General features: G+C 38.5%; 2 protein-coding genes across 4 annotated transcripts; both read right to left on the bottom strand.

The window, feature by feature from the left end:
- Positions 1–19,542: 19,542 nt before the first annotated feature.
- C11H8orf88 (chromosome 11 C8orf88 homolog) lies at positions 19,543–50,962 on the bottom strand. 3 transcript variants are annotated; one of them, XM_068983943.1, is made up of 6 exons: positions 50,864–50,962; positions 43,333–43,440; positions 40,241–40,314; positions 34,470–34,542; positions 30,269–30,375; positions 19,543–20,427 (listed from the first exon to the last, which is right to left on the bottom strand). In XM_068983943.1, the coding sequence occupies exons 2-6, from the start codon at positions 43,418–43,420 to the stop codon at positions 20,404–20,406; spliced, it is 366 nt and encodes a 121-aa protein (XP_068840044.1). In that variant the 5' UTR covers positions 43,421–43,440; positions 50,864–50,962; the 3' UTR covers positions 19,543–20,403. The 3 variants fall into 3 exon arrangements, with proteins under 3 accessions (XP_068840044.1, XP_068840045.1, XP_068840046.1); XM_068983944.1 differs by having other exon boundaries at positions 43,342–43,440; XM_068983945.1 differs by lacking the exon at positions 19,543–20,427 and adding an exon at positions 31,718–31,801.
- Positions 50,963–66,021: 15,059 nt separating this feature from the next.
- Positions 66,022–141,955, bottom strand: PIP4P2 (phosphatidylinositol-4,5-bisphosphate 4-phosphatase 2). The gene is made up of 7 exons (XM_068983765.1): positions 141,834–141,955; positions 105,026–105,174; positions 97,001–97,107; positions 95,632–95,755; positions 85,552–85,604; positions 68,525–68,615; positions 66,022–67,876 (listed from the first exon to the last, which is right to left on the bottom strand). Exons 1-7 carry the CDS (start codon positions 141,937–141,939, stop codon positions 67,733–67,735), a joined length of 774 nt encoding a protein of 257 aa, XP_068839866.1. The 5' UTR covers positions 141,940–141,955; the 3' UTR covers positions 66,022–67,732.
- Between the last annotated feature and the right edge of the window lie 2,224 nt (positions 141,956–144,179).

Below are 144,179 nucleotides of genomic sequence, written 5' to 3'. Positions count from 1 at the left end.
ACTCCTGAAGCTCAATTCCAGAAAAATAAATGACCCAATCAAAAATGGGGCAAAGAACTAACTAGACATTTCTCCAAAAAAGACATACAGATGGCTAACAAACACATGAGAAGATGCTCAACATCACTCATTATCAGAGAAATGCAAATCAAAACCACAATGAGGTACCATTTCATGCCACTCAGAATGGCTGCAATCCAAAAGTCTAGAAGCAATAAATGCTGGAGAGGGTGTGGAGTAAAGGGAACCCTCTTATACTGTTGGTGGGAATGCAAACTAGGACAGCCACTATAGAGAACAGTGTGGAGATTATTTAAAAAACTGGAAATAGAACTGCCTTATGACCCAGCAATCCCACTACCGGGCATACACACTGAGGAAATCAGAATTGAGAGACACGTGTACCCCAATGTTCATCGCAACACTGTTTACAATAGGCAGGACATGGAAGCAACCTAGATGTCCATCAGCAGATGGAAGAATGGAAAAGAAAGCTGTGGTACGTATACACAATGGAGTATCACTCAGCCATTATAAAGAATACATCTGAATCAGTTCTAATGAGGTGGATGAAACTGCAACCTGTTATACAGATTGAAGTAAGCCAGAAAGAAAAACGCCAATACAGTATACTAATGCATATATATGGAATTTAGAAAGATGGTAATGATAACCCTGTATGCGAGACAGCAAAAGAGATACAGATGTATAGGACAGTCTTTTTGACTCTGTGGGAGAGGGAGAGGGTGGGATGATTTGGGAGAATGGCATTGAAACATGTATAATATCATATATGAAACGAATCACCAGTCCAGGTTCGATGCACAATACAGGATGCTGGGGGCTGGTGCACTGGGATGACCCAGAGGGATGGGATGGGGAAGGAGGTGGGAGGGGGGTTCAGGATGGGAAAATGTGTACACTAATGGCAGATTCATGTTGATGTATGGCAAAACCAATACAATATTGTAAAGTAATTAGCCTCCGATTAAAATAAATAAATTTATATTTTAAAAATTAAAAAAATAAAAATAATGAAAAAGAAAAAAAAAGGAAGGGAGAAAAACCCATACAAAGTGCATTACTATCAGATATTTGCTCCTAATAGACAGAAAACTAAGATGATCAAAACAGGTCTTTTTTATTTATTTGAAATTAATATTGAAACAGTCTTACAATCTTGTTTTTAGTTTTAATTGAAACGTTCAAGCTAGTCTAAAGCTCCTAAAAGACTGTTTTCTATCAGTCCTTTGCAGTGGCTAGCCCTTCACCTGATTCAGTGAAATCACCACTGGCTAGAGACATTATTAATAATTATCCACCAAGATTTGGGAAGGTAACTATTAGAAAGACAAAAACATTTGCCTTAAGTTATATGTGAAATTTTAAAATATTTTGATTGATCACATTGAAATTCTGTCAAATGAAATAATTTTATACTTGTAAAAATAAAAAATAAAAACTCTCATATTCTGAGACAAATTGAAAATAATGTTTCAATGGGTGAAACAGTGATTGCTATTGTGATGCATAGTTAAATGAAAATAAGGGCAAGCATAGACAAATACTAAAGAAAAACTTTATTGTGCAAATACATATTTTCTTGAAAGTAACCTTGGAAGATGTACCTCCCAGCTGAGTTTACACAAAGGTGTTGTCTATTGAAGCCAGTAGGAGTTATGATCATAAGATTTTTAGGATTGCTAAAACCTCATAGAAAGGTCTTTATGATTTTTTTGTCTTAAACAGGAGTTCTTGTTTCCACATTGTTTTTTGCTAATTAATTTTTGAAACACCAGTTACCTGAAAATTAGGAGATGATCACTATTTTGGTTGTAAACTATCAGTTACCAAGTTTGCTTTTGCACCTGCTTTGCAATTATTTTTAAACTATTTACATTTTAGTATCATACCAGATAACCTCATGTCATGTTTTGGTAATGTCTATATAGATATTTCATTGATGGGAGGGCTACTGGCCATTGTGGATCAATCAGATGGTAAATTGTGCTTATTTGAAGTTTTCTGTTTTTAGCCTCATGATTTATTTATGACTTTTGAGGATAAAGAAAAAAAAATAACAGAATTAAAAACAATTCATAATACTTGTCACAAATAGAGGAAATTTATTATAAAGAATAAACTAGTTTTAGTGAATCAGATTTGATGTAGGCCCTATGCTTTGCTGCCTATATAAATTGTCTTCTTTAGCTTACTTATCTCCAGATGTTGCCAAAGAAACTCAACCTGTCAGACCAGCCCCATTCATACTTTAAGATAATCTAAATCAAGCTGGCATCCAACCCACCCAGAGAGTTGTTCAGCAAGCAAATGAAAACACCAGTTAGAAGATAAGAGAGAAATTCAGCAAGGGGATGCATAATTTAGAAGTCCATGCCAGTGGATGAGATCTAGGAAAAAGTAGAACTGTTATCAGCTATCTAAAATCCATGCCCTTTTTGAATAAATACAACACCTCCTTACTTCATTCCCTAATCCTTATCAAAGCCTCAAAATCCACAGGTTTCAGCTTTAGTTTGTGTGGTCTATTTTCTAAAACTAATATTTTTGCTTCACTTTCAAATTACTATAAAATTTAATATGCATTTCCAGACTCAGTTTGTTCAGTTCAGTCAATCAGTCATGTCCCACTCTGCGACCCCGTGGACTGCAGCACACCAGACCTCCCTGTCCATCACCTTCTGGAGTTGACTCAAACTCATGTCCATCAAGTCAGTGATGCCATCCAATCATCTCATCCTCTCTCGTCCCCTTCTCCTCCTGCCTTCAAACCTTCCCAACATCATGGTCTTTTCCAATGAGTCAGTTCTTTGCATCAGGTGGCCAAACTATTAGAGTTTCAGACTAGAAATGATAAATGAGAAGAGCAGCAAGCTGAGCATGGCAACTTTACTAAAGGAATAGCCATGGCTTCCTACTCACCTCATAGGATTGCTAGGAGCTGCAAATAAAACCATACAGGTTGAATCCTCTGAGACTCAGTATACGAAAGACAGAATTTACAGGATGCTCTTGTGGGAAACAGATGACTATTTCTAAACATATGTGCCATGGACAATCACTAGCATTTGTTTTGGGAAACCCTGGCATGTTATATTATAGCAATTGGTGGTTTTATTCATTGTACAATATCAATCATATGGCTGCAGTATGATTCAGCCATATACATTTTATTACCAGTATTCAGATCATTTGCATCTAACTTAATGGGTAATAGCTCTCTAATTCTAAGCCTAGCAAGGCAGAGAAGCTCATGAACAGTTGTGGGTAGTGGCATGGATCTCATCTGTTCAGCATGGGGAGTCTTCAGTTCATTATCAGGATTTTGTAAAAATTTTACTGCTCTGTATAACTCTGCCTTTGAGAGGCCTTTACTGGGACCAGTATCAGTAAAATACTGCAAACAAAAAGAGCATTTTAATTAATTTTTAGCTGCACATCTTGGTTGTGGTGCACAGGAACTTTAGTTGCGGCAGTGAGAACTCTCCATTGCAGCATGCGGGATCTAGTTTCCCGGTGAGAGATCAAGCCTAGGCCTCCTGCGTTGGGAGCACAGAGTCTTAGCCACTGGACCAGCAGGGAATTCCCACATTTTCACTTTTAAATCAATTATTCGTGCTTACACTGTTTAGAAATTTGAATGTGATTGGGGCGCTATAGGCAGTATCTTTTGTAGATACTAATCAAGTTCAGCGGTACTTCTGAACTTAGTTCAACCAATTAACTCCTTCCCTCATACTTCTGAGAGGTATCTTCTTATAAAGCAGATTTCAAGGGCAAAAATAACCAAATAGTTTTTTAAAAAATAATATTAGCTGGGAATTTGGCTTAGAAGCAGAATACAGAGCTCTAGTACAATCAATTGGGCTGAGCACATGAAAGGTCTCTATTTCTTTAGCTTGTTAGGCCTAAATAACCTCAGGTGAAAGCAGGCTCCAAGGACTGCTCTCACTTTTAATGCTGCAAAGGGAATCCTAATATGCCAGTGAGCACTAGTGGAAATGGAAAGAATGCCAAACAAGAGACCCCTGTTAGCTCTCCTATGTATTGCCGAAGTTAACTTCTTGTGCTCCAAACCTAGGGAGATGGGGGATGGGAAGAGGACAGCCCCAAAGTGCCTCCATACCCCTTGCCCTGTCCTGCAAAAGAGAAAACTGTGTGAACTGTAGTTCCTTGGAAAACATTGACTCTTGAAAAAAGCGGCTTAATCAATATTCTGTGATATTATTCTCCTCCCTAACGTGGAAAAAAGGGGATAAATGTGGAGCAACAAAATTATCTCAAGTTATGTGGATATATTTCTTGAAGGAAGCAGCATACTGTTGTTTTCTGTTAGATCTTTGATAAAAAGAGGCTTTGGAGGGACCCTCAAGTCCCTGAAAAGTCATCCATCTTCTTATTCCTCGGGGACTAGTGGAAAAGTCTAAGCACACACATGCATTCTTTACAATCAATTCAGTTCAGTTCAGTCATTCAGTCGTGTCCGACCCCATGAATCATAGCACACCAGGCCTCCCTGTCCATCACCAACTTCTGGAGCTCATTCAGACTCACGCCCATTGAATCAGTGATGCCATCCAGCCATCTCATCCTCTGTCGTCCCCTTCTCCTCCTGCCCCCAATCCCTCCCAGCATCAGAATCTTTTCCAATGAATCAGCTCTTCGCATGAGATGGCCAAAGTACCGGAGTTTCAGCTTTAGCATCATTCCTTCCAAAGAAATCCCAGGGCTGATCTCCTTCAGAATGGACTGGTTGGATCTCCTTGCAGTCCAAGGGATTCTCAAGAGTCTTCTCCAACACCACAGTTCAAACGCATCAATCTTCAGCGCTCAGCCTTCTTCACAGTCCAACTCTCACATCCATACTGACTAGCCTTGACTAGATGGACCTTAGTCGGCAAAGTAACATCTCTGCTTTTGAATATGCTATCTAGGTTGGTCATAACTTTTCTTCCAAGGAGGAAGCGTCTTTTAATTTCATGGCTGCAGTCACCATCTGCAGTGATTTTGGAGCCCCCAAAAATAAAGTCTGACCAGAGCCCTAGTGGGCAAGGCTGAGTCATGGAGTTCTACAAAAGAGGTCTATTTGACTCCTCTTTCCTAGGCCTGTACCTAAATTTTTGCTTTCGGATTTTCTACTTCAATAAGAAGGAAGAAAAGACAATTTTGAGAAAAATAGCAACAAAGGTAAAAGAGTCTTTATGTTTAGAACTTTAGAACTGATCTTATCTGTCACCAAGGCTTTTAGGCCACTCAGCATTTAGGGGGGTGTGTTTTGGGGAGCATTTCAATACCAAAGTCACATGAAGGAACACACTGTGTATGAGACAAACAGTAAAACTGAGACACTCGTAGAACCCCAAAGATACCAGTCATAGCTACTGATGTACCTAAAAATCTCTTGGAAACCTTCAGCCAATGGCTTACTGGCTTTACTTTTTGATTATATTTCCCTTAGCTCCAACTCTTGAGACATTTATCACATTTTGTTACTCTTTAACAGCCATCTTTTTCCTAGACTGGAAGCTCCTCAAGAGCTAAGACATGACTCTGTCTTCTTATTCTCTTAAATTTAGCAGGCCTTCAGTTGATTTTTTACTGTTGAATGGTATTTGTGCTCTTGACTAAAACCATTGGGGAAGGTATTTTGCGGAAGATTCTCTTCACCTCCCCCAAAGCATAGACTGCTTACCAAACATTAGCTCTAGAAGTGTTATTATTTGATTAACTAATGATTTTAAGAAAATTAAATCTTATACTTTAAAAAAAATTGCTAACCCCTCAGGGCAGGTAGTATGTGTCCTTACTCCCATGGACACTCAGTCATACACTCACTTCATAAAATCTGCATTTGTAAACTACAGGAGCACAGGAAACAGTGTCTAGCTTGCGCACTGTTGGATTCCGAGTGCTTATCATTTGGCCCAGTGTACATTAGGTGTTCAATTGCATTTCTTGAATGAATGAAACATTTAAAAATCTCTTTTATAGATACTGATCATTAAGTGTAAAGTCACTTTGCTCATTTGATCACTTCCATGTTTTTAGTTCATTAGAAGTCTAATGTGTATGCTACCTATTGGATTTAGTGCAGACATCCATGTTCAAGACAATTTTAGGGCTTATGCTTCAACAATCCTTACATTTCATTAGAAAGAAAAAGGAACAAGTATTATATTGATATTTACTATAGCTGAAATAAAGTTTAGAAGACTTCTGAAACTCTAACATACATATCTCTAATTCTTAACATTATAAATTGGTGCACAGAACTGTATAAATCTGGCAGTATAATATAGTTTTTACTGCATAAAAATTTGTCTATATGTAGATAATTAAATGTTTAATGATAGATAAAATTCATTTTTATATTTATATGTGGCCACAGATAACTCTTGGGTCAAAATGATATTTGTATTTTAGATAATCCTCACAGTTCCATTTATTTAAGGTAACTTATATCTTTATCAACACTATTTTTCAGTATTTAATCTAAACATAGATACCAAAAATGATTATTAGACTCTTGAATTACTGAATTTCCAGCAGATTATACCTTATGTTTAATCAAAAATGATGCTAGAATTTGAAGTCAATTATGAAGCCAATTGCTGCCTCACAAAACTTTTCCTATTTAAGTTGGAAAATGGAGAGAGAAAAGATGGTGGTAAAATCAAATTTATAAACTATCTTCTCTTAAAAACTTTGCTCTTTATATTTCATGATAAGTATGTTTTAATTAGCACTGTCAAATTAATAAAGCCCTTAAGAGTCAAAGCAATCCAGATTTTTCTTCTGAGAAAAAGTTGTTAATATAACATGTTGTTAACATTTAGTCCAGGAAGCCTCAACTTTATTCAACAAACATTTAAAAATAATTTACTTCCATATTAGGAACAGCAGTGTGGAGGAGGAATGATAAATAAAAGACAGGGAAAAAAGAAAGATACAAAACAAAAATAGTGAATTTCACACAGAAGCAAAGGAACAGAGGGTAAATAACTGTAATTTGAGTAAACTACTCTTGTTATAACTTGTTAATCACTTGAGCTGTTATATTCAAGATGTGACATAATTTCCCATGCCTTTTGAAGTACTAATTGCATGACAAAGTACTCTTAACCTTGACTGTGGAAGTTCTATGGGCTTTCATTTATTCTTCATTAATGGGTTCAGACTCTTCTGCATCTGGACATATAGAAATGACTCTCAGCCTTCAAGGATGCAACCAATTAGAGGAGAGACACAAGTAATTAAATTGTGCTAACTGAAGCGACTTAGCAGCAGCAGCAGCAGCAATATAGCTTAATGTATACTACAATACTGGAAATGCTAGTTTTCATCACAAAAATATGCTAGGAAAATGATTCAAAAACTCTTTCTCAGGTTTTTATATGCAGATCCTAAAATGGTAATCAGATCCATTTTTTAAAACTGCTGTTAGTTGTGCTTACAATAAAATATGCATTCTATAGCAATGATACTTAAAATTATTTTTATATCTTCTCCCATATAATAAAGGGCTTCCCAGGTTTCACTAATGGTAAAGAAACCTGCCTCCCAATGCAGGAGACATGAGATATGGGTTCGATCCCTGGGTTGGGAAGATTCCCTGGAGGAGGGCATGGAAACCCACTCCATTATCCTTGCCTGGAGAATCCCATGGACAGAGGAGTCTGGTGGGGCTACAGTCCATGGGGTCACAAAGAGTCATACATGACTGAAGGGACTTTAACAAGCACAAAGTATATAAGAAAATTAATATTGCTTTAGTCAGATTTTACTTCAAGTTAGTGTAAAACTTTTTTCTTTTCCCGGAACTAATGTGTGACCAGCCTGTTTCATAGTTGACATCTCAGAGTAACTGCACAAGAAAACAGGGAAATAATTTAGTACTTAATATTGTTGGGGGAGAACCTACCAGCCAAGATGGCATGTCAGGCTCTCTAGTGTCACATTTTGTGGTCCATGAGCTGGACTTCAAAAGATGAGATTTGGGCAAATAAAGATGGAGAAGGGTACTTAGAGGTGACTCGTAGACATGAACAACAATTCCAAGAAATGTTAAGTGTGCTACAGTAACTGGTGCAAAGATACAACTAAAGCATAAGGTTTATATGTGGTACACAGGCAGAGAGAGGGGAGGAGGAAATGGGAATTGAATATGTCGTAACACAGAATTTGAACTTCTTACAGTAGTAGGGTTATTGATATTTCTCCCGGCAATCTTGATTCCAGCTTGTGCTTCTTCCAGCCCAGCATTTCTCATGATGTACTCTGCATATAAGTTAAATAAGCAGGGTGACAATATTCAGCCTTGACGTACTCTGAACTAAAAAGCCTCTTGATGAAAGTGAAAGAGGAGAGTGAAAAAGTTGGCTTAAAGCTCAACATTCAGAAAACGAAGATCATGGCATCTGGTCCCATCACTTCATGGCAAATAGATGGGGAAACAGTGGACACAGTGTCAGACTTTATTTTTCTGGGCTCCAAAATCACTGCAGATGGTGACTGCAGCCATGAAATTAAAAGATGCTTACTCCTTGGAAGGAAAGTTATGACCAACCTAGACAGTGTATTGAAAAGCAGAGCTGTTACTTTGCTAACAAAGGTCCATCTAGTCCAGGTTATGGTTTTTCCAGTAGTCATATATGGATGTGAGAGTTGGACTGTGAAGAAAGCTGAGCGCCAAAGAATTGATGCTTTTGAACTGTGGTGTTGGAAAAGACTCTTGAGAGTCCCTTGGACTGCAAGGAGATCCAACCAGTCCATTCTAAAGGAGATCAATCCTGGATGTTCTTTGGAAGCAATGATGCTACAGCTGAAACTGCAATACTTTGTCCACCTCATGCGAAGCATTGACTCATTGGAAAAGACTCTGATGCTGGGAGGGATTGGGGGCAGGAGGAGAAGGGGACGACAGAGGATGAGATGGCTGGATGGCATCACCAACTCGATGGATGTGAGTTTGAGTGAACTCTGGGGGTTGGTGATGGACAGGGAGGCCTGGCGTGCTGCGATTCACGGGGTCGCAAAGAGTTGGACACGACTGAGTGACTGAACTGAACTGAACTGAACTGACTGACAGTAGTAGGGAGTCATTAAAGATTTTTGAGAGGAATAGTGAATGCTCTAATCAGTAGTAAATGTGACAGGAGGGGAAAAGATGAATGTCATAGGGAGGAGAGAAATTAGGTTAGGTAGGTAGGACAATTGTCTAGGCATCTGAATCAAGAAGATAACCTATACAGCTCCCCTACAGATAAAAATATTTAAGAGTTAATTATAGCAGGATGGTGGCTGAAGCCTGGGATTGGTGACAAAGTGTGTAGGTAAGAAGAAAATACCTAACAGAAGCCTGGAGAACTGCCTTTTCTTAAAGGGCTGGGAGAGAGAAGCCTCCTTTCATTTAGGAGACTGAGGGCCACCAGTCAGATAAGAGAGTCATACAACTGAGCCCCAAGGCAAACCCAGTAGAGTATCAAGGAAACCAAAAGAGGAATAACATGGAATGTACAGTGCTTCTCAGGGGGCCTATATAGCAGAGCATGACTGAAGAGTATGGGACTGAAAGTTGGACTTGACAAGAGAAGTTTTAATAAAATGGTAGCAATTTTTAAATCAGGGTGGATTTTGATGGATTGGGTAATATGAAGGTGAAAAACTCAATTCTCAAACTGAGGCTAGGTGAGTTGGTAGGGGAGATCAGGTGTGAATGCTTTCAAGTTGGCAGACCCTGACAGTCTCAGCCTGAGCTTTAGTTATGCATTTACTCTAGATCTAAAGGACATGTTGTGAGAGTTGGACTATAAAGAAAGCTGAGCGCCGAAGAATTGATGCTTTTGAACTGTGGTATTGGAGAAGACTCTTGAGAGCCCTTGGCCTGCAAGGAGAGCCAATCAGTCCATCCTAAAAGAAATCAGTCCTGAATATTCATTGGAAGGACTGATGCTGAAGCTGAAACTCCAATACTTTGGCCATCTGATGTGAAGAGCTGATTCACTGGAAAAGACCCTGATGCTGGGAAAGGTTGAAGGCAGGGGAAGGGGATGACAGAGGATGAGATGGTTGGATGGCATCACCGACTCAATGGACATGAGTTTGAGCAAGCTCTGGGAGTTGGTGATGGACAGGGAGGCCTGGACTGCAGTCCCTGGAGTTGCAAAGAGTTGGACACGACTGAGCGACAGAACTGAACTGAAAGGACATGTTTATCTGGCCTAAAGATGGTAGACTTTTAGAATATCTTTCCATATATCTCAGATTTAACCCTCAAATAAGAATGCCAAGAATATGGTTGAAATTTCTCATGATTAACAATTTGACTCATACAGTTTAAATTAGGATGCACCATAGCTTTAGGAAAGTTGTGAGTTCGTAACAAAGGCTGTTAAGGAAGACCTCAGTGACTGCCTTAAAGTTACCCAAAAAGGTTTTAGCTTAACATTATATCAAGCTTGAAGAGTCTGTTATAAATGAGATGAAAAGAACTAATTTAAGTAACTTCTGTAAATATGACTGCTACAGCTTTTGTGCATAAAAATGCAGGAAAACAAGAGCCACATCTTATTTTCACATCTCCTGCCCTAGTACAGAATTAGTACAGTGTGGGACACAAGGGAACAAATTATTTTCTAAATGAATAAATAAGGAAGGACTTTGATAGCATCATAAATACACTGGTATTCAGTCATGAATTTCCCAGTAAGTTCTGACACAGAATTTTTGTGTCTGACATTATATCCATTTTCAATTCTCCCAATCTTTTTTTGTTTTTTAGTTAGTATTTTTATTTTGAAATTTCAAATAGCTTTGACAGGTAATATGTGACTTTTGGGCTTCCCATGTGTCTCAGCAGGTAAAGAACCCGCCTGCCAAGGCAGGGGAGGTAAGTCACACACGTTTGATCCTGGGGTCCAGAAGATTCCCTGGAGGAGGACATGGCAACCAACTCCAGCATTCTTCCCTGAAAAATCCCATGTACAGAGAAGCCTGGTGGCCACAGTCCATGGGGTCCCAAAGAATTGGACATGACTTAGCGACTGACCACACACCCATGCATGTGACTTCTATGTTTTACTAAAAGGGAACAAAGGTTAAAAGGTACTGAGGATGCAGTCTGTAAGAATTAACTGGCCCTCCTGCCTTCTGTATATAAAAAAAGATATTGAGATGGCTAAAAAGTTCATAGTTTTTCCATAAGAAGTTATACAAACATCTGAACAAAATTTTTGGCCAATCCAATATTTTGCACTCATTTCCGTCAACCTGGCACACAATGAAAAGACACCTGTGATGGCTGCACAAGCATGTGATTGTGCTTGTGAGTCAGGTAAGCATATAGGTTTAAGTGTCTATAACACACACCTAACACACAACTGTCTGTGTGTTAGGTCCAGGCCGTCGGTCCCCCAGGTCTGCTGGAGTCCTGGTCTTCCCTCTCTGACTCACCATGTGTTTAGTTCTCTGTCTTCAGACTGCTTTGGCTCCGACTCTGGAATTCTGTGAGCGGAATGTTCTAAGCTAATTTCCTTTGTTTCCTATTTCTAACGCCCATTCTTTCTCATCCAAACTGATACATTTTCTCTGGAAGATACTGTGCCCCCTTCTCTCTTTCTTAGAGATCCCTCATCTTTCTCTTGGTTCTCTGCAACAACTTTGGGAGCCTGGACTTCAACTCTCCCAATCTTGAAACCAGCGGTACAATAGTGTAGAAGGAAAGAAAGAAGCTTGTTTTTATTGATGTCTTGAGTCTTTCCAGGACAGAAAACACTTGAAAAAGTATACAGTAGAAAAAGAACACAGAGAGGTAGACTAATGAGTTAGCAAGACAAATATCGTAATAAGAATAGCACATTTATAGCAATCTGATAGATTTCTATGGCCTAACTTCACTTCATTACCTTAGATTAACTTGCTATGCACTATTAGTGTACTGACACATGCATTATATTACTCTGTCTCTCTTAGAGCATTTCCTAATTTAAAAGAAAAACTGAGTGCAAATAAAATTGAATTATTGTACTTGGAGCTCAAATTCAATACAATTTAATGCCTTTTACCTGCTATCCTGTATTGCATTCAATTCACATACCTAATTTCTACACTGATCACCAGAATTTGATAGAAAAAAAAGGTAGCCTTGATTCTAACACAATTTTTAAAACCTATTTCAAACAACATTTTTAATATCTTTTGGAGCATCCTACTCTAAATTGAAAGTTTCATCATTATTAACAGCTGACTCCTTTCAGGAACAAACAGCAGACACATCTCTCTGGACACAAAGCTGAAATTAGCTTATAAATACTCCTTATGGTCTTAATGTCCATATGACTTCTTATATTTTTAAGAACTAGCTTTGTGCATTTTATTTATTATGTGGTTATAAAATAAAAACAATTAAAAATGTTTTAGCTGCATAGTTTGACCTAAAATTAAACTCTGAAAGAAAAGCTGTTAGTTAGAAACACAGATTGAGTGAGCTTCTATTAACTAATTTAATTCACAAATAAAGATTCCTAATAAGATTGCATTTAATTAAGATTTCTAAGTGGTGTACCTAAATGTTAATAAAGCAACTAAACCAGTCTGCACCTAGATACAAAAATATAAACCAAAATATATTCCTATGAACTCACAAATATTAAAAATAACTTATATGAGGCATACGGGAATATGGAGCCTAAGCTGATGAGCCATCATTAAACACCTAGACAAGAGTATGAGAATTGGTCAGTGGAGCAGAATATCCCTCGGCAAAAGAGAAAGTACTACGGCTATGAGAAAAAATAATATGTAAGAAAGTAAGATCAGTCATTAACAGTCAGGATATTATTTAAACAGCTTTGAAGACAAATTTTAATACTTTCCATTTGTCTGTTTCTCACCTCATTCCACCAAACTTATTTCTTTGCCATAGGTTTGTCTTTGGGATACTTATATTTACTTGGGAACATATTTTGCATTTTACAATGTTACTAAAAAGTATTATTTAAAGAACATCCACTTGCTTATACCCAGCTTTTCTGAACTGGGTAAATTAAAACAATAACATGATTTTTTGCTCAGGGCATTTTAAAACCTCATTGCTAAGACAAAGTGAAAGTGAAAGTGTTAGTTGTTCAGTCATGGCCAACTCTTTGCGATCCCATGGACTGAAGCCTGTCAGGCTGCTCTGTCCCTGGAATTCTCCAGGCAAGAATACTGGAGTGGGTTGCCATTTCCTTCTCCAGGAGATCTTCCCCACCCAGGGATCAAACTCAGGTCTCCCACACTGCACGTAGATTCTTTACGTTCTGAGCCACCAGGGACGCCCCTCTCAGTCAAGACAAGTTCTATTCATGTAACAAAAACTTAGACTGCAACCAAGTTCCAAAAGATAGGTACAACTAACAATTGCGTAGGAAAATTCAGTCAAGTCAGGAAAAAGTAACTTGAGGTAAGTAATTACACAGAATAAAGATGAGAGAAAATACTCTGACAATCACTTGCACTATGAACTAACTTAGCCCTGCATTATTTTCATTATTTAAAAAACTATTTTTTTCTATTTTCAGCTTTATGTTGGATCCTGAACAATTAATATTTTCTTAAACATTTTCTTTATGGTTCCAAGTGAAAAACAAGTTTTCATCTAAAATGTGAATCAGGGAAATTCTCTGTACTTACTAGTCTATTCTGCTGCTGCTTCAGTTCAGTTCAGTCGCTCAGTCGTGTCCGACTCTTTGCAACCCCATGAATCGCAGCACGCCAGGCCTCCATGTCCATCACCAACACCCGGAGTTCATTCAAACTCACGTCCATCGAGTCGGTGCTGCCATCCAGCCATCTGTTTCTCTGTCGTCCCCTTCTCCTCCTGCCCCCAATCCCTCCCAGCATCAGAGTCTCTTCCAATGAGTCAACTCTTTGCATGAGGTGGCCCAAGTGTAAGGTCGACCCTGGGGGCCATGATGGGCCGCCCATTTCTCTCCCCCGCCGGCGGGGGAGGTCTCTAACGGAAGGAGCTTCCCAGATCCCGACCAATGACCGCACACTTGGCCAGCTAAAGCCGCCCCACCCCAGCCACGACGTAGAAGGACCTGTCAGTCCTCAACGCCTCGGCCTGGCGACATTTCCGAACCCCCGCCCATCTAGCCTGACCATCCCTCGAAACGAATGTATAAAAACCACCCCCAACACGGTCCAGGCACGGACTTCCTCCACCTGCCTCGTTCAGGTCCGGGAACACCGCCCGGTAGCGCTTCGCCGTTACAAAGCCTGTTAGACACTCTTTTGGTGTCCTGGTCTTTTACCTAACACAAAGTACTGGAGTTTCAGCTTTAGCATCATTCCTTCCAAAGAAATCCCAGGGCTGATTTCAGAATGGACTGGCTGGATCTCTTTGTAGTCCAAGGGATTCTCAAGAGTCTTCTCCAACACCACAGTTCAAAAGCATCAATTCTTCAGCGCTCAGCCTTCTTCACAGTCCAACTCTCACATCCATACATGACCACTTGAAAAACCATAGCCTTGACTAGATGGACTTTAGTCGGCAAAGTAATATCTCTGCTTTTAATATGCTATCTAGGTTGGTCATAACTTTTCTTCCAAGGAGTAAGTGTCTTTTAACTTCATGGCTGCAGTCGCTTGCCATGTCTGACTCTGCGCAACTCTATGGACTGTAGTCCAGCAATCTTCTCTGTCTATGGAGTTTTCCAGGCAAGAATACTGGAGTGGGTTGCCATGCCCTCCTTCAGGGAATCTTCCCAAACCAGGTACTGAACCAGTTCTCCCGCATTGCAGGCAGACTCTTTACCATCTGAGCCACCAGGGAAGCCTGAGAATAGTGGAGTGGGTAGCCTATCCCTTCCCCAGGGAATCCTCTTGACCCAGGAATCGAACCGGGGACTCCTGGCTTGCAGGGGGATTCTTTAACAGCTGAGCTACCAGGGAAGCCCCAGCCTACTCTCTACTTTCATTTAAATATATTTACCCTTCTTAAATGTCTCCTATAATTTTATCTTTAATGTGTCTTTTAGCTCAACTTTCAAAGTTCACTATTACTCTCAGTATTTGCTGTTACATTGCTACATTGTAAACTAAAACCCTTTAGTCACAAAACCCTAATATATGAAAAAGTCTGCATATATATTGGAGAAGGCGATGGCACCCCACTCCAGTACTCTTGCCTGGAAAACCCATGGATGGAGGAGCCTGGTAGGCTGCAGTCCATGGGGTCGCGAAGAGTCAGACACGACTGAGCGACTTCCCTTTCACTTTTCACTTTCATGCACTGGAGAAGGAAATGGCAACCCACTCCAGTGTTCTTGCCTGGAGAATCCCAGGGATGGGGGAGCCTGGTGGGCTGCCATCTATGGGGTCACACAGAGTCGGACATGACTGAAGTGACTTAGCAGCAGCAGCAGCAGCATGAATATATATGAAAATATATGAAAAAATATATAGAGGAACAAAATTGAAAAAATATTTAAAGTGGTAACTTTTAGAATATTACTTCATAAGACAGCTTTTGTTGATGTCATAAATTATAAAGGTTAAATCAGTGTTTTGTGATTTTTCATTATCTGATTTTCTGTGAGTGGAATTTATTCTTCAGTAATACTTACACCATTCCCAACTCATGATGCTGTAACTATTCACTTTATGTTACTTAAAAAGCTAACATATGACCCAATATGGCTGAAATCCTTATATACACAGAGAGACAGACAGCAGGGAGGCAGGTGCAGAGAAAAGGCCACAAGGACACAGCAAGAAGGTAGCCAACAGCAAGGAGGAAGGTCTCAAGAGAAGCCAACTCTGCTAGCACTCTATTTTGGACTTTTAGTCTCTAAAACTGTGAGAAAATATCTTTCTGCTGTTTAAGCTTAGAAAAGTTAGTATTAATACATGAGCATATACCAGCTTTCACTATAATTGATAGACTTTATCCATCTGTCAAGTTATAAACTGTTTTGGCAAGTGAACAGTTTTGTGACATGGTATCATTTAGTAATGCAATACCATTATACCATGCATTAGTATCATCATTCCATGCATGTAAGTTAAACATATCAAGAAAAGAGGGCAGCTTTACTTTAAGAAAATGTGGTTCAAAATGTTTGGCACATGATCCAGAGGTCTAAATTTTCTTATGAAGAATAGACATTTGCATTTAAGTAATAAACTCAGCAGTGGCCACAGGACTGGAAAAGGTCAATTTTCATTCCAATCCCAAAGAAGAGCAATGCCAAAGAATGCTCAAAGTACCATACAACTGTACTTATTTCACATGCTAGCAAGGTTATGCTCCAAATCCCTTAAGCTAGGCCTCAGCAGTATGTGAACCCAGAACTTCCAGATGAACAAGCTGGGTTTCAAAGAGGCAGAGGAACCAGAGATCAAATTGCCAACAATTGCTGGATCACAGAGGAAGCAGTGTAGTTCCAGAAAAATATCTACTTCTGCTTCATTGACTACACTAAAGCCTTTGACTTCCCCTGGAGAAGGAAATGGCAACCCATTCCAGTATTCTTGCCTGGAGAATCCCATAAACAGAGGAGCCTGGCAGGCTATAGTCCATTGGGTCGCAAGGGTCGGACATGACTTAATAACTAAACCACCACCAGCAGAAAGCCTTTGACTGTGTGGATCACAACAAACTATGGAAAATTCTTAAAGACATTCCCATCTCTTTAAGCAATCAGACCACATTACCTGTCTCCTGAGAAACATGTATGCAGTACAAGAAGCAACAGTTAAAACCAGACGTGGAACAACACACTGGTTCAAAATTGGGAAAGGAGGACAAAGCTGCATATTGTCACCCTGCTTATTTAACTTCTATGCAGATCACATCATATGAAATGCTGGGCTGAATGAATCACAAGCTGGAATCAACACTGTGAGGAGAAATAATCAATAACCTAAGATATGCAGATGATACTCTTCTAAAGGCAGAAAGTGAGCCTCTTGATGAGGGTGAAAGTGGAGAGTGAAAAAGCTGACTTAAAACTCAACATTCAAAAAACTAAGATGATGGCATCTGGTCCCATCACTTGGCGAATAAGAGGAGGAAAAGTGGAAACAGTGACAGACTTTCTTTCCTTAGGCTCCAAAATCACTGCAGATGATGACTGCAGCCATAAAATTAAAAGATGCTTGTTCCTTGGAAGGAAAGCTATGACAAACCTAGACAGCATATTAAAAAGCAGAGACATCACTTTGCCAACACTTTACCAACAAGGATCTGTATAGTCAAAAGCTGTGTTTTTTCCAGGGGTCATGTACAGATGTGGAGAAGGCAATGGCACCCCACTCCAGTACTCTTGCCTGGAAAATCCCATGGACAGAGGAGCCTGGTAGGCTACAGTCCATGCGGTCACAAAGAGTCGGACATGACTGAGCAACTTCACTTTCAATTTCCTGCACTGGAGAAGGAAATGGCAACCCACTCCAGTATTCTTGCCTGGAGAATCCCAGGGACAGAGGAGCCTGGTGGGCTGCAGTCTATGGGGCTGCACAGAGTCAGACACGACTGACATGACTTAGCAGCAGCAGCAGCGTGTACAGATGTGAGAGTTGGTCCATAAAGAAGGCTGAGTGCCGAAAAATTGATATCTTCAAACTGTGGTAGAGAAGACTCGTGAGAGTCCCTTGGACAGCAAGGAGATCAAACCAGTCACTACTAAAGGACACTAACCCTGAATATTCACTGGAAGGATTGTTGCTGAAGCTCCAGTATTCTGGCTATCTGATGCAAAGTGCTGACTCATTGGAAAAGACCCTGATGCTGGGAAAGATAGGAGGCAAAAGGAGAAGAGGGCGACAGAGGATGAGATGGTTAGATAGCAACACCAACTCAATGAATATGGTTTTGAGCAAACTCTTGGGGATAGTGGACAGAGGAAACTAGCATGCAGGTTCATGAGGTCTCAGAGAGTCAGACATGACTTAGTGACTAAACAACAATTTCAAATATTTTAAAACCAAAATTTTAACCTAAGTGAACAAAGAATTATAAAATATGTATAAAACTTCAGGGAAATAATAAAATATGTAGTGGACAAAAAACGTCTATTTTACTGTTTCAACCCCAGAAAGACTAGTATCTCAGCATCACTAGATCAACTAAGACTATGTACCTTATATACTCTGCTATACAAGCTCATAAATGAAGTATTTTTAATATAATTTCTTTATTCTGATAAATACTGCTAATGAAAATTCAATGCATATAGAAATTTGTTACCATGTTATTCTCTAGTCCAAATTCCTTTGAAACTACAGGTCCTCTGGGAAGCAAATATAAAGTGAATTCTTCCTATTTTTTTAACTGTTGGATAACTCAGACAAAAAGAAAGGCTGAACTAAAATTTTACTTTTTAAATATAAAAGTTTATATAACATAAACTAATATAAAGTCTAATAAAGACCTTTATATACCCTCAATCAAGCCAAATAAAATTAAAGAATTTTCCACAGCTTCTACAGGAAGTAGGTAGTGAATATTGACATACATAGTCATATTGTGTGTGTCTGTGTCTGGTCATTTCTAAATGTGAAAATGCTATGAAACAACACCTGGCTCAACTGTTTTAATTTACATACAAAGCAAAGAACAATATGAATAGAGATATACAATGATTATTTAAATACGCTATATGTATGTACAAAGGCAAAGAGATAATAAACAGTCTGCAGTCTTATTTTGATTATATGCAGTAAGAAAGGATCAAGAGTTTGAAACCTTGGGGACTTTTGATATACAGATCTTCTTGAAAATGCTGGTTATAAATGATTACGAAAATACAAACTATAGCCAATCAATATATTGTTCTGGCCAGTCCATTTCAGTAGATTCAGAAAATACATCAAATCCTTTGGATACTAGGCAGTTTCCAAGTGGAATGGCAGTATGACTTCAAAAGGGTTCTGCCCTCAGTAACAGTGCTAAGTAAAGGGCACTTTAGATTCCAAATTGGAATAAGTTCTATCACGTTTTTTAAGTAGAGTCAACAGCCTTTAAGAATAGATAAATAATAAAGCAAACCAAGTTAATTATATGGTAAATCTTTTTAATTATTTTTTGTTGACATGACCCTAGCTCTTCTATAAATTACATGTATTTTTATGTATGTATGTGACAGTGTGTGTGTATCATACACATATAAATACTAGAACCTATGATATAACAGAAATAATAGGGCAAAAACAAGTGAAAAAAATTGGACCATAGGTTTAAACTCATTTTTAAGTAAACCAATAAATTTATGGCTAGTGAAGGCTTTTTTTTCCTATTTAAAGAGCAATCTTTTTCTGGGGAACAAAACAATGAAAAGTAGTATAATAAAGACCAAGATGAGAAACTTTGGACTAAAGTTTGAATCTGGGTAACAAGCCCAAAGACAAGTGAAGAAAAAGGTCATGGTTTTAGGAGTTCAGCATTCAGTTTAAGATAAACTTTCTGACAAATGATGTCCTTGGATTCCTTGCCAATGGACCCAGGGATCTGAGAGATTCAAACCAGGGAGAGTTTACACTTACCTTTATATCAGCAATTTTCAGTATCTGTGACACTGCGCTGGAAATTTTTTTTTTAAAGAATAATATCCAGAATGACAAATTGTAGATTTATTGTATAAAATTTCTAGGAGCTAAAAGTTTAAACCCCCAGATTCTTCATCCGTACATATTCTTGCTATAAGAAATTACAGAATTGAAATTTAATGCACCTCAATTATTTGCAAATGCCTCAATTATTCCTCTTTTGGAAATAAAAGAATCTTAGACAATGTTGTTATTATCACAAACCTAGAGATCAATCATATATTTGAAAAGAAATACCTCTTATAATATTCTACCTCCTGTCATTGAGAACTGTTCATTGAACATCCTGAATTATTCTAAGCCTCTATGGAGATTGTAAAGATCCTTTCAAGTGCTAGTATGAAATCAGTGGGAAACAAAACAAAAGCAACTTTAAAGCAACAAGAAATTATGTATCATATATACATCGTAGCAAATACTTTATATTTGTGAATCTTTACAGCTTACATTTCCATTCCATTATTACAAGTGATGAAAAACAAAAAATTGCAAGTAGCATTCAAATTATAAATACACAGTCTTCCCATTTCACTAACCAAATTCTTACTTTTCAGTGTTACTTCCCAATTTATGCAGGAAACTGCCTACAAAGCTGAAACTGATTAGAAAATTTTTAAGGTTTAAATCTCTTTCTCATTTTAGGAGAAACCAAATTACCCAACCATTGAAATTAAAAATAAATTGAATTGGCACAGTCATTACAGTTATTGTTACTAGATCCACTTCATTTGCAGGTGTCCAAAATAGAAAATGAATAATTCTTTATCTTCAAATACATATGTTCTTAAAATGCTACTTAAAGCTTTGGTTGTTTTCCTGTAATAAAGAAGAAAATGTTAATTTACCAATTAGGTTGAATGAATGTAGCTTTCAATAATTATTTTCTTGAACAAATTCTGTGGCTTATTGTTTGCAGATCTAAATGCCTGTTTCTATAGAAACTATTAAAGTAACTGGAATTTGTCAAAAAGAAAAACAATTTTTTCATAGAAGAACATATGCAATTCATTTTAAAACAGATTATATTCCAAACCAGTTCTGTTTCTGTAGTACCTAATTTTTTAACAACATTATTAATGCAAAAAACAAAAGTAAACTCAATTTCAGTGTATATGAGTTGTCCAAAATAATGTGATCCCTGTAGGTTCCAAGGCTGGGTTGCTTCAGGCCAAAGAGCTAACAAGGAGGGACAGCAGGCCCAACCATCAGCAGAAAAGCAGATGAAAGCTTTAGCGAGCATGGCCCCTGATAACCATACCAAGACCCAGTTCTACCCACCACTAGTCCCTCCCATCAGGAAGCTTGCATAGCTTCCTAGGTAGCCTCATTCACCAGAGGGCAGAGAGCAAAAACAAAAAGAACTACAATCCTGCAGCCTCTAAAACAAAAACCATAACCACAGACAGTTAAACAAAAAAGGTAGAGGATCATAAACAGATGAAGGAACAAGACAGAAACTCTCCAAAAAAACCTAAATGCAGTGGAGATAGGCAACCTTCTAGAAAAAGGATTCCACGACAGTGAAAATGACCTGGGATCTGGGGAAAAGAATGGAGGCAAAGTCTGAGAAGATGCAAGAAATGTTAAACAAAAGCTCAGCTGGGAAAGAATCTGCCTGCAATGCATGGGACCTGGTTTGATGCCAGTCGGGAAGATCTGGAGAAGGACATGGCAACCCACTCCAATATCCTTGCCTGGAGAATCCCATGGACAGAGGAGCCTGGCAGACTACAGTCCATGGGGTTGCAAAGAGGCAAACATGACTGAGCAACTAAGCAAAAGCACTAAAGAACAAACAGAGATAAATACAATAACTGAAATATAAAATACACTAGAAGGAAACAATAGCAGAATAACTGAGGCAGAAGAATGGATAAGTGAGTTGAAAGATAGAATGGTGAAAACAACTGCTGAGAAGCAGAATAAAAAAGGATGAAATAAATGAGGACAGTCTCAGAGACCTCTGTGACAATATTTAACATGCCAACATTCAAATCATAGGGGTTCTAGAAGAAGAGAAAGAGAAAGGCCTGAGAAAATAATTGAAAAGATTACAGTAAAAAAACTGCATAACATGGGAAAGGAAACAGTCAATCAAGTCAAGGAAGCACAGAGTCCCAAACAGAATAAACCTGAGGAAGAACACATTGAGACACATAGTAATCAAATTGACAAAAATCAGAGACAAACATAAAATATTAAAACAAGAGAAAAAGGAAATATCATATACAAGAGGAACTCCCATAAGGTTATTGGCTGAATTCTCAGCAGAAACTCTGCAAGCAGAAGGGAGTGGCATGATATATTTAAAGTGATAATAAGGAAGAAACTACAACCAAGAATAATCTACCCAGCAAAGCTCTCATTCAGAGCTGATGGAGAAATCAAAAGCTTTACAGACCAACAAAAGCTAAGACAAACAAAATGATAAACAAAAGCACCAGACCAGCTTTGCAACAAACGTTACAGGAATTCCTCTAAGCAGGAAAGTACCAACTTGAAAAAAAAAAAACTTGTGGATTTATGTACTGTTATATTAAAACTTCCTTAAAAACTAGGAATAAAACCACATGACCCAGCAGTCCCACTACTAGACATATACCCTGAGGAAACCAAAACTGCAAAAAGACACATGTACACCAATGTTCACTGCAGCACTATTCTTAATAGCTAGAACATGAAAGCAACCAAGATACCCATCAACAGATGAATGGATAAAGAAGCTGTGCTACAAGTAAGCCAGAAAGAGAAATATAAATATCATATACTAACGCATATATATGGAATCAGAAAGATGACACTGATGAATTTATTTCTAGGGCAGCAATGGAGAAAGACATAGAGAACAGACCTTAGGGCATGGGGGCAGGGGAGGAGGGAGAGGGTGGGATGCATGGAGACACCGACAGGGAAACTTACATGAGCATACGTAAAATAGATAGCCAATGGGAATTTGCTGTATGCTCAGGGAACTCAAACAGGGGCTCTGTAACAATCTAGAAGGGTGGGATGGGGAGGTAGACGGGAAGGAGGTTCAGGAGGGAGGGGACAGTGTATACCTATGGCTGATTCTTGTTGATGTTTCACAGAAAACAAAATTCTGTACAGCAATTATCTTTCAATTAATTAAAAACAAAACAAACCAAAAAAACTTCCTTGTGCTCAGCTGCTCAGTTGTTTGAATCTCTGCAACCCCATGGGCTGTAGCCTGCCAGGCTCCTCTGTCCATGGGATTCTCCAGGTAAGAATACTGGAGTGGGTTGTCATTTCCTATTCCAAGACCTTCTGGGAACACAAAGACACAAAAGAAAAAGCTACCCAAACACAACATTAAAGATGGTCATCAAACCACAAGAGAACAAAAGAGGGGGGAAGATAAAAGGCCTACAAAAACAAACCCAAAATAATTAAGAAAATGGCAAAAGAAATACACATATTGATAATTACCAATAAATGTAAATAGATTAAATGTGCCAGTCAAGAGACAAAGCCTGGTAGGGTCGATACAAAAACAAGACAAGTATATATGCTGTCTATAAGAGACCAACCTCAGATCTAGAAACACAAACATAGGGAAAGTGAGGGGATAGAAGGTATACCACACAAATGGAAATCAAAAGAAAATGGAATTATCAATTCTCATATCAGACAAAACTGACTTTAAATCAAAGACTGTAATAATAGACAAAAAAAGGTACTTCCTAATGATAAAAGGATCAATCTAAGAAGATGTAACAATTGTTAAATATATGCACCTAACACAGGGGCACCTCAATATATAATGTAAATACTAACATCCATAAAGGAAAAAAATTGACAGTAACACAATAATACTGGAGGACATTAACACCCCACTTTCATCAATGGAGAGATCGTCCAGACAGAAAATCAATAAACACAGGGTTAGTGATACATTATACCAGATACATTTAATTCATATTTATAAAACTTCCTATCTTAAAGCAGCAGAATACACAGAAGCAGAAGCTGAAGTGCACACAGAACACTTTCCAGGCTGACCACATGCTGAGCCATGTGAGGTGAGCCTTGATAAACATAAAAAGATAAAATCATATCAAGTATTTATCCAATCACAGTTCAGTTCAGTCGCTCAGTCGTGTCCAACTCTTTGCGACCCTATGAATCGCAGCACACCAGACTCCCGGAGTCTACCCAAACCCATGTCCATCGAGTCAGCAATGCCATGCAACCATCTCATCCTCTGTCATCCCCTTCTCCTCCTGCCCTCAATCTTTCCCAGCATCAAGGTCTTTTCAATTGAGTCAGCTATTCACATCAGGTGGCCAAAGTATTGGAGTTTCAGCTTCAGCATCAGTCCTTCCAATGAACACCCAGGACTGATCTCCTTTAGGATGGACTGGTTGGATCTCCTGGCAGTCCAAGGGACTCTCAAGTCTTCTCCAATACCACAGTTCAAAAGCATCAATTCTTTGGCGCTCAGCTTCCTTTGTAGTCCAACTTTCACATCCATACATGACCACTTGAAAAACTATAGCCTTGACTAGACGGACCTTTGTTGGCAAAGTAATGTCTCTGCTTTTTAATATGCTGTCTAGGTTTGGTCATAACTTTCCTTCCAAGGAGTAAGCATCTTTTAATTTCATGGCTGCAGTCACCATCTGCAGTGATTTTGGAGCCCAGAAAAATAAAGTCAACCATTGTTTCCACTGTTTCCCCATCTATTTGCCATCAAGTGATGCGACTGTATGCCATGATCTTCGTTTTCTGAATGTTGAGCTTTAAGCCAACTTTTTCACTGTCCTCTTTCACTTTCATCAAGAGGCTCTTTAGTTCCTCTTCACTTTCTGCCATAAGGGTGGTGTCATCTGCATATCTGAGGTTATTGATATTCTCCTGGCAATCTTGAATCCAGCTTGTGCTTCCTCCAGCCCAGTGTTTCTCATGATATCCTCTGTAAGTTAAATAAGCAGGGTGACAATATACAGCCTTGATGTACTCCTTTTCCTATTTGGAACCAGTCTGTTGTTCCATGTCTAATGCTAACTGTTGCTTCCTGACCTGCATACAGGTTTCTCAAGAGAGCAGGTCAGGTGGTCTGGTATTCCCATCTCTTTCAGAATTTTCCACAGTTTATTGTGATCCACATAGTCAAAGGCTTTGGCATAGGCAATAAAGCAGAAATAGATGTTTTTCTGGAACTTTCTTGCTTTTTTGATGATCCAGCGGATGTTGGCAGTTTGATCTCTGGCTCCTCTGCCTTTTCTAAAACCAGCTTGAACATCAGGAAGTTCACGGTTCACGTATTGCTGAAGCCTGGGTTGGAAAATTTTAAGCATTAGTTTACTAGCGTGTGAGATGAATGCAATTGTGCAGTAGTTTGAGCATTCTTTGGCATTGCCTTTCTTTGGGATTGCATGAAAACTGACCTTTTCCAGTCCTGTGGCCACTGCTGAGTTTTCCAAATTTGCTGGCATGTTGAGTGCAGCACTTTCACAGCATCATCTTTCAGGATTTGAAATAGCTCAACTGGAATTCCGTCACCTCCACTAGCTTTGTTCGTAGTGATGCTTCCTAAAGCCCGCTTGACTTCCAATCACAGATCACAACACAATGAGATTAGAAGTGAACCACAAGAAAAAGAGCTATAAAAAAATACAAACAGAAGGAAGCTAAACCATATGTTACTAAACAAACAATGGATCACTGAATAAAGCAAAAAAAAAGAAATAAAAAATGCGAAAGAAAAATGAAGATGAAAGCACAATGATCCAAAACCTATGGGATGCTGCAAAGGCAGTTCTAATACAGAAGTTTATAGCAATACAATTTTACCTCAAGAACAAGAAAAATGTCAAATAAACAACCTAATCTTACAACAATTAAAGAACAAACAAAACTTAAAGTTAATAGAAGGAAAAAATCATAATGATCAGAGCAGAAATAAATGAAATAGAGACAAAGAAAATAATAGGAAAGAACAATGAAACTAAATGCTGATTCTCTGAAAAGATAAATAAATTTGATAAACCTTTATCCAGAGTATCAAGAAAAAAAAAGAGAAAACTCAAATCAATAAAGTTGGAAATGAAAATGAGAAGTGACAACTGTCACCACAGAAATACTAAGGATCATAAGAGATTACTACAACCAACTACATGCCAGTAAAATGGACAACCTGGAAGAAATGGACAAATTCTTAGAAAGGTAGAGCTTCTCACGACTGAACCAGAAAAAAAAACAGAAAATATGAACAGACCAATCAAAGAACTGAAATTGAAATTGTCATTGAAAAAAAAAAAACTTCTAACAAACAAAAGTCAAGGACTGGATAGCTTCACAGGTGAATACTATCAAAAATTTAGAGAAAAGCTAACACCTATCCTTCTGAAACTGTTCCAGAAATTGCAAAGGAAGGAAAACTCACAAACTCATTCTATGAGGCCACCATCACCATAATACCAAAACCAGACAGACACCATAAGAAAAGAAAATCACTGATGAACACAGATGCGAAAATCCTCAACAAAATCCTAGCAAACAGAATCTGACAACACATTAAAAGGATCATACATCATGACCAAGTGGGATTTATCCCAGGAATGCAAGGATTCTTCAGTATACACAAATCAATCAATTTGATACACCATATAAGAATAAAAACCATATAATCATCTTAATAGATGCAGAAAAATATTTTGACAAAATTCAGTACCCATTTATGACAAAAACTCTCCAGAAAATGGGCACAGGTTGAATATACCTCAATATAATAAACACCATATATGTCAAACCTTCAACTAACATCGTACTCAATGGTGAAAAGTTGAAAGCATGTCCTCTAAAACCACAAGTAAGACAAGGATGTCCACTCTCACCAATTTTATTAAACACAGTTTTGGAAATCTGAGTTACAGAAATCAGACAAGAAAAATAAAGGGAATTCAAATTGGAAAAGAAGTTAAACTTTTCACTGTTTGCAGATGACATGATACTATACATGGAATATCTTAAAGATTCTACCAAAAAACTACTAGAGCTCATCAATGAATGTGATAAACCTTCAGGTTACAAAATTAATACACAGAAATCTACTGCATTTCTATATACTAACAATGAAAGATGAGAACAAGAAATTCAAGAAACAATCCCATTTATCACTGCATAAAATACTTAGGAATAAACTTACCTAAAGAGACAAAGGCCTGTATTCTGAAAACTATAAGATGCCAGTGAAAGAAACTGAAGACACAAACAGAAGGAAAAAATATACTATGTTCATGGAATGGAAATATCAATACCATCAAAATGACTATACTACCCAAGGCAATCTACAAATTCAATGCAATCCCTCTTAAATCACCAACGGCATTTTTCACAGAATTAGAACAAAAAATCTCAAATTTTGTATAGAGACATAAAAGACCCCAGATGGCCAAAGCAATCTTGAGAAAGAAAAACAGAACTAGAGGAATCAGGTTGTTGACTTCAGACTATATTACAAAACTATAGTAATCACAACAGTATGGTACTGGCACAAAAATAGAAAAATAGATCAATATAATAGGATAGAAAGCCCAGAAATAAACCCATGCATCTATGATCAAGTAATCTATGACAAAGGGGATGACTATACATTGGTAAACAGACAGTCTCTTCAACAAATGATGTTGGAAAAAATGGACAGCTACATGTCAAAAAATAAAATTAGGTCATTCTTTAACACATATACAAAAAAAATCTCAAAATGGATTGAAAACCTAAATGTGAGACCAGACAGAATAAAACTCCCAAAGGAAAATATAGGCAGCATACTCACTGACATAAATCTCAGCAATATCTTTCTCATTCCATCTCCCACAATAATGGAAATAAAAACAAATATAAACAAACAGGATCTAATTAAACTGAAAAGCTTTTGCACAGCAAAGAAAACCATAAACAAAGGGAAAAGACAATCCCAAACTGGGATAAAATATTTGCAAATAATGTAACTAACAAGGGTCTCTAAAATGCACAAATAGCTCATGAGGCTTGATGTCATCAAAGCAAACAACCCAACAAAAAATGGGCAGAAGACCTAAACAGATGTTTCTCCAAAGAAGACATACAAATGGCAAACAAACACATGAAGAGATGTTCAGCATCACTTGGTAATTAGAGAAACGCAAATCAAAAATACAATGAGATAACTTCACACAAGTCAGAATGGCTATTATCAAAAATCCACACTAAAATGTTGGTGGGAATATAAATTGGTACAGCCCTAATGGAGAACAGTATGGAGGTTCCTTAAAAGACTAAAAGTAGCATCTGGTTTCATCACTTCATGGCAAATAGATGGGGAAACAAAGGAAACAGTGACAGACTTTATTTTCTTCAGCTCCAAAATCACTGCAGATAGTGACTGCAGCCATGAAATTAAAATACACTTGTTCCTTGGAAGAAAAAGCTACGACAAACATAGATAGCATATTAAAAAGCAGAGACATTACTTTGCCAACAAAGGTCCACAAAGTCAGAGCTATAGTTTTCCCAGTAGTCATGTATGGATCGGAGAAGGCAATGGCACTCCACTCCAGTACTCTTGCCTGGAAAATCCCATGGATGCAGGAGCCTGGTAGGCTGCAGTCCATGGGGTTGCTAAGAGTTGGACACGACTGATGCGAAGAGTTGACTCATTGGAAAAGACTCTGATGCTGGGAGGGATTGGGGGCAGGAGGAGAAGGGGACGACAGAGGATGAGATGGCTGTATGGCATCACTGACTCGATGGACCTGAGTCTGAGTGAACTCCGGGAGTTGGTGAAGGACAGGGAGGCCTGGCGTGCTGCGATTCATGGGGTCGCAGAGTTGGACATGACTGAGTGAACTGAACTGAACTGAACTGAGCGACTTCACTTTCACTTTTCACTTTCATGCACTGGAGAAGGAAATGGCAACTCACTCCAGTATTTTTGCCTGGAGAATCCCAGGGACGGGGGAGCCTGGTGAGCTGCTGTCTATGGGGTTGCACAGAGTCGGACATGACTGAAGAGACTTAGCAGCAGCAGTAGCACCATGTATGGATGTAAGAGTTGGACCGTAAGGAAGGCTGAGTGCTGAAAAATTGATGCTTTTGAACTGTGGTGTTGGAGAAGACTCTTGAGAGTCCCTTGGACTGCAAGGAGATTAAGCCAGTCAATCCTAAAGGAAGTCAACCCTGAATATTCACTGGAAGGACTGATGCTGAAGTTGAAGCACCAATACTTGGGTCACCTGATGCGAAGAGCTGATTCATTAGAAAAGACCCTGATGCTGGGAAGGATTGAAGGAAGGAGAAGGGGATAACAGAGGATGAGACAGTTGGATGGCATCACCGACTCGATGCACATGAGTTTGAGCAAGCTCTTGAAGATGGTGAAGGACAGGGAAGCCTGGCGTGCTGCTGTCCATGGGGTTGCAGAGTTGGACACGACTGAGCAACTGAACAACAGCAACAACAGAGCTACTATATGACCCTACAGTCACTCCTAGGCAAACATCGAGAGAGACACATGGTCTCAAAGGATACATGCACCTCGACATTCACTGCAGCACTGTTTACAACAGCCAAGACATGGAAACAACCTAACTGTCTGTTGATAGAGGAATGGATAAAGATGATGTGGTACATATATACAATGGACTACTACTCAGCAATTACAAATAATGAAATAATGTCACGTGCAGTGACATGGATGGGCCTAGAGACTGTCATATTGAGTGAAGCAACTCTGACAGAGAAGAAGAAATATCATATGACGTTCCTTATATGAATCCAAAAAGAAATGATACAAATGAACTTTACAAAACAGAAACAGACTCACAAACTTAAGGAAAAATTTATGGTTGCCAGTGGGGTAAGGATGGGGTAAGGGATAGTTAGGGAAGTTGGGATCGACAGGTACACATTGCTGTATTTAAGATGGATAACCAACAAGGTCCTACCGTACAGCACAGAGAACTCTTCTCAGTGTTATGTGGAGGCCTGGATGGGAGGGGAGTTTGTGGGAGAATGGATACACGTATATGTTATGGCTGAGTCCTTTTACTATCCACTTAAAACTATTGCAGCACTGTTAATTGACATATAGACAATAAAATGTTTCAAAAAAATAAAGGCAAAGAAACAACAAAGTCATGTTGCAGAACATGTCCTATTGTATAAAACAAGTAACTGAACAGGACAGACAGCCCATAAACAGACCACACATAAATATAAAAATAGATGGCAGGTCTATCCTCTTGCTAGATATTGCTAGGATGACTGGATATCCATGTAGTAAAAAATAGAACTTCACCTGTATCTCATAATATATAGTAAAATCTCCTGTGCATCTCACAACCTATAGTAAAATTATAAAAGTTAGTTGAAAAACAAAACAATATGACTTTTAGAAGATAATATAGGATCTCCTTCCATGACCTTTCAACAGAAAAGTATTTCCTAAAATGTAATTCCATCCTATTTCTTGACAAGAGTGGTAATTAGTTACAAAATTGGTCATATATTTAGATTTATGTACTTTTCTGAATTACATTTCACAATTAGAAATATTAAAAGTGGTTAAAAGGCAAATACTTTAGAATGAAAATAATATGAAAATCTCTAGTATATATTTAGAATTAAAATGATACAAAATTAGAAAATTACTTACTGGTTTTTGAAGTACAATGGGGTGATCAGGCAGAAAGTCTGGTTTTTTTCTGCAGATGGAAACACTTGAGAGCTTCAACAGGAAATCTCTGCTGTATTTGATTCTCTCTGTAGATATGGAACATCAAACATAATGTTATAAAGCACAGAGTCTCTCAGAACACCTTTGACTCATTTCTTACTGGATGTCAGTTATCAGTCCATTATTTTGTAAAATAGTAAGTAGTTTTTACATAAAGGAGAAGGGAGGGGAAAAAACTCTGACAAACATCTACTGCCTCCAATTTTCCTTTTACATGCAAACAGCCAATTAACCACGGAAAAATTTCAGAAAATTGGAAGTGCATGGCTTCTTTAATTTGGTTATTCACAAGTAGTAGAGAAATCTTATAAAATATAGCAAGTATAATACCTATTGGGCAATTCATATCCTGCCAAAATGGAACTCTAATAAGCCTACCTTTATTTTTTGTATTAACTTATGAACAATTTATATAATCAACATGAATTCAAGAAACATCTATTGTATACCTACTGTGAATCAAGGACTATTTGAGATAATGGTGACAAAGCTACAAGATAGGATCCCTAACTTTAAGGGGAAGAATGATTCAAATATCTACAGATTTCTCATCAGAGACTACCACCATCTTGGTCTATATTAGACATTTGCTGGGCCAGAAATACTGGAGCAGTAATTTTTAAAATGCTAAGAGAAAAGGATTGCAACCGAGATTTCCATATTGTGAAATAATAGGAAAAATATATACTACTCTGGTTCCTAGTACAGAGATTCTTTTCCTTGTAATTTCCTAAGTGATAAGAAAACTAAGAGCATCTTTCGTTCTAATATTTGTTACTTGACTCTGGGTTCCTAACACAGAGCTCCTAAATTCCTTAAAATTTTCTGGGTGATTTGGTCTTCTGTTCTAATGAGATGATTTTTGGTGGGATCCTGGGTAGTGGTTGGTCAGCTGGAAGACAAAGCAATGATGAGAAGCATGGACCTTTCAGCCACACTCCTACATCCTCTGAAGGGGACAGGGGTTGGAGACTGAGTTAAAGATAAATTGTGCCTATGTGATGAAGCTTCCAAAAAAAATCCCCAAATTACAACGTTTGGGGGCTTCCCTGGTGGCTCAGTATTAAAGAATCCACCCATCAATGCAGCAGATGTGGGTCTGATCCTAATCCAGGAAGATCCCACAGCCCACAGAGCAACTAGGCCCGTGCACAGCTATTGAGTCTGTGCTCTAGAGACCGGGAGCCACAACTGCTGAAGCCCGTGCACCACAGAGCCCGTGCTCAGCAACAAGAGAGGCCCCGCAACTAGAAGCCCACGCACTGCAACTCGAGAGTAGCCCATGCTTGCTGCAAACAGAGAAAAGCCCATGCAACAGTGAAGACCCAGCACAGTGAAAAATAAATACATGAAAATTTAAAAACAAACCTGTTTAAGAAAAAAAGTGCAGGCTCTGGAAAGTTTCCAGGTGGGTGAACACATCCATATACCAGAAGAATGATATTATCAAATCTGTGGGAAAGAAACTCTTGCACTTTGGTTCCTTCAAGACTTTGCTTCATGCATCTATTTGGCTATTCAGTTGTTTTCCTTTTATTTTTAAAAATGTTGTGGTTTTAAACTGGAGGATAATTATGTTACAATATTGTGATGGTTTCTGCCATATATCAACACAAATCAGCCGTAAGTATACATATGTCCCCTCCCTCTTAAACCTCCTCCCCACCTCCATTACCATCCCACACCTGTAGGTTGTCACTGACCATGGGCGCTGGGTTCCCTGCATCAAACAGCACGTTCCCACTGGCTATCTATTTTACATATGGTAATGTATATGTTTTAATGCTACTCTCTCATATCATTCCACCCTCTCCTTCCCCCACTGTGCCAAAAAGTCTGTCCTTAAAAAAACTTGGCTTAAAACTCAATTTTCAAAAAACTAAGATCATGGCATCCAGTCCCATCACTTCATGGCAAATAGATGGGGAAACAATGAAAACAGTGCCAGACTTTATTTTTGGGGGCTCCAAAAATCACTGCAGATGGTGACTGCAGCCATGAAATTAAAAGACTCTTGCTACTTGGAAGAAAAGCTATGACCAACCTAGATAGCACACTAAAAAGCAGAGACATTATTTTGCCAATAAAAAGTCCATCTAATCAAGGCTATGGTTTTTCCAGTAGTCATGTATGGATGTGATGAGCTGGACCATAAAGAAAGCTGAGTGCTGAAGAATTGATGCTCTTGAACTGTGATATTGGTGAAGACTCTTGAGAGTCCCTTGGACTGCAAGGAGATTCAACCCATCCATCCTAAAGGAAATCAGTCCTGAATATTCACTGGAAGGACCAATGCTGAAGCTGAAACTCCAGTACTTTGGCCATCTGATGCAAAGAACTGATTCATTTGAAAAGACCCTGATGCTGGGAAAGATTGAAGGTGGGAGAAGAAAGGGACAACAGAGGATGAGATGGTTGGATGGCATCACCAACTTGATGGACATGAGTTTGAGTAAACTCCAGGAGTTGATGGACAGGGAAGCCTGGCGTGCTGCAGTCCATACAGTCGCAGAGTCAGACATGACTGAGCAACTGAACTGAACTGATGGTTGCATGATACTGTACATTTATAATAGCTTAAATGATGAGTTTTACTTCAAGAAAAAAGATACCTAAGAAATGCAAAGAGGATGTCTCCAGACAAAAACAGTAAAATTCATTCCAAGACAACAGCTTTATAGTAGTACTGAAGAGGAATTAATCCATACTGGAACCGGATAATGGAGTAGTCTAAAAGAAAAGTCATCTCCAGGGAAAAAAGTACCAATTCATACATTTTACCATAATAAGTGTGGCAGAGTTGCTGGAGCAATTGATGGGCAAAATTAACAATAGTTACATAGAAAAACAAGGTGAACATGAGCTCCAGAAAAAAGGATGGATTTTATGAAACAGGTATGTACTTTTCAGTTGCTGCTACTGCTGTTAAGTCGCTTCAGTCGTGTCCGACTCTGTGCGACCCCACAGACGGCAGTCCACCAGGCTCCCCTGTCCCTGGGATCCTCTAGGCAAGAATACTGGAGTGGGTTGTCATTTCCTTCTCCAATGCATGAAAGTGAAAAGTGAAAGTGAAGTCGCTCAGTTGTGTCCGACTCCTAGCGATCCCATGGACTGCAGTCTATCAGACTCCTCTGTCCATGGGATTTTCCAGGCAAGAGTACTGGAGTGGGCTGCCATTGCCTTCTCCACTTTTCAGCTAAGCTACTGCAATTACACAGCTATATATAATATAAAGAGTGATGATACTCTAACTGAAACTCAAGTAACTATATGGTGGAGAGGGGGTAGATAGAAGGGCTGAAGAAATGAGGGGACTGATGTGGAAGATATAAAGTCTCATCTTCCAAAAGAGGTTGTCAAAATATAATATAGAAATGAAAAATATAGAAACAATTTAAATATTTTATTTAGAATATGGAGTTAAGTACTAGAAGAAAATGTTAACAGGGTTTAATTACATGTAAATTACATATATAGATTGGAAAATTTGGAAATGACATTAATAAAAAACCTTTATTTTATTAAAAAGTTGCTGGGGTGGGAGAGAATATCGGTTTTTCCCAAGAGCAGTTCTTCCTTTCCGCTTCAGTGATAGCTAGCTGGTTGCAGAGCTAAAGATCACATTTTCCAGTCTGCTTTGCACAGCATGACTAAGTTCCAGTCAAGGAGACATTAAGTAGAAGTTATATACGTAACTTCTAGGTCATAGTTTTAAGAACCTTCTTCCTCCCTACTTCCTTCCAGATGGCTAGAAAGAGAATGTGATGGCTGGAGCAGAGGCATTCATCTTCGGCATTAAGATGGAAGCCACGTATTAAAGATGGTAAAACCAAGGACAGTTTAATACTGGAGCTAGTAGCAACTTCACAGTACAGAATTAATATACCAGCTTAAAATTTTACATATTACAGAAGATATAGAAATAAACTTCTATCTTGTTTGTCACTGTAATGATAGTCTGTTTAGAGCAGTCAAACCTATAATTTGTAATATACAGAAATCAACCAAAAGAATATAATAAAATTTCTAATGTATGTAAGGTTTTCAGGTAAGCAAATATTAACTTTACATGAATGCTAAGAATCTCTTATGAAAGTTGGTAATTATGGTAAAAATTTACCTTTTTTAACTGGAGAATGATGCTGTTGTTCATTAAGACCTTGAGAAAAGGCTTGCATTCCATTCGTCTTACACTATTGATAGAAGAAAAAAATACACTTTTTATCTAAGGTTTTAAAATTTTATATAACACTTTGTTTTTAATCCATTTTGAGTTTATTTTTGCACATGCTGTTAGGAGTATTATAATTTCATTCTTTTACGTGCAGCTGTCCAGTTTTCCCAGCACCATTTATTGAAGACTGTCTCTTCTCCACTACATAGTCTTGCCTCCTCTGTCACAGATTCGGTGACTACAGCTGCCTGGGCTTATCTCTGGGCTTTCTACCCTGGCCCACTGATTTGTATTTCTGTTTTTGTGACAGTACAATGCTGTTTTGATGACTACAGCTTTGTAGTATAGTCTGAAGTCAGGGTGCTTAATTCCTCCAACTCCATTTTTCTTTCTCAAGATTGCTTTGGCTATTTGGGTCTTTTGTGTTTCTATACAAATTGTGTGTGTTAGTTAACGTGATTGTGGTAATCATATCACAATGTATATTAAATCATCAGGTTGGATACCTTTAAGTGTATTCAATTTGTATTTGTCAACATATCTGAATAACGTTGAAAAACAGTAAATTTATTCTATCATGCCTACACATATTAATCACTGAAAATGGAGATAATTTCAAATCTTTCATAGTATTTAAGAAAATACACCTACTAAATTTTCTAAAGTGTCTTATCTCATTTAATTGTCATAGTCTTACAAGGAAATAAGGCAAGCATTATGATCACCATACTACAGGAAAGGGAAATCAAGGCAAAAAGTGTTTAGTCACAAATCCCAAAGTATACAGGTAAGAGGTAGTTGAGATAGCTTCTGAAACTGATGGCTACTGCACATAGTTATTAAGGATGTGCATCTAAAGGGGCACCACTCACAGCACAGATATGGCAGATTTCCTTCCAGATGGCAGCGAAGTATCTTAACAAAATCTGCATTTTTGTATAATTTTCTGTTCCTCTTCTAATTCTTGTAAAGGCACCAAGTGGGTAGCAGTAGACTTTGAAAACCCACTCATTTGTCAAAAACAGAGTGCTTATTACATGACTGACACTGTGCTTTGTACTGGGAATACAAAGATGAACATGGCATCCCAGGATTCATTTTTGGAGGACTCACAAACTAAAAGGTAGGCAGAAAAATAAAATACTAAATTGCAATAAAACTTGAGAAGTTCTTTAAATAAAGATATGCAGAAAGTGCAATGGGAGGAAGGGGTATTAAATCTGACTTAGAAATTTCAGGAAAGGCTTTACATAGGAAATGATGCATAAACAATACTTATAGGGTTAATAGGAGTTAGAACTGGATGATGACTGAAAAAATGTATGTTTATTGAAGAAAAGCAGCCTTGAGCTGGAAAGCATAGTGCTAAACGGCTAGCTTAGGGGATGAAAAAAGTTGAATAGGCTTGAGTAAAGCAAAATAAACACCAGGCTTTCTCCCCCAAAGCAAGGCATTTTGCAATTTGCAGTAAAATACCCCATCTGCATGCCCAGGTATTCTACTGAGCCTCCACTTTTCTAGCAAAAATGTTTCCAGCCCCTCTCATTCATCTTACACAAATGCACACCACTGAGATAAAGGAAGGAGAACAGGAAGAGACAAATTCATATCAACATCCATTTCAGGGTGAAATTTTAAAGAGGAAGATTTATAAATAATATCAAAAGACAAAATCTAAACAGGAAAAATACTCTTAAAAAGCTAATTTCTGTAGTATGAAAGAGCTCCCAGAAAACAATGGAGTCTATAAAAAAAGAATGGGCAAAGGCCTTGAATTGGTGAATACAGATGAAAGGAAATTCATATTACTCTTGAACAGATCAAAAATGGCCACAAATTCTTGACATTTTCTCATCTCTCCATTGAATCTGAGCAAGATCCGTGACTGCTCAAGACCAATCTAAAAATGACAGGCTAAAAACGACAACCTAAAAATGACAGGCTGGTCTCCAGGCCTTAGTCTTGAAGCCTAGACATTGTGCTGTAAAGAGCCCAAGCCCTTTGGAGAGGCCATTTGTAGGGGCTACCTCCAGTCTACGGGGGCAGCTAAACTCTAAACCAAGATCCAGTATCAACTACCAGCCACGTGAGTGAGCCATCGGGCCATCCAATCCCATCAAGACTTTAAAGCACTCCAGGCCTAGATGCTATCTGACTGCAATCACATTACTGAGAAATGGCCATCGAAACCCACTAAGGCCACAGACCCATGAAAGATAATAATGAGTTGTTAAGTCAATGTTTTCAAGTAATTTTTGTGAGGTAATAACAACAACAACAAAAAAAACAGACTAAAAGAAGTTGTTCAGGCAGAAGGAAGGTAATGCCAGACATAAACATGGATTTACATAAAGAAATTAAGAGTGCTGGAAAAGGAATAAATGAAGGTTAAAATAAAATTCATTCTTATATTTAAAAAAATTATTTTAAAAGATAGTATACAAAAGAAAAAATTAGTAACAATGTACTGTGCATTTATAGTACAAGCTAAAGTAAAATTCTGACAGTAGAGAAAAATGGGAGGGAATATGCTACAAAAAGGTTATGAGACCTAAGAAGTGAGTTTAACAAGGTCAATGTACAAACATCAATAGTATTTCTGTATTCTAGCATCCAAAATGTGGAATTTGAAATTTATAAAAAAAGTACCACTTACTTACAATAGTATAAAAAAATAAAAAATTCTTATAAGTTTGACAAGAGTTCAAGATCCCTATGCTGAAAAATACAAAGCACAGAGAGAAATGTCTTGCTTATGGATCAGAAGACAATATTAAGATGGTAATTCTTTTCAAACTAACTTTCAAACAACCAGAATTCCAATAAGCCTTTTTGGTAGAAATTTACAGGTTCACTTAAAATTTCTGTGGAAATGCTGAGGACCCAGAATAAGGGAGATAAATCTGAAAAACTATAAAATTAGTGAATTTTCATTATCTGACTTGGTTACAAGTCTGTAAAGTTTGATGTGGACCTAAAGATACGTAATCTAGGTAATCTAGTGTAAAGCAAGATGGCTATAGTTGACAATACTTCATTGAATACTTGAAAGCTGCTAAAAGAATAAATCTTAATGTTCTCACTACAACAAAAACAACAACAAAACAGTGATTATGTAAAATGAAGAATATGTTAACTAAACTCATTGTGGTAAACATTTTGCAACATAAGCAGGTATCAATCAAATCATCACATTCTATACCCTAAACTTACACAGTGTTATATGTCAATTATATATCAATAAAGCTAGAGTAAACACATTATAAATCAGTAGAACATAATGAAGTTTAGCAATAAACTCACACATGTATGATATACTGATGTCAACAAACTCTCATGATTCAGTGAAAGAAAGGTATACACCCAAACAGTAAAAACATGCAAAAGATTTGATCAGACAATTCACCAGAAAGAAAAAAAGAAAAGAAAAAAACAGATGGTAAATAAACTAATGACAAAATGCTCAATCCCATTAATCATTAGGGGAATGCAAATATAAAGTACAATGAGATACAACTACTCACACACTAAAATGGCTAAAAATTAAGACTGACTATACTAAGTGTCAACAAGAATGTGAAATAACCGGGACACTCATACACTACTGGTGGTACAACCACTCTGGAAAATATTTTAGCAGTTTCTAAACCAATTTAACATGATTCATCAATTCCACTCCTGGTTATTCTGTGTATGTATACACAAAGGCTTGAACACAACTATCCACAGAGCATTATTCATAATATTTATCATAATAAATAAACTATCCTATATATTCATACAGCAGAATACTATTACAAATTTAAAAGAAAATCACTACCAATACCTACAACATGGAAGAATCTCAAAAACATTATGCTGAGCCAAAAAAAAAAAAAAAAACACCTAACACCAAAGAATTATATTGTGTGATCTCATCTATAAGAAATTTTAGAGCAGCCAAAACTAATTTATAGCTAAAGAAAGCAGACGAGCAGATGCCTGGAGCAGGAGGGAGCACTAGGATTAATGGAAGTGGAAACAGTAAATGACTGAAAAGGAATAAAAGAGCACTTCTGGGGAAGCTGAAAATGTTCTACAGTTTCATTGTGGGGTTGGATACATGAGGTATATATTGATCATTTGTCAAAACCTATTGAACCAATGGATTCATTTTACCATATGTAAATTATGCCTTAACAAAGTTGGTTTAAAAAATACAAAAAGTTGGTAAAAAGTGTCCTTCATTAAAAATCATGTGATATCTCTGACATAGGTTCTGGTAGCTTTTGCATTACACTTAAAGCAGCAGGCAAAATTTTAAGCTTAGAAGTAAATCTAATTTATTCTGTATAAGGTTTTGCAATATTAACATACTCCTTTTTACTTATAAAGCTTTCAAAAGGTCAAGGGTTCCAAAGAAAGTTACTATACAGTATTCTTACTGTATTAAGTAGGTAAATTTTCACTGCTGGGATAGATTAAAAAAAAAATTACAATGGCTTAAAAATTTATATAAAGCAAGAATAATTAAGATATCAAGGTACTGACACAGAGATACACAAACAGATCAATGGAAAAGCAAAGTCCAGAAACAATCCCTATTTATATAAAGATTTATACAGTAAAGACGGCATAAATCTATATGGAATGAATATTCAATGAATTGTACTTTACAACTGACTATATAAAAAAAATTGATTTTATTTATATCACATAAAAATTAATTCAGGTAGATTATACACCTAAATATTAAAGCAAAACTTTAAACTTTTTAGAATATGTAGGAAAAATGTCTTTTTAGCTTAGGGCAGGGAAGACTTCATAAACAATGACACAAAAAGGGAAATCATAAAAAAAATTGATACTATGACTACATAAAGATTTTAAAATTTGAAAAAAGAAACACACAAAAATAAACAATTCTTTCACAGACCAAGAAAAATGGGCAAACAATATGCAGTGATAAATCACAAAAGAGAAAATCCAAATGGCCAAATTAAACATTAAAAAAAAAGATGGTGCATTTCAAAGTAATAGAGAATTAAAAATTAAAACCAAGACAGACACATTTCTTACAAATTAAACATGAAAAAAGTAAAAGTTTGACAGTAACAAGGTAAGGTTGTAGAAAAATCAGAGTGCTTAATGCATTGCTTGTACAAATCATTCTGGAGGGTAATCTGACAGTATATAGCAAATCTACTCCAGGTTTACATTCCAGAAGACCTTTCAAACATGTATAAAACATAACATACAGATGGATGTTTATTATATAATAGCATTTATTATAAAATATTTCTATTATAAAATATAAACAAAGGTCATATCTGTCAACAAAAAAATGGAACAAGAAATGTGGTAGCTTTACATACAAACAAGTCTATTTGTTATAGTAAAAGTACTAATACATTCATGGAAACAATGACAAATTGAGGATACTTATCCTGGGGAAGTACAGGAAGCAAATGGGAAGGTTCAGGGATATACAAGTGTTTTTGACTATATATGTAATATTTATTTTAATTTTCTAGAATAAAACAAAATATTGAGATTTGAAAAATGGTGAGCAATGGGCATAATGAGTATTTTATTCTCTTAAGTGTATGCCTGAAATATATCATAACCTATTAAAGTATATGATGCATTTAATATAGTACCTGACACACAAGAGCTATCTAACAAATTTTACTTTCCAGTCTGCAATGCTTCATTTTTTTATAACTTCTAAGACTTACTCTGCTAACTCCACTTTGTAAGTACTGGGTGTTGCATGGATATTCATTCTGAAAGTTGAAAGGGAATACTGCTCCTGTTAGGAGAGAGGAAAAAAAACTGTTTTAAATACTTATTACTTCAATAAATGGTATAATACCACCTAAAAAACCTTAAGTATCTAAGATATGCTAGGCACTGTTCTGAAATGTTTTCTGAGAGTTCATTTACTCAACACAATGAAATGTCAGCTACTGTGTTAGGAGATGGGTTTATAAACATGAAGAAAGTTCAGAGATAAAAGACTTCATAGCCTATTTTTTAAAACAAGCTCATAAATAATGATTATAATAACAATAAGTTATGTGACAGGTACAGAGAAGATACAAGGGGAGAGAAGATTGGGCTTTGGGCATATCAACTAAGGCTTAACAAAAGGAAATAATTCAGTCTGGGTCTTGAAGAAAAAGTAGATTTCTTTGGGGATGTGAGTTGCCCAGAGAGTACAGAAGTATGCTTTAATGCTAACTTTTCTGCTCAATAAACCCCTACTCCTGTCCACATCTTAAGAGGACATAACGAAATGAGAGATCACGGCTACCAGCCCACTTCTACCTACAGCTAAAACAGCCTTCAAGGGAAAGAATCTGTGAAAAATGGAATCTGTACAAATGAGGGAAGGAGCGATACTGTATAAAGGCTAGTCACACAAACAAGTAGCTGACAATGGTTTTATTTCCTTTGCTTTAGGACAAAATGAGACTTGGCCCTTTACAACTGCTTCTTCAGTGTACCAGAAGAATGCTGAATCACATCAGCATCGCTAAACTATGGTCCAGAAGATCTCTTTATTTCATTCTGTCTGTCCTAAGTCACAGCTATCTGCAGAGGAAACATGAACAAAATGTAGACAATCTTCTCTGTAGGAGCCAAAGATGGAAGAGCAAGCGGACTGAGGAACTGTGTCATTTCTATCTTTTCCGCTTCATCTTTGTAATCAATACAAGTGCTATGTTTTCCCCTTTCTAAGTAGCCAGTTACTCAGTTGAACACTAAGCAGAGTTAAAGTAATTTTTATACACATATATGTAAAAATAAGTATATATAGCTAGTAATGAAAAAGAATAGAAAGTTATTATTCCAATTTGGAATTTCATGAATTTGTCCAAAAGTTTGGTATTATGGGCAAAAAAAATATTTTAATTTTAGAAAATTTAATTTTAGATTTCCTGAAAAATTAAGACTTTCTGTTCAGCTAAAGTACAGCCCTAATCGGTAAGTGTTGCTTTGGACTAATTTTTTCAATTAGGTATATTTTTAAAAGGCTAATGATCTCTCCAGCATGACTGCTTGGCAGTGATCAAAATCACAGGACTTGATTTGCACTGAGAGTATCATTCTGAGCATAAGCAGTTGTTAATCATGAAAATGAGACCAAAAAAAAAAAAAATCCATGAGTTGTTCTTAAGCAAAAAACTGTTCTTCCCATCTTTGCTGGTCTGGTAGACTATGGACTAGTAGACCATTAAGAATCCATTTCTTAATGCAAGTCAAAACCATAATGAGGTACCACTTCACAGGTCAGAATGGCCATCATGAAAAAAATCTATAAATTATAATTGCTGGTGAGAGCAATTCCAATCACTGTTGGTGGAAATGTAAATGGATGCAGCCACTATGCAAAACAGTATGCTCCTGGTGCTGCTAAGTCGCTTCAGTCATGTCTGATGCTGTGCGACCCCATAGGCGCACCAGGCTCCGCGGTCCCTGGGATTCTTTAGGCAAGAATACTGGAGTGGGTTGCCATTTTCTTCTCCAATGCATGCATGCATGCTAAGTCGCTTCAGTCGTGTCCGACTCTGTGTGACCGTATGGACAGCAGGCTCCTCCATCCACAGGATTCTCTAGGCAAGAATACTGGAGTGGGTCGCCATTTCTTTCTCCAATGCAAAATAGTATAGAGGTTCCTTAAAAAACTAGAGCCATCTTATGATCCAGCAATCCCTCTCCTGATTATGTATCCAGAAAAGACAAAAACTCTTTACTTTGAAAAGATATATGCATCCCACTGTTCACAGCAGCACTATTTATAATAGCCAAGACACGGAAATAACCCAAGTGCCCATTAACAAATGACTGGCCTAAGAAGATGTGGTATATATACACAGAAGAATAATACTCAGCCATAAAAAGCATGAAACATTGCCATTTACAGCAGTATGAATGGACCTGGAGAATAGTATGCTTAGTGAAGTCAGTCAGATAAAGACAAATATTATATACCATTTTTATGTGGAATCTAAAAAATAATACAAATAAATCTATAGGCAAAACAGAAATAGACTCACAGACACAGAAAACAATCTTATGGTTATCAAAGTGGAAAGGGAGGAGCAAAGGGATAAATTAGGAGTATGGGATTAACAAACTATTATACATAAAACAGAAAAGCAATAAGGATTTGCTATATAGCACAATTATGTTCAATATCTTATAATAACCTATAATGGAAAATAATCTGAAAAAATATATATGTATACGTGTATATACATATATATATGTGTGAAAGTCACTCAGTCATGTCTGACTCTTTGCGACCCCATGGACTATACAGTCCACGGAATTCTCCAGGCCAGAATACTGAAGTGGGTAGTCTTTCCCTTCTCCAGGGGATCTTTCCAACCCAGGAATCGAACCCAGGTCTCCTGCATTGCAGGCAGATTCTTTACCAACTGAGCTATCAGGGAAGCCCATACATACATATATATATATATATATATATAAAACTGAATCTGAATCATTGCTGTATACCTAAAACCAACACAGTATTATAAATCAATTATATACATCAATAAAAAAAGAATCCCTTCTCATTGGTTATACTTCTAAATTCTTCAGAGATCACTGGTTTTCATTATCTTTATTTATTTATTTATTTATTTTTAATTTTAAAATCTTTAATTCTTACATGTGTTCCCAAACATGAACCCCCTCCCATCATTATCTTTAAATATCCATCATAAACTATTTATGTATTTTATACATATATTATTTATTATTTGGTCTTTCAAAAACTAATTAGCTATTAGCCAATTAATTTTTTAAATGTGGATACCAGACTCACCAGGGGGAGAACTCAGATGACGAACAGGTCTTGCTGGTTGAAGTGGTTTACCAATCAACTTTTTGGTTTCCATTATCATAAAGATCTTGAGGTTCCATACTTTAGGAGGGAAAAATACAAATTGCTTTAACACATACACAAACAAAACAATGACATTACCACCATATGACCCAGCAATCCCACTCCTAGGCATGTACCCTGAGGAAACCAAAATTGAAAAAGGCACATGTATCCCACTGTTCATTGCAGCACTATTTACAATAGCTAGAACATGGAAGCAACCTAGATGTCCATCGACAGATAAATGGATAAAGAAGTTGTGGTACATATACACAATGGAATATTACTCAGCCATAAAAAGGAATGCATTTGAGTCAGTTCTGATGAGGCGGATGAACCTAGAACCTATTTTACAGAGTGAAGTGAGTCAGAAAAAGAAAGATAAATATCATATTCTAACATATATATATATGGAATCTAGAAAAATTGTATTGAAGAATTTATTTACAGGGCAGCAGTGGAGAAACAGACATAGAGAATAGATTCATGGACATGGGGAGAGGGGAGGAGAGGGTGAGATATATGGAGAGAGTAACATGGAAACTTACATTACCATATGTAAAAATAGATAGCCAATGGGAATTTGCTGTATAGTTCAGGAAATCAAACGGGGGCTCTGCATCAACCTAGAGGGGTAGGGTGGGGAGGGAGATGGGAGGGAGGTTCAAAAGGGAGAGGATATACATGTACCTATGTTTGATTTATGTTGAGGTTTGACAGAAAACAACACACTTCTGTAATGCAATTATCCTTCAATAAAAAAATAAAAGAAAAAAGGACAAAAAAACCCAGAACTTACAATAAAAAAATCATGACATTCATTTGAAGATAACTATTTTATAAATTAAAGTGGAAAACACAAACACAAAACAAGAATTTAAAATAACCTGCAACAACCAGAGACCCATTTCAGCATCTGTCACAATTGAATATTCCCTCTTTAAAACATTTCCCTCTCTTAACTTCCCTCTTTTCTATAGGTTTTATTTCCTATTTCTTGACTGTCTCTCTTAACTTCCTTAGATGATTGCTATTTTTCTCCAGTTAAATTTAGGGATTAGTCCAAATTTGGCTTTGATTCTCCTAGTTATTTTCATCTATTTTCATGACTGCAACTACCTAACTACATCGTAAGTATGCCGCTATTTACCCATCTGCGTCTACCTCTCGTTCAAATAACGTGACATGGGTAAATGGTTTCCTGTGTGTGACACAGGGATGTTGGCTTCCGTTTCTATCATTAATAATTCAGGAGGTGTGATCACCTCCTGAAGTATATTATTATTACATTAACTATCTTTCTAATTGCCAAAAGATATTCCCATTTATATCTTATAGTAGTACCTTAAATTCAACATATCCAAAATTAAATTCATTACTTTGACTCCAAAGATGTCCCTCCTGTTGTATTCCTTAAATTTATCTAAATTAGAGCCCCTCACCATAATCAATCTCTAATTCCATTCTACTACCAAAATATCACTCAGATCTGTTTTCTTTACTCCTACTACCGCTCTTTTAGTCCCCCAGTAGTTCCTACTGTATCTCCCTGAACACCTAGTCTGATTTAATTAAATACTGCCTTTCCCTATGTACCTCTGTACCTGGGACAAAATTAATATGGCCACATCATGGCACTTAGAGAACACTGTACCATACTATATACTAAACTATGATGGCTGATTCGTCTTCCATACTAGCAAAAGCGAGGGACAGATTCTTCTCAAAGTGAGGAACAGTATTTTCATTCCTCCTGTGTCCCTTGCAACTAACTCAGTACTTGGACTGGATCCAAAATAGGTGCAAATCAAGCATTTGCTGAACAAATGGGAGAATACAGCTTCTTCTCTCTCCAAATTATGATCCCTTTACACACATATCTGCTTCAAAAACTTTAGTTCCCCATGACCTGCTGAATTATTAATAATAGAAACATGAGCCAACATCCACGTTTCATGCACAGTAAACAATTAACTATGCCACATTATTTAATATTCAGAACAACTTTATAAATCAGGCACTATTAATAGAGCTCAGGTCTTGGGTCAGCCTACCTGGGTTCTTATCATAGCTCTACCACCTAGTTGTATAATTATGGAAAACAATAACCCCTACCTCCTAGGTTTGAGGACTACACAAGAAAATCTGTATAAATCATTAGCACAGTGCCCGCTACATCGTAAGAGTTCAGTAAATGTTAGTTTTATAATTTTTTAAACCTCATTTTCCAGATAATGCTTAGAGAAATTAGGTAACTTGCCCCAGGACATGAGTCTAGAAAGTGGCATATATGCTCATCCCCATACATACAGAGTGAACACCCTTCAGTCAAGCTAGCTCCTTCCTCTCTTTCCACCCCTGACACAGGCAGAACTGTCCAGGTTTCATTAAGTACCCTTCTTATGTGTTCACAAAGCACCCTTGTACCCTCTTCCAGTGTGGTATTTATTACATTAGCTGACTATAAAATCATAGCTCCATCACTCTCTCTAAGAGCTAGCACAGCAACTAATATACAGCGTCTCTCTAAGAGCTGCCACAGTGTCTAATATACACTACATGTTCAATAAATTGTTGAATTCATAAATGTTATTATGTTTCACCATTTATCTATAAACTCAGGTTTTCTGGTGTTCCCCCACTCTTTTGCCTGCTCTTCTTCTTTCAATACTAACATTAAATAAAATAGTTCATGTGAAGTTCTCTGTGTGGGCTTACTCGCTCAGTCCTGTCTGACTCTTTGCAACTCCATGGCCTGTAGCCACCAGGCTCCACTGTCCATGGGATTCTCCAGGCAAGAATGCTAGAGTGGGTTGCCATGCCCTCCTCCAGGGGATGTTCCCAACCCAGGGATTGAACCCAGGTCTCTCACATTGCAGGTGGTTTCTTTACCATCTGAACCATGAGGGAAGCCCCAAAATACTGGAGTAGGTAGCCTATACCTTCTCCAGGCAAACTTCCTGACCCAGGAATCCAACTGGGGCATCACACATTGTAGTCAGATTCTTTACCAGCTGAGCTACCAGGGAAGCTCAGATGAAGCTCACATCAAGTTCTCTAGTTCCTAACAAATGGTTGGTAGTAAAATAACAAGAATAGTAACAATAATAATGATTTTCTTTCTTTCTCCAGTGGCCCATATTGTAATTTGACTATAAATTTTTCTAAAATATATCATACAAAAAATCTATTACAAGCCTAATTGATTAGATAATTGAAGTAAAAAAAAACTGACTTTGTGTATCTTAGTAGCTACAACACCATCAGTTTTACTAAATACATCTATAAATTTAAATGCCTCCTATTTAATGAAAATTTTCTGATGTTTGAATGGATCAAAAGTTTTCCAAATTTTGATGCCTATCAAGATGAAGTCAAAAGTAAAACTCCACCAGATTTTCACTTAATTTTCCAGAAACTGATTGTAACCATATGACCTTGAGCAGAAGTTGGTCTAAGTGACTGTTTCCCTAAGTATAAAATGGGTTTAATCACTTTACACACGAAAGAAATGCTTTCATCTAATTCCTTTGGACATAATTCAAGTGTTAACGTCATAAATTTATAAACAACCTCTCAAAGTTAGCAATGATAACTACGCACAAAATAGTTACTTCTTCTTGAAGTTTGGAGACAAGCAAATCTGACACAAAGAGCCAATTCATTGGAAAAGACCCTGATACTGGGAAAGACTGAAGGCGGGAGAAAGGGACGACAGTAGATGAGATGGTTGGATGGCATCATTAACTCAATGGACATGAGTTCAAGCAGACTCTGGGAGACAGAGGACAGGGAAGCCTGGCGTGCTGCAGCCCATGGGGTTGCAAATAGTCAGACATGACTGAGCAACTGAACAACAACAACCCAAGTTAGCACCCATCTAGATTTGTATTTCAGCATGGTGATTAACAACCTTCTAAACAAAACTAATGCTGTATGTATTTGTTGACATTACAACTTTGATATAATAGGAAACAAAAAAAGTATATGAAGAAAAAAAATCACTTTATTGATTGAATATTTTCTATGTGAAAGAGATATTTTAACATCGACCTAAAAGCAATCTAATATTTCATTATTTAATATGCATCCTAACCATTTAAATTAGGAGCCTAATGTCAATACTAGTAGTAGTAACTTTCCATCCTATTCCCCATGAAAAGAATACAATAGACTACTTTGGCACACACTTTTTTTTTCATTGCTCAGCTGAAATTGAGTTGGTAGGTTGTAAAGTGTATTCCAGTTGCTGAGCAAAGCAAATCCACAGTATTCAAACTAGGGATTTTCAAGAGTTTAGGAGTTACAGAACTATTATATGAGTTTGCAATACAATAAATAAACAACAAAAAAAAACTCACCAAAGATATTTCTGTACCCACCTACCCTTTCCCCTTTCAATCTGTAGTAGGAAAACTACTATAAATTGAGAGGCCTGGTGGGCTACAGTCCATAGCATCGCAAAGAGTTGGACACCACTGAAGCAATTTAGCAAGCATGCACTCTTTCAATTTGTAGTAGGGAACTATAGCAAAGGCTCCAGATATATAAATTCACATCTCATATAATATTCTATTCAATATGATTTTTTTTAAGTAAACTATGCCTGCATAGAGACTGTGATATTATAGGAAACAAGTTTGGGATGCATACTACGTAACAGCATCATATCTTAAACAGTGTTATTAATGGAAAGGTAAGTACTTACCTTATATAATAAATAAGCAATTATTATTGTAAAACTGATCAAGCATCATAAAGAAGGACAGGGCTCCACAAACCAAAGCTTAATTCCTTTAATTTAATTCTTAAGAATTAATTAATTAATTCTCTTAAAAATTCTTAATTCTCTGAATTTTAATTGTGTTAAAGACAGCTGAACTAAAAAATCAGTATGTAAAATAACTTCAGTCTTTAGCACACTCTATTGTAGAATTCCAAAAGTTTCCTTTGAAGCTACTGGTCCTACCTAGTGTAGGCATTTATGATATCAAACGTTACAAAGAATAGTTGTAAAAAAACATAATCTTACCTACACTACTGGGTAGCGTTGCGGGTCTGTCATACAGTTGTCTTTGAAATGTAAATATATAGTTTTGTGGTATAAATATTTCTTAAAGAACATTTTGATCTAATCTCAAAAATTCATAATATTAACTAACACATGCTGAGAAATGGTTATTAAAGTTTTTTTTCAAGTTCACACATATTTAACAAATCATCTTAAAAAGCCAAGTGATATGTTGAGGTTCCTTCTATGCCCATTTTAAAAAGAATTTTAATCATAAATGGGAGCTGAGTTTTGTCAAAGGCTTTTCCTGCATCTATTGAGATAATCATATGGTTTTTATCTTTCAATTTGTTAAAATGGAGTATCACACTGATTAAGACCAAGTGATATGAATAGAACACTGGTTTGCAAGTCAGGAAATCTGTATCACTGCTATTCTACATCTAGAATACTAACTATATCTTAGATTATTTCTTTTTAAAAAAATATGTTGAACTAAATATGAATCCTAAGGGCCCACCAACTCTGAAATTATAAATTAACCTAAAATTTTCTAGAATATAGTACCATAATAAGCATATTTACTAATCAGATGGGGCACAATTTCATTACCCAATATATGCTTTTCTTTTTTTAATTAAAACTTCATTTCTATGAGATCTTACTACATATTAAATGCTTTACATATACTACCTCATTTAATTTTGAGCCATACATTAACTGTTGCAGAAACTCATTATTAGTTACTTTACAGATGAGAAACCTGAAGCTAAGAAAAATAAGAGAAATGCACAAGTTCACATAGTTAGTAACTGGTAGAAATGAGGTTCTGACTGTAAAGTTCATGCTATCATCTCTAAATTTGTGTGTTTGGCAAGTAAAACACACCTGACTGTCCACTACTCCATGTGGATGGATAGTAGTTATATGGAAAAAAATGAGAAGGAACATTTACATGTAGAAAACCTTCTGAATAAGTTGATGTGTGCTAATAATTTTCAATTCCTCAATTTTCAATTTTTCTTAGACTACTAAATATATTATGGAATTAATATGCTTTCCTCATTCTGCAGACATGGTACACTGCCATTCTAATCCATTAGATACTATACTTACTATGTACTATACTTAGAAACAGTATTATACTTAAACAACTTAAAGGCTAGATTTCTTTAGAAACTGCTGATGGTTCTGCTACAAGTATGAAATAAGAGCATGTACAATTAAAGAAATATGCTGAGAGAAGTGAAAAGAACATGCTTTCGTTTATCTCATGTATATTTCCCATATAGGATTGTATCAGATAAGATTTAATCTGTTTTCAACTTCAAAATACCTCTTTTACAAAGTTACGATTTCTTAAAGCCAAATGCTGATGTAATTAAGCAGCATAAACTGATAGAGGAAAATACAGAGGACTAGAGGATAAACTGATTGTGACTTGAAAGACATTTTATATTCCATAAACTAGGTTGTCATTATTTAGGAAAAATTAAATATCAAATATTTAAACTGAAATATCAAAAAGTTATAAGCCAAGTGTTCTGCTTTCTGTTTCATGCTTTCCGACCAAAAAAAAAAATTTTTTTTCCTATAAAGTATCTTTTAACACAAATACAATTTAACATTTAGGTGGGATAAACTGTCCAGGTAATGCGTGTTGGTGGTTGTCATAACTGAGGTAACTGTCCTTTTTCATAGTTTTATTTTCACAGTTTTGCGAAAATATCAGCAACTATACATTTTTGATAAAATATCATGTTGTACATCTGAAACTAACAAAATGTTGTATGTCAACTTTCGTAAAAACGCGTATCCTTACATACAAGTTGCACAGAACATCTTCAAAAACGGTTCATTAGCCATTTGATTTTCTTCTGTGAAGTGACCACATATGTCTTTGGTTTCTTTATTCTTACTGGGTTTTCTTTTCTTACAGAATATAATTTCGTGTAATTAATTATTCGTTTGCTCTTTATTGTTAATAAAAACAACTAAAGTAACTTCAAAAAACAAAAGTTGGTCACGTTTAGCACGGACGATGCCAGGACACGGGAAACAGTCTTCAAACCATCCCACTTACCCACCACCAGGTCGCGGGGCAGGTGTCCATACACACTTACTTCTGGGGGCATTTTGTTTGTTTTATTTTTGTTTTATCAACATTCCTTCAGAGTGTAACTCCCCGGGCCACTTGCCTCCCGCCCGGTTTCCCCCGCCCCAGCCCCCGCGCCTTTCCTGCCCACCTGCCCGCCCACTTTGCGCCCTAAGAGTCCGATCTTGGGGACCCTGTGGAGGCCCTGCCCGACTCGTCCCAGACCCCAGCCAGTCCTCTCCCCGTCACCCCAACTTGCCCCATGTCCGTCCTCGGAGACGGCGCCCACTCGCCGCCTCACTCTCCGGGGTCCTGATTTCTGCTCGCCTCGCAGCCCGTCCTCCCCGGCAACCTACCGCCTGAAGATCCTGGAGGATTTCGGGGCCGGCAGCCGCGTCGCGGCGCTCAGTCCAGACACGACCGCGGAGCGCCGGGGGTGCCCGTCCGGGAACGGCTCCGGCGGCTAGCTCGAGGCCGCGATTGGCAGCCGCGGGGGTGGGGCAGCCGCCGGCCCCCAGAGGCGCGGGGCGGGCGCTGGGCGGGCGCGTGGCGCGCGCGGGGCGGAGCCTCGGGCGCCCGGCCTACCGCGCTGCCGCAGTCGGGCGGGAACCGAACCGTTAAACTGGCGGCGCGCGGTTTCCTGGACGTACGGGGCGCGAGGAGCCGACGCTGCCCCCTTTGGAGGTTGCGCCTGGCGACGAGGAGGCCGCGGGAGGCCTCTCTGAGGTGCTGACGGGCTCTCCCTGGACGGGGCGTGCCCGCATGAACAGCCTTCAGGACCCCAGCCGGCGGTCCGACCTGCCTGAGACGGGGAAGGGGCGAGGCAAGCTGCCGGCTCGGGGGGCCGGGCGGGGGGTCCAGGCCGCTTCTGTGAGCCAGGCCGCCTCTGTGAGCCAGGCCTCGGGCGCGCTGACGACTGCGGCCCTTCCGCGTCAGAGCGGCCCGTAGGCCCCGTGGGCGCTGCCCGCGCTGCCCCTGCCCTGAGTCTAAGCAGTGCTGAGATTAGGGCGGTCAGGGAGTAAGGGACACAGTTAACTTTAGACAGGCGTACACAGCACACACAGACCGCCATCTTGAAAGGAACAAAACTGGTTGATGCGACTTAATCTGAATCCGAATCCTCTGTGTTTAATCGTCACCTTTATTCTCTTCACTCATATTTTTCACCGTTGTTTTTGAGAGTCCCCTTTGTGGTCCTTTCACTCTACTAGGGGACGTGGAGGCAGAACACGGGTGAATAGGAAAATTCCTGTCATTACCCAGCTCACAATCGGGCGGGCCATGGGCCATGTGTGCCACGTGTTGGAATAGATTAAAGTTGGGAGCATAGTGCAAAGAATGCCTGAATTGACTCTTAGGCTTGGAATGTCAGCTGTTTTCTAAGCAGCTTATGCTTGGATTGTTGCGGCTGGCTGGGGGAGGAAGGCGAGAAGAGATGGTTCAAAGGGAAGAGAAACCTTGCCTAGTAAGCAGTAGTTGGAGTTGGGGGAAACAGCAGTGGGGAAAGAAAACAAGTTTTCTGTTTGAATCTTTCATAGCTTACCTTTTTGAATACGTGGGAAAGGTTATTCTCACAGCACAATGAAGGGAAGATTTGGGAGGAGGGAGTGTAAGGTTTAGCAATATTTGCTGAGAAAAAAAATGCATAACACGAGAGTTGCGAGTGAAGTTTTGTTTGGGGCAATATGAGAACTACAGTCCAAGAGTCAGCACCTCAGATAGCTCTGAGAAACTGATCTAAAGAGGGAGGGAGGAAAGATAGTCTATATGTGATATTGGTGAAGGGGGAGTGCAGGCAATCAAGCATATATTTTTTTATAGAAGGTTCCTGCTGGTCTCACGAAGCTTCTGCTAGTCACGAGAAACAATCGTCACCATGAAGGATTTTAGTGCTTTTCTAAATGTGGGGAAATATATTGGGCTCATAAGGTCAACTCCTGAGAATATCTGTCTAAAGATCTGTCCTGCCAGTTTTCTGGAGCATCAGTTCAGTTCAGTTCAGTTCAGTTGCTCAGTCGTGTTTCTGGAGCATAGAGTGCCTCCTTTCTGCTTTCCACCCTGAATTTCTTCAGAAGGTGTTGAAGGTCAGCAGCTGCAGCGGCACATGATTTAATCCTTGTAGAAGTAGATGGCAAGCACCCGTGACAAGTGCCAACTTGTGGTTGACATATTAGGCCACAGAGGTCTTCCTCGGGAGTGTTTGCAATAACTCTGTCAGCTTAAAAACTATTCACAATCTAAAAGTTGAGAGGTTTTATTTGGTGGGACTTTTTAGGACTTAAGCCCAGGAGACAGTATCTCAAGTTGCCCTGAGAGAACTGCTCTGTGAAGCTGGGGTCAGGGAGGAGTCAAGTTATATAGTACTTTGCAACGAAGAGCAGGTGGTCTGAATATCAGAAGTATTTTTGTGAATTAAAGAAAATCAGATACCCTAAGTTAAGGAATTTAGTGCTTTTCTGTGTATGGTAAGATGCAAGAGTCTGGGATCACTGAAATCATTCCTTTCATATGCATCTAAGCTATCTGGAGCCAGTATCCAGTGTGTTTCACATCCTGATTTCCTCTGAGCTCACCGTAGGGAGTGGCTATACCTGATGGCTGCCAGATCACAGGTATTAGTCTTCCTGTGTACCATTAGGGCTCAGGAATTTACACGTGGAAGGCCAGAATTGCTGATGACTGTGACTTCGTTGGACTTCCCTCATGGCTCAATCTTTGTTTACTGTTATGGCAGGAAATACTCCATTTCTCAACTCCAAAAGAAAGAATGATATCTGAGATAAGTAATGAAGTATAAGGGATAGATCTGAGGGATAGAACTGTTGAAGTGAAATCAAGAGTTTTGTGACAGATTGGACAGAAGGATTGAGTGAAGAAGAGAACCTATAGGGGTTTCTGAGTTGGGCGAACAAGTGAATAAGATAACAAAATGACATAAGATAGGGAACTCAAGAGATAGAACAGTTTTGGGGAGGGAGATGATGAATTCAGATTGGAACTTGTAAACATGAGATTATAAAAGGATAAGTTGAGCTTTTTTATGTACACACACAGAAAATATATACCCATATGTCTATAACATATACATACATGTTATAGATAAATTAGAACATTAAGAAAGGATGCTGATTAAGAAACATATCCATTCCAGAAAGAAGTATCTAGAAAGGGGACTCAAAAGGCCAGTAACCTCCAAAGGAGACTGTGTAAAGGCAAGCAAAAAAAACTTGACTAGAATGGTACAACTGAAGATGGAATGCCTCTTTGAAAAGGAATCATCTAAGCTAGAAGTGGATGCTGATGTAGGACAGGAAAAAGGTATTTAGGGAAAAGGAAGTGTAGGTATTAATGTCCTGAGGTGAGAGAGAAACAAAGTTTAGCAGTAAGAAGAGAACAGTAGTCTAAAAATATAAATCAATAAGTAAAATATAGGTAGTCTATGTAGCAGAAGTATTTACATGGGATACAAGTAGTATGACAAAAGAAATAATTCTGCTTGTGGGTGGAAGAAAAGTATCATGGAAGGGTTTACAGGGGAGCTAATGCCTTAGCAGGATTTTCTGGGATAAAAAGGAGTTTACCAAGTTAGGGATATTCCTTGCAGGCAGAAGGACATGTCCAGAAGCATAGAGAATTGAAATACCAAAAAATATCAGTAATTCAGTACTGCAGAAACACAAAACAAAAGACACTGCTAGGGTAGTGGTTCAATATTAGGCAGAGGAAGGGAAGAGCCTTTTATCTCTAAGGATGTGGAGAGATGCTGAAGGCCTTTAGGTAGGGTATGATAAGATCTTATGTGTATATGGAAAATGATCACCTAAGTAACTAATGTGGAAAATGGAGTGAGGAGAGGTACAGGCAGCAGACAAGGCAAAAACAGAACCAGAGTGACCAGTTCAAATAGAATTTTACATGCCATGTTGATGAGAGCCACAATTAAGATTGGGGAGAAGCCATGAAGAAAAGTGCACACACTTTAGAGAACAGGGAGAGCTAATGGATTGTAGAGGGTGTGAGAAACAAAAATGAAAATGGTGATGCTAAATGAAAATGATCCTAAATGAAAATGATTTAGGCAGCCAGACAGATCTCAGCAATAATGAAAAAATATTGTGAGTCCCCTGAGGAGGAATGGGATGAATAGAGGGTAGGTGGAGGGAAGGAACAAAGGGAAGATTAGATGAACAATCATTGTAAGAGGAAGGGGGTCTGCTGTGCAAAGTGTGGTAAGGGGCCTTAGGACTAAAGTTTTCAAATGGTAAATGTGGGAAATTTGCAGAGGGAACTGAAGACAGGTAAGCAATGTTGGAGAGTAATTGAAGGTAAAGATCAAAAATATGTAGTGGCATTTATCTTTGTGGTTATGGGATTCACTGATAAATAGAGATGACAGACTGGAATAATCAAGAAATTGGAAGTGTTAAAGGTGATATTTAGGAATGGCAGTACAAAGAAAGTTTTGTAAGGACAGAGGACACACATGATCAGACAGAGCCTATCTGAGTATTAGTTTGGAGATGGAGTAGTTCTAATTATGGGCACCCATGGTGCAGCTACAGCGGTAAATAGCAGACATGTAATGGAGATAAAGGTCATTGAACTTGAGGGAATCAAAGAACTAAGTCTAGACCAGAGTACTAGAGAAGCCATTTACATTGGTACTGAAGTCTGCATTATGTGGGAGTAAAAGAAGACCTGTGGATTGCAGACAGTAGGCAGAGAGAAACTTTTAAAGAAAGGAATCATATAGATGTGTAGGAAGAGGCCAGAAAACAATTAGCCATTGCATAACCTGAGGAATTCTCTGCAAATCTCCTGAGCTTACTCTTGATAAAGGCTTAATTGCTAATAAAAATATAATGCATTTTCTTCAAGATTATTTAAATACCAAATACTTGAAGCCAATGGTATATTTGGTGTAGAATATCAGACACTGTAGCAAGGTTTTTCAGAAATTATTTGAATACTGGGAATTTATAGTAGTTCTATATCCAGACATTACACATAAGCATAAGACATTTAAAAAGACAGAGTAAAATCTGTGATCACTTCCTATCTTGTAAACTACCTTAAATGAGATTTAAAGTGAAGTCACTCAGTCGTGTCCGACTCTTTGCGACCCCACAGACTGTAGCCCACCAGGCTCCTCCATCCATGGGATTTTCCAGGCGAGAATACTGGAGTGGGTTGTCGTTTCCTTCTCCAGAGGATCTTCCCGACCCAGGGATCGAACCCAGGTCTCCCGCATTGCAGGCAGACGCCTACAATGAGATTTAGTTACACTTAAAAAACTGAAGACTGTCTCTGTGATAGATCAAAGACTCTTACTTGTTAAATTACAAACTGTACTCAGATCTTTAGCCTTATCTGAAAACTTAATAGGCTTTTTTTTTTTTCTGTTTTTCACATGGTATTCCAACTTAAGGTCAAATGTAGATACATTTATCAAACATAAAGAATCTTAGTATTTCTTTAAATTTGAAACAGCATGTAAAATAAATATAAAAATTAACTTTTCTTTTTAGCATTTGGCACTATTTAACAATCATTTAAATGAACTGCCATTACAAGAAAGAGAAGTTATTTTAATAAAAAATCATTGCAGGGACTTCCCTGGTGGTCCAGTGGCTAACATCCCAATTTCCCAATGCAAGGGGCCTGGGTTCGATTCCTGGTCAGGGAACTGGATTCCCACGTGCCACAACTAAGTATTTGTATACCACAACTAAGTTAGCAGACTGCAACTAAATATCCCAAGTGCTGCAACTAAGACTTAACAGAGCCAAATAAATATTTTTTAAAGAATAAAATAACTATAAAAACTCATCGTATGTCAATTTCCATATATTTAATGTTATATTCCTGTAATATTGGTTTTTACTATATGTATTTATTTTATTTTTTATAATTAACAAAATCACAGAAAAATTAGTAGGATTATGTAAAGAACAATATTGCATAACAACCTGGAATGTTAGGTTCATGAACTAAGGTAAATTGGACATGGTCAAGCAGGAGATGGCAAGACTGAACATCAACATCTTAGGAATCAGTGAACTAAACTGGATGGGAATGGGTGAATTTAATTCAGATGACCACTACGTCTACTACTGTGGGCAAGAATTCCTTAGAAGAAATGGGGTAGGCTCATAGTCAACAAGAGTTCAAAAAAATGCAATTCTTGGCTGCAGCCTCAAAAATGACAGAATGATCTTTGTTTCGAAGGCAAACTATTCAATATCACAGTATTCCAAGTCTATGCCCCAACCTCTAAGGTTGAAGAAGGTGAAGTTGACTAGTTCTATGAAGACCTACCACACCTTCTAGAATTAACACTAAAAAAAGATGTCTTTTTCATCATAGGAGACGGGAATGCAAAAGTAGGAAGTCATGAGAAACCTGGAGTAGCTCGCAAGTTTGGCTTTGGAATACAAAATGAAGCAGAGCAAAGGCTAACAGAGTTTTGTTAAAAAAATACACTGGTCATAACAAACACCTTTCTCCAACAACCCAGGAGAAAACTACACATGGACATCACCAGATGGTCAGTTCTGAAAACAGACTGATTAGGCTCTTTGCAACCAAAGATAGAGAAGCTCCATATAGTCAGCAAAAACAAGACTTGGAGCTGACTGCAGCTCAGATCATCAACTGCTTATTGCAATATTCAGGTTTAAATTGAAGAAAGTAGGAAAAACCACTAGGCCATTTAGGTACAATCTAAATCAAATCTCTTATGATTATACACTGGAGGTGATGAATACATTCAAAGAATTAGATCTGATAAACAGAGTACCTGAAGAACTGTGGACAGAGGCTTGTAACGTTTTACAGGAGGCAGTGACTAAAACCATCCCTAAGAAAAAGAAGTGCAAGAAAGTAAAGTGGTTGTCTGAGGAGGCTTTACAAATAGCTGAGGAAAGCTGAGAAAGAAAGGCAATGGAGAAAGAGAAGTAAGTATGAAATTGAATGCAGAGCTCTAGAGAACAGCAAGGAGAGATAAGATTTTCCTAAATGAACAATGGAAAGAAATAGAGGAAAACAATCAAATAGTAAAGACTAGAGATCTCAAGAAAATTGGAGCTATTAAGGGAACATTTCCTACAAGGATGGGCATGCTATGGGATAGAAATGGTAAGGACCTAACAGAAGTAGAAGAGATTAAGAAAAGGTGGCAAGAACATACAGAAGTACTATACAAAAAAGGTCTTAATGACCAGGATAATCACGGTGTGATAACTCACCTAGAGCCAGACATCCTGGAGTGTAAAGTCAAATGGGCTGTAGGAAGAATTACTATGAAAAAAGCTAGGGGAGGTTGATGGAATTCCAGCTGAGTTATGTCAAATCTTAAAAGATGATGCTGTTAACGTGCTGCACTCAATCTGTTAGCAAATATGGAAAACTCACCAGTGGCTACAGGACTGGAAAAGGTGTTTTAATTCCAATCCCAAAGAAGGACAAGCTGAAGAAAGTTCAAACTACCATATAACTGCACTTATTTCACATGCTAGCAAGGTTATGCTTAAAATCCTTCAAGATAGACTTCAGCAGTACATGAACCAAGAACTTCAGGTGTGCGAGCTGGGTGTTGAAGAGGCAGAGGAATCAGAGATCAAATTGCCAACATTATTGGATCATGGAGAAAGCAAATTGCAGAAAATTGGATCATGGAGAAAGCAAATTCCAGAAAAACATTTACTTCTGCTTCACTGACTATGCTAAAGCCTTTGTGTGGACCAAAACAACTGTGGAAAATTCTTAAAGAAATGGGAGTACCAGACCACTTTACCTGTCTCCTAAGAGACCTGTATGCAGGTCAAGAAGCAACAGTTAGAATTGGATATGGAACAATTGACTGGTTCAACACCAAGAAAGAATACAACAACACTGTTGTCATCTTGCTTATTTAATTTACATGCATAGTACACCATGTGAAATGCCAGCCTGGATGAATCACAAGCTGGAATTAAGATTACCAGGAGAAATATTAACAGCCTCATATATGCAGATGATACACCCTAATGGCAGAAAGTGAAGAGGAACTAAAGAATCTCTTGATGAGGGTGAAAGAGGAGAGTTAAAAAGCTGGGTTAAAACTCAACATTTAAAAAACTAAGATCATGGCATCTGGTCCCATCACACCTTGGCAAATAGATGGGGAAACAATGGAAACAGTGACAAACTTTATTTTCTTGGGCTCCAAAATCCCTGCAGACGGTGACTGCAACCATGAAATTAAAAGATGCTTGCTCTTTGGAAGGAAAGCTCTGACAAACCTAGACAGCATATATCACCTCACCAACATAGGTCCATGTAGTCAAAGCTATGTTTTTTCAGTAGTTATGAACAGACCTGAGAGTTGGACCATAAAGAAGACTGAGTGCTTTCAAATTATGGGGCTGGAGAAGAATCTTGAGAGTTCCTTGAACTGCAAGGAAATCAAACAAGTCAGTCCTAATGGCAATCAACCCTGACTATTTCATTGGAAGGACCGATGTTGAAGTTGAAGCTCCAATATGTTGGCCACCTGATGTGAAGTCAACTCATTGGAAAAGACCCTAACGCTGAAAAAGATTGATGGCAAAAGGAGAAGGAGGTGATGGAGGATGAGATGGTTAGATAGTATCACCTACTCAATGGACATGAATTTGAGCAAACTCTGGGCAATAGTGAAGGACAGTGAAGCCTGGCAGGCTGCAGTTCATCAGGTCTCAAAAGGTCAGATACAAATTAGTGACTGAACAATAGCAACACGTACTGTTAAGATAAAATGAAATAAAATTAATAAAGTTTGATATAATAAAGTAAAAAATATTTTTAAGCTATAGGATTCATTGTTTGTGAAGTAAATATGTAGGACAAGTATTTTCTTTTCTTTCCAGGGATGAGTTACACACAGTGAACAGCAGGGGACACAAAATTGAGAAGTTATTCTCTACATAGCAATGCACAATGAAATCTCATGTTGTAGTGGAAAGCAGATGAATTTTGGAGGCAGACAGACTGTTTGATTTCACCTTGCTCCATCACGTGTAAGTTGTGTGTGTTGTGCCCAGTCTCTTAGCCATTTCTGACTTTTTGTGACCATTTGGACTGTAGCCTGCCAGGCACCTCTGTCCATGGGATTTTTCAGGCAAGAATACTGGAGTGCATTGCCATTTCCTCCTCCAGGGGGTCTTCCAGACCCAGGGATGGAACTTGTGTCTCCTGCATTGAGAGGAGACTCTTCACCACAAACCATTGGGGATGCCCACATATAAGCTGAGCGACCTTTAATTATTTAACCTCTCTTGACTTCTTGGAATCATGATAACTATAACATGGAGATTAAACCAATATATGTAAGACAGCTCAATAAACATTAGGGTTTTCTTCTTCAGTGCTTACTATATAAATATGTGCATGTACACTTAAACCACACTGAACAAATGCAAATTTAGACTTTATAGTCATTTTTCCAAACCATGAACATGGAAATGGCTACAGTTTCATGATAGAACAGAAACACAAGTATAGCTAGCTCAAAACTCAAAGCTAAGCAAAAGAAATGAGTTGTGTATGAGTTGCTACTCACATCCAATCAAGGTTTTTTCTATTTATGAAAACGTGAATGTCAGAGAAAGTGCCTGAATATGTGTTGTGTGCATTTTCAGCATGGCTTAGTACAGAGTATGATCCAGGAAAAACCAACATCAGAATTAACAGGGAGTGCTTGTTGTCTGCAGTTGCCTGTTCTACACAAAATCTTTTGCAGATCTTTGGGAATGCCACGTCAATCTCCCCTGGCAAAGGAGAAACAAGAATGCTTGCTTCGTAGGATTCCTGTGAATATTAAACAGCACATGTTGTGAAGCTAGCACCGTACATGGCATGTATCACTAGAATTCTGTCTTTTCTTCCAATTGGCATATGTATACTCACAAATGACTTGCTCAAAAACACTTGATCATGGTTCCATCTTTTCTCTCTTTAATAAGAACTAAGGCCCCCCCCCCTTTTTTTTTTTTGCTACTTTGGTGCACAGGGGACAAATAAATCCTCTTCTGACTAGTGGCTATATTATATTCTTTCTAATAATATTTTCCTAGCACTTTGTGTTCCACTTCTGTACTAGTCACTGGAAGACATGTTCTATTTTAAATAACACTAGTATAAGGTGTCATGAATTTGGGTGTAGTTAATTAAAAATATATGATAATTCATATAAGACTAAGCTTGAATATACAATATGCTAATTTTAAACTTAAGGTTTTAGGAATTAAATTCATTGACTTGGATTTTAATAAATTTATTTTAACTCTAAGAATCTAAATGACAATGTAACAAATATTGATGTGATCATCACTTAGCATTCTTATCTGTTTATCAAAAGGAAACTTATGACTTTTCAACTATTAATCTAGTACAGAAATGAAGTAAAAATCAGTTATCTTTCATCATGCACAGAAAATGAATTCTTACATTTAGTGTTTAATTATCCTTAGTTTCTTCAACACATAATATGTAAAATTATTTTTAAGAAATGAATTATACGCTACACATTCTAACCTGATTTTGTCTCACAATATTTGTAAACCATTCCAATTAAAGAGATGAAAATTTTAATTACTGCCTGTTGTTTTACAGTATAGATATACCATAAATTATTTCACCTGTGCATGCTCAGTTACTAAGTCGTGTCCATCTCTTTGCAATCCCATGGACTGTAGCTCACTAGCCTCCACTGTCCATGGGATTTCCCAACCAAGAATACTGCAATGGGTTGTCATTTCCTCCTCCAGGGAATCTTCCTGCCCCAGAGACTGAACTAGGATCTCCTGCATTGGCAGGCAGATTCTTTACCACTGAGCCACCTAGGAAACCCTAATTTATTTCACTTAGTCCACATGATTGAATTTTTAGACATTTTCTTCTTTTAACCCCCATTTTAAATAAAAATGTGATAAACAACAACGTTGTACATATACATTTAATATTTTATTCATAACACCTTTAGGATAAATTCTTAAGAGACAAATTACTAGGTGCAAGAATGTGTGTATTTTCCCATATCTTCAAAACTGCAGGAATATTCCAATACTTCTGCTCTATTTCACTTTTGTTGTGGTAGGTTAAATTTTTTTCATATAGTTTTTTATAGTCTTTGTTAGCAAATTTTTAAAAGATGATGTTTATTAATTACTGTATTTCTTTTTTGAATGGCTTTAGCATATTAAAATGTAGAGACATTACTTTGCCAACAAAGGTCCGTCTAGTCAAGGCTATGGTTTTTCCAGTGGTCATGTATGGATGTGAGAGTTGGACTATAAAGAAAGCTGAGCACTGAAGAACTGATGCTTTTGAACCGTGGTATTGGAGAAGACTCTTGAGAGTCCCTTGGACTGCAAGGAGATCCAACCAGTCCATCCTAAAGGAGATCAGTCCTGGGTGTTCATGGGGAGGACTGATGTTGAGGCTGAAACTTCAATACTTTGGCCACCTGATGCGAAGAGCTGACTCATTTGTGAAGACCTGATGCTGGGAAGGATTGAAGGTGGGAGGAGAAGGAGATGACAGAGGATGAGATGGTTGGATGGCATCACCGACTCAATAATGCTCCAATGATCATCTTTGGTGATGGACAACGAGGCCTGGTGTGCTGCCGTTCATGGGGTCACACAGAGTTGGACATGACTGAGTGACTGAACTGAAGTGAATCATGCCTTTAGTCCCTTCTCATATCAAAAAGATTAATTCTTTATACTATTTTTAAAAGATCTTCTCCAGTTTGTCTTTTGGATTTGCTTATGATTTTTTCTTTTAATCATACAAGCTATTAATCCTTTCTATTAATTTTTAAAAACAAGTATTATAATGACTTACAATATATTTCAGGGATGTAACATAATGATCTGATATTTTAATACACCACAAAATGATCACCATAAAATATCTAGTTACCACCTATCACTGTACTGTTATTAAATATTATTTACTATATGCCCTATATTGTTATTGATCATGATTTATTATATTCCCTATGTTATACATTATATCCCTGTGACTTATTTATTTTGTAATTGAAAGTCTGTACGTACCTCTTAATCTCTCTCATATATTTCACTTATCTCCTTCAGACCCTACCTATTTGCTTTCTGTATTAATGGATCTGTTTCTGTTTTGTTTGCTTTGTTTGTTAGACTTCACATATAAGTGAAATCACATGGTATTTGTGTTTTTCTGACTTATTTCACTTAGCGTAATACTCTTTAGGTTTATGCATGTTGTCACAAATGGCAAGATTTCATTCTTCTTTCACAGCTGAGTAGCATTCCATTTACTATGCATGCCACATCTTCTCTAGCCATTCATCCTTTAATAGACAGTTAGGCTCCACCCATGTCCTGGCTATCATAAATAATGCTACACTGAAAATAGGGGTACATATGCCTAATGCTTTCCTTTCCTTCACAAAAACACGCAGAAGTGAAATTGCAGCATCCCATGGTAGTTCTATTTTTAGTTTTTTGAGGAACCTAAATACTATGTTCCATGTATCTGTACCTATTTGCATTCACACCAACAGTGATCAGTAATTCCCTCTGATTCACATCCTCACCAATACTTGTTATTTGTTATCTTTTTTATAATAAATATTCTCTAAGTTGGTTTCTTGCAGCTCTGGTTTGCATTTCCCTGATATAAGTGATACTGAGCATCTCCTCATGTGTCTGTTGACCATCTATATGTATTCTTTGAAAAATGTCTATTCAGGTCTTCAGCCCATTTTTTAATTTTTGTTTTGATGTTGAGTAGTATGAGTTTTTTACATATATATTTTGGATATTAACCTAGTATCAGATGTACTGTTTGCAAAGATCTTCTCCCATTCAATAGGTTGCCTTTCGTTTTGTTGATAGTTCCCTTTGCTGAGAAAAAGCTTTAGCTTGATGTGGTCGCATTTGTTCATTTTTGACTTTGTTTCCCTTGCCTCATGAGACATACCCATAAAAATATTGGTAAGACTCAACTCAAAGAACATACTGCCTATGTTTCTTCTAGGAGTTTTATGGTTTCAGGTCTTACATTTAAGTCTTTAACTCGAGTTTATTTTTGTATGTGATATGAGAAACTAGTCCAGTTTGATTCTCTTGCATCTAACTGTTCACCATTTATTGAAGACGTCTTTACCCATCATATGTTCTTGCCTTCCTTCCAGATTAACTGACCACATATGTGTGGATTTATTTCCGGCTCTTGATTCTTGATTCCATTAATGTTTGTTTTCTTGCCAGCATCATACTGTCTTGATTACAGCAGCTTTGTAGTATAGTTTGAAATTAGGGAGCATAATATATCCAGTTTTGTTCATTTTTATCACAATTATTTTGGCTATTCAAGGTCTTTTGTGTTTCTGTAAAATTTAAGAATTATTTGTCTTAGTTCTGTGAAAAATGCCATTGGTGCTTTGATAGGGATTATGATGAATCTTATTTTAGCAGCATTAATTCTTCCAATACATGAGGATGGCATATCTTTTCATTTGTTTGTGTGGTCTTCAATTTCTTTCATTAATGTCATAGTTTAATAAGTCTTTCACCTCTTGTAAAAGATTGATTAGATTTAATCCTGGGTATTTTATTCTTTTTGATACAATTGCAAATGGATCATTTACAAATTATCCATTACAAAAATGGGGTTTTCTTTCTGATAGTGTATACAAGTCAACAGATTTCTATATATTAATCTTCTGTCCTACAAGGTGCTGAATTCATTTATTAGTTTTAGTAGTTTTTCGGTGGTGTCTTTAACATTTTCTGTATTTATGTATATAGTATCATATAATTGGCAAACAGTGACAGTTTTACTTCTTCCTTGCCAGTTTGGATTCCTTTTATTGCTTTTCCTTATCTGATTGCTGTAGCTGTGTGTGTGTGGGTGTGTGTGTGCGCACTCAGTCGCATCCGACTCACTGCAACTCCATGGACTGTAGCCTGCCAGGGTCTTCTGTCCATGGGATGTTCCAGGCAAGAATACTGGAGCGGGTTGCCATTCCCTACTCTAGGTGATCTTCCTGCCCTGGGATCATATCCACCTCTCTTGCACGTCCTGCATTGGCAGGCGGATTCTTTACCACTAGCGCCACCTGGTGGCAGAAGCCCCGATTGCCATAGCTAGGAAGGACTCCCAATTCTATGTTGAATTAAAAGTGGCAAGAGTGGACACCTTGTCCTTTTCCTGATCTTTGAGGAAAGGCTTTCGGCTTTTCACTGTTGACTATGATATTGCTGTAGGCTTGTCATATATATTAAAAAGCAGAGACATTACTTTGTCAACAAAGGTCCGTCTAGTCAAGGCTATGGTTTTTCCAGTGGTCATGTATGGATGTGAAAGTTGGACTGTGAAGAAAGCTGAGCGCCAAAGAATTGATGCTTTTGAACTGTGGTGTTGGAGAAGACTCTTGAGAGTCCCTTGGACTGCAAGGAGATCCAACCAGTCCATTCTGAAGGAGATCAGTCCTGGGTGTTCTTTGGAAGGACTGATGCTGAAGCTGAAACTCCAGAACTTTGGCCACCTCATGCAAAGAGTTGACTCATTGGCAAAGACTCTGATGCTGGGAGGGATTGGGGGCAGGAGGAGAAGGGGACGACTGAGGATGAGATGGCTGGATGGCATCACCGACTCGATGGATGTGAATCTGAGTGAACTCTGGGAGTTGGTGATGGACAGGGAGGCCTGGCGTGCTGTGATTCATGGGGTCGCAAAGAGTCAGACACGACTGAGCGACTGAACTGAACTGAACTGAACTGAACTGTCATATATGGCTTTTCTTATCTTGAGGTATGTTCCCTCTACACCCACATAGTTGAGAGTTTTTTTTTTTAATCACAAATAGATGTTGAATTTCTTATTAATATCTGCTTTGAGGTTCTACTTGGAAACTCTTTCCTTATCACAAGTCTATACAAATATTTACCTATACACAGTATATAAGAATTTAACATACCAATTCATTCAATCATTTATTCACTTGTGCAACAAGCATCTATTGAACATACACACTAGGCATTGTTCTAAATGCTGGAAATAAAGCAACAAATAAGACCAAGTTTCTTGCTATTATGAGTTATATTCCAAAAGGAATATGATCAAACAGGATATAATTTAATGTGGTTTAAAGTTAATGGGGGGAGGAATGTATTATTCAGTATACAATGATGCTACAACTAGTCAACCATTGAGGAAAAAAATAGATTATTTCATACCTAGGATCAAGTATATTACAAATGGATTAAAAACCTTTGTTTAAATATTTAAAATAAAGCACAAAAATACTGGAAAAATGTAACTGAATATTATATAAAGGAACATCATATGCATTCTTGAACATGACAACTTTAGAGTAAGATCTCAAGGCAACTTTGGAAAGACCTCTTTTTTTTTTAATGGAATAGAACAAGGTAATTTTTGAACAATAATCTTTATTAGTGTATTTTCAAAGATACATATAATCCTGAGCTAGTGCATTTATACATTTATCATTTACTCCTTGAAATTTATGTGCATTTTGCCCCAAACTCTCTGATGAGTACATTTTATACTAATCAGGAACATAAATAATTAAAAATATTATTCTTATCTCTGGAACAGCCAATTGATTTACTCAGATCACCTCATTATCTAATTCTATTCAGTACTACTTCAAAAGCTTTAGACTATTACCTTTCAGCTAAGTAATTTCTTTTTAAAACTACAAAGATGGGCAGTACAAGAGGTGATTCTTTAAATCCTAGTGAATTCCTAGAAAACTACATTGCTTTTTGTCTTTGATCTGTATTTGGAATAAATTTGGTAATCATTTGACCAGCTATCTTTGAGAAGGATGATAAAACTAACTGCATCTAATCTTAACATTTTAGCCCGTGTAAAATGTCACAGGCTTCCTTCACATTTCAGTATTCCATGTGTGTGTGCTCAGTTGTGTCTGACTGACTGTGACTCCATGGATTATAGCCCTCCAGGCTTCTCTGTCTATGGAATTTTCCAGGCAAGAATACTGGAGTGGGTTGCCATTTCCTCCTCCAGGGAATCTTCTCAACCCAGGCATTGAACCCAAGTCTCTTGCATCTCCTGCACTGGCAAGCAGATTCTTTACCACTGTGTCATCTGGGAAGCCCCACGTATTCCATAAACTAAGGGCATGGCAACCCACTCCCGTATTCCTGCCTGAAGAACTTCACGGACAGAGGAGCCTGGCAGGCTACAGTCCATGGACGTGCAAAGAATCAGACACGACTGAGCGACTAAAACACACACACACCCCAATAAGAAAAATTAACCATGATCTAATGAAAAGGAGGACAATCTGATACAGATACATTTTTGTAAACTGTTAAATATTATGAAACGTTATGTGAAACACTTTCTTCAAGTTCCATAAAGGAATACATAGAGCTGGTTAATATTAAATTTCATAAATCTAGGCCAGAACTTTTCTAATTAGAACATTTTCAAACAATGACAAAAATGAAAGACAAAAGTCCTGTGATCTTTGAGAACAAACATTTATCCAACATATCTCCAACGGTGGACAAATAAATATTTTTATTCTCGTATTTTAAATTACTACCAAAATATTATTTATTTCTACAAACAACATAAAACAAGCATACAGTATCTAGAAATGGTCTTTATCTGACAAGAATGTCAAGTCTTTGAAGGTACACTAAACATATTTTTTCTTCCTGAACGATGTCACTATGATCTTAGGTTAAAGTTACTATAAGCAGTTCAAGCAAAATGCATATTGCTTAGATTTAAAGCAAGCAATTGTGATAGCTTAATTAAAAAGTGAGTATAAATGTGAAGCTATTACAGCAATATTTATAAACACTCCTTGAGAATACTCACAGACCAGCAAGTAATAGAATAATTGATTTAAAAATAATGAAAGTGTGCTGTTAGGTATAATGATTGGGAACAAATCAAAAATACCTTTAAGACATGTAAAAGAACATGAAGACCAAGCTTTATTATTTGGAGCTTGAAAACTTAGCAGCAAAAGAAACTATTTGCCTATAATGTAGTACAATAAATGTTTGTTCATATAAGGCTCCCAGTCTTAAAACTTCATACATAAATGAAAATGAAATCCATTATGTAAATGATTTAAGATGTCCAGAGTAGCTTATCAAGAACTGTTAGATACCCTCAACCGCATCATAAGGTCATAAATAAGCTTATGCAAAACTGTGTTCTGGATAACTCACTCTTATGGCTCCCCAATAACAAGCTCGGATAAGGCAGACCAAACCTAAGAGATAAGCAATTGCCCAAGAAACATAGGTTGCATGAAATCGTCTTGCAAAATCTTGGGTGCCAACCTAAAATAAAAAGCAATATAAAAATAAAAGGTTAGAAACTGAGAATTTGCGTTGGCTTTTTTGGTGATTTTTATGAAACATATTCCCGAGATGACAAAATATGAGTTGCTGCATTTGTTGACTGATACGGATAGAGCAAAATTTCATAAAATGACATAGCAGGTTATGTTAACTATACATTTTATCAAATCAACAAAAATCCCATTAAACCATTTATAAAGGAATTTAATCTATATCCCTGATGCCATCCCCATATTGATAATAAATCTTTGTCTGATTTGAATAAAAAGAAGAGTTTTTTAGACCATTGTAGCTGAATGAGGATTGCTTCAGCTCTGGCCATGGCAAAACTAGGGCTGGCACTGAATAAAAACAAATGGGCTTTTTGTTAAATGCATGATAAAAGTTCCCAATATCAAGAACTTTCAGAGGGATCCCAAGACATGATTTCACCTGGATGGGCAAACTCCGCTGAGAACAAGCCCATGGATTGCCTTCAGATTGCTCAAAATTTTTTAGAAGCTTCTGGCCTGGTATGTCAGGGAGGCAGGTTCTTTAGGGATCAACGAAAGTTGTTCCAAACCTCACCATTTACTACTGATCAAGTTAAGAGGAAAGAATTCTAACAAGGAATAGAGTAATACTCACAGTTAATCCAATCCCAATGAAAATACATATCATTCCAATGGTAATATATACACAGCAGCGCCTTCGAGGAAGTGCACTACCCACTGAAGAACTGTAAATTTCATGAGAACAAAAAAGAATATTAAGTATGAACATGAAGGTTCTCCATATCATCATTGTGAGTACTAATTCACGACTTTAGTAACATATATATGCTTCTATTTATTTCTTCAACTTGAGAGACAAGAACGTGCATAATAAGAATGATATTTGGGGGGACTTCCCTGGTGGTCTGGTGGTTTAGAATTCACCTTTCAATGCAGGGGACGTGGGTTCAACCCCTGGTCAGGGAACTAAGAACCCACATACTGCAGGGCAATTAAGCCCTCGAGCCAGAACTAGAGCAGTCTCCAAACTGCAACAAGAGAAGCCTGCTCCCTGCAGCTAGAGAAAGCCCATGCACCACAACAAAGAGCTTGCAGGCCACAACGAAGACCCAGTGCAACCAAAATAAAAATAAAAAAGAATGATATTTTTAATGAGCTATCTAAATCATAATTAGTGAGTTTGTGTTGTAGTGACTCGTTGTAGTTTTAAACAAGATTCAAGTCTTGGTCATTGACAATATCCATAAAAACCCACAATAGTCAATGATTATTTTCCAAGATAAAATTTTATTACCAAAAAACTCTATTTCAGAATGGAAAATAGGTTCTATCTTAAAAATAGCATTTTATTCTCTTACATTTATAACTGTTGGCATATGTTTAGTGTAGAAAAAAAGAATAAAGAATAAAAAGGAAAATTACCTATAATTCCACTACCATGAATACCACTGAACATTTTGCCTATTTTTCTACAGCCATCTTTTCTAACTTAACAATTTAGCATAAGCATTTTCTTACATCATTAGGTATTCTCAAAGTAGAATTCTGAAAGATGAATATAACATAACTTAATGAATTCCCTACTATTGGACACTTGGCATTTTCCTTCTTGTAAATAACGCCAGCCAAGCTTCCTTGGTGGCTTAGCTGGTAAAGAATCCACCTGCAATGTGGGAGACCTGGGTTCGATCCCTGGATTGGGAAGATCCCCTGGAGAAGGGAACAGCTACCCACTCCAGTATTCTGGCTGGAGAATTTCATGGACTGTATAGTTGAAGTGGTTACAAAGAGTCGGACATGACTGAGTTACTTTCACAAGCAACATCTAAAATCATTCTGCTTTTTAAAAAGTGGAAGTAGAGGTGATTTACAATGTTTTTTTTTTTTTTAATTTCTGCTGTCCAACAAAGTGACTCAATTTTACATATATATGTCGTGAAGTCACTCAGTCATGTCCGACTCTTTGTGACCCCATGGATTTTCTAGGCAAGAGTACTGGAGTGGGTTGCCATTTCCTTCTCCAGGGGATCTTCCCGACCCAGGGATTGAACCCGGGTCTCCTGCATTGCGGGCAGACGCTTTACTGTCAAAGCCACCATATATATATGTATATATATATATACACATATATATATACATATATATATATATATATATATATATATAAATTCTTTACTTTCTTTTCCATTATGGTTTATCACAGGATATTGAATATAGTTCCCTGTGCTACATAGTTGGGCCTTGTTGTTTATCCATTCTACATATCCTAGTTTGCATATGCTGACCCCAAACTCCCAATCTATTTCTCCCCTACCCCACCACTATGGCAACCAACTTACACTCCCAGTAACAGCGTAGGAGGGCTCCCTTTTCTCCACTCCTCTCCAGTATTTGTTATTTGCAGAATTTTTAACAATTTCCATTCTGAGCGGTGTGAGATGGGACCTCACTGTAGTTTTGCTTGCATTTCCCTAATAATTAGCCATGCTGAACATCTTATAATGTGCTTTTTGGCACATTTGTATGTCTTTGGAAAATGCCTATTTAGGTCTTTTGCCCATTTTTCAATTGGGTTGTTTGTTTTGTTGCTGTTGAGTTATTTGCATATTTTGAAAATTTAGCTCTTGTCAGTCACATCATGTGCAAGTTATTTTCTCCCAGCCACTAGCTTTTCTTTTCATTTTCTTAATGGTTCTTTTGCTGTACAAAAGCTCGTAAGTTTCATTAGGCCCATTTGTTTATTTTTGCTCTTATTTCTATTGCCTTGGGGGGCTGACCTAAGAAAATATTGGTACAATTTATACTGGAGGATGTTTTGCCTATGTTCTCTTCTAGGAGTTTTATGGTGTCATGTCTAATGTTTAAGTCTTTAAGTCATTTTGAGGTTATTTTTGCATATGGTATGACAGTGTTTCTAATTTCATTAGAGATGTAGCTGTTCAACTTTCCCAACACCCCTTGCTGGAAAGACTGTTTTTTCCCTATGGTATATTTTTGCTTCCTTTGTTGAAGATGAATTGACCATAGGTGTGTGGATTTGTTTGGGGGCTCTCTATTCTGTTTCACTGATCCATATATGTTTTTGTGTCAATATCATGCTGTTTTGATTACTGTAATTTTGTAGTGTAGTCTGAAGTCTGGGAGCATTATGCCTTCAGCTTTGCTCTTTTTCTTCAGGATTGCTTTGGCAATTCTGGGTCCTTTATGATTCCATATGAATGTAAGAATTATTTGTTTAATTCTGTGAAAAAGGACATGAGTAATTTGATAGGGATCTCTTTAAATCTGTATGTTGCTTTGGGTAGTATGGCCATTTTAATAATACTAATTTTTTGCATTGTTAGAATTAGGATTACAAAATTAAAGAGATTAAACTTTTAAAAATCTTAAATACACATGCAAGAAGCCTATGGGAAATTCATAAAATATATCTCTCAACTGAAATTCTAAATTCAATGGTTTTCAGTTCTCTCTACTTCTAATCAAAGAAAAAAAAATTCAGAATAGTAAAAGTATAGCAAAGGTCAAAAAGCCAAACTAGTACTTTCTCTTTTCCTAAACAAACATACATTAACCCATATCATATATCACATATTGTGTTAGTGGATGGTATTGTTGTTGTTCAGTTGCCCTGTTGTGTCTGACTCTTTGGGACCCCATGGACTGCAACACATCAGGCTTCTCCGTCCCTCACCATCTCCCGAAGTTTGCCCAAGTTCATGTCCATTGCATCAGTGATGCCATCCAGATATCTCACCTTCTGATGCCCTCTTCTCCTTCTGCCTTCAATCTGTCCCAACATCAGGGACTTTTCCAATGAGCTGACTGTTTGCATCAGGTGACTGAAATACTGGAGTTTCAGCTTCAGCATCAGTCCTTCCAATGAATATTCAGGGTTGATTTCTTTTAAAATTGACTTGTTTGATCTCCTTGCTGTCCAAGGGACTCTCAAGAGTCTTCTCCAGCACCACAGTTGGAACGCATCAGTTCTTTGGCTCTCTGCCTTCTTTATGGTCCAGCTCTCACAACCACACAAGGCCACTGGGAAGACTATAGCCTTGATTATACGGACCTTTGTCAGCAGAGTAATGTCTCTGCTTTTCAGCACACTGTCTAGGTTTGTCATAGCCTTCCTGCCAAGAAGCAATCGTCTTCTGATTTCATGACTGCCGTCACCATCTGCAGTGATTTTAGAGCCCAACTGGAGGAAATCTGTTATTATTTCCACCTTTCCCCCTTCTATTTGCCATGAAGTAATGCAGCTGGATGCCATGATCTTCATTTTTTTAATATCTAGTTTTAATCTGGCTCTTTCACTCTCCTCCTTCACCCTCATCAAGAGGCTCTTTAGTTCCTCTTTGCTTTCTGCCATTAGAGTGGTATCATCCTCATATCTGAGGTTGGTGATGTTCCTCCCACCTATCTTGATTCCAGCTTGTAACTCATCCAGCTTGGCATTTCTCATTTTGTCCTCAGTGAACAGGTTAAATAGGGTGACAGCAGACGGCCCTGCATATATATATATATATATATATATATATATATATATATATAAAATTATCTGATTTGTCTGTGTACAGCCAGTGTCAACTTTATACCTACCATGTGGTAAATTACTCATAGAATGTCTATTGAATAAATGAAATATAGAAATACATCACTTACTAGGCATAATTTAGGAGTGTGCTATTCCAAAAAGGTTACTTTTGCATAACAGAAAAGTAGCTTCCTTTAAGTCCCAAATCTTTTTTAAAATTGGTGAATATTGTTGCAAATATGTATCATAAAAATTCCTCAATACTTGAACCAAAACAGAAACATCTGGATGATCTGGGAGTGGGGGGTGGTTATCATTAATTGCAGTAGTATACAGCCTATCACCTGGAGTTAATAGGGAATCTGTGACTCACTCTCTGTATGTTACATTTAACTTTGACTACTTTTAATAACCATGTGTGCATTTGGTGATTTCTCCTGTGTTATATATCACAGCTGGCCATCATTTCTCATTTACCTAAGTATCTGCCTCTGGCGGTCTAATCTACAATGGAAGCGAAAGTGAAAGTGGCTCAGTTGTGTCTGACTCTTTGTGACCCCATGGGCTATACAGTCCATAGAATTCTCCCGGCCAGAATACTGGAGTGGGTAGACTTCCCCTTCTCCAGGGGATCTTCCCAACCCAGGGATCAAACCCGGATCGCCCGCGTTGCAGGCAGATTCTTTACCAGCTGAGCCACAAGGGAAGCCCAATCTACCATGGATTAGAAGGCAACTGAATTTACTAGAATAAGTCAAAAGTTTCTAAGTGTATACTGTAGCAGCTTTTCTATGAGGCAAAGGAACACACTTTTGCATTTAAAGTGTGTTTAGAAACACACTTTAGTTTTCTAATACTTAGAAAACCCACACTCATTTTTCATCACAGGAAACAAATAATTTACCAGTACTTTACAACCCAAATGCCATCTTATCACAAGGAAAGGCAATGACCAAAAACACCTATTGCATGGATAATAAAATCTCTTATACATTTAATACAAATGTGGTATCTGTATGTAACACATAATATTGTTTTGCAAGTGTTAAAACTTTTTACACATACATGTGTTAAACTGTTTGCTTCTGTGACTTGTTTTTTCCTCCTTGATACACTACATGACTTTCCCATATTCACATGCAGAAATTTACTTCATTCATTTTCACAACTATCTTCCATTATACACACACACACACACACACACACACACACACATACACGGAGCTTGCTCATTCTTCTTGCTGAAGGATGGTCAGGGACTTAAAAAATTTTTTTCCTTTTGCTATTATAACAAGACTGTTTCAAATACACTCTAAATGTTTCCTTAGGTAAATATGCAGGAATTTATCAAACATATACCTAGGAATAGAATTGCTGGGTTGTACTGTAGACATATCTTTACTTTTCACAAATGCCAAATTTATATCTCCACTGACACTATATGAGAACTTCCACTGTGCTACCTATATCCTCATTAACACTGCAACACTTGGTATGTTCTCAGGTTTGAGAATTTCATGAGTGTGAATGGTATTTCATTGTGGATTTATTATGTATTAATATATAACTAATTTGTAGTGAGGTTGGACATCTTCTCATATGCAGGTTGACTACTGATTTTTTCTATTAATTGCTTGTTCATACCTATTGTCTCTTTGTCTTGGGCTGTATTTAGATAATTCATAGATGATACTTATACAGTCTGCATACTATTCCATGCAGCTATATATACCACACATATCTTTTTTTAAAGGATTTTTTAATATGGACTATTTTTAAAGTTTTTATTGAATCTGTTACAACAGTGCTTCTGTTTCATGTTTTGTTTTTTTGGCCATGAAGCATGTGAGGTCTCAGCTCCCTGACCTGTGATTGAACCCACAGCCCCTGCACTGGAAGGTGAAGTCTTAGCCACTGGACTGCCAGGGAAGTCCCTATACATATCTTCTTATAGTCTGTTTTTACAAATTAATCTTTAATAACATATTCTGATATGAGTATTTACTAGTGATACCAATGTAATACAAAGTACTTCTAATACAGTCAAAACTACCAATCTTTTCCTTTAATGTTTGTACTTTTTTAGGAAATTCTTTTCTACCTCTGTCATAAACATATTTTTCTACCTTGTCTTCTAAAAGTATTACAATTTTGCTTTTTGCATCGCCAGCTACAAATTGGCACTTGCCAGCTACCTCTACAAGGATTAAATCATGAGCTGCTGCAGCTTACTGACCTTCAACCCTCCCTGAAAGGAGTTCAGGGTGGAGTTCAGGAATGAGACACTTTGTTCTCTGAGAAAATCTGGCAGACCAGGTCTTCAGATAGATCTCTTCAGGAGAAGATTTTATGAGCCCAATTCTTGCAGCTCCTCATTTCTAGAAAAGCACTAATGTCAACTCCTCTTATGTCTACTAGGGGTAGTAAGAGTCACTAGTAGCGACTAATGACTTCATAAGGCCAGTAGCAATCTTCTGCAAAAATTGGTGCTTGATTGCAATGTACTCCCCCTTCACCAAAACCACACATATACTGACCTTCCTCCCTACCTCTCTGGAGCAGTATCTATCCCTGATAAAACTTGACTCCCAACTCTCACACTGTGCCTTGTTTTTCAGTTGGCAGCATTTATGTTGATTGTCAAGAACATAGTTCTTATAATTATTCATTTTTATTTTACATATATCAAAGTTAGATTACTTGTTGCACACAAGTTTGGAATTTATATTTCCAATGAAGTGACCATAATGATAATAATACCCTAAAGCATATGATATAATTAAGGTATATGCTAAAATGCTATAACAGAGAAATCTAGAAAACAGTAGCTTTATTTCTCTTGCACATAAGAATTCAAAGGTAAATGTACACCAAGGGCTAGTAAACAGTTCTGTTCCGTGACTGCCACTCACTCAATATGGTAACAAACATCCTGCTGCAGGTGCCTTCTCCAAGCAACTGGAAGAAGGGAGTAAAAAGCAGGACAAGCAGGTTTTGTCTTTAAACAGAGTTCCAGGAAGATGTAGTCATCACTTTAGTTCATATTCCATGGTCCTCAACACAAACACATGGTCACAACCATCTGAAAGAGAGGTTAGGAAGTGGAGTCTCTAGCTGAGCAGCCATTAAGACTGACAGTTCCACTGTAAGGAAGAAAAGAACAGCAGTCTCTGCTATTTGACCTAGTATTACTATTGCTCTTTTACTGTTGGTTAGTGTTTGCCTGGTATATCTTTCCTTTTGGTTAGTGTTTCACAGTTTCACTTTTTACTTTTATTCCATGTTCTCATATTTTATGCATTTTAAATCTAGTCTGATAATTTCTCACAAGTTTAATAAGTTTATATATATTCTGACAACTAATATACATTGATTATTTCTTCTTATTTTAGTTTTCTACTCTCTGTTTTCTTTGCCCTCCATCCCCTTTTCTAGATTTCTTTTGGATTGACTCTGATGCTCTTTGGAGAAAGCAATGGCACCCCACTCCAGTACTCTTGCCTGGAAAATGCCATGGACAGAGGAGCCTGGTGGGCTGCAGTCCATGGGGTTGCGAAGAGTTGGACACCACTGAGCGACTTCACTTTCACTTCACTTTCATGTGTTGGAGAAGGGAATGGCACCCCACTCCGGTGTTCTTTCCTGGAGAATCCCAGGGACAGGAGAGCCTGGTGGGCTGCTGTCTGCGGGGTTGCACAGAGTCGGACACGACTGAAACGACTTAGCAGCAGCAGCGGCTGACGCTTTTATTTCATTTGCTACCTACTATTTTGAATTTTAACGATGTATCAGTTTACTTCAGTTCAGTCGCTCAGTCATGTCCGACTCTTTGTGACCCCATGAATCACAGCACGACAAGCCTCCCTGTCCATCACCAACTCCCGGAGTTTACTCAAACTCATGTCCATCTAGTCAGTGATGCCATCCAGCCATCTCATCCTCTGTTGTCCTCTTCTCCTCCTGCCCCCAGTCCCTCCCAGCATCAGGGTCTTCTCAAATGAGTCAGCTCTTCACATGAGGTGGCCAACGTACTGGAGTTTCAGCTTTAGCATCAGTCCTTCCAATGAACACCCAGGACTGATCTTTAGGATGAACTGGTTGAACCTCCTTACAGTCCAAGGAACTCTCAAGAGTCTTCTCCAACAACACAGTTCAAAAGCATCAATTCTTTGGCGCTCAGCTTTCTTCACAGTCCAACTCTCATATCCATACATAACCACTGGAAAAACCATAGCCTTGACTAGACAGATCTTTGTTGGCAAAGTAATATCTCTGCTTTTGAATATGCTATCTAGGTTGATCATAACTTTTCTTCCAAAGAGTGAATGTCTTTTAATTTCATGGCTGCAGTCACCATCTGCAGTGATTTTGGAGCCCCCCAAAATAAAGTCTGACACTGTTTCCACTGTTTCCCCATCTATTTCCCATGAAGTGATGGGACCGGATGCCATGATCTTAGTTTTCTGAATGTTGAGCTTTAAGCCAACCTATTCACTCTCCTCTTTCACTTTCATCAAGAGGCTTTTTAGTTCCTCTTCACTTTCTGCCATAAGAGTGGTGTCATCTGCATATCTGAGGTTATTGATATTCTCCTGGCAATCTTGATTCCAGCTTATGTTTCTTCCAGTCCAGCGTTTCTCATGATGTACTCTGTATGTAAGTTCAATAAGCAGGGTGACAATATACAGCCTTGATGTACTCCTTTTCCTATTTGGAACCAGTCTGTTGTTCCATGTCCAGTTCTAACTGTTGCTTCCTGACCTGCATACAGGTTTCTCAAGAGGCAGGTCAGGTGGTCTGGTATTCCCATCTCTCTCAGAATTTTCCACAGTTTATTGTGATCCACACAGTCAAAGGCTTTGGCATAGTCAATAAAGCAGAAGTAGATGTTTTTCTGGAACTCTCTTGCTTTTCGATGATCTAGCAGATGTTGGCAATTTGATCTCTGGTTCCTCTGCCTTTTCTAAAACCAGCTTGAACATCTGGAAGTTGACGGTTCACGTATTGCTGCAGCCTGGCTTGGAGAATTTTGAGCATTACTTTACTAGCGTGTGAGATGAGTGCAACTGTGTGGTAGTTTGAGCATTCTTTGGCATTGCCTTTCTTTGGGATTGGAATGAAAACTGACTTTTTCCAGTCCTGTGGCCACTGCTGAGTTTTCCAAATTTGCTGGCATAATGATGTATATTTCTATTTAATTAGCAGTGGAACTTAAATTTTAATATGCACACCATTTGAAAACTAAAATCATTTGAAAAATCTATCTTTCCAACAAATGCAAGGATCTTAGAAAGCTTTAACTCCAAATACTCCATTCCCATGTTATGTGTTTTTGTTCTTCAATATGTCAGTTCAATTTTATTTTTGTTTCTCCAAATTTGTTAGCATTAATAGTATTTGTTATTGTTTTCTTATAATTTTATTATTTATCTATTTTTAAGAAATAATTTAAATTTATTGAATTAATAAATTAAATCTATTAAAATATTAAATTAATAAATTAAATTTATTAAATAAAAATGAAGATTTGTATTACTTATGTATTTTGGCTGTGCTGGGTGTTTGTTGCTGTGTGGGTTTTTTCTCCAGTTGTGGCAAGCAGGGGCCACTCTCCAGCTGCAGGGTGCTGGCTTCTCACTGCGGGGGCCTGGCCTGTTAAGAGAGCAGGGCTCCAGGCCATGTAGGCTTCAGTCCTTACAGCACATGGGCTTAGTTGCTCCACGGCAGGTGGGATTCTCCCTGACCAGGGATCGAACCCACGTCTCCTGCAACTGACAGGTGGATTCTCTCCCACTGAGCCACCAGGGAAGCCCCTGTTATCGTTTTTTTAATTTATTCATTTTGGCTGCCCTAGGTCTCCGCTGCTGCGCACAGGCTGTCTCTAGTCGCAGTGAGCCGGATCTACGCTCTGGCTGCGCTGTGCAAACTTCTCACTGCCTGGCTTCCCCTGTGCTGGAGGACAGTCTCTCGGGCGTGTGGGCTTCAGCATAAGCCGGGAGTGCGCTCAATAGCTGGGCTCACGGCCTCCAGAGCACAGGCTCAGTACCGTTAGCGCTGGGACTTATTTGCCTCCCGGCATGTGGAGAAGGAAACGTCAACCCACTCCAGTATCCTTGCCTGGAAAATCCCATGGACAGAGGAGTCTGGCAAGCTACAGACCATAGGGTCGCAAAGAGTCGACACGACTAAGCGACTTCACTCACTCACTCACGTGGGATCTTCGTTCCCAGATCAGGGATCAAACCTGTATCCTCTCCACTGGCAGGTGGATTCTTAACCCCTGGACCTCCCGGGAAGTCCCATTGTTATTGTGTTTGCTATTTTACAGTCAGTGCTTCTGACGAATGTTTAGCATTTCTTGGCTCATACTTTCTTTACTCTTGCAGTGCAGAAATGTCTTCAAGGATATTTTCCCTGAGTTCATCTCTCATCAGTCTCTTTAGTGGGAGTATCAGAATGGCAACCACTCTGTTTTGGTTTTTACTGCTGGTGGGGATCTGCCTGCAATGTGGGAGACCCGGGTTCGATCCCTGGGTTGGGAAGATTGTTCTGACTGGTTAGTTAGTTCTGCATTTGCCAATATCTTTTTTAAAACTTCATTAGCCTGTGATGGTTTAGATAGGTCTACAACAACAGTTTGACAGTTGATTTCTCTTAGAACTTTGAAGTATTTTTAAACTTTTTGGCTTCCCTTGTTGCTATTGAGAGGCTTGCTGCCAGAACTGCTATCTTTTTCACACTAAAAATCTGCCTTTTCTGTCTCTGCTTTTAATACCCTCTATTTATCTTAGCTGTCTGAAATTTCACTATAACTCATTTATTTATTCTGCTTGGGGTTCATTGTGCTCTTTGAATCTATGGGATCATATCTATCATATCTCTGAAAATCCTTAGGGATTATCTCTTCAAAATACCTCTATCCCATTCCCTACTTTTTCCTCCTAAATTAGAAATATATCAGATGCTCTTACATATGTTCCTTTTAATTTTATTTTTATATTTCTCTCTGATGGATTCTAGGTAATTTACTTAATTCTGTCTTCCAATCCACAGCTTCATCTGTCGAATTAATCTGATCTGCTGGTTAGCTTGTTCTACTGTATTTTCACTTCTGTAACTTTTAATTTCTACAAGTTTCGTTGTGTTTTTAAAAGGCTGCCTGCTTATCGTTTGGGTTAATTAATTTTTTTTGTTTTAGACAAATGTCGACTCAAAAGCCGTTATAAGAAACAATACAGAGAGATCTCATTTGTTTTCTAACCAGTTTCCCCAATGGCAACATTTATACGATATTATAACCAATGTATTGACAGTAATACAATCCACTGATATTCATAATTCCTATTTTATTTATATTCATTTGTGTGTCAGTACTGAAATCAGATTGATTATGTTATATTCTTTGCAGCCAAAGATGGAGACATTCTATAGAGTCAGCCAAAACAAGACCAGGAGCTGACTGTGGCTCAGATCATGAACTCCTTATTGCAAAATTCAGACAAAGTGAAGAAAGTAGGGAAAACCACTAGGCCATTCAAGTATAACCTAAATCAAATCCCTTATGATTATACAGTGGAAGTGACAAACACATTCAAGGGATTAGCTCTGACAGACAGAGTGCCTGATGAACTATGGACAGAGGTTCATAACATGGTATAGGAGGCTGTGATCAAAACCACACCAAGAAAAAGAAATGCAACAGGCAAAATGGCTGTCTGAGGAGGCCTTACAAATAACTGAGAGAAGAAGAGAAGTGAAACGCACAGGAGAAAAGGAAAGATAGGCCCATCTGAATGCTGAGTTCCAAAGAACAAGGAGAGATAAGAAAGCCTTCTTAAGGGAGCAATGCAAAGAAACAAAAAAACAACAGAATGGGAAAGACTGTGGACTTCTTCAAGAAAATTAGAGATACCAAGGGAACACTTCATGCAAAGAAGGGCACAATAAAAGACAGAAACAGTGGACGTAACAGAAACAGAAGAGATTAAGAAGACTACATAGAAGAACTGTACAAAAAAGGTCTTAATGACCCAGATAACCATGATGGTGTGATCACTCAGCCAAAGCCAGACATCCTGGAATGTGAAGTCAAGTAGGCCTTCAAAAGCATCACCATGAACAAAGCTAGTGGAGGAGATGAAATACCAGTGGAGCTATTTCAAATCCTAAAACATGATGCTGTGAAAGTGCTGCACTCAATATGTCAGCTAGTTTGGTCATTATAATCACATTTGGAGTTTTCAAAAAAGTAGCAATACCTGGGCATTTGCATTTTTCAGGAAATTCCAAGATAATTCTAGTGTACTTCTGGATTTTAAAGAGTGATTATAGGTTTTTATATTAAATGATAGTTAGTGATGTATAATTCTATTATTTTCTGTGATATACAATTGTTAAGTATAATTAGATGCATATATACAGTGATATATAATTCCATTATTTAATTCAACATATTAAAATGAATAATAGTTACATAATCACTATAGTGAAAGATATTTATCCATTTTCACAATCAATAGCCAAACAAAAAATAAAAGATAATTACAGTTGCAAGCCATAATGGAAACATGATTAACCCAGTAGCACTCAAACATGTACATTACCACATGCAAAACAGGTGGCCAGTGCAAGTTCGGTGCATGAAGCAGGGCACCCAAAACTGGTGCTCTGGGACAACCCAAAGGGGTGGGGTGGGGAGGGAGCTGCAAGCAGAGTTCCAGGTCGGGGGATGCGTGTATACCCGAGGCTGATTCAAAAACACCACAGTGTTGCCAAGTAATTGTCCTCCAATTAAAATAAATAAATTTTAAAATATTTATATACAATGTGGGGGGTTAAGTAGAGTGATGTGGTAAGCGGAAGGGCATAAATGCACATGTCTTCATCTACCAGCCAGTCTAGGTCTTTTGGTTAGTGCATGCGTGCTGTCGCTTCAGTCACGTCCGACTCTTTGTGACCCTATGGACTGTAGCCCGCCAGGCTCCTCTGTCTATGGAGATTCTCCAGGCAAGAATACTGGAGTGGGTTGCCATGCTCTCCTCCAGGGGATGCTCCCAGCCCAGGGATTGAACCGGTGACTTCTATGGCTCCTGCACTGCAGGCAGATTCTTTTCCACTGAGCCACTGGGGAAGCCCTTGATTAGTGCATGTAATCCATTTACATTTAAGTTAATTATCAGTATGTATGATTCTATTACAATTTTAATTGTTTTGGGTTTATTTTTATAGGTATTTCCCTTCTCTTGTGTTTCCTGCCTTGAAACACTGCTTTAGCACTTGTAAAGCTGGTTCAGTGGTGCTGAATTCTCTTAACTTTTGCTTGTCTGGAAAGCTTTTGACTTCTCTGTCAAATCTGAACTACAGTCTTGCTGGGTAGAGTATTCTGGGTTGTAGCTTCTTCCCTTTCTTCACTTAAGTATATTGCATCACCAGTCACCTTTAATATCCCTCTTTTCTGGAAGCTTCCTTTCATATTTCGTTTCCCTCCAGTCTGGATTAGGACCTCTTCAGAGCAGAACATGCTAAGTATAACCTTCCAAAGCACTTTATCGTACAATTTTGTTGTAATTGTTCTCTTCCACATATCCATAAGACAAAGTTCCTTGAAGGCAAGATTGTATCTTTATTTTGAGCAGTTGGTACCCAGCACAGAACTGTTGAATTAGTGAATAATTATAAAAGCAAGCACTAACCAGAAAAGTAAAATGATAATTTATGAGAATTTATTGTTGTCGTTTAGTTGCTAAGTCGTCTCTGAGCCCTTTGCAATCCTGCAGACTGTAGCCTGCCAGGCTCCTTCATCCCTGGGATTTCCCAGGCAAGAATACTGGAATGAGTTGCCATTTCCTTCTCCAGGGGATATTTCTGATCAGGGATCGAACCCATGTCTCCTGCACTAGCAGGCAGATTCTTTACCACTGAGGCATCAGAGAAGCCCCAACTTATGAGAATAAGAGGTTTTAAATTGCTTTTGTTTAAAATGGTAGAAAGAGATCCACACAAAAGTACCTCAGTGATGTGGAAGGAATGATATTTATTGATAATTATCATGGATTAAGTCATCATGTCACTAATCGTAAATCCATTAAAACATTTTCATGGAAAAATGGTCCAGGTTGACATTTCAGAATGCTAGGACTACAACTCCTGTCCAGCATTAGCCACAAGTTGCCTAATCGAAAGAGAAACCTCACCATTAGCTGTTACAGCCTCGGTGATTGTGGGAATAAGAAACAGTGACATTAAAAAATGTTTCTTGGTCTCTGGAGCCCTGGGGGAAGGTACTCCCCCAACTTGTTTTGTGAGATATAAAAATAATGCTAGTTCCATAACAATGATTTAGTAATTTCTATAACAAAAAAATAATTTTAAGATATTTGCTATTTGAGATTAAAAAATAAAAATCTCAGAATCTTACTTCAATAGACGACTCATCATTTTGTTAAGAAAAATATTCAAAGAGAAAAGAAATCTAGATATGACCCGTGAGTGTTCATGTGATAACATGATCTTTCCTCAAATAAGTAATGAATGTCCTAAGTCCTCTCGTGTTCAGCATGTGATTCCAATTCTATACACATTCCTCTAAGAATGACATTTAAGCTGATTTATTTCAAGTGAATTTCTAGGCAAATTGTTCCTTAAGAAAGAGATACGAATTCTTCTTACACTAGAACACAGCCTTGTGGTAGAATATCTAAACATTCAATACTTCTTTCTTATTAGTAAAATATTGCCATTGTTCTAAAATAAACCAACCAAGCAAGTCACTTGAGCAAAATCATTGTCCTTTCTAACAGCTCCTCATTTATAAAATGAGGATAATAATTCCTGCTACCCAGGACTTGTAAAGATTACAAATAGTATATGTGCATACAAAGGCATGATCACTGTGCTTAGCACACAATCTGCTAATCATGAGAAGTCTCTGTTTTTTATTTTCTAAAAGATTTTTTAAAATCTAACTTAATCCTTCTGGTGAGGATGTAATTTAATTGTCTTCATTTTTGGGAAAATATAGGTAACATACAGAAATATGGATTATTCACACACATATTCACACACATGTGTGTTTGGTATGTCCCTGAAGTATCCATTTTCTGTGCACTTATCTGAGGTTATCCACTTTGCTTCACCATGTGCAGACTTGTCTTAGATTCAGCTAAGTTAAACATTCAGATGATTAATTTCACAAATAAAAAAGGAAATATCTGTTCCTTTGAAGCTAGAAATATGCTGTAAAGTTATTCTCATAGGATTATATTTAGCTGGAATCATAGCAATCAATCATAGCACAAATAAAAGGAGATATCTTGTTACATATGTTCTACTTCTCAGACATTTTTAAATTCTTTCCTCCTATAAACCATTCTTAGAATTGCTTTACTCTCAAAATAGATACAGTATTTACTTACTTCATTCAAAGGATCACAAAAATTTAACTATGAGTTCATATTTTTCATTTTAAATATTGAATTACCAAAACATTCCAGTTTAATTTCCTTTGCTTACTTTCCACACATGTAAGTGGAAAACAGTAATTTTTGAATTGAAATTTTATTATCAAAATAGATGTTATGCAGAAAACAGTTAATATAGCTGTCCAGCTGTTCTCCTGGGAACTTAGATTTCAAAATAGTTCTAACTATTCCCTTACTGATGAGTGGTTTGCTATGCCTAAACTGCTTGTACAAAGTAAACTATGGTTTATGTCGAATGCCTGCTTTCCTTCTGGGAGTATGGAATTGTGGTATGTGCTATGCAACAGGTGCCTATGTGACCAGCTCAAATTATACCATGGACATTGAGTCTCCAATAAGCTTCTCTTGTCAAAAACATTTCACACGCATGTATGCTTAGGCATGCCTGACTCTAAAAGACCTCACAGACTGTATGCAGCCCACCAGGCTCTTCTGTCCATGGAATTTTCCAGGCAAGAATACTGGAGTGGGTTACCATTTCCTCCTCAGGGGATCTTCCCGACCCAGGGATACAACCCACATCTCCTGCATTGCAGGCAGATTCTTTACTGCCGAGCCAAGGGGGAAGCCCCCCACAACGTTTCACATGTTTTGTAACAGTTTACTGATGGAGGAATAAATCCTGTGTGACTCCACTGGGAGAGGACTCTTGAAAGCTTGCTCCTGGTTGCCTCCAGACTGCTCCAGGTGCCTTTTTTCTTTTGCTGATTTTACTTTGCATGTGTTCACCATAAAGCTGTGAGCACAACTGTATACTATTCCTACCGCTGCTGCTAAGTCACTTCAGTCGTGTCCGACTCTGTGCGACCCCATAGACGGCAGCCCACCAGGCTCCTCCGTCCCTGGGATTCTCCAGGCAAGAACACTGGAGTGGGTTGCCATTTCCTTCTCCAGTGCATGAAAGTAAAAAGTGAAAGGGAAGTCGCTCAGTCGTGTCCGACTCTTAGCGACCCCATGGACTGCAGCCCACCAGGCTCCTCCGTCCATGGGGTTTTCCAGGCAAGAGTACTGGAGTGGGGTGCCATTGCCTTCTCCGAATTCCTACTAGTTCTCCTAAAATGTCAAAAACCCTTAGGGTGACTTGGGGACTCTCAACACAGATGGCATAAAATGTCTTTAATCAAAATATCTATTTTTTTTCCCATTTTTATATTGCTTTTTGTTATTTTTTCCTAGGTACACCATTTAGGAACACAGAGAAATTGAACAGTTAAGAGAGAGAAATAATTATAAAAATGTTGCCATTCAATGACCTAATTATTAACCCCCTGAAACCTGGCTTTCTCCTAGATTACAGCCCACTTTTAAAAATATAAATTTTAGATTATTTAAAACAAATTATAGCCACTTAGAACATTTGAAAATCCTCACTAGGTTACAGTTAGTTTTTGTAATGTCCACCTTCTTAGAAATTGCTTTACCTTTAGAGAATAGGTTAAGTCCAATCATTTTAATTGAAAAATGGAATATATGAATCAGTTCAAAGATGTCTTTTTTTTTTAGTTTTGAAAATCATAAACATGTTAACCATGCATACATTCTGAACTATATCTTAAAATCGAAATTTACTTCAGTGAAAATTCTGAACTGTTTAAATTGTTCTCAAATATTTCCCAGTAGTATTGCCAGTGGTACAGAACTTACATTTTTTTGCAGTGTGGGCATTTTGCCAGAGTGTTGAACCTCAATTCCATCCACTGTAAAATAAATGAGAAGAGAGGTTGAAAAGAAAAACAACTGAAAACTATCCAATCTGATAAGCTGTTTCTTTTAGTTCAAATGTTCTCAGGGATCACGCCAGAAGCCATCAACCTTTTCATGTTTATATGAGCTTCCCCCCTCCAACTCATCTCCCCCTCCCTTAAAATAAAGGTTACACTTCCCCTCTGAAACAGTTCCCAAGGTTTTCCCGATTTTCTGATGCAATCTAGGTTTGCTTTACAATGAAAACTGAATGTCATGTCATAATTGGGGTCATTTTACTCAGCTTTATGTCTCAGTCCATTATCAGAAAATAAAAATATATTTCATATATCTCCAAAGTTGTTTCTTCTCTGAATATTAATGACTAGCTTTTAAAAATACATGGATATTAAGACTCAATACCAAAATACAATTATTCTATTTATATAGAAAATGCACAAGGTAAATAAAACAAATTAGATACAAGTAGAACTAATGGCCACCTGATGTGAAGAACTGACTCATTTGAAAAGACCCTGATGCTGGGCAAGAGTGAAGGCAGGAGGAAAAGGGAATGACACAGGATGAGATGGTTGGATGGCATCATCGACTCGATGGACATGAGTTTGAGTAAACCCCGGGAGTTGGTGATGGACAGGGAGGCCTGGCGTGCTGCAGTCCATGGGGTCACAAAGAGTCAGACACGACTGAGCTGAACTGAGAATTAATGCGAGGAAACTGCTTTCTGCTTATAGTTGCTTATTCTATGTAAAAAAAACAAAAAACACACTCCTATGAACAACTTTCTCTCAGTTTTCTTCCCTGTGTTGTTCAGTCATTCATTGCGATCCCATGGACTGCAGCATGCCAGGCTTCCCTGCCCTTCATTATCTCCTGGAGTTTGCTCAGACTCACGTCCACTGAGTCGATGATGCCATCCAACTATCTCATCCTGTATTGCCCTCTTTTCCTCCTGCCTTTAATCTTTCCCAGCATCAGAGTCTTTTCTAAAAAGTCAGTTCTTTGCATCAGGTGGCCAAAGTATTGGAGTTTCAGCTTCAGCATCAGTCCTTCCAATGAATATTCAGGACTGATTTCCTTTAGGATTGATTGGTTGGATCTCCTTGCAGTCCAAATGACTCTTGAAAGTCTACTCCAGCACCACAGTTCAAAAGCATCAATTCTTTGGCACTCAGCCTTCTTTATGGTCCAACTCTCATCCCTGTACATGACTACTGGAAAAATCATAGCTTCAACTTTATTAATATATCTTCCTTGTAATATAGGGATAAAGTGGGCTACCTTCCCCACAGTACTGTTATCCAGATACTTGAAACAGCTTACTGGCATTAAAAGTAGGTTAAAGTGTTTGAAAAGATGTGCAATATAAGTTTAAAATAAGTATTACTAGCACTGACATATATAAACTACCATGTGCAAAATAGATAGCTAGTGGGAAGATATATGTAGCATGGGGAGATAGATGGTAGGATGGCAGTCAAGAGGGAAAGGATACATGTATATATACATATATATATATATATATATATATATATATATATATATATGGCCAAATTGCTGGTGGCTAGGAGGTTAAAGAGTCTGCTGGGAATGCGGGAGACCCAGGTTTGATCCCTGGGTCGGAAAGATCCCCTGGAGAAGGAAATGGCAACCCACACCAGTACTCTTGCCTGGAGAATCCCGTGGAGGGAGGAGCCTGGTGGGCTACAATCCATGGGGTCGCAAAGAGTAGGACACGACTGAGTGACTTCACTTCACTTCACACACATATATATACATATATATATACGTATAATTATGAGTGATTTTTATTGTTGTATGGTAGAAACCAACACAGCATTGCAAAGCAATTATCCTCCAATTAAAAAATAATTAATAAAAAAGTAACTCTTCACCACAAAAATGTATTTCCTCAGCCACTTTGCTTCTTTTAACAAAGAAAAACTTAAATTTGTTATTTTTAAACAAAATTTGCAATGACATTACAAGTTCAACAAGGGTTTCCCTTGTGGCTCATCTGGTAAAAAATCTGTCTGCTTTTACCTCCCATCATTTGCTTTTCTACATATCTTCTTGTAAAGTGTACACTTCCTTTATAGAATTCCTTCAAGTACATTAACAGTTTTATCATCAAAACAACCTTTCTTTCATTAATATTAATTTTTGTTTATGATTCCGGGTCACTCTTTTTTCATCATAACTCTCAAGTTCTAGCTATAGTGGGGCTTCAATAAGTTACGCATATTCAAATGTTTTCCACACAATAGAAGATAATGTTCAGAAAATATCTGATACATGACTTTAAAAAAATTTTTTAATGATTAACTTCTAAAAAGACAAATAAATCTGAGTTTGGACTTCTTTTTATTCATTTTAATTTCAAACTTTCTGAAAGTTATGTAATTTTGAAATAATCTCTCTCAATCACAGTAGGAATACACAGACCTAAGGTAAATAAACTAGAAATGAAACTTTACATGAATGTTCACTCTTTTCACAATGATTATTTTTCAATATTTGAGAAAGCTAAACCAAGGCTACAGTTTTTTCAAGCACCGATAACTGTTTCTTTCACTACTTATATTGTAATGAATTTATTTCAAAGCTTATCATTAATAATAAAAATGCTAAAATTAATGCACTAAATAGAGACATACATAGATTTTTATAGAAATTGGCATAGAACATTAAGAAGTGAAGAATATAGAAATCTTACTAATTACTTTTTATATATTTGTAAATTAGTTATAAGACAGTTGTTGAACTTGTAGTGAAAGTGAAAGTCACTCAGTCATGTCCAACTCTTTGCAATCCCATGGACTATACAGTTCAAGAAATTCTCTAGGCCGGAATACTGCAGTGGGTAGCCTTTCCCTTCTCCAGGTGATTTTCCCAACCCAGGGATCGAACCCAGGTCTCCTGCATTGCAGGCGGATTCTTCACCAGCTGAGCCACAAGGGAAACCCTTGTTGAACTTGTAATGTCATTGCAAATTTTATTTATAAAAAACAAATTTAAGTTTTTCTTTGTTAAAAGAAGCAAAGTGGCTGAGGAAGCAATTATGAAACTCCTTAAAGCTGAAAGCTGAAGCTGAAACTCCAATACTTTGGCCACCTGATCCAAAGAACTGACTCATTTGAAAAGACCCTGATGCTGGGAAAGATTAAAGGTGAGAGGAGAAAGGGACAACAGAGGATAAGATGGTTGGATGGCATCACCAACTCGATGGACATGAGTTTGAGTAAACTCTGGGAATTGGTGATGGATAGGGAGGCCTGGCGTGCTGCAGTCCATGGGGTCACAAAGAGTCAGACATGACTGACCGACTGAACTGAACTAAGAGAGTAACTCAAAATTCAAGTTTGAAGGCTAATACGTTGGCAAAGAAATTCTAGAATTTTTAGATGACCAACCTACAGGAGATTAGTCAGGTTTTATCATTTTAGCACAGATTATGCACAATAAATTTGATTATAACTGACAAACAACCAAGACTGTCATATAATTAGTAACTTATACAGGCAGGAACCTAGCATATCTGGTTTTGTTGTTATCTACAAGAATTATTTTAAATGTGGCCAACTAAGACTAGAAAAACATGTATTATTAGAAATAACTTTGTCATAATCTATTTGAATGAATGCAAATACCTGTCCTTTTGAAAGGATTTACCACTGTTCTCTTATCTAAAATGCAGCCTCTGCACTCTTAAAATTTTACTGCCAAAACCTTGAAGTGTCAACAGAAAAAAAAAAAATCTAATTTTTCCTGTTTTTAATTGGATAAATTTGACAGGTAACCTTGTGTAAATTTAAGGTGTACAGTCTACTACTTTGATATGTTTATACATTGTAACATGGTTGTCACTGTAGTGACCTTTATCCCATTACATAATTATAACTATTACTGTCTATATTCATTATAAACTTGGGGAGATAGTGAAGGACAGGGAAGCCTGGCGGCTGCACTCCACAGGGTCACAGAGTTGGATACAACTGAGAGATTGAACTACAACAATGTTCATTATACTGTGCTTCATTATACTTAGATCTCCATGACTTATTTACTAATTGTTACAAGTTTGTACCATGAGTCTTATCCCCCACCTCCCATGTTCTGACATCTTTTGGTACCCACCATTTTCCTGTTTTTACAGGTTCAATTTTTTTCCACTCTATAATTAAGGGATATCTATCTCTGGCTCACTTACCTTGTTTAGCAAATGTGCTCAAGGTCCTCTGTGTTGTCATAAATGGCAGAATATCCTCATTTCTTGTAGTAGTGTTAGTCACTCAGTAGTATCCCAAGGACTATAGTCCGCCAGGCTCCTCTGTCCATGGGATTCTCCAGGCAAGGATACTGGAGTGGGTTGCCATTCCCTTCTCCAAATCATTTCCTGTGGCTGAATAACATTCCATTGTGTATTTTTGTTTGTGCTCACTCACTCAGTCATGTCTAACTCTTTGTGGCCCCAGGGACTGTAGCCCACCAAGGCTCATTTGTCCATGGAATTTTCCAGGCAAGAATACTGGGGAGGGTTTGCCATTTCCTACTCCAGGGGATCTTCCAGACCCAGGGATCAAACCCACGTCTCTTGCATCTCCTGCACTGGCAGGCAGGTTCTTTACCACTAACACCACGTGGTAAGCCCCACATCCTTTTTAAAAGCAACTTCTCTAAAACTCAATTGTTTTTAGTAGCGGTCTTCCAATACTTGGCTTATTTTTAACCATTCTATAATATATAATAGATAACTTAGTTTCATCAAGGTATATTTTAAGTTGATCTTAGGAGGCATATAAGAAAGTAATACTACTAAAAACTAGTCAGCTGATAGTACCCTACTAGATTTTCTAATGGGTACAACAGACAACTGGGGTCATTTGATCTCTGGGTTGGAGAGATCCCCTGGAGTAGGAAAAGGCAACCCACTCCAGTATTCCGGCCTGGATAACTCCATGGACAGAGGCGCTTGGGAGGCTTCAGTCCATGGGGTCACAAAGAGTCAGGCCAGCTGAGCAACTGAGCACACACATGTCATTACTTTAAAGTGTGTTCACTGTTGTCACTCTGCTAAGCAACCGAACTATAGAACCCTACGAACGAGTGAAGAAAACCGGAACCTGTCTGAAGGGACTATATTGGCCCACCTCCAGGCAAAGTTTGAACTCTCATCTATGATGGGTTGTGTTAGATTTCACTGGGAAATGCCAACCCTACCCAGCACGTGGACCTGCCTTCCATCAGTAACGGAAAACACCTATCCCACACAGACGCAATTAAACTCTTTGCTGGTTAGTTGTCTTAATAAACCTCTTTATGTTCATGGAGAACTAGTCTGTAATGCTTTTATTCTTCTGGAAAATTATTTTCTAAACAAAGTCCCCCAAAACAGTAGTCTGGTGAGATAATCCCCTCAAAACTGTTTTGACATCTTAATATGTTTACACATACTACATAAAACTTCCTCTTGGATCTTAATATTATTTAATTATTTATAAGAAATTAAGTTTAATTAAATTGTAATAATTATTATTTAATGGTTTAACATTATTTAATTATTATTATTTTAACATATTGTATACTAAAAGTGCTAAAGAATATACCTATAAAAATTCTGCTTAATTTTTTTATCCTAGCAATTCCTTACAATCTTGGAACTCTTTACTCACATAATACTTATTATTATCCTGTAAAATGAGCATTCTGATGAGTATGCTTTGGAAAACACAAATTTAGCTTTTCTCAACACTATCCACTGTTCCAGACAGGCTGTTAAATGAATACTGTGAATTGTGTGAATTTCTAGTAAATATAATTTTAGCATTATGGCAGTGATATTATATTACATCATATTATATTATTTGTTATAAATGAAAAATATCATTGAGGACACAGTCCTTTATACTTTCAACCCATGGGAATGATTTTCTCTTAGGTCTCAGTATTTCAGTAAAATTTGCTATGTGAACTTTCCAGAAAACATCACAAATGTCTTGTAATAGATCATGCTTTCCTCTTTTCATTAACTATAGAAGGCACACCACTAAAATTCAGTCAAATTTTAACAACTGCACAGGACTGAATATTGCACATACTTATATTCTTATATATGAGTTCATTATATTTCTGCCCTATTTTTCATCTCCTTGATTTTGCATGTTTTATTTTTCAAAGCTACTGGACTTTGTAACTTGTTTCAGTTGCTTATGGGCCTTGTAAACCAAGGCTGAAGCAAGGTATGGAATAAGTTGATGAATTATCCTATTAGATGAAAGTTTGAAGGATAAAGACTACTACAAAGAATCTAAGGTTACCTGTATTGGCATAATAATAACGATGAGGTGAAGTTCTCACTTGAGAATGGAGAGTTTATTCTTTGTAACCCTCAGCATCTCTCATTAGTCTGAAACTCTCAAAGGTAATAGCCACCCTAAAGGGATGTACTGTGTTCTCTTAATCACAAAAAACTTTGTTTTCAGGGAATTTTGAAATCATCTTTAAATACCATGGGTGTTAATCCAAAACACCCTTTCCTGCCAAAGACATAAAATTTTTAAGTCATAATTACTATGCTAATAAGATTCACGTGCTTGCACTGAATGTTAAGTAAGTTACAAGTTCATTTCTGGCTTACATAAAACTTAGTGACTTTCTTCTGAGGGGAAAATATTTAAACCCCAAATTTTTTATGCATAAATGTATAAAGTAATGTCACATACATCTATCTAACCTCTTAACTTAGATCATTCTCTAGAGTTCATTTCTAGATGATTCCAAAAGTTAAATATAAAGCTTTGTAACAGTTGTCTTTAGTTTTATTTTTGTCTCGTTCCCTTATCTATCCTAGTATCAGTTTGGCTAATTCTCTCTGAAATTCTTTACGCTATTCATAACCACTGTCATCATTTTTCTGAATAATAAAGCCTAAATATCTTATTGCTTCGGACTTGCCCATATGCAATAAATTATATACATAATATCCACAAATACATTTTAATTATAAATCTCTGCTTTAGCTTTCCATTACTCTTAAGATAATGTCACTTCAACTAGCCTAGATGCTTCTATATATACACTAAGAACATTCTGTATTTCCCTGCTGTAGCCTAAATGCTGCTGCTGCTGCTAAGTCACTTCAGTCGTGTCCAACTCTGTGAGACCCCATAGACAGCAGCCCACCAGGCTCCCCCATCCTGGGATTCTCCAGGCAAGAACACTGCAGTGGGTTGCCTTGTCCTTCTCCAATGAATGAAAGTGAGAAGTGAAAGTGAAGTCGCTCAGTCGTGTCCGACTCCTAGTGATCCCATGGACTGCAGCCCACCAGGCTCCTCTGTCCATGGGATTTTCCAGCACATAATTCTTGTTTTAACTGTCTTTCTCCTGCTATTATTGGAAAATTCCATGAGGGCAGGGACTGCACTTTCCTGTTTCCCAAGCATGTAACCCAGTGTCTGGTACACACTCAATATTTATTTTTGAACAACTGAAGTCAGCTCACTTATAATGTAGTTTATAAGGATTATCCATGTCAAGGATTTGGATAATCCAAGGAAGAACTATGGATGGAGGTTTGGGACATTGTACAGAAGGTGGTGATCAAAACCATCCCCAAGAAAAAGAAATGCAAAAAGGCAAAATGGCTGTCTGAGGAGGCCTTATAAGTAGCTGAGAAAAGAAGAGAAGCAAAAGGCAAAGGAGAAAGGGAAAGATAAACCCATCTGAATGCAGAGTTCCAAAGAATAACAAGGAGAGATAAGAAAGCCTTCTTCAGGAATCAGTGCAAAGAAATAGAGGAAAACAATAGAATGGGAAAGACTAGAGATCTCTTCAGGGAAATTAGAGATACCAAGGAAACATTTCATGCAAAGATGGGCACAATAAAGGACAGAAATGGTATGGACCTAACAGAAGCAGAAGATATTAAGAAGAAGTGGCAAGGATACACAGAATAACTGTACAGAAAATATCTTCATGACCCAGATAACCACCATAGTGTGATCACTCACCCAGAGCCAGACATCTTGGAGTATGAAGTCAAGTGGGCCTTAGGAAGCATCACCATGAACAAAGCTAGAGGAGGTGATAGAATTCCAGTTGAGCTATTTCAAATCCTGAAAGATGATGCTGTGAAAGTGCTGCACTCAATATGCCAGCAAATTTGGAAAACTCAGCAGTGGCCACAGGACTGGAAGAGATCAGTTTTCATTCCAAACCCAAAGAAAGGCAATGCAAAGAATGCTCAAACTACCGCACAATTGCACTCACTTCACATGCTAGTAAAGTAATGCTCAAAATTCTCCAAGCCAGGCTTCAACAGTACGTGTACCAAGAATTTACAGATGTTCAAGCTGGATTTAGAAAAGGCAGAGGAACCAGAGATCAAATTGCCAACATCCACTGGATCATAGAAAAAGCAAGAGAATTTCAGAAAAACATCGACTTCTGCTTCATTGACTACATTAAAGTCTTTAACTGTGTGGATCACAACAAACTATGCAAAATTATTAAAGAGATGGGAATACCAGAGCATATTACCTGCCTCCTATGAAACCTGTATGCAGGTCAAGAAGCAATAGTTAGAACTGGACATGGAACAACAGACTGATTTAAAATGCGGAGAGAAATACATTAAGGCTGTATATTGTCACCCTACTTATTTAACTTATATGCAGAGTACATCATGCAAAATGCAGGGCTGGATGAAGCACAAGCTGGAATCAAGATTGCCGGAAGAAATATCGGTAACCTCAGATATGCAGATGACACCACCTTATGGCAGAAAGTGAAGAGGAGCTAAACAGCCTCTTGATGAAGGTGAAAAAGGAGGGTGAAAAAGCTGGCTTAAAACTCAACATTCAAAAAAAGAAGATCATGGCATCCCGTCCTGTTATTTCATGGCAAATAGATTTGGAAACAATGGAAAGAGGACAGACTTTATTTTCTTGGGCTCCAAAATCACTGAGATGGTAAGTGCAGCCATGAAATTAAAAGACACTTGCTCCTTGGAAGAAAGGCTATGAGAAACTTAGATAGCATATTAAAAAGCAGAGACATTACTTTACCAATAAAGGTCTGTATAGTCAAAGCTATGGTTTTTCCAGTAGTCATGTACAGAGGTGAGAGTTGGATCATAAAGAAGGCTGAGTTTCAAAGAATTGATGCTTCTGATCTGTGGTGTTGGAGAAGACTCAAGAGTCACTTGGACTGCAAGGAGATCCAACCAGTAAATCCTAAAGGAAATCAATACTGAATGCTCATTGGAGGAACTGATGCTGAAGCTGAAACTTCAATAATACTTTGGCCACCTAATGTGAAGAACTGACGCCTTTGAAAAGACCCTGACGCTGGGCAAGATTGAAGGCAGGAGGAGAAGGGGACAACAGAGGATGAGATAGTTAGACTGCATCACTGACTCAATGAATGTGAGTTTGAGCAAGCTCAGGGCATTGGTGATGGACAGGGAAGCCTGGCATGCTGCAGTCCATGGGGTTGCAAAGAGTTGGACTGAGAGACTGAACTGAAATGAACTGAGTTTATTCCCTTAACTCCAAGTTTCATATTTAAAAATCAGAAAATTTTGATAAATTATAATAAGAATATTTCTTGAATCTAGAACCATGAATCTAGAGTCAAGCAAGGCCACTGCATGAGGCTGTATGTTCTGTGCTGTACTAAGGAGGTGAGGGTAGGAGGTAGATTCAATTGCTCACTAAGCCAAGATACCCAAGTTGCTCTGCCTAGAGGACAAGGTGCTTGTTTATTATTGGTCTATCCAGAGAGGCCCTTTTTGCAAATGAATGAGTCAGTGGATGCACCTTATATGCAATTTACAAATAATGCAGTATATTATTAACTGAAGTTCTGATTAACTATCTTTCTTTAAAAAAGTCTTTATTTTAATCCTTTGGTCAATTTGCACTTGGACTAAACTATAAGACTACAAGCAGTGGTCAAATCTGTGTGATCATGACCTACATTGAACAGACTGATGTCTCTGACAGATGTCTTGTTACATACCAGGAACGTGTTTCCACAGTGCCCACACACGACCCTTGTTCCTTCTGGTTGGACTGGCAATGCAGGTTGAGCGGGCTGCTCTTCAGAAATAAGCATTACTGGGCCAAGGTTAATTATGCGTCTACTGTGGAAAGAAAAAGGGAAAACCTCATTATCCCACAAATGGAGAGAGGGCAAAACCTACAATATAGGGCCCAAACATGTGATACAGCATTGAAAATAAGATACTCTTGCTTTATAAATTAAGTGAATTAAGTTTCAGCCTTTAGGGCCAAAATCATAGAAAATAGCAATAGTCAATATTTTAAAAGTAACAAAATAAGATGGAATTGGACCTTAGGAACCATTTAACTGCTCCATATAATTTCAAATCTTATCATTCCTCATCTTACCTTATCTTATCCTATCTAGGAAGATAACTTGAGTTTGATAAAAGACTAAAGAAGTTAAAATATTCTAAATTAACATTTATATGTGTGCCATGAAGATACCAAAGTGCTGAGTCAAACCAAATTTTTCTGGGTAGGCTGGTACTTCTTAATATCTATTTAATAAGAGTTGGACTGAAAAGAAAATGGTAGGCTCCTTTCCTTTCTTTTTCCCCAGTTACCATTAGATAGGGTTTTAACTGACTAACATTCAAAATGACAGAAATCACAGGGAAAAAATACAGTTAAGGTTTTGATATACTCCTGTTTGGGCACTCCATATGGCATTTGGCAGGGGCAAATAACTATAGAATTTATTTAAGTGGATTATACTTAGCAAAGGACTTCCCTGGTGGCTTAGACGGTAAAGCGTCTGTCTACAACACAGGAGACCCGGGTTCGATCCCTGGGTCGGGAAGATCTCCTGGAGAAGGAAATGGCAACCCACTCTAGTATCCTTGCCTAGAAAATCTCATGGATGGAGGAGCCTGGTGGGCTACAGTCCATGGGGTCTCAAAGAGTCAGACATGACTGAGCAACTTGACTCACTCACTTATACTTAGCAAAGACTAGTGTATTAACACGTGGTAAAGTGCACAATGATTACTAAAACACTCCCAAATTAAGATGAAATATATCAAAGATTCAAAGATAAACTAATCAGTTATTCTTAGTCACTGATTTATTACAGTGCATTAAATAGTTATATAACATCAAGATAACTTGAATTGTTCATTCAAGAATTTTGGTTTATGAATACTTGTAACCATTAATTTCAAACTAAGCAGTATCACTCCTTTAACAAAGAAAAAATATTGAAGGTCTTATAATTACTTTGAGGATAAAGACTCTGTTTAGAACAAACCCTGCCACACAATGAATCTTTAATAAGGACTTGTCAAATGAACAAATGAATGGATAGATGAATCTTTATGTCTTACCAGTTGGGTCTTGGACATCCTATTCGCCGTGATGTGTCCTTACAAATGAGGAGACAATTACAAGGGCATCTAACGTATTTCTTCCCTGTTGGGGGATTTTTGATTGGCTAGGTAAGAGAAGAAAATACAAACAAAGCGAATTAACTGAAGTACAGATTGCCAAAGCTTGCTTGTGTATAAAGAGGAAATGAATCCTAAAAATCTAAAGCTGCACATAGTGCTACCAAAGTACAAATTAAGGAAAATTACATCATAAATGATGTATTTTATTGAAATATAGTTGATTTGTAGCATTGTGTTAACTTCTACTGTACAGCAAAGTGACTTGGTCATATATTTATATATTCTTTTTCATATTCTATTCCATCATGATTTGCTGATGGAATGTCTCATATTCTATTCCATCATGGTTTATTGACAGAATAGTGAATATAGTCCCTTATGCTACACAGTAGTGCCGGAGTCCAGCTCCAGCAGCCAGGGAATCAGTCTGAAGAGATAAGCGGTGTCGGTGGAGAATGATGCAGCCTCTGACTCAAGGTGTGGGATGGTATGTTTATTTCAAGCATCAGGTCTTCGTTTATACTTTGACAAAAGCATTAGGTCAGAGGTTTTACATTTTCAGCTCCCCCTCACCCAGATTTATTGTCTCCTGGTTGCTCTTCAAACAGAGTTCCTGCTTCAGCGATTCTCTCAGAATCATGTTTACTTGTGATTACACTGTAACTCAGGCTTATGTCTGGGCTGCATATCACATTCCTCAGTTTATTTCTTATCTTTCTAAATCCTGCTTGCCCCTAGTATCTTAAGCTCTCTGTCTCCTAAAAAGGCGGCGGCGGCTGCTGCTGCTGCTGCTGCTGCTAAGTCACTTCAGTTGTGTATGACTCTGTGCGACCCCACAGACGGCAGCCCACCAGGCTCCTCCGTCCCTGGGATTCTCCAAGCAAGAACACTGGAGTGGGTTGCCATTTCCTTCTCCAATGCATGAAAGTGAAAAGTGAAAGTGAAGTCGCTCAGTCGTGTCTGACCCTGAGTGACCCCATGGACTGCAGCCTTCCAGGCTCCTCTGTCCATGGGATTTTCCAGGCAAGAGTACTGGAGTGGGATGCCATAGCCTAGCTATTCTTTATTCCTAAACTGTAAGCTCAGCAAACTTCCTTTGCCATAAAAATTCCCCTCACAAACAGGTCTCAGATAACAATCCTTCCCATGGCCTCAAGCTGCGGCCTACGTGCTCATCCTGGAACATTCTTTGTAAAGATCCTTGAACAAATGTCAATGGTTACTTTATAGATTATTTTCTGGGCACAACTGCAGAAGGCTTTGTGCTTTTTCATGCTTTCTCAAGAACAATAAGCATCTCAACATTCTTTCCAGCCAACTTAACCGAAGAAAGGAAAGAACAAGTCAGAATCACAAGACCTAACTCCTTCATCCTGGGACCATGCCTGCGGGAGAAGGGGTTGGGGCCGTGCCTCCATTTTGTCAGTAATGCCTAACGCGGCTCCCAACACAGTAGTGCCTTGTTGTATATCCATCATATATATCAGTGGTCCCCATCTTTTTTGGTATCAGGGACTCGTTTTGTGAAAGACAATTTTTCCATAGACTAGGGGGTGGGGGGCTGGGGAGGGTGCAGTGCCGGATGTTTCAGATGTGTTACATTCATTATCCTGTTGCTGATCTGACAAGAGGTGGAATTCAGGCAATAGTGTGAGTGATGGGGAGCAGCTGCAAATACAGATGGAGCTTTGCTTACTGTGCCGTACTCACCTCCTGCAGCGTGGCCCAGTTCCTGACAGGCCACAGACCAGCGCCAGCCCATGGCCCAGGGGCTGGGGACGCTGGGGACCCCTGCTAGGTCTAAAAGTTCACATCTGCTAGTCCCAACCTCCCAGTCCTTCCCTTCCAACCCCCTGCACTTTGACAAGCACAAGTCTTTCCTCAATGTCTGTGAGTCTGTTTCTGCTTTGTAGGTGGTTTCATTTGTATCATGTCTTAGACTCGCCCCATGTAAATGGCATCATATGGTGTTTGCCTTTGTCTTTCTGACTTGGTCTAGACATATAGATATCTCACATCTTCTGTATCCATCCGTCCGTCAGTGGACGTTTAGGCTGTTTCCATGTCTTGGCTATGGTAAATACTGCTGCTATTCTACCTTTCCAATTTAGATATATGACTAGATACATGCCCAAGAGTAGAACTGTTTGATCATATGGCAACTCTGATTTTAGGTTTTTTGAGGAACCTCCCACACTCTTTTCCATAGTGGCTGCACCAGTTTCCATTCCCACTAACAGTGCATGCTGTTGCTGCTGCTAAGTTGCTTTAGTCGTGTCCACCTCTGCAACTGCATAGACGGCAGCCCACCAGGCTCCTGTGCCTGGGATTCTCCAGGCAAGAATACCGGATTGGGTTGCCATTTCCTTCTCCAATGCATGAAAGTGAAAAGTGAAAATGAAGTCGCTCAGTCATGTCCGACTCTTTGCGACCCCATGGACTGCAGCCCACCAGGCTCCTCTGTCCATGGGATTTTCCAGGCAAGAGTACTGGAGTGGGTGGCCATTGTCTTCTCTGAACAGTGCATGAAGGTCCCTTTTTCTCCACACCCTCTCCAGCAATTATTATTTGTAGTCTTTTTAATAATGGCCATTCTGACAGGTGTGAAGTGGTACCTCATTGTAGTTTTGATGTGTATTTCTCTAATAATTAGTGATGAATCATAAGTGATTTTAAATAGCTCAAGTATTTGGAAACACTCTATAAAATTTGGGGGACTGCAGAGATTGAATTATGAAGGGCATGTTTCAAAATTAGTTTGAATTGTTTTCCATTTGAAGTTCACAAGACAGGATCATCAAACCTGCCTGGCCAAGGGTTTTTGCACATGTCCAGGGAAAGCAAGCTCAAGAAGAATAGCAGGGAAAGAGGAGCGTATCACAAATTTGAAACTTATTACAGCTCTTAATCCAAGTATTTCTTCACAGTAAATTTAAAAGCTAGACTAAGCACTAAAGAAAACACTCCTTTCATTACAAGGATGAAAGCTTGTTAAAGTAAATAAGCTATGGTGCAGTGAGAGGAATAGAACACCACTCCTGTGGCATACTTGCCAAGGATGTATAACCTGAACCTAATCATGAGAGAGCACCAGACAAACCCAAACAAGGAACATTCTACAGAATGTCTTACTTGTACTCTTCAAAATTGTCAAGGCAATGGAAGACAAAGACTAAATTTCAGATTAAGGAAGATTAAAGAAACATGATAACCAAATGCAATATATAATTTATATATATATATTTTTTTTTATTTTTATTTTTTCTTTTCTTAAAAACTTATTTTATTGAAGTATAGTTGATTTACAATACTCTGGTAATTTCTGCTGTACAGCAAGGTGATTCAGTTATCCATATAAATATATTCTTTTTCATATTCTTTTGGATATTGGCATTAGGTGGTAAAGAATTCTCCTGCCAATGCAGGAGACATAAGTGATACAGGTTCAGCCCCTGGGTTGGGAAGATTCCCTGGGGGAGGAAATGGCAATCCACTCCATCATTCTTGCCTGGGGGACCCCATGGGTAGAGGAGCCTGGTGAGCTACAACCCATGGGGTCGCAAAGAGTTGGACACTACTGAGCAACTTAGCATGCTATACAGTAGGACTCTGTTGTTTATCCATTCTATATAGCAATATAATGGTTTGTATCAGCTAACATGTTTGCTTAATGGTAAATAAGAATTTAGAGAAATTAACACGGATTCTGGTTCTTGGTACTTTATATTGTATAGCAATATATTCTGGATATTTTAGATTGTCAGATTCTATAATAATATAGTTTAATAAATTACAGTTGACTTATTGCTAACTTATACATATTTCTACCACGGTTATTTACTTAAAATTTTTAAATCTTAAAAAAAAAAACATGTTGCAGACTTATAGAAAGCTAGGTGGCTCAGACAGTAAACAATCTCCCTGCAATGCAGGAGACTTGGGTTCTATCCTGGATTGAACCAGAGGTTCTCCATGGGTTGGGAAGATCCCCTGGAGAAGGCAATGGCAACCCACTCCAGTATTCTTGCCTAGAGAATCCCATGGACAGAGGAGCCTGGTGGGACATGGCGAGCAACGACTGACTGACAATGGAATATTACCCAGCCATGAAAAGAATAAATAATGCCATACGCAGCTACACGGATGGCCCTAGACATTATCACACTAAGTGAAATGTCAGGCAAAAAAAAAAAGGCCCATACCATACATTACTGCTTGTACATGGAATCTGAAAAAAATTATACAAATGAAGTTATATGCAAAATATAAATAGACCCACAGATGTAGAAAACAAACTGATGGTCACCAAAGTGGAAAAGGTGGAGGAATGAAGGATAAATTAGGAGTTTGGGATTAAATACACATACACACCATATATAAAACAGACAACCAATGAATACCAACTGTATAGCACAGAGACACTCAATATTTTATAATAACCTATAAGGTAAATGAAGATGAAAAATTATATATGTATATAAATATATATATATGAATCACTTTGCTATATACTTCAAAGTATCTCAGCTGGCAAAGAATTCACCTGCAATGCAGGAGACCCCGGTTTGATTCCTGGGTCAGAAGATCTGCTGGAGAAGGGATAGGCTACCCACTCCAGTATTCTTGGGCTTCCCTGGTGGCTCAGCTGGTGAAGAGTCCACCTGCCATTAGGGAGACCTGGGTTTGGCCCCTGGGTTGGTAAGATCTCCTGGAGAAGGGAAAGGCTACCCACTTCAGTATTGTGGCCTGGAGAATTCCATGGACTGTACAGTCAGTCCATGGGGTCACAAAGAGTCAGACACGACTGAGCGACTTTCACTTTCACTTGCAAACTAACACAACATTGTAAATCATACTTCAGTAAAAAAAAAATTGCAACATAAAGTAACAAGTTCTGAGGCAGAAACTGTAGCAAGCTATTCAGAAGATCTAGCCAAGCTAATTAATGAAAGCGGCTACACTCAACAACATAGTTTCAACATATTTTCTTCTTCCCTATACAGGAAAAACATGTCATCTGGGATCTTCATAGACAAAAAGGAGAAAATAGTGCCTGGTTTCAAAGCTTCAAAGGACAGGTTGACTCTCTTGTTAGGGGCTAATGCAGCTGGTGTCTAAGTCGAAGCCAATGCTTTCATTTACCGTTCTGAAAATCCTAGGGCCCTTAAAGAATTATGCTAAAACTGCACTGCCACTAGAACAAAGTCTGGAAGACAGCACATCTATTTACAGAACAGTTTACTGAACATTTTAAGTCCACTGTTGATACCTACGGCTGAAAAAAAAATTCCTTTCAAAATATTACCTCCTATTGATAGTGCAGCTGGTCACCCAAGGGCTCTTATGGAGATGTACAATAAAATTGTTTTTCATGCTTGCTAACACAACATCCATTCTACAGTCCATGGATCAAGAAGCAATTTCGACTTTCAAGTTTCATTTTTTAAGAAATAGATTTTATAAGGCTACAGCTGCCAGAGATAGTGGTTCCCGGATAGATGTATCACTGTGGATTTAACCAACAGTCTAAATCTGGTTCCCTGAAGTGATGAGTTCATACAGGACCAATAAAATTTGGCTATAATAAGCTACTTCTGGACATAAAGAAAATTGGGCTGGAATTTTTATATGATTTGTTGTTGTTCAGTCACTCAGACGTGTCTGACTGTTTGTGACCCCTTGGACTGCAGCACGCCAGGCTTCCCTGTCTTTTACTATCTCCCAGAGCTTGCTCAAATTCATGTCCATTAAGTTGATGATGCCATCCAATCATCTCATCCTCTGTCATCCCCTTCTCCTCCTACCTTCAATCTTTCCCAGCATCAGGGTCTTTCCCAATGAGTCAGCTCTTAGCATCAGGTGGCCAAAGTACTGGAGTTTAGGCTTTAGCATCATCAGTCCTTCCAATGAAAACTCAGAGCTGATTTCCTTTAGGATTGACTGGTTTGATCCCCTTATTGTCCAAGAGACTCTCAAGAGTTTTCTCCAGCACCACAGTTCAAAAGCACCAATTCTTTGTCGCTCAGACTTCTTTATGGTCCAACTCTCACCTCCTTACATGAATACTGGGAAACCCATAGCTTTGACTAGAGGGACCTTTGTAGGCAAAGTGATGTGTCTGCTTTATTAAATATTCTGTCTAGGTTTCTCATAGTTTTTGTTCCAAGGAGCAAGTGTCTTAATTTCATGGCTGCAGTCACCATCCACAGTAATTTTGGAGCCCAAGAAAATCAAGTCTGTCACTGTTTCCATTTCTCCCCCATCTATTTGCTATGAAGTGATGGGACCAGATGCCATGATCTTAGTTTTTTGAATGGTGAGTTTTAAGCCAGCTTTCTCACTCTCCTCTTTCACTTTTATCAAGAGGTTCTTTAATTCCTCTTTGCTTTCTCTCATTAAGATGGTAAAGGATCTGCCTGCAATGCAGGTAGACCCGGGCTTGATCCTTGGGTTGGAAAGATTCCCTAGAGAAGGGAAAGGCAGCCCACTCCAGTATTTTTGCCTGGAGTATTTTGTGGACAGAGGAGCGTGGCGGGCTATAGTCCTTGAGGTGGCAAAGAGCGGGACACGACTGAGCAACTAACACTTTACATGATTACTACCCCTAATAAATAAAGAAACGTAAATAATTGTGAGTATTCTAGAGAAAATGAATAGTATTTAATTAGATTGCCTTGTATGGAATTAGTAATATTACAAGGGAGGAAAATAAGGTGGGAAAAAAGAACCCAACACTTTAAGGAATGCTCTCAGGCTTCCCAGGTAGCACTAGTGATAAAGAACCTGCCTGCCAATGCAGGAGAGGTAAGGGATGTGGGTTCAGACCCTGGGTTGGGGAGATCCCCTGGAGGAGGGCATGGCAACCCACTCCAGTACTCTTGCCTGGAGAATCCCACGGACAGAGGAGCCTGGCAGGCAACAGTCCATAGGCTTCTCTGGAAAGAGTCAGACACAAGTCAAGTGACTTAGCAGGTACGTACATTTAAGTGTTCAACTGAAAAAAAGAAAATAGCTAGTTTTGTAGGTATGATTTATTTATACAATAAAGTTCCTTAAATGATATCCCTTATAAAAATGAAATATATTGCTTCATGACTGAAGGTTTTATCTTATGACTTTTCCATAAAACATATAAAGTCCCCCACATTAATCTTTCATGATTCTTAGAGACACAATAATCATTGGTTGACTTTTTAAAGACTTTTTCTAAGGAGAAAAAAATGCAAATGCCAAAAAAAAAATTATTAATTAATTTCAAATTTTGAGAGATTGAAAATTTAAAACTAAAGCCTAACCATGAAAGCAGAAATATACTTAATTTAACCAGTATACACTTGGCCAGTTTATTACTTACAATCTTAAAAATCTTACTTAAAATTTAGTTGCTCTTTCCAAAGTTCAGGGAAAAAAAATGCCCTTCAATTTTTAAAAATATTTCACTAAATTAATATCAAAAAATGGAATAATATACAAGCTGTTAATAAGCACTTCAACACAAATGTCAGTAACAAACTCACAGTCACAAAATCCCAGAAAAACTATATCCTACAGGTGTGAACAAATTTAAATACTTTCCACATAAGAAGTACAAAGTCCACATTTATAGGGAACTTCAGTATATTTCATTTTGGTAAAAATCAGAATAGATTCAGTTGCGATGTGGATAACACTGAAGATAATTATAAGCGATTGTTCACATTCAGCCTCATTTTTGAAAATAAAGAGCCAAATGGCATTACAGTTAAATAATTCCTCATGAAATTTTCATAATGGAGTTAAACACTGGAGGCATCTTTGTATGATAAAAGAGAAACAGCTAGAGAGAAGAAAGAAACGTAAAAAAATAATGGCCATTTCTGTAACCCGCCCACATCTACTTTTAAGTAACATTATTGACACACTTCTTTAGGGAGAAGATTTTAAATAATAATTTGGGCTTTATTAATGAAAATCCCCACTTACCGTAGCTTCATTGCAAACTGTGCACTTAACCACATGCTGGTGAAGCTTGCCATCCAAATTGATGAGAGACTGGCACACACGGCAGTTTATGACTGGAATTCCGCTGGCATCTGGGCTGACAATGGCTGTATACGGAGGCGGGAGTTCCGCTGAAAAGACAGTAGCCACTTAGTCAGAGTCTCAGAGCTATCACGACTGATTTGAGCCTACGAGCAATAGAAGTGAAGCAGGAAACTATTAATAAATATCTCCGGTTCTTTATGTTTTTAAAGCCGGCCAACATTATATAGTTTCAGAACAGAAACACACATAGAACTATATCGTAAAGTAGAATAATTCCTGACTCCTAAAATCCAAATCACACTTACCTAGGTTCACACCTTTTATTAGCCTATACTCAAAACATCCACTCCATTCCTATGTGCAAATGCCTAGAGTTTAATAGGAAAGTGATGATTTATGCCTAAAGTAAAAAATCTTACACTAATGATCTGTCTCCTATGAAACAGAAATAGTCAATGAGGACAGAGTTTTAAAATCACTTATACATATGCATTAATTGTGTAGTTGCTGAGCTCTGTTTATACTAGAACCAGTGGAATAACTGCTGAGTATGACAAGAACAAAACAGGGGTTTGGTGGCAGTCAAGAAGAGATAAAAATGAACTTAGGAAAACTAAACTTATCAACAAGGAACATGTTCTAATTTAATGGAACTATGCTAGTTGCAGACAAAAACAAGAATGAAGTAAATTCAACAATTTTTGTCTCAAACTTTCACCTAACATTAAAATTCTAGGAAATGTTTCAAAGTATTTATGGGTTACCTGGGATTTAGTAGAAATGCTGCAAGAAAAAAAATGGGTTAACAGATGAAAAGCAGAAAAATGATGATATTTATGAATATAAAGACACAGAAGATATTTTGTTCTTACTACTTTGTGTGTGTTTGAAAATTCCCAGAATACAAAGATACACAAGCACACACATACAAACATACATGCACACACACAGACACACTGTTTTCTGAGAGTCCTTACACTGACTGATTGGGTGACTGGGTAAGGGGTAGAAGCCCAACTTCAGAATTGTGTTCCTCAACCAGAAGTATTATTTGTTACAAAAGTCAGAGGAAAGGAAATTACATATACTATACCAGGATGGAATTTCTACAAGGGACTTGCCTAACCTCATTGTGTGGCTATCTTAATTACAGGCATAGGAGGCCCTTTCAAGGCAAGGTCTTGTCACAGGCCACCTATAAAAGGCTCAATACATGATTGAATCCCCATTAAAGAGAACTGATACATGATTGCATACATGATTGAATCCCCATTAAAGAGAACTGATAGGTTCAGAGGCTTCTGTGACACTATAAAATACAATCACAGTAGCTAATCATGAAAGGAGATATTTTTGAAATAGAGATTTTTCTATCCACTGGATTAGATTCTGAACTCTGTGATACTTTGAGCTGATAGAACTGAGTTAGAGAAAAGCACATTATGGTATGTTCTGCTAGGTACTAAGTCACTTCAGTCATGTCCGACTCTGTGTGACCCCATAGATGGCAGCCCACCAGGCTCCCCCGTCCCTGGGATTCTCCAGGCAAGAACACTGGAGTGGGTTGCCATTTCCTTCTCCAATGGTATGTTCAAAATACCACATATTACCACCTGGCATGCTTGGGGTATATCATGGAGATATTTTTTGACTTAAAAAGGATTAGCAACAAGTGATATTCATTCAAATATTCATAATAAGCCAAATTTCTACAGTAGCCAAGGCTCTGAAAGAGGCCACATTGGAAATGATAATATGCATACATCTCTGGGAGGCTTATATCAGAATGCTGCCAAACACTGATCTCAAAAAGAAGCTATAGATATCTAAATTATAAAAATAGTTTTAAATCCTTGGAAGAATTTAAGGCTGATACACAGTGACCTGTAATGTATTGATCAAGAAGAAAAAATAGGTTAAAGGATCAATGTGTCAGCAGTACATTTGAACCCTTGCAATTTGCAGATTACTTTATCAGAATTCAATAAAGAAAGTATTGTCCTGGCAAAGAGAATACACACCTTACTAGAAATTCAAGGCACACTGCCTGGTATGCAACAATAAACATTGTTTTACTATTAGCAATAGCATTATTAATAAAAGCTGCTTCTTTTGCCTTGAGGATGAGGGGGAAAGGCCACATATTAAAGCCACAAATAAGAATGGTAAAATCCATCCATTTCAGCAGGCAAAAGTTTTGCTCAATGGAATCTCCTAAAGATTTCAATGGTTGATCTTCTGAAGCATTTGAAGTCTATCAGAACCAACAAAATCCTGTGAACTCTTCCTTTAAGATTTGTACTACATAATTTTTACCCTGTAAAAAAAGAAAAGCTTTCAATGACAAAAATATGGTCAAACCTTCTGGAGGTTTGGGAAATTGAAGGAGTGGGTACAGAATGAGTGAGGATGAGAAGTCTAATGGGACTTATGGGAGAGACTAAAGCCTCCACGAGGCCAGGGCCATATCTGACTTGCTCAGGTCAGATTCAGCGCTTGTCACAGTGCCTGGTCTGTGGCAGATGCTCACTACACATTTATGGAATGAATGGTGGGTGAATAAGTGAATCACTGAAATTGAATGGACTCATCTATTTCTTTTGGGAAAATGACACTAAGTATATTACTACCACTCTCCGTAAACAGGAGCTGGGATCCTAGCACCGGAGCACAGCTTAACTGTGAAAAAGGTTTTCTCCTATATGTAGACTAACCTCTCTAAAACATGCACTGAGACAGGGAAGGGATTAGGAGACACTGGCCTGGTTTGCCAGATACGTCCAATCAATCCAAGAGATCAATAGAATGACAGATGTTACAGCCTAATTGCTCCACTAAACAGTGCTTTCAGGCCTACCGATTCAATTTTCTGTCCGTTATTTCAGCCCTAAACTGATTTAGAGATGTATCTTGTAATTTTATCTCAAGGAAACCTTCACCTACAACTACAACTCCTCTTGAAAAGGACTTGTAGTTCTAGAAATTTGTTTCACAGTCTGTAAACCTGCAGTAATTAGCAACTTAGACTGTTCATTTTGTTTCTTTTAACTTTAAAGCAGCCAACAGGTCACCACTATTATATCTATTTTAAATGTCTGCCCTGGATAAAAAGTCCGCTGCAATCTCAGAATGTGGGATCATTGGATATTAAGAGATGCTAAAGTTCTTTATTTTGGAAGAGTCTTACTTGTTATTTAAACAATGATCATTTTTTCTATGGAGGTTGTCTATGTGAAAAATCTTTTTCCTCCATGTGAACAGTATTTATTAGAGCAGTAGTCTTCAGACCGGAAACCATCCCCAACAAAGTTCCAGAATTATACAATGTTAGAAATTTATGCAATCTTAGTCTAATACATAGCCTAATTTATTCACTTTATGGAAGATAAAACTGAAGCCCTAAAATTCTAACTTGTGGATAGACTTTTATACAACACTTCAGCAAAACCAAGAGCTGACTCTTCCCCAGAGGTCTCTCCATGATGAAACCTGCCTCTCTTAATGAATAATGATTTAATATATGGAAAAGACGTAAGGACTAGTTAAAGGGGATTAGGGGGATAAGAAAGAATACTTAGGGAAAATGAAGATTAGAATATAATATGAATAAACAATTAGTTCATGGTAAAAATTTCATGGAAAAACAGACTCAATAAAATAATACAGACCACAAGGCAGACACAATGGTCTTCCTTAAAGCACTCAAAAAGAGCCATTATTATTCTGTAAACCCAAAGTGATCACATTACACTTTCCCATCATAAACAATGACCTGAAATGTATCTATTTCATGCCAAATAAGTCCCTCTTTCCAGCTAAGTCATTCTGGTATAATAATCCATACTTCAGTGTTTACCAGATGTACCCAGATACAGCATTTTAAAGGTTGATAATGTTTTGCTGGAGAACTCTGGTCTTTATTACCTCAGTTACCCCTTTATAAGTCTCCATAATGACAATATTGTCCAGTTTAATTCACTTACTTCACTAATATACTCTTTATATGCAGTCGTTCAGGCTCTTGACAAAGATATTGTATCCAAATTGAAAAGTGATATCAGATTAAACTAAGAGATATTTTATAACACTATGATTAAAAACTATAAAGAACCAGCCAGTAAGGAAAACTCTGGCTTTCTCTTCTCCATAGGATCTTTGTAAAGAGTCAGATAGGGACAGACAGATAGGGACAGGGTGCACCCAGGTGCAATGGATATATACTTCCTGTGTAAAATGTCTCCAGTCCAGCTCAACACAAAGAAAGAGAAGACTACCTTCTGTTCCTACCCTCTCTGAAACCAAAGGAATAAGATTATGCCAAGAGACTCCTTGGTTCTTCTAGAACCATTATACCCTCAGAAGGATCCATCTGGCTAAAGCCAGTTTGCAAGATAAATGAGCTAGCTATTAGGTTACCAACTCTCAGCTCCAGAGTCACATTCTACGCTTTGTCATACTGGAATGAAAACTCTGCAAACCACATTTTTTCTTTGCCAGTTGTCTGCAGGTTATATTCTGTTATAGGAGGTGATAAAACAGAAACTGCAAGGTTAAAGAAGAAAGAAGGGACTTGCAGCACATTGCCCAGGTATAGAAAATCTTTCTCCAGAGCTCAGAGGCATCAGTACCAGCTGGTTGGTGCCTCTTGGAAGTCATGTTTCAAATATGTTCTACTAAATTACTAAATTTTATTTTTTTAATTGGAGGAAAACTGCTTTACAACATTGTGTTCGTTCTTGCTATACAACAATGCAAATCAGTCATAATTATATATAAATATATATATATATATATATATATATATATATATATATATATACACCCCTCATCTGTCCCAGCTCCAGACAGGGCTCCCTGTGTCATATAGCAGCTTCTCACTAGCTATCTGTTTCACACGTGATCATGTATATATGTCAATGCTATTTTTCCAATTTGCCCCATCCTCTGCTTTTCTTGCCACAAGATCATTCTCTAATCTGTGTCTCCATTTCTTCCATGCAAATAGGTTCAACAGTACTCTATTTCTAGATTCCACATATATGTTTTAACATACATTATTTGTTTTTTGTTCTTTATGATTCATTTCACCCTAGGTTCATCCACCTCTCTAGAACAGACTCAAATTTGTTCCATTTTGTTGGAGCTTTGCCAACAAAAGTCCGTCTAGTCAAGGCTTTGGTTTTTCCAGTGGTCATGTATGGATGTGAAAGTTGGACTGTGAAGAAAGCTGAGTGCTTAAGAATTGATGCTTTCGAACTGTGGTGTTAGAGAAGACTCTTGCGACTCTTGGACTGCAAGGAGATCCAACCAGTCCATCCTAAAGAAGATCAGTCCTGGGTGTTCATTGGAAAGACTGATGCTGAGGCTGAAACTCCAATACTGTGGCCACCTCATGTGAAGAGTTTACTCATTGGAAAAAACCCTGATGCTGGGAGGGATTGGGGACAGGAGGAGAAGGGGATGACAGAGGATGAGATAGCTGGATGGCATCACCGACTCAATGCACTTGAGTTTGGGTGAACTCCGGTAGTTGGTGATGGACAGGGAAGCCTGGCATGCTGCTGGGAGCCAGCATGAGGAATCCCACCCGTGGCAAAGGTCATGAGGAAGGAAGCCAGACATACACAAAGGCGTGATCTGGCTTCAGGAGTTCCCCCTGGGTTTTCCTGAACATCTACCCCCAAAAGCCAGAGTCTGCCTGCCTTATTGCACTGTGCTTTCCACTCTTCTGCCTCTAAAAGGAATTAACTTAGGGCTCAAGTTAACAGTCTCCTGCATATAAAAAGAATGTCTCGGTCTAACCCCTCTGATAGCTTTCTAACTTACCTGACCGATCTGCCGGACTTTTACAACTTGTGAATTGTTTACAGCCCCCCAACCGCGAGAGGCACAAAGCTTAAAGCATCTTAAAGATACAGAGCCTTTTCTAAACAGCTAAAAATTATACTGGTGATGGGTTTCACTGTTGAGTCAATGACTGCTGCCAGGCCTCCATATCCTTTATCTTTTAGGCACCTGGGAGGATATTAATCAATGTAATCAGGATATAGAAAAGGGAATACAGTAGTTTTGATGTCAGCAACACTAGACTTTTGAGTTAATTACTTTTCTCTTTGTTATAAATCACTGTACTCCTTTTCCTTTTTATAAATTGTTGTGTCCTTGCTATGTAAGAATGTAACTTTATTTAGTGCTTTCTGAGAGTGGCACCAGACTTTGGGAAGAACAACACAAATAAGTTCTCTGGTTGACAGACCCTTATCAGAAAAGGGCCATAAAATGTTAATTGCCCTTCTGGCCAGAAGATGATGTAAATCACCTAAGACTTGCGTATACAACTAGGTATGCAGAGAGAAAGCCTGGTCTTGATAAGAGAGAATTATGCGGATGCTGCATAATTTTGTATTATCCATTGATCTCTATGTACAATCAAAAGTATAAAAGGCCTTTCCAGACAGTAGAGGATGGGCCAGTCACTGGAAAGACTGGTTTCCCCCGTGTCTTCTTTTCTTACTCTATTTTCAGGCTGAATTCCCATCTGGGGTGTGGAGGCTCTCCGAGTCTACTTACTTGCCCTGGCTTCTAAGACCCACTAGAGGGAACCTAGGGTGGGGCACCCTCCACTGTTCAAGTGGGCACCGGTGGCCTAATGTAGACAGTGCAAGTTCCTTGTCTGGAACTTTATTGATTTTCCACGTAAACCAAGTTATTCAGCATCTTTTCTCCACTAAATTTCCTACTATACTATTCTTCCTAATCTCTCTTTTATATTTCTAAATAAGTAAGTTTTTCCTTGCCTACTCCATCTCCCCTTCGAATTACCCTGGATCCACCAGGGCAGGACCCTGGCAGTGTGCTGCGATGGGGTTGCAAAGAGCTGGACATGACTGAGTGACTGAACTGAACAGAACTGATGGCTGAGCAATATTCCAATCCTCTTCATCCATTCATCTGTTGATGGACATCTAGGTTGATTCCATGTCCTGGCTCTTGTAAATAGTGCTGAAATGAACACTGGGACACATGTGTCTTTTTGAATTGTGGTTTTTCTCAAGGTATATGTGCAGTAGTAGGATTGCTTGGTGATATGGTAGATTTATTCTTAAGTTGTTTTTTTTTTTTTTTTGGAATCTCCATACTGTTCTCCAAAATGTCTATATAAGTTTGCATTTCCACCAACAGTGCAGGAGGGTTCTCCACATCTTCTCCAGCATTTATTATTTGTAGAATTTTTAATGATGGCCATTCTGATTGGTGTGAGGTGATATCTGATTTTAGTTTCGACTTCCATTTCTCTACTAATGAGTGATCTTGTGCATCATTTCATGCGTTTATCGGCCCTCTATAAGTCTTCCATGGAGAAATGGCTGTTAGGTCGTCTGCCAATTTTTTTTATTTTTTGTTTTTCTGATATTGAGCTACATGCATGCATATTTTGTATATATTTGGGGGATTAATCCATTGTCAGTGGCTTTGTTTACAATTATTTTCTCCCAATCTGAAGTTGTGTTTTCACCTTATTTATAGTCTCCTTTGCTGTCTCAAAAGCTTTTAAGTATAATTAGGTCCCATTTGTTTATCTTTGTTATTGTTTCCACTCCTCTAGGAGGTGGGTCAGATAGGATCCTGCTGTGATTTATGTCAAAGAGTATCAGTTTAGTTCAGTCACTAAGTCATGTCCGACTCCTTGCGACCCCATGGACTGCAGCAAGCCAGGCCTCCCTGTCCATCACCAACTCCCAGAATTTACTCAAACTCATGTCCATTGAGTCGGCGATGCCATCCAACCATCTCATCCTCTGTAATCCCCTTCTCCTCCCGCCCTCAATCTTTCCCAGCATCAGGGTCTTTTCAAATACCCATATTTTCTTCTAAGAGCTTCATGTGCTGGTTTAGTTGCTCAGTCATGTCCAACTCTTGCAACCCCATGGACTGTAGTCTGCCAGGCTCCTCTGTCTAGGATTTCCCAGGCAAGAATACTGGACTGGGTTACCATTTCCTTCTCCAGGGGATCTCTCTGGCCCAGGTATTGAACCCAGGTTTTATACTTTATGGTATTACATTTAAGTTGTTAATCCAGTCTGAGTTTATTATTTGTATATGGTGTTAGGAAATATTCTAATTTCATTGTTTTACATGTAGCTCTTCAGTTTTCCCAGTGCCGCTTACTGAAGAGGCTATCTTTTCTCCACTATATATTCTTGCATCCTTTCTCAAAGATAAAGTACACACATATTTGTGGGGTTATCTCTAGGTTATGTATATTTTTTCATTGGTCCATATTTCTGTTTTTGTGTCAACGGACCTTAGTTGGCAAAGTAATGTCTCTGCTCTTGCATATACTATCTAGGTTGGTCATATCTTTTCTTCCAAGGAGTAAGCGTCTTTTAGTTTCATGGCTGCAGTCACCATCTGCAGTGATTTTGGAGCCCCCAAAAATAGAGTCTGACACTGTTTCTACTGTTTCCCCATCTATTTGCCATGCAGTGATGGGACTGGATGCCATGATCTTCGTTTTTTGAATGTTGAGCTTCAAGCCAACCTATTCACTCTCCTCTTTCACTTTCATCAAGAGGCTTTTTAGCTCCTCTTCACTTTCTGCCATAAGGGTGGTCTCATCTGCATATCTGAGGTTATTGATATTGCTCCTGGCAATCTTGATTCCAGCTCGTGCTTCTTCAAGGCTATGGTTTTTCCTGTGGTCATGTATGGATGTGAGAGTTGGACTGTGAAGAAGGCTGAGTGCCAAAGAATTGATGCTTTTGAACTGTGGTGTTGGAGAAGACTCTTGAGAGTCCCTTGGACTGCAAGGAGATCCAACCAGTCCATTCTGAAGGAGATCAGCCCTGGGATTTCTCTGGAATGAATGATGCTAAAGCTGAAGCTCCAGTACTTTGGCCACCTCATGCGAAGAGTTGACTCGTTGGAAAAGACTCTGATGCTGGGAGGGATTGGGGGCAGGAGGAGAAGGGGACGACCCAGGATGAGATGGCTGGATGGCATCATGGACTCGATGGACATGAGTCTGAGTGAACTCCGGGAGTTGGTGATGGACAGGGAGGCGTGGCGTGCTGCGATTCATGGGGGTCGCAAAGAGTCGGACACGACTGAGCGACTGAACTGAACTGAACTGAACTGAACCATACTGTCTTGATGACTGTAGCTTTGTCATAGAGTCTAAAGTCAGGTTGATTCCTCCAATCTGTTTTTCTTTCAGAAAGATTGCTTTGGCTATTTGGGGTCTTTTGTGATTCCACACAAATTGTAAAATTTTTTTGTTCTAGTTCTATGAAAACACCATTGGTAATTTGATAGGGATTGCATTCAATATGCAGATTGCTTTAGGCAGTATAGTCATTCTCACAATATTGCTTCTTCCAACCTAAAAACCTGTTATATATCTCCATCTGTTTGTGTTATATTTTATTTCTTTTAACAGTGTCTTATAGTTTTCTGCATACAGGTCTTTTCTCTCTTTATGTAGGTTTATTCTGAGATATTTTATTCTTTTTGTTACAATGATGAATGGGATTCTTTCCTTACTTTCCCTTTCTGATTTTTCAATGTTACTGTTTAAGATTACAAGGGGTTTCTGTGTATTAATTTTATATCCTGAGCCTTTGCTGTATTCATTGATTTGTTCTAGTATTTTGTGGTGGCGTCTTAAGGGTTTTCTATGTATAGTATCATGTCAGTGGCAAACAGTGACAGCTATATTTTTCTTCTCCAATCTGAATTCTTTTATTTCTTTTTCTTCTCTGATTGCTGTGGCTAGGATGTTCAAAACTATGTGGAATAATACTGGTGAAAGTAGGAACCTTTGTCCCGTTCCTGATCTTAGACGAAATGATTTCGGTTTGTAACCACTGAGAATAATGTTTGCAGTAGGTTTGTTGTATACGGCCTTTATGATATTGAGGTAATTCCTTCTACGTTGATTTTCTAGAGGGTTTTTTTTTTTAATCACAAATGAATATTGAATTTTGTTCAAAGTTTCTCTGCATCGATTGAGATGATCATACGGTTTTTGTCTTTCACTTTGTTAATATGGAGTGTCACATTGATTGACTTTGGTATATTGAAAATCCTTGCATCCCTGGGAATAACCCCACTTGATCATGCTGTATGATCCTTTTCACATGTTGTTAAATTCGATTTGCTAGAATTTTGTTCAGGATTCTTACATCTATGTTCATCAGTGATACTAGATTATAAGTTTATTTTTTGTGATACCTTGATCTGGTTTTGCTATCAGGGTGATGGTGGCCTCATAGAATGAGTTTGGAATTTTCTTCCATCTGCAATTTTTTGGAAGAGTTTGAGCAGGAATGGTATTCAGTTCAGTCACTCAGTTGTGTCCGACTCACTGCGACCCCATGAATCGCAGCACGCCAGGCCTCCCTGTCCATCACCAACTCCCAGAATTTACTCATACTCATACTCATGTCCATCAAGTCGGTGATGCCATCCAGCCATCTCATCCTCTGTCGTCCCCTTCTCCTCCTGCCCCCAGTCCCTCCCAGCATCAGGGTCTTTTCCAATGAGTCAACTCTTCGCATGAGGTGGCCAAAGTACTGGAGTTTCAGCTTTAGCATCAGTGCTTCCAATGAACATCCAGGACTGATCTCCTTTAGAATGGACTGGTTGGATCTCCTTGCAGTCCAAGGGACTCTCAAGAGTCTTCTCCAACAACACAGTTCAAAAGCATCAATCTTCAGTGCTCAGCTTTCTTCACAGTCCAACTCTCACATCCATACATGACCACTGGAAAAACCATAGCCTTGACTAGATGGAACTTTGTTGGCAAAGTAATGTCTCTGCTTTTGAATATACTATCTAGGTTGGTCATAACTTTCCTTCCAAGGAGTAAGCATCTTCTAATGTCATGGCTGCAAACACCATCTTCAATGATTTTGGAGCCCCTAAAATAAAGACTGACACTGTTTCCACTGTTTCCCCATCTATTTCCCATGAAGTGATGGGACCAGATGCCATGATCTTAGTTTTCTGAATGTTGAGCTTTAAGCCAACCTATTCACTCTCCTCTTTCACTTTCATCAAGAGGCTTTTTAGTTCCTCCTCACTTTCTGCCATAAGGGTGGTGTCATCTGCATAGCTGAGGTTATTGATATTTCTCCCAGCAATCTTGATTCCAGCTTGTGTTTCTTTCAGTCCAGTGTTTCTCATGATGTACTCTGCACAGAAGTTAAATAAGCAAGGTGACAATATACAGCCTTGACGTACTCCTTTTCCTATTTGGAACCAGTCTGTTGTTCCATGTCCAGTTCTAACTGTTGCTTCCTGGCCTGCATACAGATTTCTCAAGAGCCAGGTCAGGTGGTCTGGTATTCCCATCTCTCTCAGAATTTTCCACAGTTTATTGTGATCCACACAGTCAAAGGCTTTGGCATAGTCAATAAAGCAGAAATAGATGTTTTTCTGGAACTCTCTTGCTTTTTCCATGATCCAGCAGATGTTGGCAATTTGATCTCTGGTTCCTCTGCCTTTTCTAAAACTAGCTTGTACATCAGGGAGTTCACGGTTCACGTATTGCTGAAGCCTGGCTTGGAGAATTTTGAGCATTACTTTACTAGCATGTGAGATGAGTGCAACAGTGCGGTAGTTTGAGCATTCTTTGGCATTGCCTTTCTTTGGAATTGGAATGAAAACTGACCTTTTCCAGTCCTGTGGCCACTGCTGAGTTTTCCAAATTTGCTGGCATATTGAGTGCAGCACTTTCACAGCATCATCTTTCAGGATTTGAAAGAGCTCAACTGGAATCCCATCACCTCCACTAGCTGTGTTCGTAGTGATGCTTTCTAAGGCCCACTTGACTTCACATTCCAAGATGTCTGGCTCTAGATTAGTGATCACATCATCATGATTATCTGGGTCGTGAAGATCTTTTTTGTACAGTTCTTCCGTGTATTCTTGCCAACTCTTCTTAATATCTTCTGCTTCTGTTAGGTCCAGACCATTTCTGTCCTTTATTGAGCCCATCTTTGCATGAAATGTTCCCTTGATATCTCTAATTTTCTTGAAGAGATCTCTAGTCTTTCCCATTCTGTTCTTTTCCTCTGTTTCTTTGCATTGATCACTGAAGAAGGTTTTCTTATCTCTTCTTGCTGTTCTTTGGAATGCTGCATTCAGATGCTTATATCTCTCCTTTTCTCCTTTGCTTTTCACTTCTCTTCTTTTCACAGCTATTTGTAAGGCCTCCCCAGACAGCCATTTTGCTTTTTTGCATTTCTTTTCCATGGGGATGGTCTTGATCCCTGTCTCCTGTACAATGTTATGAACCTCATTCCATAGTTCATCAGGCACTCTATCTATCGATCTAGGCCCTTACACAGAAAGAAAGGACTTTGATGAATGGATAGAATTTGAATGCTTCATTTTCCAAAATCTCTTTCCTACTAACCTGCCCACAGTAAGCAAAAAGTGGCTAATAAATGATTCGGGTATGAAGCAGTGAGTAAGGTCTTAGGAAAAACATCGACATAGTGATACATGAGCATCTGCATAATTTCCCATATGAAAACAGGATACTTCCTATTAAAATCTTGACCAGCTGGAGTGATGGACTAAATCAAACACAAAGAAATGCAAATTTCCGCTCCAGTACCTGTGCAGAGATGCAGGGATAGGGTCTAAAAAATAGCATATGTTAACACACTCAGGGTCCCAGTAAAGGATAAAATCTACAAGAATCAATAATGTGATGTGGCCAAAGTGCTTTCTAATACATTAAATTTTTATAAGTAACATATTTTCATGACCCAAAAATCAATATTCATGCAAAAAATGTATACTTAGAATTGTTACTCCAATTTCTGTGCTAATTTATCATGGCCTACTTCAAAGATTTCCATTTAAATCATTTTTTAAAAAGTTCTTTCAGTGTTTCTTAAGCCTAGAACAGGTAATATTAATATACACCCACATATTCTCATTTCTCCATTTTTGTTTTAAAAAAAAAGCCTTCATCTTTCTTCATCTGACATTTTTCATTTTATTTTATATCCTGGCAATCTTTCCATAAAGGTATGTAGAACTTCCTCATTTCTTTTCCAGCTGTACAGTTTTTCCATTTGTGTATATATCACAGATTATTGTGGTGGTTTTAAATATGGCTGCAAAATTCTTTGACACTCATCTACACTAAGTTAGACTTGAAGTCTATAGTTCTTCACCTTACATGCAGGTGACTTATAACTGTTTTGACCAATTAAGCGTGGCAGAAGTGACTTCTTCAGTTCAGTTCAGTTCAGTTTAGTTGCTCAGTCGTGTCCTACTCTTTGCGACCCCCATGAATCGCAGCACACCACGCCTCCCTGTCCATCAGCATCTCGCGGAGTTCACTCAGACTCACTCAATCGAGTCAGTGATGCCATCCAGCCATCTCATCCTGGGTCGTCCCCTTCTCCTCCTGCCCCCAATCCCTCCCAGCATCAGAGTCTTTTCCAATGAGTCAACACTTCGCATGAGGTGGTCAAAGTACTGGAGCTTCAACTTTAGCATCATTCCTTCTAAAGAAATCCCAGGGCTGATCTCCTTCAGAATGGACTGGTTGGATCTCCTTGCAGTCCAAGGGACTCTCAAGAGTCTTCTCCAACACCACAGTTCAAAAGCATCAATTCTTTGGCACTCAGCCTTCTTCACAGTCCAACTCTCACATCCATACATGACCACAGGAAAAACCATAGCCTTGACTAGACGGACCTTAGTCGGCAAAGTAATGTCTCTGCTTTTTTTTTTTCCAGGTAGACAGGTTTTATCCCACCCAATCCCTGCCCACGGCCGCCCTGGGCAGAGCAAGCACAGGCTGCTTGGAGGGTCTGGGGCAGAGTGGAGTACAGGTGGTCTCGCTGTGGCCCCAGGCGAGTGACAGAGGGAAGGTGGGTCGGCCATCCACCCTGGGGTTGCTCCAGGGGCCTTGTCTCTGCTCTTGAATATACTATCTAGGTTGGTCATAACTTTTCTTCGAAGGAGTAAGCATCTTTTAGACTAGGTCATAAAAGATGTATGTCTTCCATGAAGCTCATCTTATTTTCAGGCATATCTGGTAGATTTAATAATAACCTGTGTTCTCATTAGAGACTGTCACTAATTGGAAATAGTACTTTTGTTATGCAAGGCATTGCACAAAGCATTCTATCTATGTAGAGAATCAGAACAGGATCCCTGAATTCAGTAAATTTGGAAAACAGTTTTCTTATAAATTTTAAAAGTAATTTTGTATGAACTGGTAGAACCCATACAGCTCAGTAGAGATCAATGTTTATTTGGGAAATTCCTGTGTGTGTGTGAGTTGCTCAGTCATGTCCAACTCTTTGCAACCCCATAGACTGCAGCCCACCAGGCCGCTCTGTACATTGGATTCTCCAGGCAAGAACACTGGAGTGGGTTGCCATTTCCTTCTTCAAAAGGAACTACAGAAATAAAGAAAGTGATGTCGCTCAATCGTGTTGACTCTTTGCAACCCCATGGACTGTAGCCTACCTGGCTCCTCCATTCATGGAATTTTCCAGGCAAGAGTACTGGAGTGGGTTGCCATTTCCTTCTCTGGGAAATTCCTATGCTCTAGGATTAATAACAACTCAGGTGGCTGTGAAAGTCTCTTATTTTAAACCTGTTCACTTTCATTTCTAAGTATTGCTTTTCCTGTGGATGGTGAATCTTAGCACTTTAATCTCTGAAATTTTAAAACTTCACCTGTTAGATGCTGAACTATTAGCAGCTTTCTGTATACAGGTTTTAAATTTGTATTATGGATATGCAAAGCTTAAATATCTCAACTTGACAAAGCATAGGAGGAAAAGAGATTTTTCCACTGCCTTTAGAAATACATGCTTTGAATCAAATGCTATAATGGTCATATGACACATACAAATACTTTCCACAGAAGAAAAAATATTGCATGCTAGTTGGGCTTCTGATGCTTAAAAGAGCTATGTAACACCCCTTAATGTTCAATATATTGTCTTTGCAATTTTCAAAACTATACTGGAAGAAATAGTAATTTAAGTTAAAAAGGGACATTGGAAGTGAAAGACTGAGGTAAAAACAAAGATAATAACCAGTCCCTTGGACAGCAAGGAGACCAAATCAGTCAATTCTAAAGGAAATTAATCCTGAATATTTACTGGAAGGACTGATGCTGAAGCTGAAGCTCCAGTGCTTTGACCACCTGATGTGAAGAACTGACTCATTAGAAAAGACCCTGATGCTGGGAAAGACTGAAGCCAGGAGAAGGGGACAACAGAGGATGAGATGATTGGATGGCATCACTGACTCAACTCAATGGACATGAGTTTGAGCAAGCTCCAGGAGATGGTGATGGACAGGGAGGCCTGGTGTGCTGCAGTCCATGGGGTCGCAAAGAGTCGGAGACGACTGAGCAACTGAACAATGACAATATTTTAAAGTTATAAATATTTTTATCTTACGTATATCTAGATTCCTTACCAAGAACAATGAGATACAAAAGCAAAAGGGAACACACTATATTACGCCTTCTCAAGTGGGAAACAGAGGCCTAGAGTTGTAAAGTAACTACTCTGAGGTCACAGCTATTAACTGGCTGAAACATTTCAAAAGTGTCAGATCCCTTTAGGCCAAACTACACCCGGTGGCGAAGACAATGGCACCCCACTCCAGTACTCTTGCCTGGCAAATCCCATGGACGGAGGAGCCTGGTAGGCTGCAGTCCATGGGGTGGTAAGAGTTGGACACAACTGAGCGACTTCACTTTCACTTTTCACTTTCAAGCATTGGAGAAGGGAACGGCAACTCAATCCAGTGTTCTTGCCTGGAGAATCCCAGGGACGGAGGAACCTGGTGGGCTGCCGTCTATGGGGTCGCACAGAGTCGGACACGACTGAAGCGACTTAGCAGCAGTAGCAGCAGCACATCCTGTGGCAGATCATCTCAGGCTACACAGGGATTCAGTTACACAATGCTTGAAGGACTTACCTGAAGACCAGGAAGAGGAGACATATTTTTCATTTATTTTTTACATATTTATTTGTATTCTTTTAGAGAAAAAGAAATTCACTGTATAATAGGAAAGGGAAAAAATGTAGGGATATGCCAAAGCAACACAAACTCTGATGCACTCTCTACCCAACCTCAAAAAAAGAAAAGTAGAAATTATCTCAAAAGAACAGAGTAGCGGGCAGAATGCATTCCCTTTTAAAATTGATTAAAGGGTTGTCATTCTTTGGTTGTACAATATCTCTTCATCCTTATAAAAAGGAAACTCCTAACATCTGAGCATAAAGCTGTATTCAGGGTTGTCTGCTTTCCTCCAAAGTGGAAGGCTTAGGGTTTCCACTGATCACTTCCCAGACAGTTGCTTACTGCTCTGAAATATAGTTGTGAACATACATCCTGCTATGAGTCTCCTCTCTAACATCTGTATATATCTATCTAACATCTGTATCCATCTGGCAAATCTTGCAAGATTTTAACAGAATGCTGCATCCTAAAAGTCTGACATTTCTGAAGAGTATGAAGAATCCTTGGGAATAAATTAGAAGCTGAAAGTATCATCTCCCACTACAGCAAAGCCTTACCATACATTAATAGGTAACTGTTGAATGAAATGTATTTCTCAGGCCTGATCTCTCCCTAGATTCCAGACTTGCATATCCAACTGCATGCTGGACATTTTCAATTGAATGATGACTGAAGGTATTTCACATTCAACTTGTCTGAAACAAAATATTTATTTCCACTGTCCTTTCTTCTCATCCCCTTCCACACACCAAACTCTTCCAGTTTTCCCACTTTAGAGAAAAAGTACATTTTTCACCTAGCTATTTAGCTCAGGTTTGGAAATGTGTGATTCCTTTCTTTCCGCCGATTCAATCCTTCACCAAGTCCTGCTACTCTTTGCTTAAAATATGTCTTGAATCTAACCATATTATACTGCTTCCATCACCTCTACCTTGGTTCAGAGCACCATTACCTCTTGCCTATTTCACTCCAACAGCCTCCTGATTAGTTTCATGTCGTATTAGCCTCTTCTCATTCCTCCTCCCCCCACCCCGCCCAATAATTCATTCTCTAAACATCAACCAGGATGATCTACTTAAAGGTAAAACATTTCACATTTCATGTCTCTCATTTGCTTCAAAATTTCCATGGCTCCTGTTACCCTGAGCACACAGTCCCGTCTCTGATGGTGGCCAACAAAGCTGCCATGAAACCTAGGATGAAGTCCTAGCCCCTGTAGTTGCTGACCTTCAGCACACCCTGAAAGGAGGTCAGGGAGGTGATCAGGAATGAGGCATTCTGCGTTTGGGGGAAAAACTGGCAGAACAGGCCTTCAGAGAGGTAGATATTCGAGGAGAAGATTTTACAAGCCCAATTTCTTGCATCTTCTTTTTTTTTAAACAGATGACTTTATTGATTTCATTTATTTTTCTTTTTTGACTGTGCTGCGTCTTCGTTGCTCTAGTTGCGGCAAATGGGTGCTACCCTCTAGTCGCTGTGAGGGGCTTCTCGCTGTGGTGGCTCCTCTTGTTGTGAAACATGGACTGTGGGGGCACAGGCTTCAGCAGCTGTGGGGCCTAGGCTCTAGAGCAGACGCTCAATAGTTGTGGCGCATGGGCTGAGTTGCTCCAAGACATGTGGGATCTTCCCTGCATGTGGGATCTTCCCTGCATGGGGGATCTTCCTGGCCCAGGGACTGAACCTGTGCCTGCTGTATTGCAAGGCAGATCCTTTACCACTGAGACACTAGGGAAAGTCCTTAGCATCTTCTCATATCTAGAAAAACACTAAAATCATTCATGGAGAGACTTCTGCTCCTCATGACTAGCAGCAACATTCTGCCAAAATGAGTGCTTCGTTGCACGCATATCCCTTTCACTAAAATCACATATATGTTGACCGCTTCCTTACCTCTCTGGAGCAGTTCCTCAGGGCTATCTGAGAAGCTGTCTCCCAGGCTATATTCCCCATTTAGCCCCAAATAAAGCTTAACTCATAACTTTCACTTTGTGCATTTTTTCATCAACAAAGCTCTTCTGGTCTATCCTAGCCTAGACCTGTAACACTTTCTACCATACTTCCCCCAAGTCACTACACTCTGAACAACTGTCCTCTGTTTTAAAACAGCATGTTTTGTGCCTGTTGTTCCAGCTGCCTGACACACTCCTCCCTTAACCTTCCAACGACTGATTTCAACTTCTTTTTCAGGTGTCTGAGCAATGGTCATCTCCGAGATAACTTTTCTGAACACACTGCCTGAAATACTCCCCACACGGCCAAGTTAACTATCCTCACGATGCTTAATTCTCTTCAGTTTCTGGAACTGTAAAGCTTAGCAAAGGCATCTTTCGCTGAAATGTAAGCTCCTTGTCATCTGGATCAGTGCAACAGGTGCTCAAATATTTGAAATGGTTGAATGAAATATTCCTTGATTAATGTTTTCAAGATATTTGGCAGAGCCAGGAGGCTATGCGGGCATTATAAAATAGAATAAAAGAATCTTGGAGCCTGCTGAATAGGATTATAACAGAAAAGGATTATAATAGGAAACAGGCTTGCCAGAATATTGGAAAACTGGAAGAAGATATACTTCAGTAATGTTTGGGCTCCATTTTCCCTTCATAAGGATATGGCCTCAGTGAAGCAGATTTTGATTCAAGAACTGTTTTGTACAACCAGAGCACAGGGAACTATATTCAATATCTTGTTAACAAATTATAATGGAGAAGAATTTTAAAATTATATATATATATAGATAGATAGATAGATAAAACTGAATCACTTGGCTATACACCTGAAACAACATTGTAAATCAACTATATTTCAGTAAAAAAAAAAAAAAAAGAATTATTTGGAAAAAAATCTCCTTAAATAGAGGATGAGCTTCAGCACAGCACAAAATCAAGCTTTCCTACCTTCTCAGTATCACAGCAGGTACACACCCTCACTGGGAGCTTCAGGTAGCTGCTTTCAAATATGCTGCATCTATTTCCCCTCATTGTGACAACTGGTTTCTGGTGGGTTTTCAGAAACCTTGGCAAATAAAATGAGAATTTAATTTAATCTTACAGGAGGTAAGTGTAGGTCTCTGGGTCGACATTATCTGTTTCTGCCAATCCACAGCCAACCTTAAACTCTACAAGGATGCAAGGAGGTTCAGAAGTTTAAGACTGTCCCAAGAGATTAAAGAATGCAAGCTCAGTGCAACGGACTGAATGTCTTGGTCCCCTCACCATTCATATGTTGGATCCTACCCCTCTCCAATATGATGGAGATAATTAGGTCATGAGAATGGAGATCTCATGACTGAGACTGATGTTCTTCTGAAAAGAACCCAAGAGAGCTCTCTTGCCCTCTTTCCACCACGTGAGGATACAAGGAGAGGTCGGGGTCTGCAACCCAGAAGAGAGCTCTTGCTAGACACCAAATCTGTTGGATCCTCCACCCTGGACTTCCCAGACTCCAGAACTGTGAGAAATAAATGTTTGCTGTTTAAGCCATCCAGTCTATGGTATTCTCTTATACCAGCCTGAATCAAGGCACTCTATAGCGTCTAGTGAAACTCTAACCTAGTATAGGACGTAGCTTTAAGTGAAATAAACTTTGCCCCACTGTAAAGACGTTAAAGTGAGGAATCATTTTCACTTAGATTTTTTAAGGGGGAGGACATAAGAGAATTACTAAAAATATACCTTACTTATTGTACAATTTCCAAGAAAGATGTACAAAGGCTCATATTAAATAACTTATCTCTCCAACCAGGAGTCAATTTATTTTCTAGTCACTGAAAACATTTCCTCAAGGAACTGTGAATTTACACACTTTTTAAAGTGAAACAAGGTGAAAAGAAAATGTCAATGCCCTCTAAAATGTTTCATAGGTAATCTAAGTTTGTTTTCACAATAACGGAGTATTAACCTCTTTATTGAAGTTGATTTGAGGTAATTTTACAATTAAAACAAATGTACATTAGCATATTACATTAGATGGGAATGAACAGTTCTTCAGTTCTTTTAAAAAGGATTTGCATATAAACATATCTAAACAATTCTCAACAAGGTCACTGATAACTTTCATGACATTAAATTCATTTGAGGAAGGCGGTCCTAAGATGGCGGAGGAATAGGACGGGAAGACCACTTTCTCCCTCACAAATTCCTCAAAAGAACATTTCAACACTGAGCAAACTCCACAAAACAACTTCTGTAGGCTGGGAGAGGACATCAGGCAACCAGAAAAGCAGACCATTGTGTTCAAAAACAGGGAACCTCTCTGAGTGTCTCTCAATGTGGAGAAACTTTTCATCTTTAACCTAGATGTTTTATCATCGGTGCTGTATAGATGGAGAAGTCTAGAGGCTACTGTAAAAATAAAACTGAAAACCAGAAGCAGGAGGCTTAAGTCCAAAGCCTGAAAACATCAGAGAACTCCTGAATTCAGGGAATATTAAGCAATAGGAGCTCATCAAATGCCTCCATACCTACACTGAAACCAAGCTCCACCCAAGGACCAACAAGTTCCAGAACAAGACATACCACACAAATTCTCCAGCAACACAGGAACACTCCCCTGAGCTTCAATATACAGGCAGCTCAAAGTTACTCCAAAACCTTTGACGTCTCATAACCCATTACTGGTCACTCCACTGCACTCCAGAGAGAAGAAACCCAGCTCCACCCACCAGAACTCCAACACAAGCCTCCCTAACCAGGAAACCTAGACAAGCCACTGATACAACCCCACCCACAGTGAGGAAGCTCCATAATAAAGAGAACTCCACAAATTACCAGAATATAAAAAGGCCACCCCAAACGCAGCAATATAATCAAGATGAAGAGACAGAAGAATACTCAGCAGGTAAAGGAACAGGAGAGTTGCCCACCAAACCAAACAAAAGAGGAAGAGGTAGGGAATCTACCTGAGAAGGAATTCCGAATATTGATAGTGAAAATGATCCAAAATCTTGAAATCAAAATGGAATCACAGATAAATAGCCTAAAGACAAGGATTGAGAAGATGCAAGAAAGGTTTAACAAGGACCTAGAAGAAATAAAAAAGAGTCAATATATAATGAATAATGCAATAAATGAGATCAGAAACACTCTGGAGGCAACAAATAGCAGAATAACGGAGGCAGAAGATAGGATTAGTGAAATAGAAGATAGAATGGTAGAAATAAATGAATCAGAGAGGAAACAAGAAAAACGAATTAAAAGAAATGAGGACAATCTCAGAGACCTCCAGGACAACGTGAAACACTCCAACATTCGAATTATAGGAGTCCCAGAAGAAGAAGACAAAAAGAAAGACCATGAGAAAATCCTTGAGGAGATAATAGTTGAAAACTTCCCTAAAATGGGGAAGGAAATAATCACCCAAGTCCAAGAAACACAGAGAGTTCCAAATAGGATAAACCCAAGGCGAAACACCCCAAGACACATATTAATCAAATTAACAAAGATCAAATACAAAGAACATATATTAAAAGCAGCAAGGGAAAAACAACAAATAACACACAAGGGGATTCCCATAAGGATAACAGCTGATCTTTCAATAGAAACTCTTCAGGCCAGGAGGGAATGGCAAGACATACTCAAAGTGATGAAAGTAAATAACCTACAGCCCAGATTACTGTACCCAGCAAGGATCTCATTCAAATATGAAGGAGAAATCAAAAGCTTTACAGACAAGCAAAAGCTGAGAGAATTCAGCACCACCAAACCAGCTCTCCAACAAATTCTAAAGGATATTCTCTAGACAGGAAACACAAAAAGGGTGTATAAACCCAAACCCAAAACAATAAAGTAAATGGTAACAGGATCATACTTATCAATAATTACCTTAAACGTAAATGGGTTGAATGCCCCAACCAAAAGACAAAGACTGGCCGAATGGATACAAAAACAAGACCCCTCTATATGCTGCTTACAAGAGACCCACCTCAAAACAAGAGACACATACAGACTGAAAGTGAAGGGCTGGAAAAAGATATACCATGCAAATAGAGACCAAAAGAAAGCAGGAGTGGCAATACTCATATCCGATAAAACAGACTTTAAAACAAAGGCTGTGAAAAGAGACAAAGAAGGCCACTACATAATGATCAAAGGATCAATCCAAGAAGAAGATATAACAATTATAAATATATATGCACCCAATATAGGAGCACCGCAATATGTAAGACAAATGCTAACAAGTATGAAAGGGGAAATCAACAATAACACAATAATAGTGGGAGACTTTAATACCCCACTCACACCTATGGACAGATCAACTAAACAGAAAATCAACAAAGAAACGCAAACTTTAAATGATACATTAGACCAGTTAGACCTAATTGATATCTATAGGACATTTCACCCCAAAACAATGAATTTCACCTTTTTCTCAAGTGCTCATGGAACATTCTCCAGGATAGATCACATCCTGGGCCATAAATCTAAACTTGATAAATTCAAAAAAATCGAAATCATTCCAAGCATCTTTTCTGACCATAATGCATTAAGATTAGATCTCAATTACAGGAGAAAAACTATTAAAAATTCCAACATATGGAGGTTGAACAACACACTTCTGAATAACCAACAAATCACAGAGGAAATCAAAAAAGAAGTCAAAATATGCATAGAAATGAATGAAAATGAAAACACAACAACCCAAAACCTGTGGGACACTATAAAAGCAGTGCTAAGAGGAAAGTTCATAGCAATACAGGCATACCTCAAGAAACAAGAAAAAAGTCAAATAAATAACCTAACTCTACACCTAAAGCAACTAGAAAAGGAAGAATTGGAGAATCCCAGAGTTAGTAGAAGGAAAGAAATCTTAAAAATTAGGGCAGAAATAAATGCAAAAGAAACAAAAGAGACCAGAGCAAAAATCAACAAAGCCAAAAACTGATCCTTTGAAAGGATAAATAAAATTGACAAACCATTAGCCAGACTCATCAAGAAACAAAGGGAGAAAAATCAAAGCAATAAAATTAGAAATGAAAATGGAGAGATCACAACAGACAACACAGAAATACAAAGGATCATAAGAGACTACTATCAGCAGTTATATGCCAATAAAATGGACAACGTGGAAGAAATGGACAAATTCTTAGAAAAGTACAACTTTCCAAAACTGAACCAGGAAGAAATAGAAAATCTTAACAGACCCATCACAAGCACGGAAATTGAAACTGTAATCAGAAATCTTCCAGCAAACAAAAGCCCAGGTCCAGACGGCTTCACAGCTGAATTCTACCAAAAATTTAGAGAAGAGCTAACACCTATCCTACTCAAACTCTTCCAGAAAATTGCAGAGGAAGGTAAACTTCCAAACTCATTCTATGAGGCCACCATCACCCTAATACCAAAACCTGACAAAGATGTCACAAAAAAAGAAAACTACAGGCCAATATCACTGATGAACATAGATGCAAAAATCCTCAACAAAATTCTAGCAATCAGAATCCAACAACACATTAAAAAGATCATACACCATGACCAAGTGGGCTTTATCCCAGGGATGCAAGGATTCTTCAATATCTGCAAATCAATCAATGTAATTCACCACATTAACAAATTGAAAAATAAAAACCATATGATTATCTCAATAGATGCAGAGAAGGCCTTTGACAAAATTCAACATCCATTTATGATAAAAACTCTCCAGAAAGCAGGAATAGAAGGAACATACCTCAACATAATAAAAGCTATATATGACAAACCCACAGCAAACATTATCCTCAATGGTGAAAAACTGAAAGCATTTCCCCTAAAGTCAGGAACAAGACAAGGGTGCCCACTTTCACCACTACTATTCAACATAGTTCTGGAAGTTTTGGCCACAGCAATCAGAGCAGAAAAAGAAATAAAAGGAATCCAAATTGGAAAAGAAGAAGTAAAACTCTCACTGTTTGCAGACGACATGATCCTCTACATAGAAAACCCTAAAGACGCCACCAGAAAATTACTAGAGCTCATCAATGAATATAGTAAAGTTGCAGGATATAAAATCAACACACACAAATCCCTTGCATTCCTATACACTAATAATGAGAAAGTAGAAAAAGAAATTAAGGAAACAATTCCATTCACCATTGCAACAAAAAGAATAAAATGCTTAGGAATATATCTACCTAAAGAAACTAAAGACCTATATATAGAAAACTATAAAACACTGGTGAAAGAAATCAAAGAGGACACTAATAGATGGAGAAATATACCATGTTCATGGATCAGAAGAATCAATATAGTGAAAATGAGCATACTACCCAAAGCAATCTACAGATTCAATGCAATCCCTATCAAGCTACCAGCCATATTTTTCACAGAACTAGAACAAATAATTTCAAGATTTGTATGGAAATACAAAAAACCTCGAATAGCCAAAGCAATCTTGAGAAAGAAGAATGGAACTGGAGGAATCAACTTGCCTGACTTCAGGCTCTACTACAAAGCCACAGTCATCAAGACAGTATGGTACTGGCACAAAGACAGACATATAGATCAATGGAACAAAATAGAAAGCCCAGAGATAAATCCACACACATATGGACACCTTATCTTTGACAAAGGAGGCAAGAATATACAATGGAGTAAAGACAATCTCTTTAACAAGTGGTGCTGGGAAAACTGGTCAACCACTTGTAAAAGAATGAAACTAGATCACTTTCTAACACCACACACAAAAATAAACTCAAAATGGATTAAAGATCTAAATGTAAGACCAGAAACTATAAAACTCCTAAAGGAGAATATAGGCAAAACACTATCCGACATAAATCACAGCAGGATCCTCTATGATCCACCTCCCAGAATTCTGGAAATAAAAGCAAAAATAAACAAATGGGATCTAATTAAAATTAAAAGCTTCTGCACAACAAAGGAAAATATAAGCAAGGTGAAAAGACAGCCTTCAGAATGGGAGAAAATAATAGCAAATGAAGCAACTGACAAACAACTAATCTCAAAAATATACAAGCAACTTATGCAGCTCAATTCCAGAAAAATAAACGACCCAATCAAAAAATGGGCCAAAGAACTAAATAGACATTTCTCCAAAGAAGGCATACAGATGGCTAACAAACACATGAAAAGATGCTCAACATCACTCATTATTAGAGAAATGCAAATCAAAACCACAATGAGGTACCACTTCACACCAGTCAGAATGTCTGCGATCCAAAAATCTGCAAGCAATAAATGCTGGGGAGGGTGTGGAGAAAAGGGAACCCTCCTACACTGTTGGTGGGAATGCAAACTAGTACAGCCACTTTGGAGAACAGTGTGGAGTTTCCTTAAAAAATTGCAAATAGAACTGCCTTATGACCCAGCAATCCCACTGCTGGGCATACACACCAAGGAAACCAGAATTGAAAGAGACACATGTACCCCAGTGTTCATCACAGCACTGTTTATAATAGCCAGGACATGGAAACAACCTAGATGTCCATCAGCAGATGAATGGATAAGAAAGCTGTGGTACATATACACAATGGAGTATTACTCAGCCGTTAAAAAGAATACATTTGAATCAGTTCTGATGAGATGGATGAAACTAGAGCCGATTATACAGAGTGAAGTAAGCCAGAAAGAAAAACACCAATACAGTATACTAAAACATATATATGGAATTTGGAAAGATGGCAATGACGACCCTGTATGCAAGACAGCAAAAAAGACACAGATGTGTATAACAGACTTTTGAACTCAGAGGGAGAGGGAGACGGTGGGATGATTTGGGAGAATGGCATTGTAACATGTATACGATCATGTAAGAATCGAATCGCCAGTCTATGTCCGACGCAGGATACAGCATGCTTGGAGCTGGTGCACGGAGATGACCCAGAGAGATGTTATGGGGAGGGAGGTGGGAGGGGGGTTCATGTTTGGGAACACATGTATACCCGTGGTGGATTCATGTCAATGTATGGCAAAACCAATACAGTATTGTAAAATAAAATAAAAATAAAAAAAAATTAAAAAAAAATTCATTTGAATTTAGATTATATCTGTTCTTTCTTGTAGCTTTTGACATGTTTGATCATTTCCTTTTTGAAGTGTTTTCTTCTCCTTGATTCTATAATAGTACAGTCTCCTGGTTTTCACCCTACATCACTGGAAGAAACTTATCAGCCTTTTTGCAGGTTCATCTTAATGTAACTGGACATTGAATGTGGGAGTTCCTCAAAGCTTTGTCCAAGGCTCTCTCCTCTTCTCATGTTGTTCTTTCTCTCTAAGTGGGCTCATATAAAGCTTCCAACTTTTCAACATTTTGGTACACAGAGAAAATGATAATCTTTGTATAGATACTCAGAGCTGGAGGCCACTGGCCTAAAGGCTTCTGCTACTCCACGGATAGAGGATAATTAACATCTTAACACATGTATGTTCTATCTCATCACAACCCGTGGCACACTGGTGTGGATCTGGGCAATTCTAAATCGAGATCCATGTATTTGGCTATCACCAATATGTAACACAACTTTATATTTTCAGCCCAGTCCTCATTATTAGCCCTGTACCCCTAGCTCCAATTGCCTATCTGACATCTCTTTTTGGATATTGGAAAGTACCTTAAATACATCATGTCTAAAACTAAGCTCATGATTTGCCTTCTTCAAAACTTGGTCCTCTTCTGGTGTTCTCTATGTCTCAGTGTAAGCAATCATACCAGGCTGTACAAGCCAGAGTTCTAGGAAATAGCCTGACACTTCCTTCTCATTCCTACATTTAATCTATCATCAGCCCCAAGTCAGTAATTCCTAATGTCTTCTTATCTCTCCACCTCTACCACTACCTGAGTCCAAGTTATCATCATGGCATCCAGTCCCATCACTTCATGGCAAATAGATGGGGAAAAAACAGAAACAGACTATTTTCTTGGACTCCAAAATCACTGTGGTCGGTGACTGCAGCCATGAGAATAAAAGACACTTGCTCCTTGGAAGAAAAGCTATGATAAACCTAGATGGAGTATTACAAAGCAAAGACATCACTTTAAAGGCAAATGTCTGTATAGTCGAAGCTATGATTTTTCCAGTAGTCATGCATGGACGTGAAAGTTGGACCATAAAGAAGGCTGAGCACAGAAGAATTGTTGCTTTTGAACTGTGGTGTTGGAGAAGACTCTTGAGAGTCCCTTAGAGTGCAAGGATACCAAATGAGTCAATTCTAAAGGAAATCAACCCTTAATACTGGAAGGATCGATGCTGAAGCTGAAGCTCCAATACTTTGGCCACCTGAAGAGAAGAGCTGACTCATTGGAAAAGATCCTGACGCTGGGAAAGACTGAAGGCAGGAGGAGAAAGGGGACGATAGAGGATGAAATGGTTGGATGGTATCACTGACTCAATGGACATGAGTCTGAGCAAGTTCCGGGAGAGGGTGAAGGACAGGAAGACTGGCAAGCTGCAGTCCGTGGGGCTGCAAAGAGTCGGATACAACTGAGTGACGGAACAACAAACACTACAGGAGAAGAGCAAAGAAATATCTCCAGAAGGAATGAAGAGTCTGAGCCAAAGCAGAAATAATGCCGACTTTTACATGTGTCTGGTAGTGAAAGTAAACTCTGATGCCATAACAAACAATATTGCATAGGAACTGAAATGTTAGATCCATGAATCAAGGTAAATTGGAAGTGGTCAAACAGGAGATGGCAACAGTGAACACTGACTTCTTTTAAATCAGTTAACTAAAATGAACTGGAATGGGAGAATTTAATTCAGATGATTGTTATATCTATGACCATGGGCAAGAACCCCTTAAAAGACATGGAGTATCCCTCATAGGCAACAAAAGACTCTAAATGCAGTACTTGGGTCCAAACTCAAAAGTGACAGTATGATTTCAGTTCATATCCAAGGTAAAAAACTCAACATCACAGTAATCCAAGTCTATGCCTGAACCACTAATGAAGCTGAAGCTGAAGTTGAATGGTTCTATGAAGACCTACAGCACATTTTAGAACTAACAGGGAAAAAAAATGTCCTTTGAAACACCAGGGACTAGAATGAAAAAGCAGGGAGTTAAGAGATACCTGGAGTAACAGGCAAGTTTGGCCTTGGAGTACAGAATGAAGCAGGGCGAAGGCTAACAGAGTTTTGCCAAGAAAACACTCGTCACAGCAAACACCCTCTTCCAACAACACAAGAGAAGACTACACATGGACATCACCAGGTGGTCAATATAAAAATCTGATTGATTATATTCTTTGTAGCTGAAGATGAGAATCTCTATAGAGTCAGCAAAAAAACCAGGAGCTGACTGTAGCTCAGATCATGAAGTCCTTATTGCCAAATTTAGACTTAAATTGAAGAAAGTAGGGAAAACGACTAGGCAATTAAGTCATGAACTAAGTCAAATCCCTTATACAGTGGATGTGGCAAATAGGTTCAAGGGATCAGATCTGATAGACAGTGTGTCAGAAGAACTATGGACAGAGGTTCGTAACATTGTACAGGAGGTGGTGATAAAAACCATCCCCAAGAAAAAGAAACGCAAAAAGGCAAAATGGTTGTCTGAGAAGGCCCTATATATAGCTGAGAAAAGTAGAGAAACAAAACGCAAAGGAGAAAAGAAAAGATATACCCATCTGAATGCAGAGTTCCAAAGAATAGCAAGGAAAGATAGTCTTCCTAAGTGAACAATGCAAAGATATAGAGGAAAACAATTGAATGGGAAAGACTAGAGATCTCTTCAAGAAAATTAGAGATATCAAGGGAATATTTCATGCAAAGATGGGCACAATAAAGAAGAGAAGTAGCATGGACCTAACAGAAGCAGAAGAGTTTAAGAAGACGTAGCAAGAATACTCAGAATAACTATACAAAAAAGGTTTTAATGACCCAGATAACCATGATAGTGTGGTCACTCACCTAGAGCCATAGGCATCCTGGAGTGTGAAGTCAAGTGGGCCTTCAAAAGCACTACTATGAACAAAGCTAGTAGAGCTATTTCAAATTCTAAAAGATGATGCTGTTAAAGTGCTACACTCAATGTGCCAGCAAACTTGGAAAACTCATCAGTGGCCACAGGACTGGAAAGGGTCAGATTTAATTCTAATCACAAAGAAGGGCAATGCCAAAAAATGTTCAAACTACCATGCAATTGCACTCAATTCACACGCTATCAAGGTAATGCTCAAAATCCTTCAAGCCTGACATTACCTGTATATGAACCAAGAACTTCCAGATGTACAGGCTGGATTTAGAAAAGGCAGAGGAACCAGAGATCAAATTGCCAACATCCATGGATCATAGAAAAAGCAAGAGAGTTCCAGAAAAACATCTATTTCTGCTTCATTGACTACACTAAAGTCTTTGACTGTGTGGATCACAACAAACTGGAAAATTCTTAAAGAGATGGGAGTACCAGACCACCTTACCTGCCTTTGGAGAAACCTGTATGCAACTCAAGGAAGCAATAGTTAGAACTGGACATGGACAACAGACTGATTCAAAATTGGGAAAGCAGTACATCAAGGCTGTATAATCAATTCAGTTTAGGTCAGTCGCTCAGTCGTGTCCGACTCTTTGCGACCCCCATGAATCGCAGCACGCCACGCCTCCCTGTCCATCACCAACTCCCGGAGTTCACTCAGACTCATGTCCATCAAGTCGGTGATGCCATCCAGCCATCTCATCCTCTGTCATTCCCTTCTCCTCCTGCCCCCAATCCCTGCCAGCATCAGAGTCTTTTCCAATGAGTCAACTCTTCACATGAGGTGGCCAAAATACTGGAGCTTCAACTTTAGCATCATTCATTCCAAAGAAATCCCAGGGTTGATCTCCTTCAGAATGGACTGGCTGGATCTCCTTGCAGTCCAAGGGACTCACAAGAGTCTTCTCCAACACCACAGTTCAAAAGCATCAATTCTTCGGTGCTCAGCCTTCTTCACAGTCCAACTCTCACATCCATACATGACCACAGGAAAAACCATAGCCTTGATTAGATGGAACTTTGTTGGCAAAGTAATGTCTCTATTTTTCAATATGCTATCTATGTTGGTCTTAACTTTCCTTCTGAGGAGTGTCTTTTAATTTCATGGCTGCAATCACCATCTGCAGTGATTTGGGAGCCCCCCAAAATAAAGTCTGACACTGTTTCCACTGTTTCCCCCATCTATTTCCCGTGAAGTGATGGGACCAGATGCCATGATCTTAGTTTTCTGAATGTTGAGCTTTAAGCCAACTTTTTCTCCTCTTTTACTTTCATCAAGAGGCTTTTTAGTTCCTCTTCACTTTCTGCCATAAGGGTGGTGTCATCTACATATCTGAGGTTATTGATATTTCTCCCAGCAATCTTGATTCCAGCGTGTGCTTCTTCCAGCTCAGCGTTTCTCATGATGTACTCTGCATAGAAGTTAAATAAGCAGGGTGACAATAGACAGCCTTGACGTACTCCTTTTCCTATTTGGAACCAGTCTGTTGTTCCATGTCCAGTTCTAACTATTGCTTCTTGACCTGCATATAGGTTTCTCAGAAGGCAGGTCAGGTAGTCTGGTATTCCCATCTCTTTCAGAATTTTCCACAGTTGATTGTGATCCACACAGTCAAAGGCTTTGGCATAGTCAATAAAGCAGAAGTAGATGTTTTTCTGGAACTCTCTTGCTTTTTCGATGATTCAGCAGATGTTGGCAATTTGATCTCTGGTTCCTCTGCCTTCTCTAAAACCAGCTTGAACATCTGGAAGTTCACGGTTCACATATTGCTGAAGCCTGGCTTGGATAATGTTGAGCATTACTTTACTAGCATGTGAGATGAGAGCAATTGTGCAGTAGTTTGAGCATTCTTTGGCATTGCCTTCCTTTGAGATTGGAATGAAAACTGACCTTTTGCTGTTTCCCAAATTTGCTGGCATACTGAGTGCAGCACTTTCACAGCATCACTTTCAGGATTTGAAATAGCTCAACTGGAATTCCATCACCTCCACTAGCTTTGTTCGTAGTGATGCTTTATAAGGCCCACTTGACTTCACAGTCCAGGATGTCTGGCTCTAGGTGAGTGATCACACCATCGTGATTATCTGGGTCATGAAGCTCTTTTTTTGTACAGTTCTTCTGTGTATTCTTGCCACCTCTTCTTAATATCTTCTGCTTCTGTTAGGTCCATACCATTTCTGTCCTTTATCGAGCCCATCTTTGCATGAAATGTTCCCTTGGTATCTCTAATTTTCTTGAAGAGATCTCTAGTCTTTCCCATTCTGTTTTCCTGTATAATAAGGCTGCATAGTATCAGCCTGCTTATTTAACTGATATGCAGAGTACATCATGCAAAATGCTGGACTTCAGGGACTTAAGCTAGAATCAAGATTGTTGGAAGAAATATCAATAACCTCAGATATGCAGATGATACCACCCTTATGGCAGAAAGCAAAGAGGAACTAAAGAGCCTGTTGATGAAAGTGAAAGAGTAGAGTGAAAAGCTGGCTTAAAACTCAACATTCAGAAAACTAAGATCACGGCATCCAGGCCCATAGTTCCTGGCTAATGGATGGAGAAAAAATGGAAACAGTGACAGATTTTACTTTCTTGGGCTCCAAAATCACTGTGGACAATGACTGCAGCCATGAAATTAAAACATATTTGCTCCTTGGAAGATAAGCTATGAGAAACCTAGACAGTGTAGCAAGGACATTACTTTGCCGACCAAAGTCCATCCAGTCAAAACTATGCTTTTTCTTGTAGGCATGTATGGATGTGAGAATTGGACCCTAAAGAAGGCTGAACAGCAAAGAATTGATGCTTTTGAACTGTGGTGCAGGAGAAGACTCTTGAGAGACCCTTGGACAGCAAAGAGATCAACCGAGTCAATCCTAAAGGAAATCAACCCTGAATATTCATTGGAAGGACTGATGTTGAAGCTGAAACTCCAATACTTTGGTCACCTGATGCAAAGAACTGACTCACTTGAAAAGACCCTGCTGCTCGGAAAGATTGAGGGCAGGAGGAGAAGGGGATGCCAGAGGATGAGATGATTGGATGGCATCACCGATTCAATGGACATCAGTCTGAGCAAAGTCCAGGAGATGGTGAAGGACAGGGAGGCCTGGTGAGCTGCAGTCCACGGGGTTGCAGATAGTCGGATACAAATGAACCTCTGAACAACAACAAAGCAAAAGCTGGAAGACCTCTTGTGGCCTAGTCTCCAGTCATCCAGGCCTCTATTATATTCTGTAGCCTAAAAACTATCACAATATCAGTCCAGATTCAAGGAGAAGAACTATTCTAGGAGTTGAATATCAAAAAGCATAGTTCTTAGGAGAGGAAGGAGAGTCTTTGGAGAACACGAACCACAGCACCCTCTCCACTCCCATTCTGCAGTTCATCTCACCTTGCTGTTTCCGCTTTTATCACCCTGGCCTTCCCTCTGGTCCCAGTACTCACCATCCTCTATCCTGCTAAAGGCTTTTGCACGTACCCTTTTTTTTTCTTTTTTTTCTTTTTGCTTAGAGTGTTCTTTTGATCCCCAGTTTGCCAAATTAACTACTGTTCAGCTTTCATACCTAAATCAAGTCTGACGAAAGCCTTTCCTGATTTTCCTAACCAGGCTAAATCTTTTCATGATATCTTCTATACTCTCAGGGCATGGGATATATTTTTAGCACCGTCCTCTTCCCCACTGCACTTTGTATTTGTCTGAATGACTATGTAATTTTTGTCTCAATATCCCCCACTAACCTGGAAGAAGAGCCATGTCTGTTTTCCCTTTCTTACCACAGAGCCTGGCTAGTATTCCAGTTTTATTTTCTGAATAAACAGAAATAAACTAAACAAATGAAATATGTCTGTATAACAAAGTACCCTTTTCCCTACAGAATTATAGTGAAGTAGATAATCACATTCCCATATTCAATGCATAAATAGTTAGACAACCCAAATATAAACCATTTTTCACAGATGACATCTCATGAATTTAGATGTCATATTCATTTGCTACATCCTACCTATAAAATTAGCAGATGTATAAAGAAAGCAAGTAAATATAGCTAAACTGAATAAGTTTTGTGGTATTTTTCTAATCTCCTTTCAAATGAGGCTAAAACTCTTTGATTCTAATTTCTATGATTTAAAAAAAGCAGAAAAGTATACCAAATGGAGAGGTGATTTCCTACTCTACACCGGAATCCAGTACTGATAGCAAAGACCACTAGAAGCATTCTACTCAGAAACCCAGGGGGATTCGATACACAGATGAAACAAGACACAAATACTAACTGACTCTCACTATGTTATCCATAAAAAAGTTAAAGTGTCAGTCGCTCAGTCATGTCTGACTTTTTGTGACCCCGTGGACTGTAGCCTGCCAGCTCCTCTGTCCAGGGAATTCTCCTGGCAATAATACTGCAATGGGTAGCCACTCCCTTCTCCAGAGGATCTTCCTGACCCAAGGATTGAACCTGGGTCTCCTGCATTGCAGGCAGATTCTTTACCATCTGAGCCATAACTTGTCTATAAATAAACATTCTATCAAGTTTCTATTTGAAATGAAATATATCATCTTCTGGTGGGATCTCACATCCCTGTTCTTAGAAAGTTACACAAATGGTGAAAGGTTGAATTGGAGGAAATATTCACTGTGCTTAGTCATTCAGCTGTGTCCAACTCTTTGTGACCCCATGGACTGTAGCCCACCAGGCTCCTCTGTCCATGGGGATTCTCCAGGCAAGAATATTGGGGTGCATTGCCATGCCTTCCTCTAGGAATCAAACTCAGGTCTCCTGCATTGCAAGCAGAGCCTTTACCATCTGAGCCACCAGGGAAGTCCAAATTTTATTCACTAGTTATGGCTATTAACCCACCTATAATTACCCAGACTTTAAAAATGTTTTTTGTAGAAGTGGTTAGTAGCTGTAATATTCGCTAGTTATGGCTTTTAACCACTTCTACAAAAGTTTTTTTTTAAGTCTGGATAGTTATAGATGGTAATTATCATAAGCCAAAGTTCTTTATCAAAAAGTACGTTTTATTTCTGGTCTTTTGAATCCCAAGCCTCTCAACTCTAATTGATGTCAACTGCTGAAGATATTTGGTCTAGTGAAAGACTGTTTCTTGCAATCTGAAATGATTCAACCATGTTTTTACTTATTCTTTCTCCTCATTACAATGTGGATTCCATGAGGGCATGAATTTGGTTAGTTTTGTTTACCTAGAGCAATCTCTAGCACATTGTCCTGACCAATGAATTACTGAATGAGTGACAAGCACTGGTCTTCTAGAATCAGATCCTATGTATTTCTCAAAATATTTATCAATATTCTTATTTGTTATTTATTAAGAAAAAATATTTTTCCAAAAATGCAAAAAAAAAAAAAAAAGCCTTTTACTTATCATTTACGCTTCTTGCTTCCTGGGTATTATGCCATATGAAATTAGTGTTTCTAATTATCTAACCTGTCTCAATGACCAGTTAAGAAAAAAATTCTACAATAGGTGAAAAGAGCGTTTGGCTAAGTCAATTGTTAAGAACAAGACAACAAGCCCGAATTGGAATCACTTATGCAGACCTGGGTTCAATCCCTGGGTCAGGAAGACTCCCTGGAGAAGGAAATGGCAACTCACTCTTACCTGGAAAATCCCATGGTCGGAGGAGCCTGGTAGGTTACAGTCCATGGGATCAAAAAGAGTTGGACACGGCTGAGTAACTTCACTTTCACCTTTCATGCTTCTCCCAGAAATGGAATGTTAACCTAATCAATCAAGATTCTCCTGATCAGCACTAGTGAGACAACCTGCCTGATAGAGACCTGCCATCCTCTAAAGAAAAGACCTTGCCACAATCAATCCACTTTTTGCTAGTATAATTTCCCTGTCCCACTGCCTTTTGCCTATATCAGTCTTTAAACTTTGTACTGATAGCTCCTTGGAGTTCCTTTCTATATGCTAGATGGGAGGCTGCCTGATTCATGAATCAATAAATGAAGCCAATAAGACTTTAAAAATTTACTCAGTTGAATTTTGTTTTATAACACATTGAATTTCTTTGGTTGTTACAAGTTTTCTGGAATAAAACTTCATTTTCTTAGTGACTGAGCTGGAACTTTTACTTTATTGTGAGATTTCAGAAGTCTTATCAGACTAAACAACTGCATGGCAAATGATAAAGAAGTCTACAAGCAGATCCATGAGTATGACCATTTTTTGGGGATAATTTAGCTATTATTTGACTAAAAATAAAAAAAGATACCAGATAGAAGGCATGAAAATCTGGTATAAAACAGTTTCTTAAATATAAACTCTGTCTCTCAATAAACTGTCAAATATTTTGTCTTAAAAAGGTGACTTGAAACAGGTGAAGTTGAAACAGTCATTAATAAGTGTTTAAACCTAATGGAGACTATAAAATTTAGATAATAGTAAATATATTAACATCAAATTTGCCCATTAAAGGAAATTCTCCTAAGTGGTCCTCTAACACATCCTTAATGCTGGCCAACAAACATGACTTGCGGGTTTTCAATATGTGAGTATCTGTACCATTAGCACCTTATTTCTCAACTCATCAATCACACTGAATTATTCACAACTAAACATCTTTTTCCTTTGTCCTGCTTCTTGTTAGGTGTGGATTAAGAACTAGATTGCTGTGCCTAAAGTTATAAAGTGCTAAACAGAATTTTAAATACTGGACAAGTTCAACCTGCTCTACAGCTGCTCCAATTTCAGACTTGAACTTAGAAAAAGTTGTGTTACAAGAAACATGATCCACTCACATTTTCAGAAGCATTAACGTGTGCCTCCTTAAACCTTTCACATTTATCCAAAATAGAGAGATACACAACCTACATTTGCAAGAGCCATATTTTACCAATCTTTTCACTAGTCTAAGTGTTGTTTCAGTCTAGCCTTCCGTTTCCTATAACCCCTGACTCTGCTTTCCAGTTATCTTTAACTCCTGACTCCGCCTTATTTCTACTATAGGCTTAGAACAAGGATAGTTACTGGAATAATTGAATAGTTTGCTAAATAGATTCCCCCTCATTTTCTTCAGATCCTACTGCCATCAAATCTTTCTTGATTCCACCTTGAGAAGAGAAAGAGAAATATGCAATGTTATTGAGTCCATTTCAATGTCTCAGATATGCATCAAAAATATTCCATCTTGCCTTCTATTCCTTTGCATTTACCACTCAAACTAACACATAATCCTTACAAGCAGGAGGAATAAGGGCAGAGGTTTCAGATATATTAGTAACGTCTATTCTTTTTGGTAAGGCAACTCCCTGATTGAACGGAGTATGGTAGGAAATGCATATTTTTCAAACTAAGCCCTTTCAAGGACAGACGCCAAGGTTGAGCAGTACTCCCGGCTTCTCGGCCACGCGAAAGGAACTGTGAATGACTACGGAAGATCTGCACCAAACCATCCAGATGCAGTTCAAGAGCTGCTGTGAAACAGCAAAGTCCAGCCTGGGAAATTCATGTCACATCCCGTACGTGGGTCAGAAGTGGCGAAGTACAGACACACAGAGCAGTGGATAAGACAGGGTGCACACGCATACATCCCATACCGCTGGGGATGAAGGGGCGAAACACACACACACACTCCACACACACACACACACACACACACACACACACTCCACACACACACACAAACTACACCCCGAGAAAGCCCTCGGGGCCCCCCGGGCAGGCGGGCTCCGCGTCAGGGGCACCGCCAGCCTCCGTCTTTCCCAGCCTCCGCCTCCGAAACCGCGGTCTACTGACCGTCCGAGGCTTCTCCCCTGTGAAGTGGAGAGGTGCACGCCGGCCTTACCTCGGGGGCTGCTGTCCTGGAGGTACGGGGGCGCCGTGGGAGTGACACTCCCCGAGTGGGACGCGGACAGCAGCGGCGAGCGCTCGTCCACGCCGTCAGCAGCCATGACTGCGGCAGAGGCGGCCGCGCAGGCCGAGTCCGCGGCCCCGGGAGGCGGTGTCGGCGCCGCGGCCGCTCGGAGGACCGGGCTGTGTCACACGGTAGGAGGCGGCGGGGCGGGGCGCGGCGGGGCGGGGAACGGGGGGCGGAGGAGGGCGGGGTGCCGAGAGGGGCGGGCCCACTGGGGAAGACCGCGAGGGAAAGGGGCCAAGTCCCCGAAAGCGCCGAGGAGCTAATGGATGCAAGGGTCACCGAAATCTCAGAGGAGCCGAGTGGGATGGAAGGGTCACCAGAAACACAGAGGAGCTAATGGGATGGAAGGGTCACCAAAACCTAAGAGGAGCCGAGTGGGATGGAAGGGCTACCAAAAGCAGAGGAGCTAAGTAGGATGCAAGGGCTACCAAAACCTCAGAGGAGCTAAGTGGGATGGAAGAGTAACCAAAACCTCAGAGGAGCTAAGTGGGATGCAAGGGTTACAACTCTTTCCTCTTTGTACTTGACTTTTCCTTGGCTAAGGAGAAAGAAGGGGAAAGAGGAAGCCTGAAAGGGGATAAAAAGGCCTGTGGCTTGATGACGGGGAAACTACAGCCAACACAACACGTTTAACTCCTCCGGGCGGAAAGAGGAGCTCTTTGCTGTCAAACTTGCTGCGGTTACATGAAGAGAGCTTATTTAACCCTAAGAAAGCTTAGGGTTATGAATTCCTTCTCGAGGGTTGCTGGTTTTGTCGGGAAATCATTTTTCAACCTCTGCTGTCTAAGAGGAAATAGATTTTTGGAGCATCAGTGCCATTCCCTGCTTTTCCTTGTTAATTTTAAATACGTTTGGTGCTCTAGTAACAGTACCTTATGGAGACGAGGCATAGTGGGTTGGCTTTTACAAGTTTCATTTTACAAAGTGGATTGTCACGTTAGTTTTGTTTTTGTGCTGTATTGTCGCTGACACACATATGATAATAAGTTTATGAATAATGCAAGACAAAACTGTTTTCTTTAGCTAATGCTTTCTTTCACATGTAAAAGAGAGCATAGAAAACAAGTTAGGTCACAATTCTCATCTTGCTTGTTGTCTTTTTCTTTTCTTATTTTGGTGGCTCACTAGAATGGTTTTAAATCAAAGTTTTGACCATGCCTAGATTAAAAAAAAATGCAATGCGAAAATAGTCATCGTCTCAAACCGATAATTTTTCTGCAACAGTTCTGAGTCATTCATCACATATTTATCACCTGATCGCTGGTCTGCAAAGATGAGTAGGGCATGGCCTTCGTCTTCAAGATGCCCATGAGGCAGCAGAGTCAAAAACAAACGAAGAATGAGGCCGGTAGTCTTTAAATGGGCTGTGGCTTTAAAGGAGCAAGGGGGAAAGCAAACTGTAGACATTTGAAACTACCTCTTATATTACATGCCCTCTGACGATGTTCTTTATTTTGAAAAATCCATTTAGGCGTCAGCCAGAAATTCTAAGGGAAAATCAAAATATAATGTTTTCTATTATGTAACATCTTTCGTGGGTCAGTAGCATCAGAATACAATAAAATATAAGGATTCCTACAGGACATAATCAAAGGGCATTTATAGGTCTCCGAAACCTGGAATGTGAGGGCTCAAGATGTAGCACTCCTTGCAAAAGGGAACAATTTACAGAAGAAACAGCATTGTTTTTACATTTGCAGCCTAGAAGCTATGGAGATAAAGAAACCTTTAAGACGAATCAACAAAATCCTATTTCTATAAAGTTGGTCCTCCACATCCACAGATTCAATCACACTTCAAAATTTTTTGGAGAAAAGATTTCAGAAAATTGCAAAAAGCAAAATGTAAATTTGTCGGGTACAGGCAACTGTTTGCATATCATCTACATAGTATTTTATAGATATTTTCATATCGTTTACATTGTATCAATATTAGGTATATTGCAAGCAATCTAGAGATGATTTAAAGTACATGGGAAGATGTACATAGGTCACATGCAATACTGTATAATACTGTGCCATTTTATGTAAGAGACTTGAGCATCCAAAGGTTTCGGTATCCTTTAGGGGTGGGATGGGATGGTCTGGAACCAATCCCCCAGGGACAGAGAAGGACAAGGGGCGACTGTAGTGTCTTATCCTGTCATCTATCACACTTTATGGTAATACTGTGTTTACATTTTCATGACCCACTCACCTTTTACCCCCAGCTGACTTTGTGAGATCAGAAACCAACTCTATCTCATTCACTATTACATCTTCAGTTTCACAGCAC

The sequence above is a fragment of the Capricornis sumatraensis genome, chromosome 11 (assembly GCF_032405125.1).
Source record: "Capricornis sumatraensis isolate serow.1 chromosome 11, serow.2, whole genome shotgun sequence".
Taxonomy (NCBI): domain Eukaryota; kingdom Metazoa; phylum Chordata; class Mammalia; order Artiodactyla; family Bovidae; genus Capricornis; species Capricornis sumatraensis.
Note: the sequence above shows the minus strand (reverse complement) of the source record. Positions and strands in the feature narration are given on the sequence as shown.

Bases quoted from the DNA above. Each gene is read 5' to 3' on its own strand.
- PIP4P2 (XM_068983765.1), bottom strand. From the start codon at position 141,939: ATGGCTGCTGACGGCGTGGACGAGCGCTCGCCGCTGCTGTCCGCGTCC. The intron at 105,175-141,833 runs GTAAGGCCGGCG...CTGTCTTTTCAG, and splicing joins CCAGGACAGCAGCCCCCGAG to CGGAACTCCCGCCTCCGTAT. The intron at 95,756-97,000 runs GTAAGACATAAA...TTCTTTCCACAG, and splicing joins GGATGTCCAAGACCCAACTG to TAGACGCATAATTAACCTTG.
- C11H8orf88 (XM_068983943.1), bottom strand. From the start codon at position 43,420: ATGATAATGGAAACCAAAAAGTTGATTGGTAAACCACTTCAACCAGCA. The intron at 40,315-43,332 runs GTATCCACATTT...CTCTCCTAACAG, and splicing joins TTCTCCCCCTGGTGAGTCTG to GAGCAGTATTCCCTTTCAAC. The intron at 30,376-34,469 runs GTAAATTTTTAC...CCATATCTACAG, and splicing joins TCATTCTCCAGTTAAAAAAG to AGAGAATCAAATACAGCAGA.